The 144,179-nt window shown below is 42.3% G+C and overlaps 35 non-coding genes across 35 annotated transcripts; all 35 read left to right on the top strand.

Moving 5' to 3' along the window:
* Window positions 1-42,289: 42,289 nt before the first annotated feature.
* Window positions 42,290-42,360, top strand: trnag-gcc. Its single transcript has one exon. It is a non-coding gene; the product is annotated as a tRNA-Gly (tRNA).
* Window positions 42,361-44,517: 2,157 nt separating this feature from the next.
* Window positions 44,518-44,588, top strand: trnag-gcc. The gene has a single exon. It is a non-coding gene; the product is annotated as a tRNA-Gly (tRNA).
* Window positions 44,589-45,997: 1,409 nt separating this feature from the next.
* Window positions 45,998-46,068, top strand: trnag-gcc. Its single transcript has one exon. It is a non-coding gene; the product is annotated as a tRNA-Gly (tRNA).
* A 677-nt stretch (window positions 46,069-46,745) lies between these two features.
* trnag-gcc lies at window positions 46,746-46,816 on the top strand. The gene has a single exon. It is a non-coding gene; the product is annotated as a tRNA-Gly (tRNA).
* A 677-nt stretch (window positions 46,817-47,493) lies between these two features.
* On the top strand, window positions 47,494-47,564 carry trnag-gcc. Its single transcript has one exon. It is a non-coding gene; the product is annotated as a tRNA-Gly (tRNA).
* Window positions 47,565-48,241: 677 nt separating this feature from the next.
* Window positions 48,242-48,313, top strand: trnag-gcc. Its single transcript has one exon. It is a non-coding gene; the product is annotated as a tRNA-Gly (tRNA).
* A 1,417-nt stretch (window positions 48,314-49,730) lies between these two features.
* trnag-gcc lies at window positions 49,731-49,801 on the top strand. The gene has a single exon. It is a non-coding gene; the product is annotated as a tRNA-Gly (tRNA).
* A 1,416-nt stretch (window positions 49,802-51,217) lies between these two features.
* trnag-gcc lies at window positions 51,218-51,288 on the top strand. Its single transcript has one exon. It is a non-coding gene; the product is annotated as a tRNA-Gly (tRNA).
* A 1,423-nt stretch (window positions 51,289-52,711) lies between these two features.
* On the top strand, window positions 52,712-52,782 carry trnag-gcc. The gene has a single exon. It is a non-coding gene; the product is annotated as a tRNA-Gly (tRNA).
* Window positions 52,783-54,191: 1,409 nt separating this feature from the next.
* trnag-gcc lies at window positions 54,192-54,262 on the top strand. Its single transcript has one exon. It is a non-coding gene; the product is annotated as a tRNA-Gly (tRNA).
* Window positions 54,263-55,679: 1,417 nt separating this feature from the next.
* On the top strand, window positions 55,680-55,750 carry trnag-gcc. The gene has a single exon. It is a non-coding gene; the product is annotated as a tRNA-Gly (tRNA).
* A 1,416-nt stretch (window positions 55,751-57,166) lies between these two features.
* trnag-gcc lies at window positions 57,167-57,237 on the top strand. Its single transcript has one exon. It is a non-coding gene; the product is annotated as a tRNA-Gly (tRNA).
* A 1,421-nt stretch (window positions 57,238-58,658) lies between these two features.
* On the top strand, window positions 58,659-58,729 carry trnag-gcc. Its single transcript has one exon. It is a non-coding gene; the product is annotated as a tRNA-Gly (tRNA).
* Window positions 58,730-60,150: 1,421 nt separating this feature from the next.
* trnag-gcc lies at window positions 60,151-60,221 on the top strand. Its single transcript has one exon. It is a non-coding gene; the product is annotated as a tRNA-Gly (tRNA).
* Window positions 60,222-60,898: 677 nt separating this feature from the next.
* On the top strand, window positions 60,899-60,969 carry trnag-gcc. The gene has a single exon. It is a non-coding gene; the product is annotated as a tRNA-Gly (tRNA).
* Window positions 60,970-61,646: 677 nt separating this feature from the next.
* trnag-acc lies at window positions 61,647-61,717 on the top strand. The gene has a single exon. It is a non-coding gene; the product is annotated as a tRNA-Gly (tRNA).
* A 1,417-nt stretch (window positions 61,718-63,134) lies between these two features.
* On the top strand, window positions 63,135-63,205 carry trnag-gcc. Its single transcript has one exon. It is a non-coding gene; the product is annotated as a tRNA-Gly (tRNA).
* A 1,417-nt stretch (window positions 63,206-64,622) lies between these two features.
* Window positions 64,623-64,693, top strand: trnag-gcc. Its single transcript has one exon. It is a non-coding gene; the product is annotated as a tRNA-Gly (tRNA).
* Window positions 64,694-65,370: 677 nt separating this feature from the next.
* Window positions 65,371-65,441, top strand: trnag-acc. Its single transcript has one exon. It is a non-coding gene; the product is annotated as a tRNA-Gly (tRNA).
* Window positions 65,442-66,118: 677 nt separating this feature from the next.
* On the top strand, window positions 66,119-66,189 carry trnag-gcc. The gene has a single exon. It is a non-coding gene; the product is annotated as a tRNA-Gly (tRNA).
* A 1,419-nt stretch (window positions 66,190-67,608) lies between these two features.
* Window positions 67,609-67,679, top strand: trnag-gcc. Its single transcript has one exon. It is a non-coding gene; the product is annotated as a tRNA-Gly (tRNA).
* Window positions 67,680-69,088: 1,409 nt separating this feature from the next.
* trnag-gcc lies at window positions 69,089-69,159 on the top strand. Its single transcript has one exon. It is a non-coding gene; the product is annotated as a tRNA-Gly (tRNA).
* A 1,417-nt stretch (window positions 69,160-70,576) lies between these two features.
* On the top strand, window positions 70,577-70,647 carry trnag-gcc. The gene has a single exon. It is a non-coding gene; the product is annotated as a tRNA-Gly (tRNA).
* A 1,419-nt stretch (window positions 70,648-72,066) lies between these two features.
* Window positions 72,067-72,137, top strand: trnag-gcc. The gene has a single exon. It is a non-coding gene; the product is annotated as a tRNA-Gly (tRNA).
* Window positions 72,138-73,558: 1,421 nt separating this feature from the next.
* Window positions 73,559-73,629, top strand: trnag-gcc. Its single transcript has one exon. It is a non-coding gene; the product is annotated as a tRNA-Gly (tRNA).
* Window positions 73,630-75,050: 1,421 nt separating this feature from the next.
* trnag-gcc lies at window positions 75,051-75,121 on the top strand. Its single transcript has one exon. It is a non-coding gene; the product is annotated as a tRNA-Gly (tRNA).
* Window positions 75,122-75,798: 677 nt separating this feature from the next.
* trnag-acc lies at window positions 75,799-75,869 on the top strand. The gene has a single exon. It is a non-coding gene; the product is annotated as a tRNA-Gly (tRNA).
* A 677-nt stretch (window positions 75,870-76,546) lies between these two features.
* On the top strand, window positions 76,547-76,617 carry trnag-gcc. Its single transcript has one exon. It is a non-coding gene; the product is annotated as a tRNA-Gly (tRNA).
* Window positions 76,618-78,776: 2,159 nt separating this feature from the next.
* trnag-gcc lies at window positions 78,777-78,847 on the top strand. Its single transcript has one exon. It is a non-coding gene; the product is annotated as a tRNA-Gly (tRNA).
* Window positions 78,848-81,747: 2,900 nt separating this feature from the next.
* Window positions 81,748-81,818, top strand: trnag-gcc. Its single transcript has one exon. It is a non-coding gene; the product is annotated as a tRNA-Gly (tRNA).
* Window positions 81,819-82,495: 677 nt separating this feature from the next.
* trnag-gcc lies at window positions 82,496-82,566 on the top strand. Its single transcript has one exon. It is a non-coding gene; the product is annotated as a tRNA-Gly (tRNA).
* Window positions 82,567-84,010: 1,444 nt separating this feature from the next.
* trnag-gcc lies at window positions 84,011-84,081 on the top strand. Its single transcript has one exon. It is a non-coding gene; the product is annotated as a tRNA-Gly (tRNA).
* Window positions 84,082-85,500: 1,419 nt separating this feature from the next.
* trnag-gcc lies at window positions 85,501-85,571 on the top strand. Its single transcript has one exon. It is a non-coding gene; the product is annotated as a tRNA-Gly (tRNA).
* Window positions 85,572-86,994: 1,423 nt separating this feature from the next.
* Window positions 86,995-87,065, top strand: trnag-gcc. Its single transcript has one exon. It is a non-coding gene; the product is annotated as a tRNA-Gly (tRNA).
* Window positions 87,066-87,744: 679 nt separating this feature from the next.
* trnag-gcc lies at window positions 87,745-87,815 on the top strand. Its single transcript has one exon. It is a non-coding gene; the product is annotated as a tRNA-Gly (tRNA).
* Window positions 87,816-144,179: the final 56,364 nt, after the last annotated feature.

Here is a 144,179-nt window from a genome sequence, read left to right as displayed (position 1 = left end):
ACTTGTAGGAGAAGAAGCCGAACAAGAACAACAGTACGAAGATGTTGAGTGAGAAGGGAAAAGTAGACTCCTTTGTTCGGTCCGATTCTGAGTGCGAACTGCTGTTGCGACTCGCACTGGACTACAAGGCTACAAGCCTGTAGTCCGCCATTGTTGTTGTTGGAGATGCCACGGACGAGCGGCGAGGGTCGAGGGGTTGGGGTGGGGCGATGACATCAGCGTATGCGTATCTGGCGTTCACACAAACTCAAATGCGTATTTGCATTCGTGTAGACAGGGCCTCAGTGTCCCACTCTGAAGCGCGACGTGGGCTCTCTCACAGACACAACATCCTCTCTGCACGTCAACACACTCTCTGCGACAATCTCATTTTCATCACAAATTCTGCTATTTTGTTTTCAATCATGGAGCAAATGACAAACACTCCAAGTGCAGATGGAGTGCGAGCCTCGGTTTACTGAACACCCAAATGAAAGCTGGTAAAATTGGTCGTGAAAGAGGAAGGACAGGAGAATGATCTCATGACAATTCAAGCCACTAAGAAATCTGGCAACTTTAAACAACCAATTATTACGCCCCTGGGGGGTCTTGGAGCCGGTGCATGTTGGGGTCCGGGGAGAGTGGGGGGGCACGGTCGAGGTAAATATGTTGAGTGAAACTAATTTGAATGAATATAATTTATGAAGGGAATAAACAAACTTACATTGTGAACATTCAACATGTTTGTTAGTTGCCCACCATGATGCCTTCATGGCCCCAAGTGGACTGTATCTGGTAAATGGACTGAACTTTAAATAGCCCTGTTCTGGTCTCATCGACCACCGAAAGTGTTTTACAGTTCAACTCACATTCATTCAGTTAGTCATCCACACAGAGAGTCAATACACAGGACTTCTATCACATCGTTCATTCGCTGCCATCTCTTGCCCAAGGAGGAGCCGGGGATCAAATCATCATCACGCTCAGGCGTCCTCCATCATGGAAAGGGTTATAATTGTAACTGAAGGCTTTAGACAATGAAGACAACTCCATCCCTCATCAGATAAAAAAAACAGGTGAAGTACAGGGAATTCAAATGAACAGGCCTGTTTTGCACAATAGGGTGAAACAGGGGTGACACAGCAGGGAGGATGAGCACGTTCTCCCTGGCTTCTTACCACAGTCTTCAGACGTGCAGATTAGTTGAAGACTTGTGGGTGAGAATGATTGTTTGTCTCCCTGTAAGCCCTGTGCTCTGGTGACCTGTCCAGGGTCAGGGTGAACCCTGCCTCTTGACTCCCAGAGGAGTCGCAGATGCCTTGAAGTTGAATGATGTAAGACTGGTTACGGTTACTAACTGGATGTGTGTTCTCCTAACTGTAGTACTCGGGCTGTGGCAGCTGTCTGAATCCTTGGCACCTGTGCACAACGGCCAGTGAGATTCTCCATGGGCAAGCCAAAAACAAGGAGCTCTAAATGATGTCCCCAGCCATGATCCCTCGTCAGTTCTCATGTCTCACTTCCCAACCATGTGCATCCTTCACTGGTACTTGGATGTTCAGCCTCCTGGCCTACCGGGAGTGCTGGTGGGCCTTAGTTAACAAAGGCAATACCAAGGATCTAAGATGGCTTCAGGGGAATCAGAGGAATGTTCATCAAGCTTTTATTTTTTTGCTTAATGATGCAGTTTTGACAAAAACATTTAAGTGGATGTTTCATCCAGTCTCGTGTGTAAAGCAAGACCCTGGAAGACGTTCAGATCAGGCAGTCACTTCCTTATGTGCCATGACTCTCAATAGAGTTTAAGACACAAAAATACATATACTGATCTGTATGCCCATCACAACACTGAAACCATTTACCTGTTTTAATATTTCATGAAGATAAAATCAGTGGGTGAGTCCAACCTATCCTGATTTTAAAGTCCCTACAATGGGTCAAAACCTGGATCCTACATTTCCCACAATCACACTCAGCAGTATCTTTCATTAGACCCATTCTTGTCTGGCATCAGACCCGCCCCGCCTGGTGAACGAGTGACTGTTTGTCCCACATGAGCAGCCCCGCCGCCGCAGCTCATCTGTAAACTGTGCTGAGGCCATGAAAAGCCCTCTCGCTGTTTAATGATCATTACTGGCCATAAAGACGGGGCTCAGACGCAGGGCCTACAGACAGGACTACCCACTGATAAGAATAATCCAATTTATTATTCATTCCATTTGACCAGGCTGTCACGGGGAGAATAAGGAAGCCAAGGACCAATGCATTTGGGACTTTGAGCTTGGCAATTCAGAATTATTTTATTCCCTCGTATTAATTAGTCCTTTTCTTTTTTTTCCCTGCCACTCGTGGAGATGTGTTTCTCTAAATTTGCAGGTTGAAGCTCATGAATTGTTGTAACAAAGTGTCCCTTTTTAACGGGAGTCACAAAAGTCCTGGCATTTCCCTCATTAAAAGGCAAATGTATGCAGCAAGGTGCTCCAAAGTCTCATCACAGCCTCAGTCTGAGCACGAGGTCTTGGTGCACATGAAATGTAATAATGGTGTGCACAAGCATGCACATGGTGTTCAGTGACAGCACGTATATTTTTTAACACGATCACTGTCGCTGCCTTTCTAGACATGGACAGAAACAAAAAGAAATTGAAAAGTATTAAGGGTTTTAAAAGAAACAACCCAGATGGAATCCTTTTGAATGATCCATGCTGATAACTGAGAGGTAGTTTACATAACTTCTTATGGTGTGTTTTTGTCATTACAATGCAAAAAAACCAAAAAAAACAACAGTCCACATTTTTAAGCATATGAAAACAATGAGAGTGCAATGTATATACATACATTTTGGTGCTGCATATCTTAACTGTGTCTAACTTACTGGCAGTTTGCCATACATATTATTGTTTATGTTATCAATTTTAGTATTTTTACTTTGTTAAATCCATTTTCAGTAGCAAACGGATGCAGTCTGCAGAAAGTCTGTCCACAGGACGACAGAACAAAGATTTTAGAGGTATGTACTTTAAAATTCATAAGCTCTCCGTACATGCAACTGTGGACATTTGTATTCAGCTGCTGACCTGTTCTGGGAGTGGGATCTCTACAGGTAAGTTCAAGACAGATAGAACTTGATGATTATCAGTCAGAATCAGAAACACTTTATTGATCCATGGGGGGAAATTGGGAAATCATGTGACAGCAAGTTGAACTTCCATGAAAACTAGAATATTGGTGATTGAAGGTTTTTGATGATACCCAGATCAAAGCTGTCGGAGTTGTTACTGAGGACAAAAGACAGAGGAGAGGAGGAGCATCCACTGTGGCCTCAGGCAGTCAAATGGTAAGAAATGACTCTGTACAACTAACTAAAAATCCAATGAAAATTATGATGGTTTATGTGAACTTTTCCTTTGAATCAGATCTTATGGATGATAAAAATCAGTCCCTGACTTTGAAGGTCTTATAAGGCTTTTCCACTCTGTATGGTTTCAACCAATCTGTGACACAAACAAAAAACCTCCTTGTTCTTCTCTCTCCACCTTTGTTACTGAAAAACAACAGGTAAGGGATGTGTCTGCAACTGGAGAAGTTCCATTCATTGGATGCTGTCCCTGTAATATCTACATGGTCTCTAACCATGGAGAGGGATGAATTATCAAACAATTGGGATGAAGTGGGAATCATAAGAACTGATGGTGATCTGTTCTATCCTCCCTCTACAGATATAATTATCATGTATACACCAAAATCAAGCGATACTCATTCAGAAGCCACGCTTGGTTAATCGTAGAATAAATTACAAAATTAAGTGTCTCTTCTACTACTCTCATTTTTAGCATTTGACCTTTGTAGATCTTATTAAAGCTGAGGGAAGGGAGGGGCGCTATTGAATTCGAACATTAAGTCCACTGATGCTTGCACAGTGATTTAGCTGGCTGGCCCAGTCCTTGGAATGTATCTGTTTTGGCTGCAGCATTACCGCTCTCTGGGAAATGCACGGCTAGCTTGGCTGGGGTAGCTGCCGTGGTGCCAATGGGCAGTTAGGGTCCCACAGTGCGGGACAGATGGTGGAGACTATTACAGGATGCAGCAGCCAAAACTGGAAGATGGAGACTGAGATGATCAAACTGAGGTGTGTGTGTGTGTGGGGGGGGGGAGACTCAGGAGCTGTTCTAAAGAGCAGAGTGAGACAGGGATGCACTGTGCAGTTTTCACTCCAGCCAAAAGCCACAGCAGCTTACTGCACCGACTGAGTGTCTTCATGCTGGAACCACTGGTGATTATACAATGCAGATCCAGATGATTGCTATAGACATCTTATTGTTGACATTTATAATAGTTTGCATGTTATACAACTCGGGACTTAGCTTTCTGTTGAGTCTTATTTCTTACCCTATCAATACACACCAAAGTCATTGCTGATATCTGGGAAATGGACATGACTGAAAAGATATCAAAGGTATAACACAAACCGTCATAAACTATAAACTTGTTGCTCTCTCAGATTCACCATGGGTCTGGGTCCTGAGCTGTCTGTAGCCATCTCAGACACCTTCACCAGGATGCTGGCATCCAAACGATCATTCAAATCTGTGACTTTTACAAAGCATCCCTACAGATTAAATGGCATTTTCGTAACAATTTTACAATCACAATCTGAATTAGAATTACAAAAAATTACCATGTAATTTGCATCCAGTAACTGACAACAGTTCAGAGTTATCTGACCCAGTTCAGAGTTATCTGACAGTTCAGAGTTATCTGACAGGTGTTAGATATCAGTGGATGTAATGTTGGAAATAAGGCCAGAGAATATTGTTCAGATGTTTGAATACTGAATTAATTCTGCTTCCATGTCAATCGGGTTGACGAGGAAAGGACACAAAGTTGTTTGCCAGCTAGTTCAGGTTCAGGAAAAGGAAGGAGATGGGGAGAAAATCAGGGTTTGTTAAATAACCTGCCAGTGAGCAGGTTACGTTCACAAAGTTAAAGTTCACCCGCTTTCTGGAATGGCAAAAACCCAGAGTTTCCCTCTCTTCAGGATTAACAAACTCAGAGTGACAAACTGGCTGGTGACAAACTGTGACTGCAAGGCAAAATAGTGTACTGAACAAGCCTTTATTATTATTTTTTCATAATATTTGATTTCATTTTAGAATATTCATTGTATTTTCTTTACAAATGTAAAACATTATGCATTTAAAGTTCTGTGCTTATTCTGAAGAATGAAAAGCATTCGAGGGATGATGCACACCCAGCCCATCTTCGACAGGCAGAATTCAACACGATGCCCGGCTGCACTGCATCTAACAATATGTCATTAAATAGACTTTCCCTCAGCAGTATGGAGTGAGATGCAGTTTCTTCTTGACTGATAGTTGTAGAAACAATATCGGATTTTCATAGTCAACCAACAAATGAAGGAGTGGCTATGACATGAAAGATGTCACACCCACTCTTCAGTCAAAAAGAAAAAAAGAAAAACTTGAGCCAGGGTAAAAGGAACTAACCAGTGGAATGAGCTTATGCTGTCTGAAAGTCCTGTAACCCTGCAGAAGGATTGGCCCCACCACACACTGTTCAGAAGCACTTGTTTGGGGAGAGTGGGGAGAAAGAAATCTGAGGAGATGGAAGAAGATGGGGGTGGAGGAGGGCGGGATGGATGCAGAAGAGAGTTGTGGGTGGAGGGGGCCCCAGGCTGGGATTTACAGGAAGAGCACCAATAGGAGTCCATGCTTCTCTTGACTTGTCTTTTTCTCTGCTCTCCACTTCTGCTGGCAGCGTTTTGCTAAAGCAGAGAGTTTATGCAAGCCTTTTTAGACTAGAAGAAATATAGATCAAATTTGAATATTTACATAAATTTGCTTTGAAATGTGAGGCCACAGAATCCTACAACGCCCACACAAGTGACAGAAACTCTTAAGCCAATTTTTTTCAGCGGTTTATAAAACAAACTGCCCTTTAAAGCATTTAAATGTTAATTGACTTAAAAGACATTCAGTAAATGCGTGTTATGTCTTTTTCTTTTTTTTTACATAACTGGCAAGTCACAGCTTAAACTAGATCGACTCAAATGTATAAATCCACAAATCCAGTCGGAAAAAAAAAGTTCAAAACAGTTTCCTTTATTCAGGCTCAGCAGAAACAAAAGCAAGGGAGGATGAACAGGAGGCTGGAGAACAAGGCAGAAGGAAAATTCCAAAAACCGGTAGGCTGGCGGGCAGGAGTCAGGTGGCTGGAAGGCCGGATGGGCACGGTTTACTATTCAGGTAACTTCTTTAGGAGACTGGAAAACAAATACTACATGCAAAAACAAAATTACTGATTTTGTTTCCTGTCATTTATTTTCATAGTTTATTCATTCATTTATTGACTAATTTTACAAGATAGATACGAATGAAGCTTTCCATTATTTTGACAAAAAATTGAAAACAGAAAGGAGCACATTCTTTGAAAGAGGTAAGAAAAAGTTTTACAACAGTCCAGTCCACTCTCAGTCACTGACTGATTACTGAGCTCTGCTCCCATGACTCACCCTGACCTGCTCCAAATTGCAATACATTAGCCTTTTCTCCAGAGATAGGCAACAAGACTGCAATATCCTCTCATTCTGTACAAAACATTAGCATACTGTATTCATCAAGGGACTTTGAATCAGAAATCTGGATTAATACCTGTTGTAAATGTAAGTTAAAATCATATCCAGTTACAATGCGGATACGAGACACACCCACCTGTTTCACCTACACCCGACCAAGGCTGGGATTGTGCTCGTGGTGTGAGCGTTCTGTCCGTCCGTCATCCAGCCCAACCACCTCCTGGTGCCGCCACTGCCATTGATGGATGTAGTGCATTGTCTGTAGTGTAACTGGGAAAGCAAGTTGTATATGAAGTAAAATGTTTGGATCATGACCATGACCGAAAAACGAGAACACGAGTACAAGCGGCCGAAATGGGTTTCCTTAGAAAGGTGGCTGGTGTCTCCCTTAGAGATAGGGTGAGAAGCTCAGTCAACCATGAGGAGTAGAGCCGCTGCTCCTTTGCGTAGAAAGGAGCGAGTTGAGGTGGTTCGGGCATCTGGTAAGGATGCCCCCTGGGCACCTCCCCTGGGAGGTGTTCCAGGCACGTCCAGCTGGGAAGAGACCTCGGGGTAGACCCAGGACTAGGTGGAGAGATTATATCTCCACACTGGCCTGGGAACGCCTCGGGATCCCCCAGTCAGAGCTGGTTAATGTGGAAGTTTGGGGGCCCCTAGCTGCTGCCCCCGCGACCCGACCCCGGATAAGCGGTTGAAGATGAGAAGAGATGAATGAGATGTTTGGATCAGAAAACATCTGAAAGATCATCTTGAAAGGCAAATACAAATGACATATTGTTTCTTATACACTATATATGGTTAAGCTAGACGTTGGAGAGCCACTGGTCATTCCGTCACTGGCCTTCTTTAACATAAACAGTCATTTTCTAAACCAACCATGAAGGACAGCAGAGCTGAAAGCCATGAGCTTCAGCGGCAGTCCTGTGGGATCCGGCTCTGGGCTGCAGAAATCCAGCAATCCTTCTGGACAGTCTGTGTGGGTAGAGTGGTCAGGCAGACGGCAGGCCAGACGGCCAGGCAACCAGCTGCCTGTGCAGGTGTTAGCCACTTGTTGGCTCCAGAAGTGTCCAGGGAGGGAGGGAGCCAGGCCTCTGGGCTGTGGTGGAGGACGACGGCCCTGGGGACACGTGGGTCTTCTGGGTGGAAACATGAAGGGCCACTGTTGACTTTGGCAAGATGATACAGAAGGTTGTACTGACCAACACAGAAGCACAGGTAGAGAGAAAGTTGGAATGTTTTTTTAATTACATGATATTATTATTATTCATGTGATAATTCAAAGTCTGCTTAAAACCACTTATCATAATTAAACATTTAGATTTGTTTTTCTGTGCAGTCAGAGGAAATGTTCTGTTTTTTTTATCTTTGCTCTCAGGACACATCGTGCACTAATAATGAATTTCGTCAAACTTCTTTAGAGATGTCAGTTATACAACCAGACATGCATTACATCTGTCTCACACTAACTAAAACGATGGTCAAAGAGAGAGAGAGGAAGGAAAATGTTGCTTGATGTTGTTCTCAGCTGTATTATTAATAATCTAATACTGACGTGAAGGGACACACACACACACACACACACACACACACACCATCTGTTCCTTTGTTGCGTGCATCCAAATTTGGTTTATTTCCCACAAAACACATGGTGAGGGTGAGGTATCACGTTAAAGATGGTTCAGTTTTGGTAGAAGGTTTGGAAATATTATTAAGGACAAAATTTGAGTTTGTTTAAGGGGTTAAAGTATTCCCTTTTGTGTAGGTAATTGGGTGTGTTTGTGTGTTGACTGTGACGCGGGGCAGTGGTTTCCAATTGAATTTGGTTTTTTTCATTGGAAACTTGCCATAATTGGCCAAATCTGCGAGCAAAAACTACACATCTCAACCTCCTCAGGAATAATGGTCAAATGGTTGTTTAGGATTGTGGATGAAGTCAGTGGAGCAGTTGACTTCTCCTGGCTCGCAGTCTATTATCATTGCTCCCTGTCATTCGCTGTACGCTAAGAAAAATCCAGATATGGCAGAGGAAGGAAATGGAGAGTGTGTGTGTGTGTGTGTGTGTGTGCGTGTACATTTTGTTAGGACCATATTGAGTTATAGACATTGCTTTAAAGTTAGGACATTTTGGAGGCTGTTTTAAGACTTCAGGCTAGATTTTAGGTCAGGATTATAATAATGTGTGTTTGGCACCTTCCATGCAAGACAAGTGCTTTAAAATAGAGATTTAACATGGACCTAGTGCTTAACATAAAAATAGACGTAGAATGAAGATTCGAAATATGGACGAAACGCAATAATGAATTCAACATAAGATTGAATTTAACCCACTGAATAGCAGGAATAACAATAAAATTGTAAAAGTAAAAATATATTGTAAAATAATAGAGACACTGCATATAGATATTATATATAATATAAAAGAACTATTGTGGTGTATAAATATATGAATTTAATTATCAGTTTAAAATAAGTGCAGCAGTGCAAATGTGCGGAGCGTCTATCGGGACAGTCATTGCATGTATAGGTCTCAAGTGAAGAAAAATATTTAAAACATAATAAATCAAAATATATTGTATCTAATAACTAAAAGAGCTTTCTTTTAAAAAAATGCAGTGTTAACTAAGCAGTCTGTATGTGAGGAGGAAGACCTCATTTTCCAGAAACCCAGTGCAGAACAGAGAAAGATCTGCTTGCTTCTGAACTCTGATAACTGAGCTGGAGTCTTTTCCCAGGAGGATCACAGTGATCCAGTCAGCCGGAATTAAAGGTATGAACAGGTTTTTCACAAATCTTTTTGATTTATAAATACTCCAGGTGTGTCTGGAAGATAGAAAAACGACTTTGTCATCACCTCGTCAATGTGGGACTTCTAAAACTCAAAACCTCAGATTTAATCCTATTATTTAACTTCCCCTGATTGTTAAACAACATTTCGCTTCATATTTTCTCTACGTTTCATTCATCTTAAATTTGAAAGTAGAAGTTATCAATGTATTTATCGGACAGGCAAAGGCAGGAAGTAATGGAGTTTATAGCCCAACCCCCCGTTAAGGTTAGGTATATATTTGTGATGATGCTAAGATTATGGTAAGTGGTGAGGGTGTCCTCACAGAGATGGAAGTACAAGTATTATGTGTGTGTGGGGGTTTGAAACTGGGACTGTGGGTGATGGTTAAACGTATACTAATGTAATTTAGTCATCCACTACTCATTAATATACATATTTTAAAAGGGAACATTATGCAAATCCTGCTCTAGATTGAATAGCAGAGTTTGGTCTGAAATATAATTCTGTACACATTAACGAGTCACCTAAGGCAAAAGAGAATATTTCAACTTGATTTAATCTAATTATAGAGCAAACATTAAAACTCCATTTGGGTTGCCTCGCCTGTTTTCTCCAGGCTGTGTTGTGGCCCGTGCTGCAGATGAATAGTGAAACTGGCTCAGCTCACGCCACTTGTAGATGATTGCTCTTTCATTTGTTCTGGCGCTGACTTGAAACAATGCGAGCGCAAAATATTGCCTCGAGCACTAAGCCGAGATGAGTCCGTGCAATAAGAGATTGTGACCAACAAATAATTACCCTGAATCTTCATACAGAAGACTTCTGATGATTGATGATTTATACATGATGCTCCAGACAAGGCTGTCATTTCTGACCCGGCAAACGACACAGCGGCTCCAGTGGCGGTAAAAGATTCATGTGTCTTCGTTTTGGATTGTGGCTGCTCAAAGCTCTTAGGAGAGACGACTGGAGGAGGGGTTTGGGGATGGTGGTGGACAGAAAGCAGCTTGTTTCCCTTTGCCAAGAAATATAAAGCACAATGAACTGCCTGTGAGACCTGCTTCATTCGGCCACATGCCTGAAGCTGAAGGGAAAATGCAGCAAGAGACAGGAGACATGTCTGAGGCCACATTTGATAACGAGACACCGACACTGCGGCCAGGCCTTCCCTTGTGTCGGTGCGGGCTGTTTACCAGGGATTTTGCTCCGAAAGGATTCAGTGTTTACCTGGAGATTTCTGAAGGGTGTATGTGGAATTCTGACTTGGAAATAGAATAAAACAAGCAGACCGTTTGCAGTAATTGAAATGTCAACTATGCTCTTTTGTTTGATGGAGTCCAACTGAGCCAAAAAACGTCTCTGAATATATTTGATCGTAGAGACACAGAAACAGGTGTTTGAATCCGACAAAAGGGCACAGGGTCCCAACTTCAAGAAACTTGTGCTGGTAACTGTAGCGCTCAGGACAGATAGTATCAGAAATATTTAAACAGTGCAAAGAGGGGAGGTCAAACCATTTGCATGAACGAAATAAATACATATTCCAGATTACTGTCTTACCCAATCATGTGGTCCAAATTAGGCTACATCTGTACTACTACATTCCCTTTTAAAACACATCGCCTTTGCTATGTTTACAGAAACTGCTCTAGAGATTTTGAGCTCCTAAAATGGAGACTTTTGAAAAACTAGCGTCCCCCTTTTAGTTTGAAAACTCCAAGAAAAGAAATCCCTGCTCTTACTTTTTTGCTGTTCCTCGTGAGTAGTATTTCCTAAGTCCTCCAACTCATATGATGAACTATGTCATCGGGGTAAAAAGCTCCATATCGACCATTTCTTAAAATTTGATAAAATTTTCTTTACCAACGCATGGTTGATGAGATTGTAAAGGTAAGGGTTGTGGTTACATAGCAGAGAATCAGCACGCTTGCTTTACAGAATATGTGCAAATCCATTTAAATACACAAACTTGACCAATTTACCACGTCCACCTCTGACCTCTAGTGGCTGTGTACGTAATTACTGCTAGAGGTCTGCGGTCTTTAAAACAACCATGTAGTTCGTATTACGCTGCTTCAAAATAATAATAATAATTTCATTTCATTTTTTGGAGTAGGACAGTTTCATATTTTCTGCAACTAAATAACCAACAGCAAGCAGGTATTGTTTTCATTTGTATCCCCCCCCCCCCCATTTAAAATACCTACATATAGATTGAGTGACTGTCCCTTACTACTACCCCCCACGGGACAGGCGCTGGGATGTGCATGGCTCTTCATTGACGTGGGTCGCTATCATCAGTAATTCAAAGGCAACTCCAGGGACTGGACTGGTTCTGAAAACGAAGCTCCAGGGAATGGCACATTTCTCTGAACAGAGCAACTGCTGGACCCTTCTAGTGTGAGTATTTTTCATATAGTATAAACATATTTTTTTTTCATTTGAATTATCTTAATTATTTTGAGAATCAGCTCACCAAGCAGGAGACTAATCTGCTTGCATCCAAACTACCAGTATATTCAGTACATACTCTAAAGCACACAGCATAAAGACCATTGCCTCACGACACAATGGGCTGTATTTTAACAATATATTTGCATGGAGCAATCACATTTAGGGCATTTCCAATCCACTTCTGCTAATTTAACAGCAGGAAAAATAGGGTATCTGTGCCATGCACATGGTTCCTAAGGGTTGTGCTTCCACTCTAAATTAAGCATGAGTGTGTTTAGGAGCATGGAACTAACAATCAACAGCGGTAGTGCTATCTCCCATTCCCTTTAAAAGACAGGTGGGCTTGCAGCTTGGTGGATTGCAATTAGAATCGCAGATTTGACAGAGGGAGGCTCGTCTGCAAAGGAAAGTAATTGTAGTGTCTTGTTGTCGATATATGTAATGTGAGTAGCACGTGATTTACGTTTTCTTCCTCTGGAATGTTCTGTTAGGGGCTCCTGTTAACCCCTGACCTTTGCTTTAACCCCTCTTTTGTTCGATTTTTACATATGATAACCTGAAGGAAACAGATGCTCTTTTTCTTTAGATAACAACGGACCTATATAAGTGTAAACCCTAAGCAGTGTCGGCAGAGCTGTCCTTTTGGCCGGACACTCTCCAAGTTCTGCAGTGCTTGAATTGATGCTGGTCTTTTTGTAATAAATCTTTATATACAATCAAGACGGTGTCGGCGGACTTTTCTTCAATACATCTTCACATCATCGCTACTTAGTATACAACATGATCTTGTCAAGTGCAAAGTGGATGCTCATGGGCACAACTGCAGATGCTATTTAAACAATGTGGGTGCTAGACACGAAAAAGGAAACTGCGCTAGTCTAAAACAGGCAAAGAACCCTGCATTATGCTTGGCGTCTTTTTAAATTGGGTGTGAAACAGAGCCCAGTGTTATCCATCCAACCATTATGCATATGCCTATCCTTTCGCTAAGGGCTGGAGCCAGAGAATGACCACATGATCACAGGGCTGACAGGAAGAGAAAAACAACCATTCTCACACACATAAACGCCTATGGGCAATTTAGAGTCTCCAATTAACCTAGGACACATGTCTTTGGACGGTGGAGTAACCAGAGAAAACCCACAGTCACAGGTAGAACATGCAAACTCCATTGAGAAAGGCGAAACCGGGATTCAAACCAAGAACCTTGTTGCAGTGGGGGCGACCGTCCTAACCACCGCAACTCTGACCAAAGCTAAATCCCTACCAAAGACAATATATATAGGGCAGGGTCGAGTGACAGAAAGACACACACACACACACACACACACACACACACACACACACACACACACTATGTACCACATTGATGGTTGTGATAGAACACGTCACCCAGAGTGGTTCATTGATGTGTTTTAATAGTTTTTCTTTGACAACACCATCTTCTACCTGAGCCCGGTCACTATCTGTGCCGTCACCCACGTCATGTCTCCATGTCTCACTGCAGCTGCTGTATTCCCGGGCTCTTTTCTCCAGGCTGGTGAAAGCAGCGAAACGTGATGAGCCCGGACGCTGTCAAACCATCGCTCGTCATTGCCCACGGTGTTTGCCGCTCAATCACTTCCCATCGGCCTCTCTGTCACATGCAGCGGACAGGTGGGGGACAGGATTCACTGAGCTTCCCTCAACCAGTGGGACTCCGGTGAGTCCATGTAACTTATACGGCAGCAGCTAGAAACGTAACAAACTCCCAGCACACCGTGGAGGAGAGCAGTGATGGCAGGGGTATGAGTACTTGTTTCAACACCTTTGACTGTTAATTCATCTTTAACTTGAGCATATGTTTAGGCTGGGATATTTGGATTACACAAGTGAAAAGGAATGTGTAAGTATAGAATCAAGCTTCCCTCTTCTACTACAGTATAAAACAAAGATGACATACCTTCTCTGGTTGCTCACAACTCCCACATCATCCCTCTGCTGTAAACACTCGAAAGACATCACAAACTCGCCCTATTATCACCTCTACACAGCTTTTTTTAGCCTCATTTAGTTCTGTGTTTTGGTTTTTCAGCACATTGACTGTTTCAGCTCAGCGACCTGGTTCCAGCAGCAGGCAGCTGTTTCGAGTGAAAGAAGCTCTAAAAACCTACCGCCTGCTACCCTACTCCACCACCAAACAGCAGGCAGACAAAATTACCGACAAAACGGACAGATGTGATTTCAGGAGTTGAAGTACTAATCCAGAGATGTAAGAGTGAATGAATGTTGCACATTTTGTTCGTTGAATCGCCTCCCCTTTTTTTGTTTCCGATGTGTCCCCCAACACAGATTATAAAACGTGACAGACCTTGTCTCAAAATAACCTTCCGACAAAACTACCTGTAATGGTGGAGGCTGATGGAAGAGGAGGCAGTGTCATGTGTTTCTGTTTGGCAGCTTTGGCAGAGAAGCTACTCCTATAGTGCCGACCAGTGCGGCAGACACATCCCTTGGCACACACTACCACACTGGGGTCATGACACACTTTTGGAAATCTGTCACAGCTGGTGATGAAAAAAAAGCTATCTGACATGTAGATATTAAGTGTGGACTGTACTGTAACAGGGTGAATGTTACGGGTTGCTACGGTTGTGCTGAAGAAATAAATGTTTAGTGATTATTGAAAACAACAAAAAATATCTATAGATTAGAGAACATAAAATTTGTTTCACAATTGGTACAACATATGACACCTTCAGTCCTTAAACCCTTATTTCGAAAAACTAATAATAAATACAAGGTATGTAATATGTCTGTTTAAATGTCCCCATGTGTTCAGTTGGCCACGCTGTATGCACTGATGTCTTTTCTCTGTTCATTGTATCGAGGGGCGTAACGCTGGTTGTGGCTGGTCGTCACTGGGATGATGAACACGTTCAGATGCACACTCTCACAGCGACAGTGAGCAGCACCATGCTGGGGCCTGTTTACAGCAGCCTCAGCACACGATTACACACAAATCAACATCACATCAACCCCTCTGAACACACACACACAGAGTAAAATTCAGCCTATCTCAACTATTATCAGTTGGGAGGATTTTTGGAGTTGTGGGTGAGTCTGACTGCAAGCTGGTTGCCAACCTAAACCTGCAAATAGTAAATGGACTATATTAATATAGCGCTTTTCTTTCCTAGTCTTATTGATGTACCAGCTGTCAATCATTCTCCAATGTATATTGTGCTTTATCGACTATTTTACTCTACATTAGATCACAATGCACAAAATCACCATCATGTTATATTGGAGCAGACTTGAAACTAGAATTAGTCAGTTTCTCATAGACTTCTATAGAAACAACCAGTGAGTCGCCCTCTGCCGGTCTGACCCGGTGACTTTGTCCATATTAATATTCAGTCTATGCATTTGAGTCAACAGTCAATCAGAAACAAGTATTTTTGATGGCCAGTACTCTCTCTCGATATCTGTACCATGAACTGTGTATGAAGGCGGATGACGCGTCTCCTTTTCCTAAGCTGGAATGTCTTGGATGAAGGTGCTGCCATCTTCAGTGTGGCAGGCGTGATCGAGGTTTGGAGCCGCGGAATCGAGGTATCGCCAATATGCTCAACCATTGGCGAGTCAGTCTCAGCTCTCGATCATGACATGCGGCACGTTTTTTTTTACAATCAACTCTAATCAAAACCAAACTTAGCAGAAAATTGAACACTTGAACATGCATCAGCGTAATAAGAACGAGCTAAAATTACAGAAAATGTCTCTTTAAAAAAACAACTAAAAAAACTTATGGTTAGTGGTCCATGTGCCAACCATTAACATGAAGGAGGGCGGGTTTATGACCTATACTGTAGCCAGCCAACAGGGGCGATCAAGATGATTTGACTTCACTTTTGTACGATGTCATGTCGTCCATCTTTACATACAGTCTATGGTCTGTATCCTACTTTAAACTCCACCATCCTCTGATGTGTGCACAAGGCCCAGCTAGTTAGAAAAAGACAAGAAAATTAAGTTTCAAGTAAACTTGAAATTGCGCTCAAGTTTTGAACTCAAACTCAAAATGACTTTGAAGAGAGATGGACTGAAATGAGGCAGTGTTGCACACAGAACAGACATCCAGGCATGGTGGTGTTTGGGAGAGGCTCAGAGTGAGCAGGGCTGTGAGGGCGATGTGTGCCTCGCAGCTCTGTTTTTATTACTGAGGGATTTACAGGAAGTGGTGAAGGCTCAGTTCAAGGGTTTGTTTTTCACATTAAACAGACTTTCACTGAGAATGAGATGCTGAGGCTGTGTGTTCTACCTTGAGAACAGAATTGGGATAGAAGACAGATTCTCTTTGCCAGTGCCTTTCCTCCCGCTGTCACCCTCCTTTTTCTTACTATCTGCCACTCAGCAGGACAGAGCAGGGTTATGCTTTTCAATTTGAATTTGAAATTATCTCTTGGTCGTGGGAACAGAAAAATTAGTACTCAGTGATCCACTTACTAATTCTCAGGTGCCTCATCCTTGTCTTACAAGAATAAACGTTCACATTCATCCTCCAGTCAAATCAAAGCACTAGGTTAAAGGACCAGTGTGAAGGTAACATTTTGTTAATCGCGTTCTTTGTTATTTTTAAGAAAATAATGAATATATATAAATCTGTGGAGATTGTCATTAATTCAGGTCATAGTGACAAGGGTGTTGAATCAGGAGCAACAGTTTCTTGTGCAGTGTGGGTTTGTTGAACATTAACACTGTCCACACCCCACAGGGATGAAACACCTGGTTCACCACAACTCAAAGTCCACTTTCTCCTGATTTAACCCCCTCGGGAAAAATTTATATTTCATAATCATCTATTTCATTCATTTCAGTGTAACCCAAAACAATTTTTTTCCATACACGAAAAAGGAGCAGGAAGAAGAAAAATCTTTTTAGATTTTTTGGATTTCCTTTCTTTTTACAAATCAAAACTAAATAAATTATACTTTTATTCAATTATATTAATCAATAGCAATCATTATATCTTAATCATTACTCCATACATACATACATACATACATACATATGTATGGATATTTTTCTTTGTAATTTTTTTTAAATGAGCAATATTTGAGCAACATTTAAAATCATTGTCCAGAGAATTCCACAGTTTCACACCATATACAGGAATACACATCCGCTTTGATGTGGTGCGAGGACATAGACTTTTGAAATTGTATTTCCTTCTGTGATCCTCATCATTTGATATAAACAGCTTCTGTATATTTTCAGGTCCATTTCTGGCTTTAAACATAACCAATAATATTTTTTAGATCAACTAAACGTTTAAGTTTCAACACTTGATACTTGATAAACAGTTTGTTGGTATGTTCTCTTACATTGAACTTGTTTATGAGTCTTATTGCTGTTTTCTGTAACATATACAAGTGGCTAATAAATGTAAGAACTGCAATTCTTTTGCTCACTTTCCTTTTTCATATATTCTATATGAATCCTTTTGTACAGTGGGAGAAAGTAGAGACGCATCCTCCAACTACAGACTAAGTTGAATACTGATAACTCAACGACTTAAAGTTATTGAACAATTGTCCACTTATAGAGCTTTCAGCTGCCTTAAAGGGAACAGCCAGTCAGAATATCTCCCTTGTGGACCACAGATGGGCCTGACAATGGCAGCGGTGAGACTGATAATCAAAGTGAATGACAATTTTGTCACACGTCATTCATTCAACCTAACATCCTGTGCATGTTAATCCATTTATTCTTGGTTTAGATTGTCGTAATCAATCAGAGCCAACTGATGGATTTGTCCAACCACTAGTCAAGTTTTTTTTTTATCTTGGTCAAAGAAATCTTTTGTGTGTAGCTCTTTGGCATTTTGATAATTTACCTTTGAAGTTTCTCAATATAAATATGAAGCTCTGATCACCAGTGAAACAACAATGCAAAAATGACCACCAGTGGATGCAACCTCAGACCTCTTTTTTAATCGTTAAACGAATGGGTGGTGACGATCACGCCAGCCCCGAGAGTCAAGCATGCTCATAAGCGCTAAAGCAACATGTATGTATGAGTGCTGCGTATGTTATCCCCAAACCAACCTCTCCTCACTTTCAGGCCTGCATGGAGTTGATGTGTGTGCAGTTGACGTCCAGTCAAAGGGGAGTTGACTGCCATGTTTGAGCATCAGCCCCCATCTCTGTCTCGTGTGATCTTGGTTGGAGTAGGAATGTAAGCTGTCAGCTTAGTATTACCTGAGTGGGCTGGAAGCAGAGGGAAGGAGTAGTGACACAGGATGGAGGGAGCAGTGGAAGTGATTGAAATGACAGCAGAGGGATCAAGAGACAGATAGTCTCCACTGTCTGACTGACATTACCACTAGATGTGATTTGTGCTAATGCCACTATATGCTGAGATTTCACAATGGAAAAAGGCTCTCCAGAATGTGCAATGTTCACACTTTTGTTGAGTAGCATATATCCCAAAGAATTAACTTCATTAAGTGTATGTATTATCCATAATAGGCTTTCATAATCAGAAAGAGATGGAGAAGATATGGTGTAGTTTAAAGTATATTTTCTAGACCGTGGAGGGAGCTTCCAATAGTTTACGTGCATGATAAACCTGGAGGGGTTTTATATTCAAGTTCTAGAACCATGGTGCTGGATTCTTTATTTTAGGTGGGTTACAGTTTATGTGCTATGTACAAATGTAAGGTTATGAACTTAGATTGTTCAATGTATTGTATTTTGGAAAGACATCTTATCTCATCAGTAGATCTTCCGAATTATACCAACTTTTGAGTTTGGGATGTGCTCCAGATCTACCATGCCAGATTTGTTGCAAGCACGTTACATCGAGATTGATTGCTGACCTTTACCAGAGTATAATCTTGGCTTGTTGTTAACATTATTGAATCCACCAATCAGGAGGTTGTGTGATAACTTAGAGAAATGGAGGAATTGTCCTCCATGTTGTTTACATCACAAAGTTGGACCTCTGAAAGTAATTGCTTATGTAAAAGAATTGAGTTGTTGATTCATTTAGACAAGTCTCTTAACTTTCCAAAGACACCAGGCTCCCCTGAGAATACTAAGTATTAGTGAAGCACAGAGCATTTCAATTGAGCCATAAAGTCTCTGCAGTTTTCTGGCACCTCTGTGGAGATAATAAAAAAGCTGAAGAAGCAATTGTCTGGTGCTTAGAATTCCTCACCACTAAATCAGTGGGAACTCATTGTTCTGCTGGTTGCTTTGTAACAGTGTTGTGCCTACTGTTCTGCATTTAGTCACTATACCAACAAGTGTTATAATCATAGTTCATACCGCTGATAATACTGCCTCAAAGCTCTATCAGATACAACACAACAACAGAGCCGCTGCGCTCTGAAACCCATTCTCTACAATGACCTGTGCCGTGCAAGGGCAGCAAATGTTTGCTCTCTGTGGTCAAACATAGTTGAAAAATTCAATATAGTTTCTCACTATACTTTGACCGTTTGGGCTGTGACTAACACATCCAACAGAAACTAAACATAGCTTCCAGCCAGACACGGAACACCAAATGGAGGAAAAGCTGATACTGTGTGTGTCTCAGTTCCCTGAATTATATGACACAAGTTTATGAGCATGTCAAGACCTCTGGAGGAAAGCCATAGCATGGAAACTCATTTCAAGTCAAGAAGGCATGTCAGGTGTGTTTAACCAGTCAGGAACCTTGTTGTTGGTAGGGGAAATGTATAAACATAGGTCAGGTTTATTAAGTGTTCCCGCTTAATAGCTCTGCAGATCAATTAACATTTATTATTTGAGGTAAAGAGGTTTAGATTCCATATAAAATGTTTCGTCATTTATTGTTTATATTACAGAAAACACACTGTCTCCATTTGTTTAGAGGATGATTGTTAACGGTGATGGAAGTATCTTAGGGACAGAAGCGCATCACAAATCATTTTCTATATGAAAGGGCCTTCCCCGTTTCCAGTCTTTATGCTAACTTACGTTTGCTCCGCTGTTGCAGCATCTATGCTAATTGTTTCTCGCTGTCGTCAGACTCATACTGATGGCTGCTGGTAGTTCCACCCTCATAAATCGCTGAGTGGACCAACCCGTGTGGTTTGGCATTTAGACACTTGGAGCCTGGAAGGATGAATTCCTGCTTGCGGCGGAAATCCAGCTACCCCTCAAAGTTGAAATTTTTGGTCAAAGGGAAATTTTTGTAAATGATGCTAGTTGTCAGGGATCACGTAAAGTATTAGGAATCTCTCTTTTACGCCAATCAAACCCATGGTGTCCGGTGTCAGCAGTATCTTGCACTGAGCCAAAGTGCTGGATGGGTAGAAGAAGGACAAAAAATGGACGCACCAGAAACATCCCCATTGTTAAGCCCCAAATCTAGTTATGTATATGAGAGAAAAGTAAATGTAGGAACCTTTTCATTCTCATTCAGCTGTCCCATTACTCCAGTCAACACAGAACTGTGCCATCGTTTTTACTGTGCAGCGTTTAATTTCACAGCACAGCAGTGATTTACCGCAATGGAGCATCAAGCAGTTTCATTGGATTTGTGACATTTGGACTGTAAGGGATGCAGACTAAGCTGTCCAGGCCCCGATGCTTTACCCTTGGCTCTCCTGGGGGTTTCAGAAGCCGGGCACTTTTAAACAGCTGTACACAATTCATAAAGATTCCTCAGCCAAACAAGTCTCTGTTTCATGCTGACACTCGCTTTTTCTTTACCCACCTCTCTCTATCTTCCCTGACACTTCAAACTCTTTGCCATTTTATCTTTGCAAACAAAGTGGCTACAGGTCTCTGAGCCAGTCACCCAGAACCTATAGCCAACTGCAGTGTGTCATCAGTGAGTGTAGACTAGTGCTCTGAGTGCAGTTGCTGTGAGGAAGCAAACTTGTCCTCAAATGTCAGATTTTCGGCGACAGTATTTTTGCTGTTGTGTACATAGCCATTTCTATGTGCTCTGAGAAAAAGAAATAACCCTTCTCTACTGTTAGTCCTGCGCCTAAGATTTAAAATGAGACATAAAATAAATACATTGACATAAAATACAACTTAGCAGAGTGAATATTTCATGCTCATCCACAACTGTTGTTGTTTTCTGAGCATTAGAAGCTCTAGTCATGTGTTTTAAACACGAGTGAAGACTTCACTCTTATGCAGTGCAGATTGACCACTAGGGTTGAGGGAACACAGGGCTGAGGGAACATAGACACGCTCCCCTTCCCTGCAACTGCTTTGACCACAAGGGAGCCCCTTAACATACAGTGGCTGATTAAGTTGGCTGTTGGGCCTGAACTTTTTGTGGGGCCCCTACCAACATAAAAAATAAATAAACCCAAAAAACTGAACAAAGTTTGGACGCACCAGAAACATCCCCATTGTTATCGCACATCATTTGAAAAAAGGAAAAAAACACTCACTGCGAAAGGGTCAAATTTTATCGACAAGGCCAACAACCCTTTGTTCCATCATTAATAACTGAGATTTTAACTTTTTTTGAAATGCTGTAGGAACATTTAAAAGCCTTAACATCTAAGATCTTAGTGAATAGATGTGAATTTCTTTGGTTCCTCAGCTCACTCAGGCAGTGAAGGTACCAGGGGGACAGCTTTTTATCTCTAGTGTCTTTTGGGAGCATACCTGTTCCAGAGGGGCTTAGCTGTAATGAGATAGGAGGTTTCACAGCATTCCTACTGTCTCAAATAACAGGGAGCACCGAGGGGCCAGTGCCCAGACAGTCCCCTCTGCTCGACCATATCCTCCCCCCAGTGCTCCCTCATATCCTCCTTATTATGATCAGTGCCAAGTCCCAAGAAAAGCAGCGGCCCTTTTTAAAGTTCAGCGCTAAATCACAGCTCTCAGTCTTCAAAGGAATCCAGAGTCAGGTCGGCTGTCGTCCTCGGGAAAAGCAGAGAGATGAAGTCATTTCACAGCCAGTGTCACACACGTGTCGCAGTGTGAGTGCCACAGCACTGGTGTCATTTTCTCTCTTGGCTCCGGGATAGAGCTGCTGCCTTACTGTCATTTTGGCTTTCATTACCCGTGTGTGTTTATTCGTGAATGACATGGCTGCCTCTGACACATTAGTGCCTCCCATACCGCTCCACTCAGCTGTGAAAGCAGGAAGCTCCAGACTCATGTGAGCGTGTACAAAACAAAAATATTCTGTGTTACTGAGCTGTTACACACTGTCGGGGGGTATTTGTGGAACTGACAGCAGGTTTTTTTTATTCAAGTAATGGTGTTTGTGCTGTGGCCTACAATCTCTGCTGTCATTTGGGTACCTTGTGGCAAGAAAAGTTCTGTCAATATACAGTGTAGGCCTTAGTCATGTATGTGTAGTATAGTGCAGTCACATCTTGCTGCTCTGAGATTGGACTGTATACACCACTGAAGTCCCAAAAAACTGAAGCCGGAAAAAAACTTGTGATTACACTTTACCATGGTTTTACACCAATGTATAGACAATCTACTGTACTGCTGAGGGGAGGGGAGAAACAGCTGCCTCTTGTCCTGCTACTGCTCAGATTTTGATGGCTGCTTTGAAACAACAAACTTGTCTCGTAGAAATTGTGTTCATGTTGTATTGAATTGTTTTACCAGTTACATTCAGTAGTAATGACAAAACTAATTGTAAGTGGCTGAAAATGGTTTAAATAGATTCAGGCTACCAAAGCCCCTCAGTTAAGGTTAGAGATAGTTCGCTCTTTGGGTTAAATGTTTACATGTAAAACAAGTCACTGAACAGAGTTGATTAATTGTTTAATCAAAATGATGTGGGCTTGGAGTGGATATGCTTCATCAGATATTTTTGTGAGAATTTTTTTTAGTCAAATGCTGTTTTTGTCTGTAATGTCACTGCGCTGATGAATTTCTCAGACTGGCGTGTGGTTGCTCTAGACTGTGACCGACCTCTTTGTTTCAAATGCCTTAAATAAACTGCATGTTATTCTCTATCTCCCGTTATCAAATTCAAAGTCAATGAACTATTTGGCAGTGTTTATTCCAATATTTTCCAGCACAATCAGACACCAAATCAGACATAAAAGCCAAACCAAGGGTTGATCACAAGGTAATTCAGAGACATTGTAAGATAATAGATAGGCCAAAAGGGTTGTGGGCCTGAAACAGTTCTTAGAAATCCTTATTTTTGCAAACTGCTTACAACTAATTTAGTTGTGGAAGGGCTCCAGGGGCTAACAAGCCGAGAATGATCAGGGCCATTGGTTTTTCACAATGTTCAATTTAATGTCATAAAACGTAGAGGTACAGCAGATTTCCAGAGGATTACCTTTTGTGTTTACATGCCCAATGTGATCTGTCTTCTTTTTAAAATGTCAAAGTATTTAGCTATCAAATTCAATTTCGGCAGAAGAGGTACTAAGAGTGGCTGGTCACGTTCCAGTGTGGGCATTAGAAATCTATCTGAGAATAGTCTCTGGTCTCTGCTGTAAAGTTATTTCCAGTCGGAGGGTTTTGTCCTCTACAGCGGTGTTTCCCAACATATTTGCTTTTGACCCCTTAATTCCCAAGCAAGGTCAATTGCTGAAACTTTGTTGTAACTTTTTCAAATTAGATCATCTGACATTCACACCCACTTAACGCAGATACTGGCTGTGTGGAGGTGAGGAGAGGAGGCATGGTGTTAACTTCTCTCTCAATCTCTCATTTTCATTCACTACACAACTACTTCCATCACTTTCATGTGAACATGTAACTGCAACATTATGAATGCCCTCTGGGAATGAGTCTGTCCAAAAATGTGCAAAGTTATCTGCTTTTGCACAACTCTTCATGGCTGGTGGCAGGATTTTTGCCATGTCTTCCAGTGTGGACATTCAGAAACGGAAGAACTTTTGTTTTCAGACATGGTTCATGGCTGGCCAAAACGTTGAACAAACCAGTTTGGCTGAAACATACACCCAGAGTGAGGACAAACGGTTAATCCTTGGGCCCACGTATCCCAAAACATCAAACTGGCTCATATGACACCACAGTAGAAATGAAATGTTTACAAGAGTTGGTCCTCCAACCTGAATGACCATACAGTTTGTACACACCCTGTGATACCACTGAAAGAAATGTATCCTGACAAAGCGCCAGAACGGCAGCCGGCACTGGACCGTCATCATGCTTAAACTGATGTGAAGTGCACAGTAGTGGCCATTCATGGCTAACACCGTCAACGCTAAACATATTTCAGCTTAGAAATCAGTCCCACTGTGGTTAGGTCAAGGTCCAAACAAACTTGGTTAGGTTTAGGGAACGATCCCTGGTTACCGTCCGCACTTCATAAAGGGGGCCATGGTTGTCATGGTTAATCTTTCAATATAAGAATGATGGCACACATTTTTTCCTAGAATTGCACTCAGCTTTTCTCGTGAAAAGTGACTGATTTAATGTTCAAAGAATAAAAAAAGATCTAAATACTTGAAGTGTTACAGAAAATGGTCAGACACAGACTGCCCCAAATACGACAGTTAAACATTGTTGGGGGAGGGGGTTTCAGTTTGACCACACTTCGCGCATCTCTTAAGAAGATTACTGGCATCTTAAGGCAACAACAGTGAGAGCCAGGCTGCAAAAAAAAAGTTCTTCTTGAAGAAAATTGACATGACCTGCGTTTTAAATATGTCTCAGTACAAGAACGTCCCTTCACATTTAAGTGGGACTATGTGCTGTTTGCCAAGTCTGTGCATAAACAGTGACCATCCCTGGCAGTGTTTTTCTCCAGGGAGGAAGTGTCTCTGGCTGCCTGTCTATCCTGATGATTTCTCTCTGGCAGAGCCAACTGGGACGTTCAGAGAAATCAATCACACTGTGGCCCAAACACTGATGCTGACACTTGCATATATTTTTCCTCCCCTCTTTTTCTCTGTTAAAAATTTATTGTAATAAGCTGTCAACCCATCATTAAGGGCATTCCTTAATGGCGCAGATATCTGGTTGCATATAGTAATATGCATACATACATATATGCCTCCCACTCCTTATTACGGCTGCTTTACCCCAAGGGACCTGGTGTTTCTTCTAAATAACCTGCCTCGTCCAACCAGCTGTGCTGCTAAATAGGGGATGCTTTGTCTTCTGCCGCCAAGTGCTGTTTAGATGGTAAATGTCTTTGATTAATGAACTCATTTTTGTTGTCGTTGTTGCCATGGTTCCCTGGAACTTTGCAGAAATGGATTGAGAAAATATTTCATCATTGACAAAGAGGGGTCAAAGCAATTCCAGCTTGTCCTGTGGAAAGATTAAAAAGCTACTTCTTGAGGCACACACTCAGATGAGTGTGTATAATGTGTATTAGCAGGCTGCTGGAACAAATAAATAAATAAACTAAAGCTACTTGGAGATAAATCCCTCTCTGATGGTGTGTTCTTAGCCAAGTGAGAAGAATGAGTCACTGAGTGACCGGGAGTGATGTCCTGCATCTCAATCAAACCAAACTGCAATGTCCTGAAGAAAAAGCCACTGTCGTGGCAGTGTGTGAAGAAGCCACACAATTTAATTCATTGATTCGTGTTCATGCACGTGACGGTCAGCACGACTTTCAAACTATTCTATTTCAAATGAAACTTTTTTTAGGGAAGCTCTTCATTCATTAATGGCTCAAGGGGATATTTGGATGTGATGGTGGTGACGGGGGCATCAGAGACCTGGGTTCCTATCCAGAGTCATGTCTGTGATTAAGCTAATAGAAACAAAAACCCTGGATAAGGTTTTGAATGTTTTTGGGTTTTGGTTAATTTGAGATTAACACGTTGTGAACTGTTTCTGCATCAGACCAGACCACCCCGCGTTTCTCTAACCTTAACCAATGAGTACTTAAACATAACCACAAATTATTTGTCATAATCACAAGTTCATATTTAAATGTCTCCTTTCAATAACCATGAACCAGTAGATTACATTTCTGCTGTGACACTGGTTTAAAAGTTGTGCTGACTTAAAAAAAAGTGGTACATTTATGTCTATGTACATGAAATTGTTTAATTTCTGTATTATTTCATGAACATCAGTGACACTGGTTTGCAATTTCAGATACATGAGTTTAAAAGTGGGGACTCTGTCATGCACTCAGTAGACATGCACTAATTCACAAACTGCTGTGTGTCAGTGTTTTCCCAGATCACAGATATGAACTCAGTTGGGGCCTTAAGATTCTGGGGGCCCGTGTCAATGATTAATATGGGGCCCTATCCACATAAAACATAAACATAAAAGAGCGGGAGTCCGACGCACTAACCACGAGGCCAAAACCACAGCATTGCAGCACCACCTGCCAGCACGTCTCTTAACACAGAACTGACAGCTAGCGGAATGTGAGGAAACATTGGTTGATTTTTACAAAACGTGTTTTGCATTAGAAGCGCTTACTGCCCCTTTCAGCGTGAGAAACTCCTCTCTCCGATCGCTACAGTCACGGGCATTTTTGTGTGTGTGAGAGAAAAGGTCAGCTGAGTTCTGATGTTCATCAGTCAAGGGTGACGGCAGAGCCTATGTACACAGTCAAATCCAGACGCTAATGGTAACAGTAATTCTGACTAAAGATGTTTCACACAGGTAGGAGTTCTGCAAAGTGACAGAATAGCTCATCAACTCAAATTTTGTGATTTGTACGAGCAATTACAGTTAGTGATTAGTTGTCGCAATTCATATACGATACTAGTTGGCTATTCAAAGTGTTAATTAAAAGTTATTAATATTAGACATTGTATAATAATTTCGATGAGCAACAGAATGAGGACCTTGCATCAAAATCAAGGGAAATGCATCACTGAGATCAGACACAGCAAATTAGTAGTAATGGTCAAGATAAGAAAACCCTCATCTCCTGCATGGTCACTTAAAGGGGCAGTAAGCGATTTTCATCCAATACACTTTTTTCTTTAAATCAGCGAATATTTCCTAACTGTCCGCTAGCTATCGGTTCTGTGTGCGCATCGAAAACAGCTCTGATTTTTCAGCTCAGCCCTGGCTCCAAACCTCAAGGGAACAACGGACTGGAATATCTCAGTTGCATCCTAAATCATATTTCAGGGACTTAAATAACAGCACAAAGATCTTTGGATCACCTGGCACAGAAGCAGAAAAGCAGCTAAGCTTTCCATAAGTGCCAGCAGTCGGCCAAATAGCTCACTGCTCATTGAAGTCAAACTTTACAGAAGGTAACAGGCCTGTATTTGAGGCATGCTCATATTAGAGCAAGGACATTTTTAATTCCCTCTGTTTGATAAGTGTATCAATATAATGTAACGTCACCATATCTGAATACTGAAATAACAATATATGAATGTTATGCTCATCATTCTGCCTGTTTTAAATTTGAACATACAAAATCTATGACTAAAGTTACACTTCTAGAAATCTTGATGAATGATGAATTAATAATGTTTTTCGTCACATCAAATTACAACTTCGAGAGGTAGATTTTTCTGTCCCTGGACAGCAGCACGCTTTGTCTATTGAGACCAAACTCTGCAACACGAGCAGACTCCCGAGGTGAAACCTGCTGTCAACTTGTTTAAGCCCTGGTGCTTTTCATAACTGATAACTTTAATTGGCAATTCGCTGATAAGCCGCTATTGATTTGAGTCACTGCCTCTCAGAGAAACAATCTTTGGATGTCTTCTAGATTTTGCATACCATCTCCAAATTACATTCAAAACCCCTTTAAAAACACTTATTTACTCACTTACCACTCACCCCTCGTTTATTTACTTGTTTCTTCTCTCTTCCAGCAAGTGAAAATCTAAATTAAATGGATAACAATCACAATTCAAATTGACCTCTCTTGTTTGGCAAGAAAGAATGATACTTCCCTAGTAATTACAAATTTCAAAAATAAATCCCCCTATGTGACTTTTCTACAGTAGTAGAAATCATAAAACCATTTCAGCGTCACAATGCATCATAAGTCCATTCAAATGTTAAGTTGATTTAGACCAGGCCTAGTAGTTAGCTTCTCTTTTTTTTTGCAGGGTGTCTTTACCTAGAGACAACCAGCTGCTGCCCTTTGACCTATTCATATCACATGGGTTCATTTATTCTACATTTGAAGTTAACATTGAGTATTAGGCTGCAAAAGAAGGACTTGCTTGGTAGTATCGCTTCTATTGATCTTTTTATGTCTCTTTTGTGTTAGATACGGAAGTAGTAAAGAAGCATAAAGCGTGCAGCACAGACACTTAAAACATAAATGTGGATGGATGTGTTTATTTTTGGATATGTTTTAGAGAATATGATTTAATTACCTCACACATTCTGTAGTGTGCATGAGTTTAAAGAGTTCCGAAACGTTTAGAGCAGAACTGTGAGTTGAGGTCATTGTCAGTCACAACTGATGCATGTTGTATACATGCAGGACAATGATATGAACCTTGTTGCTGACTGTTGTCAAAAATGTATTTTGTACTGGTCACCCCTGTAGTTCGATGTTTTGCACCAGTCTGTAGTTACAAGATGCCAGATTATTATTGGGGTTTTATCACAGGTTATATTTTAATGTTTTGTTTTTAATTTTCAGTGTCTGACTTACTGCGATTACGGCTTTTATTTAAAGGAAGGGGAGGGGATTTTGATGAGAAGCACTTTCTGTCATATTACTTGAAACTAATTACTCGTAACATACCAATAGCGATGAATGAATTAAATTATCTGACCATTCAGTCTCAAGAAAATGATTGGATGAACCTCCTTTCTTACTGCTCATGCGCCACACATTTGCTGTAGGAGACTAGGTAAGTAAGCTAATGCTGTTGTTAGCTTGTTTGTATCTACAGCTTACGCTGTCTGTTTGTTCGCCGGGTGTCTTCACTGTAGTTGTGAACAAATGTTGTTTGTGTATCTGTGATGAGTGGGCGTAGTGAGAATGCCAGTGTGCGAATGGCGGTGTGCATGGCTAGAGGCTTGTAGGAGCAGTTGATGTGCATGTTGCAGTCTGTGTGCAATAATAAATGCTGCAACCCCTCAAGCTCCATCAAGAAGTCTCTGTGTGTTTTACATAACGCTGTCGGGCAGTTCCCGGAGCGATGCAGAGCTTCGGCCCTAGAGAAACAGTCTCCCTGCTCCCGGACTACGGTCCGGACGACGGGCAGGAAAAGGACAAACACAAACACCTTCCTTTTTCGGGAAATGACAATGTTGTGAGAATAGTACTCTCTGAATGTTTTCTTTCTTACACAGTATTGACTGGCAAGAGGATACATGGCGTCATGATCAGGGGACCGAGTCTCTGTCATTGTTAGAGGAGGATGAATCCAGACTATAATGACATGATGATGGCTTAGTTCCATTTATTTTAGTCAATAAAGTTAAAGGTGCCAAGTCAAGGCAAAACAGTTACTTCTTTTTGTTTTTGTAATGAGAACAAAATGCATGGTGGACATTTAGTGTGTTTATGGCATTTTATATTGAAAAAAAAACGTACTGTTCGATGTAAATTAATATGAACATTCCTGGGCTGCACGGTGGTGTAGTGGTTAGCATTTTCACCTCACAGCAGGAAGGTTCTGAGTTTGAATCCCGGTTCAACCAGGGCCTTTCTGTGTGGAGTTTGCATGTTCTCACCGTGTATGCGTGGGTTCTCTCCGGGTTCTCCAGCTTCCTCCCACAGTCCAAAGACATGCAGAATGGAGTTAGGTAAATTGAAGACTCTAAATTGACCGTAGGTGTGAATGGTTGTCCGTCTCTGTATGTGGCCCTGCGATAGGCTTGCTACCCGTCCAGGGTGAACCCGCCTCTCGCCCAATGTTAGCTGGGATTGGCTCCAGCCCCCCCGTGACCCTAAAATGGATAAAGCGGTAGACGATGGATGGATGGATGGATGGATTCTGAACCTCAGAACTACTTGTTATGATCTACAATATTTATCTAAACAAAGTCATAACACATCCATATGAAAGTGTGGCTGGTCCCCCAACAAATCACTAAAACAATTAGTTTGTTAATATCAAAATATGCTTTGCACATTACAGTAAAACGTAGCGTCTAAAGCAAACTAAAATGAATAAGAAATAAAAACAAAACATATTGATACAAGTGCATGGTTGTTGTTTTTTTTTACAAAAGGTAAAATTAAATCATACAAACTGTTTAAATTTACACAATGTATCTGACAAAGACGCACATTTTCACAGCAAACTCATTTGCCAGACTGATTTAATGAGCCATTCGCAGTTTCACTGTACCGGCCGTGTGTACTTAGACTTGCATGGCTTAATCTTTGAGACAAGCATATGCTACTGGCAGGATCAACCAGGTAGCCCTCTGCAGTGAAACAAAACCCCATAGAAACTGTTTCTGCCCCACGACCACTTCAACTATCTAATCCAAAGGGAAATAAAAGAGGTGTAATTCACACAAATCTCATAAAGATCAACACAAAGCCTATAAATGAACCTAACAATAGAACAATAAAATGTGGATTATTTAATATTAGGTCACTCCCATCTAAATCTTTGTTAGTGAATGATCTGATAACTGATCAGCACGTTGATTTATTCTGTATGACTGAAACCTGGCTACAGCCAGAAGAATATGTTAGTTTAAATGAATCAACACCTCCCTCTTATAATAATACTCATATTCCTCGGACCACAGGACGAGGAGGAGGAGTAGCAGCAATCTACCAAGCAGACTTATTGCTTAACGCTCGACTTAACCATAGTTTTAACTCATTTGAAAGCCTAACTCTTAGCCTCCTTCACCCTAGCTGGAATTGTCAAAAACCAGTTATTGTAGTCGTTGTTTATCGACCACCAGGCCCTTACTCTGAATTTTTATCTGAATTTTCAGACTTTTTATCTGAGTTGGTGCTTAGCACAGATAAAGTTATTATAGTGGGTGACTTCAACGTTCATGTGGATGTTGCCAACGACAGTCTTAGTTCTGCCTTTAATTCGCTCATAGACTCAATTGGTTTTACTCAACATGTAAACAAACCCACTCACTGTTTTAATCACACCCTCGACCTCGTTCTGACCTGTGGCATAGACATTGACAATCTTATAGTATTTCCTCAAAACCCTCTGTCCGATCACTACTTAGTTACATTTGAATTCTCCATTATTAACTTTACTGAATTTGGAGAAAAGTTCTATTACAGCAGGTGTCTATCAGAAAACTCTGTTAGTAAATTCAAAGAAACAGTTCCTTCGTTATTTACTCTACTGCCATGTGTCGATACAGTGCAGGATCGTTATCAAAACTTTACTCCCACACAAATTGATGATGTTGTTGATAGTGCAGCAGCCTCACTACGTTCCACACTTGACACTGTCGCCCCTCTGAAAAAGAAGACAGTCAAACAGAGGAGGATAGCTCCATGGTTTAATGCACAGACACGCGCTTTAAAACAGACGTCACGTAGGTTAGAAAGGAAGTGGCGTTCCAATAGTCTAGATGAATCTCACCTAGACTGGAAAAATAGTTTAATTACATATAAGAAAGCCCTCCGAAATGCCAGAACCAATTATTTTTCTTCACTAATAGAGGAAAATAAAAACAACCCCAGGTTCCTCTTCAGCACTGTAGCCAGGCTGACTGAGAGTAAAAGCTCTACTGAACAGTCTATTCCTCCAACTCTAAGTAGCAATGATTTCATGAGTTTCTTTACTAATAAGATTATTACCATCAGAGAAAAAATTTACCAGCTTCTTCCCACTAATGGCACATGGTCCAGTACTGTAGGTTCTGAACCAATAGTATCGCCTAATTTTTATTTAGAATGCTTCTCCCCTATAGATCTGGCTGAGCTGACTTCACTTGTCACTTCATCCAAGTCATCAACCTGTCTTTTAGATCCTATTCCATCAAGGCTATTTAAGGATGTATTACCTTTAATTAATAATTCCATATTAGATCAGATCAATTTATCTATATTGACAGGCTATGTACCAAAGGCCTTTAAGGTGGCAGTAGTTAAACCTCTGCTCAAAAAAACAACTCTGGACCCAGATATCTTAGCTAACTATAGACCCATATCAAACCTCCCCTTTATCTCTAAAATCCTTGAAAAAACTGTTGCTAACCAGTTATGTGACTATTTACACAGGAATAGTCTGCTTGAAGACTTTCAGTCAGGTTTTAGAAAACATCATAGTACAGAAACAGCACTACTGAAGGTTACCAACGACCTTCTCATGGCCTCAGACAGTGGATATGTTTCTATTCTCGTCCTTTTAGATCTTAGTGCTGCATTTGATACCATCGATCACAAAATTCTGTTACAGAGACTAGAACACATTGGGATTAAAGGAACAGCACTAGAATGGTTTAAGTCCTACTTATCTGATAGATTTCAGTTTGTTAACGTTAATAACAAATCTTCCATGCATACAAAAGTGAGACATGGAGTACCACAAGGTTCTGTACTGGGACCGATACTTTTCACTCTATATATACTTCCTTTAGGCAATATTATAAGAAAACGCCGCATCAATTTCCATTGCTACGCTGATGATACCCAGCTGTATTTATCTATAAAGCCAGATGAAACTAATCAGGTCGACAAACTTCTGGATTGTCTTAAAGACATAAAGGCCTGGATGACTTATAATTTTTTACTTCTAAACTCAGAAAAAACTGAGGTCATTATACTCGGCCCTAAACACCTCAGAGAAACATTATCTGATCATATAGTTACTTTGGATGGCATTACCTTGGCCTCCAGCTCTACTGTGAGAAACCTTGGAGTTACCTTTGACCAGGACATGTCCTTTGACTCACACATAAAACAAGTCTCTAGGACAGCCTTCTTTCACCTGCGCAATATCAAGAACATTAGAAACATCCTCTCTCAAAAGGATGCTGAAAAACTAGTCCATGCTTTTGTTACTTCTAGACTGGACTACTGTAATTCATTACTGCTAGGATGCCCCAATAAGTCTGTGAAAAGCCTCCAGCTAATCCAAAATGCCGCAGCTCGAGTTCTGACAGGAACTAGAAAAAGAGATCATATTTCTCCAGTGTTAGAATCTCTGCATTGGCTTCCTGTAAAATTTAGAATAGAATTCAAAATACTGCTCCTAACATACAAAGCCCTTAATAATCAAGCTCCATCATATCTTACAGAGCTCCTAGTTTCATATTATCCCAATAGATCACTTCGCTCTGTAAATGCAGGATTACTTGTGGTTCCCAGAGTCTGTAAAAGTAGAATGGGAGGCAGAGCCTTCAGCCACCAGGCTCCTCTCCTCTGGAACCAGCTCCCAGTTTGTGTCAGGGATGCAGATACCCTGTCTACATTTAAAGTTAAACTTAAAACCTTCCTTTTTGATAAAGCTTATAGTTAGAACTGCTCAGGTGTTTAATAAACCATTTCTTTATTATGCTGTTATAAGCCTAGACTGCTGGGGGAACTTATATCATGAGCATCTTTCTCCCTCTCCCGTTCTCTCCTTCTCCCTCTTTCTCTCCCTTTATATCTCTCTCCTTCTCCCACCTTTTCAATCTCTCTCTCTCTCTCTCTCTCTCTCTCTCTCTCTCTCTCTCTCTGCCCCCATGTATCTACATTACATGTCACTAACTCTGTTTTCTCTCTCCCCTAGTAGATCTGACCCCAGATCTGCAGGATCCAAACCCGTCATTATTATTATTACTATCATTATTATTAATAACATCATTGTATTTATAAGTATCAGTTTTCACTAATTATAAGTATCAGTCTGGTAGAAATTAAAGCAACTGTTATACTACCCCCCCCATCCCCCGATATGTTTAGTACATGTCACTAACCCTGTTTGTGTTTTCTATCTCTCCTAGTGTATCTCTGACCCCAGAGCTGCAGGACCCAAACCCGTCATTATTATTATTGCTATTATTAATATTAATATTAATGTCATCACTATATAATGACAACAACATAATTGTATTTTTTAATTATAAGTATCAGTCTGGTAGAGATTACAGCGGCGGTTGTACAACTGTCCTCTCTCTCTCTTCTCTCCTACTGTCTCTCCTCCCACCCTCTTTCTGCCCATCTCTCCTCTCTTCCTCCTCTCTCTCCTCACCCCAACCGGTCGAGACAGATGACCGCCCACAACTGAGTCTGGTTCTGTCAGAGATTTCTTCCTGTTAAAAGGGAGTTTTTTCTCTCCACCGTCGCCAAGTGCTTTGCTCATTGTGGGATTTGTTGGGTTTTCCCTGTAATATTGTAATATTGACCTCACTATGTAAAGTGCCTTGAGACGATGTATGTTGTGATATGGCGCTATACAAATAAAATTGAATTGAATTGAATTGAATTAGTGACAACAGTAATGCAGATTTTATTTTTGTGATATTCTTTCTACAGGACCACTGCCTAAAGAACAGCACAGCCTGACCTGTCAGCCGACAGACCTGCTTGACACTAAAGAGCTAGGAAAACCCTGTGTAGACACGTTTCCTTTTTGTACATATGTTGTTTATGCTAATATTATAATATATATATATATTTATATTTTATGATGTTCCAAAAGAAAAAGGCAGGTTGTAAAGAGATAAATGTAATGTTTGGATTGTTTATGCTGTGAGCATAAGGAAAAGGCCTTGAACATTTTAAAGATGTTTATTCAGAGCAGGTTATGCTGAACATAAATAAATGAATAAACATTGGCATTGCACAAAATACTTTGCTCACTACACTCTGCTAGGGATGAAACCTGTATATTGTCCATCCACCAAAATGTATGTGCAAAATGTAAACCTCCAACCACAAGTAGGTTGACCTGCAACGGGACGGCCTGGTGGAGGAGCATCTGCTGATGTGAGGTGTAGTAAGTGAAGCAGCAGGCTCGTGTCACGTCACTGCTCCAAGCTCAGTCCTCGAGTTCTGACCTGTACAGTCTCATCGTGGAAGCTCTGAAGCTCTAAACAACATGTTATGAGTCCTGGACAACATTCACCTTCATTGCGTCACAGATAGTAACAGAAAAAAAAGGGCAGAAAGCTCTGAAGGTGGTGAAGCTGTTTCATCGTCACAATATGGCTGAAATTTTAAAAATATAAACTCAAAACAAATGTCTGTGTAGAACAGCTAACCGTGTTTATGTTTTAGCTTAGCCTGCAGCAGCCTGTTGCTAACTAGCCAGCAACAAGTTACTGCATCAGAACTCTATTTTCAATGATATTTCCCACCACTGAAATGTTAGCTTGACAAATGTGCCCACCATTAATAGCCATGTTCATTGTTAACGTTTATTATGATAATGTCAGGTGTTTTTTAATGCCTCCCATACACTAGATAACTTTGAGAAGACAATGAAAAGACTTCAGTCTGACACCCTCTCACATCTAAAGACAATTTGTCATTAGTCAGAGTTTTTAGTCGCAGTCTATCCACCAGCAGCTTTTAGCCACTAGGTGTCTTAGTGTGTGTGTGCAATGGTCTGTACAGAAAATAAAAGCCAACAAGAAAAAGAGAAGACGCCGCAGAATGTGGAGACAACGGGAATACATGCTGCAACATCGCATGGAGACACAGGTGAAGCCTCGAATTCTGCGGTTTTGCCCGTTCAAGCAACCAGGTAGTTTCGAAATCGCGGCGTTCGAGGCTTCACCGGAGTCTCCATGTGCAGCATGTATTCCCCAACCCCTACAGGCTTTTCTACTACCTGTTTGGTTCTGGAAAGAGCTCACCTATTGGTTGTAGACAATGTTCACGTCACCATCTTCGTGAGCAGAACTAAAAACTTATGATAATATCAAACACGGTTGATTTTATCGGAACGTCAAGACGAGAAAAAAGACTGGCTTGAAACCGCTCCGATCACCACCTTACATCAAACGATCGAGATGACGGGAGAGCGCCTCAACTCCAGCAAAACTGTCATGATTTTATACCGCCTATAGAAATTTGTCTATGACAGTGAAGTCGCTTGAAAATCGTTAGGTGTAAGGCCGGCATCACTTGTGAATGAGCCATGAACAGTCAGCGATGTTGTGCTCTGCTGGTGTCTTCCTCCTCTGATGCAGTCAGGCAGCAGTGTGTGCGTTTGTGTTGTACGGGATAGTGGCTTTAGACAGCGGTCTGAAGGAAGCAGGTGGGACTTTGACGGTTGCCTCGCTGGTGTTTTCAAAATCGCCTACCCTGCCTTTAACAGTGTCCTTCCTTTCAAGTCCAAACTGTGGAGCTGCCTCAGTTCAATTCCCAGAATTACAGGCTGTAGCTGCTGCCCATGGGCTGGCTGCGTTGTGCAGTCCTGTCTGTGTCAGTGTCCCTGTAGTGTCTGTAAAGCTCTGCTCATCACTGCTGTGCCAGATGAGAAGCAGCTGGGATGAAAAAGGGCTCTGCTAACCGACCCTCGCAGGCCCACCCTGTCTGACCAACATGCAGAGTGAAGTGCAAAGTATCAGTCTCGCCTGTCCTCTCAGGGTTAATTAAAATTAAGCCCACACCCCAAACACCACAGCCAAAAGTCATGTCATGCTCACTGAGCCTGTAATGTGTGCAAGAAAGAGTAATACAAAGCGGTACAGGCAACACGTCTGTAATCTTAATTAAATATGCCCAGCTGTGCCCCCTTTTTCGCTGGCGCTCGCTGGGTTCACGCTTAATTTGAACCATCCGCTCCTATAGAAAGACAGAGATGGAAAAAACAGGCAGACGGAGAGATGGAGAGAAAGTGCTGTGTAGCACAGAGAGGCTGAATCTATAAACGGAATTCATTAAGTCAGTGATTAAAGCTGGGTACTGAAGCAGTTTAAGTGTAACCCCGGACATCCTCCCTCTGCTCTGGAAAGGAGGATGAAAGGGAGGAGGGTTTAAACAAGGAATAGAGGTGGAGGTTCCTGCAGACAGGTGACTTCCAGACATTATTCACCAGTGTAGCTCTACTGCTTAAATCATCAGCATGGGTATGGGATTTACAACACTTCCCCATCAGAAACCCTGACCATTCTCGTGGCCCTGTCACATTGAAGACATAAAGCTGACTGACAATAAGTCTTTGGATGTGATGTCAGCATTCTGGCTCCCTGGTTGGCTTCACTGCTGTCAGTCATAATGAAGATCACCTATTGGAATCCAGTCAAGAATCACCAGCCCACTTCATCATTTGTAATTCAGAGGTCTGGTCTTCATGTTTTATGTTGGATTAACCATTGACTCATTGACCATTATCATTATAATAATAATCATAGCTGGCAGTTGATAAAGGGATTATGTAAGCATAGTCAACGTTTGCTTAAAACATCTCTTCAATTCAGCATCTAACTAATTTTTTAATACTCATTCCTTTACTCGTCAAGAGCCTCTAGCTGTGGAAAGCAACGCCAATGCTTCCATTTGTGTCACTTTGGCAACTAGCACCACTGCACTGGGGGGAAAAGTCCATCTTGAAGAACACATTCCCTCAGTGAAGACTAGAGTATGTGTCACATTAATAAATTAAATTCCTGACTTCAAAAATTCAACCATAATATGCACTATCAAAAATAATTGCAGCTGTCTGTCCGTTTGACAACCTCTGACTTAGTGACACTGACCCGGATACGACCCATGAAGAGACATACAAAAAATAATCAGCTGATTAGTGTCAGGTAGGTGAGCAGGACGCAGGACCCAAATGCAGGATGTGGCAAAAAAAGATATTTAATAATAAAACGAACAACTCAAAATCCAAACAAGGGTGTCCACACTATGTAGTAAAAGGGAAAACTGAAATACTGGAGCCAGGGGAAAAAATCACAGTGATCAGACTGGAACAAAAATCCCAAAGACAGACCGGGAGACAATCACAGTTACAGACACGGGGTAAACAGCAGAAACAGACTACTCAGGACAGACTGGGGGGAAAACAACAGACGATCTGACACAGACGAAGGGCAGCACAGAGACTAAATCCACACACGGTGGGCGGGGCAAATAGAACACAGGTGAGACACATTAGGAACAGGTGAAGACAATCACAGGGGCAGGAGTCACAGGAAAAACCAAGTGAACAGACACGAGACAGGGAAACAGGAAGTACAAAAACTAATTCAAAATAAAACAGGAAATACAAAACACGAGATCATGACAATTAGGTTTAATGGTAAAAATAATTATTAGTTGCAGTGGGATACAAAATACTTGTAAAACAGCATTTCATCCAACATCAACTGTAAAATCCTTGTTTTATTTTCATGCTCAAGTCTAAACATCTAAAGATGTATAATAGTTTAAATAAACACCACTTTATTATACTTAATAAAAAAAATTATTATAATACTCAAATAGTTACATGACATTTACTTCATTGATGCAGAGGAATATTGATATTAGTACTTCACTAAATAATGTGAATACTCCCTCCAGCCCTGGTGTTACCATACAAACTTACATGCTTGAATTCTTTAAAATGCTAGTTCTATGCTATTTTTAAAACATGTTTATAATTCTGTTAATTATAATTCTGTTAATTCTTTAAAGTTCTCAATCCAGCTCACCCGACTGTCACAAGGTCGCTTGCAAAGGGAATTACTGTAAGTAAGAGCCCACATCCAAACAAGCCAAATAATTAATTGTGAAATATCACAAGTGACCAGACACTCTTGCAATGATTATTTTCTGAGAGACCAATTTGGATATATTGTTAAAGAATTATTTAAAAAAAGAAATGGATAATTCACATGAGATTAAAAGGCTTTACTTTATTTTGTCACACACATCATCCTGGTGCCAGACTTATTGTAAGCAACAAATATGGATTAATCCACCACTGTAAATAGGACCCAGCAAATTCTTCAAGTTTAAGAAACGTTTGGTTGAAAAAAAATAAAAAATCTACAGCGACCAGCTATTTTAGGAAATTACTGTGGTTTAATTATTTTAATTCTTTTTAAAGGCAAAACTGTATGACTGAATGTCTTTAAAGGAACCAGTGGGCTTATTGTGGACAATAACTAATTTAATAATTTGAATAGTGCCAGAAAGGTACACATACAGGGCTGCACGGTGGTGTAGTGGTTAACACTTTCGCCTCACTGCAAGAACGTTCTGGGTTCAAACCAACCAGGGCCTTTCTGTGTGGAGTTTACATGTTCTCCCTGTGTATGCGTGGGTTCTCTCAGAGTTCTCCGGCTTCTTCCCTAAGTCCAAAGACATGCAGAATGGGGTTAGGTTGATTGGAGACTCTAAATTGACCGTAGGTGTGAATGGTTGTCTGTCTCTGTATGTGGCCCTCCGATAGGCTGGCGACCCTAAATGGATAAAGCAGTAGACGATGGATGGAGGTATACATACAAGTCTATCTTTTCAGTCCTTCACCAGCAGCTTTACAAGCATGGCTGTGTCAACAACTGCTCTGCCAGAAATATTTACTGTTACTGCATCTAGAAGCTTTAAGTAAACAGCATGATGTTTACCACACCATCAAATTTTACTGAATAGTGAAGTGTTCAATTTCCAGTCGTCCCTAAATCTGCCTCTCAATCATCATGATAGAAAGTACAGGCATGATAGGGGCTCACTGAATCTTGAAAGGCTTGCCCACACAGGAGGTGTTTCAGCTGCCTTTTACTGTTGTCTGGCTCAGACATGTCTTACGAAACAGATGCTCCAAACAGCTGTCTCTACTGGCCGTGTAATGGCTCATGTTTCACTTTTTTACTTTGCGCTCATAGTCTCGACCCAAAGCATCTTTACAGGCTCCAAGCCTATTTTTTCCATTATGTGGATTTAACTACAGTGATTGTGATCATGTGCGTCAAGGGCAACACACAGTGGTGGCGGTGGAATAAACACTGTTATTATGCTGTCAGCATCTTGTCTTGATTCATCAGAACACATCACTGTCTAATTTCTGGCTACGGTACCTTGACAACACCTTGAATGTGTTTGTGATTTGGTGTTTGTCATCACAGTGGTGTCACCTACCACTGAACCACCAATGGTTGTTTTGGTCTTTTTTTTACCAATTCTCTGACCTCGCCCACTAAAAGGGTCAGTAGTCTTTGCCTTGACAGGTATTCTGATTTGCGAACTACTTCAATGACCCCTTTCTCCACACTTTTCTGACATCACATTGAGCGGGTTGCGTCTGACCATCCCAGCAACCTTCTGCAAACGCATTCACGCATGCTTCTCATCATGACTGGCCAGCTGTGCAGAGATTAGAGGGCACACAGGTTTTCAATTCATCTCTCATGCCTGATATAACTATTTCTGTCTTTTTTCATAGTCATAACCCGGCCCATAGGCAATGACAAAAACGGGAAAAGACACAAAACTCCAACAATATAGGCTATTTATTATAGCAAAAGTAAATGAATAGAAAAGTAACAATGATATAAGGCATGTTAGTCAGTGGCATCAGTGGTGTTCATGTGTATGTTTGTGGATAATGTAGTGTACGGCGTAAAATATAAAACACCAAACTAAACAAAGCAAAACAGAAGTCTGTGGGTGCTGGCAGCGAGAGACAGAAAACTGGAACTTTTATATCCTGCAGAGCACTGGGCCCAGGTGCTCCAGATCTGGCTGCGATTATCTCCTTTGGCTCCTGACCTTTGACCTAAGCACACAAACAGATGAACAGGGGCCTGTACTACCAACCAGGATTTGCGGTTATTGAGATAAATTAAGCTTTAACTCTGGGTTTTCCATCCTACGAAGCCGGTTCTCTTCTTATCTGCATAAATCACCATGGTTACTTATGCTGAATGGCTAACCTGCTCGGGAGCAGGTTATGTTCCAGATACGAGATCGAAATCTGTCAACAGCCCCACTACTGCCCAATCAGATCACTGGAAACCAGCGTTATCATTCACAGGATCCCGTCACGATCAAAGGAGTTTAGAGTGATGTGACGAATAATAAATTGCAGCAGATATTTATGAATGAGTGGAATCCTGTTGCTGTTCCAGACTTTTCATGTGTCCACTCTGAGCTTCTAATAAACAGAGGGAGAGTTAATCACACTAAATAAATACATAGACACATTAATATTCAAGCTTAATTTAAATTTAATAAGGATGATTTGATTCCTGAGAGATTTATTGTAGTTTATTTTTCTATTACTGCAGCCCGGTACAAAACGAGGAGACTGTGGCGATAAATAGTCACTAAAACTAAATACTATCTCTTTTATTAGAACAATGATCCACACACTGATCAATATTCCTCATGATCATGAATGAACAGTTCGGTCTGGATTACTTCATCACACAACACTTCAGGAGCAGAAACAAATGACATCACTTCAAAGTTTATCAGGATTTTCAATGTTAGGTTTAGTAAATCCAGACAACAAAAACATATCCTGGATATGTTCAACTCGCTTCGTAGTACAGGCCCCAGGGGTCGTCACATCATATTAACAACAAAGTGCAAGACTAAAACAATGTTCTGAGCATGTGCGCCTTCATCTATGAATAATTTTTTTTTTCTAATGAGATTGAGATTGACCAACATGAACAGACAATTCTAATCAACAATAATTAGCTCCCAAGTTACAAACTTATACGATACTTAAATGCCCTTATTCCATTTTAGTTTCAACACCATTTCTGGCCTTTTCCCTCTTCTGCCTCTAAGTAAATGACTTTACACAGTACCACGTAAACCTGTACTGAGACACTTACCCAATGTAAAGCTTGAACACGCGACTTTCAGATTATGACAATGACAACAGTTACAAATGAGCATCAGAAGAATTCTACCACTGAACGACCAATGCATGTTTTGGTGTTTCTTGTATCCAATATTCTGACCACGCCCACTAAAAGGGCCAGTAGTCTTTGCCTGGACAGGCTATGACATTGACTGGTACCTACTGCACCAATTAAGCTTATTTGGCCATGAGAAAATACATGACTAAAATCAATGTTCTAAAGTAAGAGAAACACAAAGACGACTTGACTGTTACAGAAAAATGTACATCAAATTTGTGAAAAATTGAGATACATGTAAATTTTAGAGCATTGCTGTCCAGTACTTGCCCAAACGTTTTGTACCAGTCTATCAATCAAATTGAAGATAGAGGGTCGCAATACTCATTTGTAACAGGTAAATGATGAGATTTGAATTCATTATTTCTTTCTCAAATTACCAAGAATTAATTCAAAACGACTTCAACAACAGATGGGTATGCCACCGACAGGTGACTTTTGTTCAGAATTTTTGTATGGACAGGTACATGTACATGGTAGTAATGTCGGTCCTCACCCAATGGCCTGGTACAAAACTTTTGGGCAAGTACTGGACAGCAATGCTCTAAAATGTACATGTATCTCAATTTTTCACACATTGGAAGTACATTTTCTGTAACAGTCAAGTCGTCTTTGTGTTGCTGTTACTTTAGAACATTGATTTTAGTCATGTAGTTTTCTATCACCAAATAAGCCTAATTGGTGCAGTACGCAGCAGTCATTGTCATAATCTGAAAGTTTTGTGGAGAAAGGGGGTCTTTGAAGTAGTACGCAAATCAGAAACCCTGTCCATTCAAAGACTACTGGCCCTTTTAGTGGGCGTGGTCAGAATATTGGATACAAGAAATAGCAAAACAAGCATTGGTGGTTCAGTGGTAGAATTCTCGCCTGCCACGCGGGAGACTCGGGTTCGATTCCCGGCTAATGCATTATGCATTGTTTCATAGTACATCAAACTGTGCCCTTCAAGTCTTAATTGCTTCTGTATCCGGATAACAATCCGCACCAGATGCCAGCTGGACCGTTAGTCCTGTTTTCCCCCAGGAACAAGGTTCCAGTCTTTCAATCAAATTGAAGATAGAGGGTCGCGATGCTCATTTGTTACTGGTAAATGACTGATTTAAATTCATTATTTCTTTCTCAAATTACCAAGAATTAATTCAAAACGACTTCAACAACAGATGGGTATGCCACCGACAGGTGACTCTTGTTCAGAATTTTCGTATGGACAGGTACATGTACATGGTAGTAATGTCGGTCCTCACCCAATGGCCTGGTACAAAACTTTTGGGCAAGTACTGCACAGCAATGCTCTAAAATGTACATGTATCTCAATTTTTCACACATTGGAAGTACATTTTCTGCAACAGTCAAGTCGTCTTTGTGTTTCTGTTACTTTAGAACATTGATTTTAGTCATGTAGTTTTCTATCACCAAATAAGCCTAATTGGTGCAGTACGCAGCAGTCATTGTCATAATCTGAAAGTTTTGTGGAGAAAGGGGGTCTTTGAAGTAGTACGCAAATCAGAAACCCTGTCCATTCAAAGACTACTGGCCCTTTTAGTGGGCGTGGTCAGAATATTGGATACAAGAAATAGCAAAACAAGCATTGGTGGTTCAGTGGTAGAATTCTCGCCTTCCACTCGGGTTCGATTCTCGGCTAATGCATTATGCGTTGTTTCATAGTAACATCTAACTGTTCCATTCAAGTCTTAATTGCTTCTGTAGCAGGATTGTTATCCGCAGCAGACGCCAGCTGGACCGTTAGTCCTGTTTTCCCCCAGGAACAAGGTTCCAGTCTTTCAATCAAATTGAAGATAGAGGGTCGCGATGCTCATTTGTTACTGGTAAATGACTGATTTAAATTCATTATTTCTTTCCCAAATTACCAAGAATTAATTCAAAACGACTTCAACAACAGATGGGTATGCCACTGACAGGTGACTCTTGTTCAGAATTTTTGTATGGACAGGTACATGTACATGGTAGTAATATCGGTCCTCACCCAATGGCCTGGTACAAAACTTTTGGGCAAGTAATGCACAGCAATGCTCTAAAATGTACATGTATCTCAATTTTTCACACATTGGAAGTACATTTTCTGTAACAGTCAAGTCGTCTTTGTGTTTCTGTTACTTTAGAACATTGATTTTAGTCATGTAGTTTTCGATCACCAAATAAGCCTAATTGGTGCAGTACGCAGCAGTCATTGTCATAATCTGAAAGTTTTGTGGAGAAAGGGGGTCTTTGAAGTAGTACGCAAATCAGAAACCCTGTCCATTCAAAGACTACTGGCCCTTTTAGTGGGCGTGGTCAGAATATTGGATACAAGAAATAGCAAAACAAGCATTGGTGGTTCAGTGGTAGAATTCTCGCCTTCCACTCGGGTTCGATTCTCGGCTAATGCATTATGCGTTGTTTCATAGTAACATCTAACTGTTCCATTCAAGTCTTAATTGCTTCTGTAGCAGGATTGTTATCCGCAGCAGACGCCAGCTGGACCGTTAGTCCTGTTTTCCCCCAGGAACAAGGTTCCAGTCTTTCAATCAAATTGAAGATAGAGGGTCGCGATGCTCATTTGTTACTGGTAAATGACTGATTTAAATTCATTATTTCTTTCCCAAATTACCAAGAATTAATTCAAAACGACTTCAACAACAGATGGGTATGCCACTGACAGGTGACTCTTGTTCAGAATTTTTGTATGGACAGGTACATGTACATGGTAGTAATATCGGTCCTCACCCAATGGCCTGGTACAAAACTTTTGGGCAAGTAATGCACAGCAATGCTCTAAAATGTACATGTATCTCAATTTTTCACACATTGGAAGTACATTTTCTGTAACAGTCAAGTCGTCTTTGTGTTTCTGTTACTTTAGAACATTGATTTTAGTCATGTAGTTTTCGATCACCAAATAAGCCTAATTGGTGCAGTACGCAGCAGTCATTGTCATAATCTGAAAGTTTTGTGGAGAAAGGGGGTCTTTGAAGTAGTACGCAAATCAAAAACCCTGTCCATTCAAAGACTACTGGCCCTTTTAGTGGGCGTGGTCAGAATATTGGATACAAGAAATAGCAAAACAAGCATTGGTGGTTCAGTGGTAGAATTCTCGCCTGCCATGCGGGAGACTCGGGTTCGATTCCCGGCTAATGCATTATGCATTGTTTCATAGTACATCAAACTGTGCCCTTCAAGTCTTAATTGCTTCTGTATCCGGATAACAATCCGCACCAGATGCCCTTTTAGTGGGCGTGGCCAGGTGCTATTCCTGTCTACCAATCAAATTGAAGATAGAGGGTCGCAATACTCATTTGCAACTGGTAAATGACTCTGAGATTTAAATTCATTATTTCTTTCTCAAATTGCCAAGAATTAATTCAAAACGACTTCAACAACAGATGGGTATGCCACCGACAGGTGACTCTTGTTCAGAATTTTTGCATGGACAGGTACATGTACATGGTAGTAATGTCGGTCCTCACCCAATGGCCTGGTACAAAACTTTTGGGCAAGTACTGCACAGCAATGCTCTAAAATGTACATGTATCTCAATTTTTCACACATTGGAAGTACATTTTCTGTAACAGTCAAGTCGTCTTTGTGTTGCTGTTACTTTAGAACATTGATTTTAGTCATGTAGTTTTCTATCACCAAATAAGCCTAATTGGTGCAGTACGCAGCAGTCATTGTCATAATCTGAAAGTTTTGTGGAGAAAGGGGGTCTTTGAAGTAGTACGCAAATCAGAAACCCTGTCCATTCAAAGACTACTGGCCCTTTTAGTGGGCGTGGTCAGAATATTGGATACAAGAAATAGCAAAACAAGCATTGGTGGTTCAGTGGTAGAATTCTCGCCTTCCACTCGGGTTCGATTCTCGGCTAATGCATTATGCGTTGTTTCATAGTAACATCTAACTGTTCCATTCAAGTCTTAATTGCTTCTGTAGCAGGATTGTTATCCGCAGCAGACGCCAGCTGGACCGTTAGTCCTGTTTTCCCCCAGGAACAAGGTTCCAGTCTTTCAATCAAATTGAAGATAGAGGGTCGCGATGCTCATTTGTTACTGGTAAATGACTGATTTAAATTCATTATTTCTTTCCCAAATTACCAAGAATTAATTCAAAACGACTTCAACAACAGATGGGTATGCCACCGACAGGTGACTCTTGTTCAGAATTTTTGTATGGACAGGTACCTGTACATGGTAGTAATGTCGGTCCTCACCCAATGGCCTGGTACAAAACTTTTGGGAGAGTACTGCACAGCAATGCTCTAAAATGTACATGTATCTCAATTTTTCACACATTGGAAGTACATTTTCTGTAACAGTCAAGTCGTCTTTGTGTTGCTGTTACTTTAGAACATTGATTTTAGTCATGTAGTTTTCTATCACCAAATAAGCCTAATTGGTGCAGTACGCAGCAGTCATTGTCATAATCTGAAAGTTTTGTGGAGAAAGGGGGTTTTTGAAGTAGTACGCAAATCAGAAACCCTGTCCATTCAAAGACTACTGGCCCTTTTAGTGGGCGTGGTCAGAATATTGGATACAAGAAATAGCAAAACAAGCATTGGTGGTTCAGTGGTAGAATTCTCGCCTGCCACGCGGGAGACTCGGGTTCGATTCCTGCCTAATGCATTATGCATTGTTTCATAGTACATCAAACTGTGCCCTTCAAGTCTTAATTGCTTCTGTAGCAGGATTGTTATCCGCAGCAGACGCCAGCTGGACCGTTAGTCCTGTTTTCCCCCAGGAACAAGGTTCCAGTCTTTCAATCAAATTGAAGATAGAGGGTCGCGATGCTCATTTGTTACTGGTAAATGACTGATTTAAATTCATTATTTCTTTCCCAAATTACCAAGAATTAATTCAAAACGACTTCAACAACAGATGGGTATGCCACCGACAGGTGACTCTTGTTCAGAATTTTTGTATGGACAGGTACATGTACATGGTAGTAATGTCGGTCCTCACCCAATGGCCTGGTACAAAACTTTTGGGCAAGTACTGCACAGCAATGCTCTAAAATGTACATGTATCTCAATTTTTCACACATTGGAAGTACATTTTCTGTAACAGTCAAGTCGTCTTTGTGTTGCTGTTACTTTAGAACATTGATTTTAGTCATGTAGTTTTCTATCACCAAATAAGCCTAATTGGTGCAGTACGTAGCAGTCATTGTCATAATCTGAAAGTTTTGTGGAGAAAGGGGGTCTTTGAAGTAGTACGCAAATCAGAAACCCTGTCCATTCAAAGACTACTGGCCCTTTTAGTTGGCGTGGTCAGAATGTTGGATACAAGAAATAGCAAAACAAGCATTGGTGGTTCAGTGGTAGAATTCTCCCCTGCCACGCGGGAGACTCGGGTTCGATTCCCGGCTAATGCATTATGCATTGTTTCATAGTACATCAAACTGTGCCCTTCAAGTCTTAATTGCTTCTGTATCCGGATAACAATCCGCACCAGATGCCAGCTGGACCGTTAGTCCTGTTTTCCCCCAGGAACAAGGTTCCAGTCTTTCAATCAAATTGAAGATAGAGGGTCGCGATGCTCATTTGTTACTGGTAAATGACTGATTTAAATTCATTATTTCTTTCCCAAATTACCAAGAATTAATTCAAAACGACTTCAACAACAGATGGGTATGCCACTGACAGGTGACTCTTGTTCAGAATTTTTGTATGGACAGGTACATGTACATGGTAGTAATGTCGGTCCTCACCCAATGGCCTGGTACAAAACTTTTGGGCAAGTACTGCACAGCAATGCTCTAAAATGTACATGTATCTCAATTTTTCACACATTGGAAGTACATTTTCTGTAACAGTCAAGTCGTCTTTGTGTTGCTGTTACTTTAGAACATTGATTTTAGTCATGTAGTTTTCTATCACCAAATAAGCCTAATTGGTGCAGTACGTAGCAGTCATTGTCATAATCTGAAAGTTTTGTGGAGAAAGGGGGTCTTTGAAGTAGTACGCAAATCAGAAACCCTGTCCATTCAAAGACTACTGGCCCTTTTAGTGGGCGTGGTCAGAATATTGGATACAAGAAATAGCAAAACAAGCATTGGTGGTTCAGTGGTAGAATTCTCGCCTGCCACGCGGGAGACTCGGGTTCGATTCCCGGCTAATGCATTATGCATTGTTTCATAGTACATCAAACTGTGCCCTTCAAGTCTTAATTGCTTCTGTATCCGGATAACAATCCGCACCAGATGCCAGCTGGACCGTTAGTCCTGTTTTCCCCCAGGAACAAGGTTCCAGTCTTTCAATCAAATTGAAGATAGAGGGTCGCGATGCTCATTTGTTACTGGTAAATGACTGATTTAAATTCATTATTTCTTTCCCAAATTACCAAGAATTAATTCAAAACGACTTCAACAACAGATGGGTATGCCACTGACAGGTGACTCTTGTTCAGAATTTTTGTATGGACAGGTACATGTACATGGTAGTAATATCGGTCCTCACCCAATGGCCTGGTACAAAACTTTTGGGCAAGTACTGCACAGCAATGCTCTAAAATGTACATGTATCTCAATTTTTCACACATTGGAAGTACATTTTCTGTAACAGTCAAGTCGTCTTTGTGTTGCTGTTACTTTAGAACATTGATTTTAGTCATGTAGTTTTCTATCACCAAATAAGCCTAATTGGTGCAGTACGCAGCAGTCATTGTCATAATCTGAAAGTTTTGTGGAGAAAGGGGGTCTTTGAAGTAGTACGCAAATCAGAAACCCTGTCCATTCAAAGACTACTGGCCCTTTTAGTGGGCGTGGTCAGAATATTGGATACAAGAAATAGCAAAACAAGCATTGGTGGTTCAGTGGTAGAATTCTCGCCTGCCACGCGGGAGACTCGGGTTCGATTCACGGCCAATTGCATTATGCATTGTTTCATAGTACATCAAACTGTGCCCTTCAAGTCTTAATTGCTTCTGTATCCGGATAACAATCCGCACCAGATGCCAGCTGGACCGTTAGTCCTGTTTTCCCCCAGGAACAAGGTTCCAGTCTTTCAATCAAATTGAAGATAGAGGGTCGCGATGCTCATTTGTTACTGGTAAATGACTGATTTAAATTCATTATTTCTTTCCCAAATTACCAAGAATTAATTCAAAACGACTTCAACAACAGATGGGTATGCCACTGACAGGTGACTCTTGTTCAGAATTTTTGTATGGACAGGTACATGTACATGGTAGTAATATCGGTCCTCACCCAATGGCCTGGTACAAAACTTTTGGGCAAGTACTGCACAGCAATGCTCTAAAATGTACATGTATCTCAATTTTTCACACATTGGAAGTACATTTTCTGTAACAGTCAAGTCGTCTTTGTGTTGCTGTTACTTTAGAACATTGATTTTAGTCATGTAGTTTTCTATCACCAAATAAGCCTAATTGGTGCAGTACGCAGCAGTCATTGTCATAATCTGAAAGTTTTGTGGAGAAAGGGGGTCTTTGAAGTAGTACGCAAATCAGAAACCCTGTCCATTCAAAGACTACTGGCCCTTTTAGTGGGCGTGGTCAGAATATTGGATACAAGAAATAGCAAAACAAGCATTGGTGGTTCAGTGGTAGAATTCTCGCCTTCCACTCGGGTTCGATTCTCGGCTAATGCATTATGCGTTGTTTCATAGTAACATCTAACTGTTCCATTCAAGTCTTAATTGCTTCTGTAGCAGGATTGTTATCCGCAGCAGACGCCAGCTGGACCGTTAGTCCTGTTTTCCCCCAGGAACAAGGTTCCAGTCTTTCAATCAAATTGAAGATAGAGGGTCGCGATGCTCATTTGTTACTGGTAAATGACTGATTTAAATTCATTATTTCTTTCCCAAATTACCAAGAATTAATTCAAAACGACTTCAACAACAGATGGGTATGCCACCGACAGGTGACTCTTGTTCAGAATTTTTGTATGGACAGGTACATGTACATGGTAGTAATGTCGGTCCTCACCCAATGGCCTGGTACAAAACTTTTGGGGAAGTACTGCACAGCAATGCTCTAAAGTGTACATGTATCTCAATTTTTCACACATTGGAAGTACATTTTCTGTAACAGTCAAGTCGTCTTTGTGTTGCTGTTACTTTAGAACATTGATTTTAGTCATGTAGTTTTCTATCACCAAATAAGCCTAATTGGTGCAGTACGTAGCAGTCATTGTCATAATCTGAAAGTTTTGTGGAGAAAGGGGGTCTTTGAAGTAGTACGCAAATCAGAAACCCTGTCCATTCAAAGACTACTGGCCCTTTTAGTTGGCGTGGTCACAATATTGGATACAAGAAATAGCAAAACAAGCATTGGTGGTTCAGTGGTAGAATTCTCGCCTGCCACGCGGGAGACTCGGGTTCGATTCCCGGCTAATGCATTATGCATTGTTTCATAGTACATCAAACTGTGCCCTTCAAGTCTTCATTGCTTCTGTATCCGGATAACAATCCGCACCAGATGCCAGCTGGACCGTTAGTCCTGTTTTCCCCCAGGAACAAGGTTCCAGTCTTTCAATCAAATTGAAGATAGAGGGTCGCGATGCTCATTTGTTACTGGTAAATGACTGATTTAAATTCATTATTTCTTTCCCAAATTACCAAGAATTAATTCAAAACGACTTCAACAACAGATGGGTATGCCACCGACAGGTGACTCTTGTTCAGAATTTTTGTATGGACAGGTACATGTACATGGTAGTAATGTCGGTCCTCACCCAATGGCCTGGTACAAAACTTTTGGGAGAGTACTGCACAGCAATGCTCTAAAATGTACATGTATCTCAATTTTTCACACATTGGAAGTACATTTTCTGTAACAGTCAAGTCGTCTTTGTGTTGCTGTTACTTTAGAACATTGATTTTAGTCATGTAGTTTTCTATCACCAAATAAGCCTAATTGGTGCAGTACGCAGCAGTCATTGTCATAATCTGAAAGTTTTGTGGAGAAAGGGGGTCTTTGAAGTAGTACGCAAATCAGAAACCCTGTCCATTCAAAGACTACTGGCCCTTTTAGTGGGCGTGGTCAGAATATTGGATACAAGAAATAGCAAAACAAGCATTGGTGGTTCAGTGGTAGAATTCTCGCCTTCCACTCGGGTTCGATTCTCGGCTAATGCATTATGCGTTGTTTCATAGTACATCAAACTGTTCCATTCAAGTCTTAATTGCTTCTGTAGCAGGATTGTTATCCGCAGCAGACGCCAGCTGGACCGTTAGTCCTGTTTTCCCCCAGGAACAAGGTTCCAGTCTTTCAATCAAATTGAAGATAGAGGGTCGCGATGCTCATTTGTTACTGGTAAATGACTGATTTAAATTCATTATTTCTTTCCCAAATTACCAAGAATTAATTCAAAACGACTTCAACAACAGATGGGTATGCCACCGACAGGTGACTCTTGTTCAGAATTTTTGTATGGACAGGTACATGTACATGGTAGTAATGTCGGTCCTCACCCAATGGCCTGGTACAAAACTTTTGGGAGAGTACTGCACAGCAATGCTCTAAAATGTACATGTATCTCAATTTTTCACACATTGGAAGTACATTTTCTGTAACAGTCAAGTCGTCTTTGTGTTGCTGTTACTTTAGAACATTGATTTTAGTCATGTAGTTTTCTATCACCAAATAAGCCTAATTGGTGCAGTACGCAGCAGTCATTGTCATAATCTGAAAGTTTTGTGGAGAAAGGGGGTCTTTGAAGTAGTACGCAAATCAGAAACCCTGTCCATTCAAAGACTACTGGCCCTTTTAGTGGGCGTGGTCAGAATATTGGATACAAGAAATAGCAAAACAAGCATTGGTGGTTCAGTGGTAGAATTCTCGCCTACCACGCGGGAGACTCGGGTTCGATTCCCGGCTAATGCATTATGCATTGTTTCATAGTACATCAAACTGTGCCCTTCAAGTCTTAATTGCTTCTGTATCCGGATAACAATCCGCACCAGATGCCAGCTGGACCGTTAGTCCTGTTTTCCCCCAGGAACAAGGTTCCAGTCTTTCAATCAAATTGAAGATAGAGGGTCGCGATGCTCATTTGTTACTGGTAAATGACTGATTTAAATTCATTATTTCTTTCCCAAATTACCAAGAATTAATTCAAAACGACTTCAACAACAGATGGGTATGCCACCGACAGGTGACTCTTGTTCAGAATTTTTGTATGGACAGGTACATGTACATGGTAGTAATGTCGGTCCTCACCCAATGGCCTGGTACAAAACTTTTGGGCAAGTACTGCACAGCAATGCTCTAAAATGTACATGTATCTCAATTTTTCACACATTGGAAGTACATTTTCTGTAACAGTCAAGTCGTCTTTGTGTTGCTGTTACTTTAGAACATTGATTTTAGTCATGTAGTTTTCTATCACCAAATAAGCCTAATTGGTGCAGTACGTAGCAGTCATTGTCATAATCTGAAAGTTTTGTGGAGAAAGGGGGTCTTTGAAGTAGTACGCAAATCAGAAACCCTGTCCATTCAAAGACTACTGGCCCTTTTAGTGGGCGTGGTCAGAATATTGGATACAAGAAATAGCAAAACAAGCATTGGTGGTTCAGTGGTAGAATTCTCCCTGCCACGCGGGAGACTCGGGTTCGATTCCGGCTAATGCATTATGCATTGTTTCATAGTACATCTAACTGTGCCATTCAAGTCTTAATTGCTTCTGTAGCAGGATTGTTATCCGCAGCAGACGCCAGCTGGACCGTTAGTCCTGTTTTCCCCCAGGAACAAGGTTCCAGTCTTTCAATCAAATTGAAGATAGAGGGTCGCGATGCTCATTTGTTACTGGTAAATGACTGATTTAAATTCATTATTTCTTTCCCAAATTACCAAGAATTAATTCAAAACGACTTCAACAACAGATGGGTATGCCACTGACAGGTGACTCTTGTTCAGAATTTTTGTATGGACAGGTACATGTACATGGTAGTAATATCGGTCCTCACCCAATGGCCTGGTACAAAACTTTTGGGCAAGTAATGCACAGCAATGCTCTAAAATGTACATGTATCTCAATTTTTCACACATTGGAAGTACATTTTCTGTAACAGTCAAGTCGTCTTTGTGTTTCTGTTACTTTAGAACATTGATTTTAGTCATGTAGTTTTCGATCACCAAATAAGCCTAATTGGTGCAGTACGCAGCAGTCATTGTCATAATCTGAAAGTTTTGTGGAGAAAGGGGGTCTTTGAAGTAGTACGCAAATCAGAAACCCTGTCCATTCAAAGACTACTGGCCCTTTTAGTGGGCGTGGTCAGAATATTGGATACAAGAAATAGCAAAACAAGCATTGGTGGTTCAGTGGTAGAATTCTCGCCTGCCATGCGGGAGACTCGGGTTCGATTCCCGGCTAATGCATTATGCATTGTTTCATAGTACATCAAACTGTGCCCTTCAAGTCTTAATTGCTTCTGTATCCGGATAACAATCCGCACCAGATGCCCTTTTAGTGGGCGTGGCCAGGTGCTATTCCTGTCTACCAATCAAATTGAAGATAGAGGGTCGCAATACTCATTTGCAACTGGTAAATGACTCTGAGATTTAAATTCATTATTTCTTTCTCAAATTGCCAAGAATTAATTCAAAACGACTTCAACAACAGATGGGTATGCCACCGACAGGTGACTCTTGTTCAGAATTTTTGTATGGACAGGTACATGTACATGGTAGTAATGTCGGTCCTCACCCAATGGCCTGGTACAAAACTTTTGGGCAAGTACTGCACAGCAATGCTCTAAAATGTACATGTATCTCAATTTTTCACACATTGGAAGTACATTTTCTGTAACAGTCAAGTCGTCTTTGTGTTTCTGTTACTTTAGAACATTGATTTTAGTCATGTAGTTTTCTATCACCAAATAAGCCTAATTGGTGCAGTACGCAGCAGTCATTGTCATAATCTGAAAGTTTTGTGGAGAAAGGGGGTCTTTGAAGTAGTACGCAAATCAGAAACCCTGTCCATTCAAAGACTACTGGCCCTTTTAGTGGGCGTGGTCAGAATATTGGATACAAGAAATAGCAAAACAAGCATTGGTGGTTCAGTGGTAGAATTCTCGCCTTCCACTCGGGTTCGATTCTCGGCTAATGCATTATGCGTTGTTTCATAGTAACATCTAACTGTTCCATTCAAGTCTTAATTGCTTCTGTAGCAGGATTGTTATCCGCAGCAGACGCCAGCTGGACCGTTAGTCCTGTTTTCCCCCAGGAACAAGGTTCCAGTCTTTCAATCAAATTGAAGATAGAGGGTCGCGATGCTCATTTGTTACTGGTAAATGACTGATTTAAATTCATTATTTCTTTCCCAAATTACCAAGAATTAATTCAAAACGACTTCAACAACAGATGGGTATGCCACCGACAGGTGACTCTTGTTCAGAATTTTTGTATGGACAGGTACATGTACATGGTAGTAATGTCGGTCCTCACCCAATGGCCTGGTACAAAACTTTTGGGCAAGTACTGCACAGCAATGCTCTAAAATGTACATGTATCTCAATTTTTCACACATTGGAAGTACATTTTCTGTAACAGTCAAGTCGTCTTTGTGTTGCTGTTACTTTAGAACATTGATTTTAGTCATGTAGTTTTCTATCACCAAATAAGCCTAATTGGTGCAGTACGCAGCAGTCATTGTCATAATCTGAAAGTTTTGTGGAGAAAGGGGGTCTTTGAAGTAGTACGCAAATCAGAAACCCTGTCCATTCAAAGACTACTGGCCCTTTTAGTGGGCGTGGTCAGAATATTGGATACAAGAAATAGCAAAACAAGCATTGGTGGTTCAGTGGTAGAATTCTCCCCTGCCACGCGGGAGACTCGGGTTCGATTCCCGGCTAATGCATTATGCATTGTTTCATAGTACATCAAACTGTGCCCTTCAAGTCTTAATTGCTTCTGTATCCGGATTACAATCCGCACCAGATGCCAGCTGGACCGTTAGTCCTGTTTTCCCCCAGGAACAAGGTTCCAGTCTTTCAATCAAATTGAAGATAGAGGGTCGCGATGCTCATTTGTTACTGGTAAATGACTGATTTAAATTCATTATTTCTTTCCCAAATTACCAAGAATTAATTCAAAACGACTTCAACAACAGATGGGTATGCCACCGACAGGTGACTCTTGTTCAGAATTTTTGTATGGACAGGTACATGTACATGGTAGTAATGTCGGTCCTCACCCAATGGCCTGGTACAAAACTTTTGGGCAAGTACTGCACAGCAATGCTCTAAAATGTACATGTATCTCAATTTTTCACACATTGGAAGTACATTTTCTGTAACAGTCAAGTCGTCTTTGTGTTGCTGTTACTTTAGAACATTGATTTTAGTCATGTAGTTTTCTATCACCAAATAAGCCTAATTGGTGCAGTACGCAGCAGTCATTGTCATAATCTGAAAGTTTTGTGGAGAAAGGGGGTCTTTGAAGTAGTACGCAAATCAGAAACCCTGTCCATTCAAAGACTACTGGCCCTTTTAGTGGGCGTGGTCAGAATATTGGATACAAGAAATAGCAAAACAAGCATTGGTGGTTCAGTGGTAGAATTCTCGCCTTCCACTCGGGTTCGATTCTCGGCTAATGCATTATGCGTTGTTTCATAGTAACATCTAACTGTTCCATTCAAGTCTTAATTGCTTCTGTAGCAGGATTGTTATCCGCAGCAGACGCCAGCTGGACCGTTAGTCCTGTTTTCCCCCAGGAACAAGGTTCCAGTCTTTCAATCAAATTGAAGATAGAGGGTCGCGATGCTCATTTGTTACTGGTAAATGACTGATTTAAATTCATTATTTCTTTCCCAAATTACCAAGAATTAATTCAAAACGACTTCAACAACAGATGGGTATGCCACCGACAGGTGACTCTTGTTCAGAATTTTTGTATGGACAGGTACATGTACATGGTAGTAATGTCGGTCCTCACCCAATGGCCTGGTACAAAACTTTTGGGCAAGTACTGCACAGCAATGCTCTAAAATGTACATGTATCTCAATTTTTCACACATTGGAAGTACATTTTCTGTAACAGTCAAGTCGTCTTTGTGTTTCTGTTACTTTAGAACATTGATTTTAGTCATGTAGTTTTCTATCACCAAATAAGCCTAATTGGTGCAGTACGTAGCAGTCATTGTCATAATCTGAAAGTTTTGTGGAGAAAGGGGGTCTTTGAAGTAGTACGCAAATCAGAAACCCTGTCCATTCAAAGACTACTGGCCCTTTTAGTGGGCGTGGTCAGAATATTGGATACAAGAAATAGCAAAACAAGCATTGGTGGTTCAGTGGTAGAATTCTCGCCTGCCATGCGGGAGACTCGGGTTCGATTCCCGGCTAATGCATTATGCATTGTTTCATAGTACATCAAACTGTGCCCTTCAAGTCTTAATTGCTTCTGTATCCGGATAACAATCCGCACCAGATGCCAGCTGGACTGTTAGTCCTGTGTTGCCCCAGGTGCTATTCCTGTCTACCAATCAAATTGAAGATAGAGGGTCGCAATACTCATTTGCAACTGGTAAATGACTCTGATTTAAATTCATTATTTCTTTCTCAAATTGCCAAGAATTAATTCAAAACGACTTCAACAACAGATGGGTATGCCACCGACAGGTGACTCTTGTTCAGAATTTTTGTATGGACAGGTACATGTACATGGTAGTAATGTCGGTCCTCACCCAATGGCCTGGTACAAAACTTTTGGGCAAGTACTGCACAGCAATGCTCTAAAATGTACATGTATCTCAATTTTTCACACATTGGAAGTACATTTTCTGTAACAGTCAAGTCGTCTTTGTGTTGCTGTTACTTTAGAACATTGATTTTAGTCATGTAGTTTTCTATCACCAAATAAGCCTAATTGGTGCAGTACGCAGCAGTCATTGTCATAATCTGAAAGTTTTGTGGAGAAAGGGGGTCTTTGAAGTAGTACGCAAATCAGAAACCCTGTCCATTCAAAGACTACTGGCCCTTTTAGTGGGCGTGGTCAGAATATTGGATACAAGAAATAGCAAAACAAGCATTGGTGGTTCAGTGGTAGAATTCTCGCCTTCCACTCGGGTTCGATTCTCGGCTAATGCATTATGCGTTGTTTCATAGTAACATCTAACTGTTCCATTCAAGTCTTAATTGCTTCTGTAGCAGGATTGTTATCCGCAGCAGACGCCAGCTGGACCGTTAGTCCTGTTTTCCCCCAGGAACAAGGTTCCAGTCTTTCAATCAAATTGAAGATAGAGGGTCGCGATGCTCATTTGTTACTGGTAAATGACTGATTTAAATTCATTATTTCTTTCCCAAATTACCAAGAATTAATTCAAAACGACTTCAACAACAGATGGGTATGCCACCGACAGGTGACTCTTGTTCAGAATTTTTGTATGGACAGGTACATGTACATGGTAGTAATGTCGGTCCTCACCCAATGGCCTGGTACAAAACTTTTGGGAAGTACTGCACAGCAATGCTCTAAAATGTACATGTATCTCAATTTTTCACACATTGGAAGTACATTTTCTGTAACAGTCAAGTCGTCTTTGTGTTGCTGTTACTTTAGAACATTGATTTTAGTCATGTAGTTTTCTATCACCAAATAAGCCTAATTGGTGCAGTACGCAGCAGTCATTGTCATAATCTGAAAGTTTTGTGGAGAAAGGGGGTCTTTGAAGTAGTACGCAAATCAGAAACCCTGTCCATTCAAAGACTACTGGCCCTTTTAGTGGGCGTGGTCAGAATATTGGATACAAGAAATAGCAAAACAAGCATTGGTGGTTCAGTGGTAGAATTCTCGCCTGCCACGCGGGAGACTCGGGTTCGATTCCCGGCTAATGCATTATGCATTGTTTCATAGTACATCAAACTGTGCCCTTCAAGTCTTAATTGCTTCTGTATCCGGATAACAATCCGCACCAGATGCCAGCTGGACCGTTAGTCCTGTTTTCCCCCAGGAACAAGGTTCCAGTCTTTCAATCAAATTGAAGATAGAGGGTCGCAATACTCATTTGCAACTGGTAAATGACTCTGAGATTTAAATTCATTATTTCTTTCTCAAATTGCCAAGAATTAATTCAAAACGACTTCAACAACAGATGGGTATGCCACCGACAGGTGACTCTTGTTCAGAATTTTTGTATGGACAGGTACATGTACATGGTAGTAATGTCGGTCCTCACCCAATGGCCTGGTACAAAACTTTTGGGCAAGTACTGCACAGCAATGCTCTAAAATGTACATGTATCTCAATTTTTCACACATTGGAAGTACATTTTCTGTAACAGTCAAGTCGTCTTTGTGTTGCTGTTACTTTAGAACATTGATTTTAGTCATGTAGTTTTCTATCACCAAATAAGCCTAATTGGTGCAGTACGTAGCAGTCATTGTCATAATCTGAAAGTTTTGTGGAGAAAGGGGGTCTTTGAAGTAGTACGCAAATCAGAAACCCTGTCCATTCAAAGACTACTGGCCCTTTTAGTGGGCGTGGTCAGAATATTGGATACAAGAAATAGCAAAACAAGCATTGGTGGTTCAGTGGTAGAATTCTCGCCTTCCACTCGGGTTCGATTCTCGGCTAATGCATTATGCGTTGTTTCATAGTAACATCTAACTGTTCCATTCAAGTCTTAATTGCTTCTGTAGCAGGATTGTTATCCGCAGCAGACGCCAGCTGGACCGTTAGTCCTGTTTTCCCCCAGGAACAAGGTTCCAGTCTTTCAATCAAATTGAAGATAGAGGGTCGCGATGCTCATTTGTTACTGGTAAATGACTGATTTAAATTCATTATTTCTTTCCCAAATTACCAAGAATTAATTCAAAACGACTTCAACAACAGATGGGTATGCCACCGACAGGTGACTCTTGTTCAGAATTTTTGTATGGACAGGTACATGTACATGGTAGTAATGTCGGTCCTCACCCAATGGCCTGGTACAAAACTTTTGGGCAAGTACTGCACAGCAATGCTCTAAAATGTACATGTATCTCAATTTTTCACACATTGGAAGTACATTTTCTGTAACAGTCAAGTCGTCTTTGTGTTGCTGTTACTTTAGAACATTGATTTTAGTCATGTAGTTTTCTATCACCAAATAAGCCTAATTGGTGCAGTACGCAGCAGTCATTGTCATAATCTGAAAGTTTTGTGGAGAAAGGGGGTCTTTGAAGTAGTACGCAAATCAGAAACCCTGTCCATTCAAAGACTACTGGCCCTTTTAGTGGGCGTGGTCAGAATATTGGATACAAGACATAGCAAAACAAGCATTGGTGGTTCAGTGGTAGAATTCTCGCCTGCCACGCGGGAGACTCGGGTTCGATTCCCGGCTAATGCATTATGCATTGTTTCATAGTACATCAAACTGTGCCCTTCAAGTCTTAATTGCTTCTGTATCCGGATAACAATCCGCACCAGATGCCAGCTGGACCGTTAGTCCTGTTTTCCCCCAGGAACAAGGTTCCAGTCTTTCAATCAAATTGAAGATAGAGGGTCGCAATACTCATTTGCAACTGGTAAATGACTCTGAGATTTAAATTCATTATTTCTTTCTCAAATTGCCAAGAATTAATTCAAAACGACTTCAACAACAGATGGGTATGCCACCGACAGGTGACTCTTGTTCAGAATTTTTGTATGGACAGGTACATGTACATGGTAGTAATGTCGGTCCTCACCCAATGGCCTGGTACAAAACTTTTGGGCAAGTACTGCACAGCAATGCTCTAAAATGTACATGTATCTCAATTTTTCACACATTGGAAGTACATTTTCTGTAACAGTCAAGTCGTCTTTGTGTTTCTGTTACTTTAGAACATTGATTTTAGTCATGTAGTTTTCTATCACCAAATAAGCCTAATTGGTGCAGTACATAGCAGTCATTGTCATAATCTGAAAGTTTTGTGGAGAAAGGGGGTCTTTGAAGTAGTACGCAAATCAGAAACCCTGTCCATTCAAAGACTACTGGCCCTTTTAGTGGGCGTGGTCAGAATATTGGATACAAGAAATAGCAAAACAAGCATTGGTGGTTCAGTGGTAGAATTCTCGCCTTCCACTCGGGTTCGATTCTCGGCTAATGCATTATGCGTTGTTTCATAGTAACATCTAACTGTTCCATTCAAGTCTTAATTGCTTCTGTAGCAGGATTGTTATCCGCAGCAGACGCCAGCTGGACCGTTAGTCCTGTTTTCCCCCAGGAACAAGGTTCCAGTCTTTCAATCAAATTGAAGATAGAGGGTCGCGATGCTCATTTGTTACTGGTAAATGACTGATTTAAATTCATTATTTCTTTCCCAAATTACCAAGAATTAATTCAAAACGACTTCAACAACAGATGGGTATGCCACTGACAGGTGACTCTTGTTCAGAATTTTTGTATGGACAGGTACATGTACATGGTAGTAATGTCGGTCCTCACCCAATGGCCTGGTACAAAACTTTTGGGCAAGTACTGCACAGCAATGCTCTAAAATGTACATGTATCTCAATTTTTCACACATTGGAAGTACATTTTCTGTAACAGTCAAGTCGTCTTTGTGTTGCTGTTACTTTAGAACATTGATTTTAGTCATGTAGTTTTCTATCACCAAATAAGCCTAATTGGTGCAGTACGTAGCAGTCATTGTCATAATCTGAAAGTTTTGTGGAGAAAGGGGGTCTTTGAAGTAGTACGCAAATCAGAAACCCTGTCCATTCAAAGACTACTGGCCCTTTTAGTGGGCGTGGTCAGAATATTGGATACAAGAAATAGCAAAACAAGCATTGGTGGTTCAGTGGTAGAATTCTCGCCTGCCACGCGGGAGACTCGGGTTCGATTCCCGGCTAATGCATTATGCATTGTTTCATAGTACATCAAACTGTGCCCTTCAAGTCTTAATTGCTTCTGTATCCGGATAACAATCCGCACCAGATGCCAGCTGGACCGTTAGTCCTGTTTTCCCCCAGGAACAAGGTTCCAGTCTTTCAATCAAATTGAAGATAGAGGGTCGCGATGCTCATTTGTTACTGGTAAATGACTGATTTAAATTCATTATTTCTTTCCCAAATTACCAAGAATTAATTCAAAACGACTTCAACAACAGATGGGTATGCCACTGACAGGTGACTCTTGTTCAGAATTTTTGTATGGACAGGTACATGTACATGGTAGTAATATCGGTCCTCACCCAATGGCCTGGTACAAAACTTTTGGGCAAGTACTGCACAGCAATGCTCTAAAATGTACATGTATCTCAATTTTTCACACATTGGAAGTACATTTTCTGTAACAGTCAAGTCGTCTTTGTGTTGCTGTTACTTTAGAACATTGATTTTAGTCATGTAGTTTTCTATCACCAAATAAGCCTAATTGGTGCAGTACGCAGCAGTCATTGTCATAATCTGAAAGTTTTGTGGAGAAAGGGGGTCTTTGAAGTAGTACGCAAATCAGAAACCCTGTCCATTCAAAGACTACTGGCCCTTTTAGTGGGCGTGGTCAGAATATTGGATACAAGAAATAGCAAAACAAGCATTGGTGGTTCAGTGGTAGACTTCTCGCCTGCCACGCGGGAGACTCGGGTTCGATTCCCGGCTAATGCATTATGCATTGTTTCATAGTACATCAAACTGTGCCCTTCAAGTCTTAATTGCTTCTGTATCCGGATAACAATCCGCACCAGATGCCAGCTGGACCGTTAGTCCTGTTTTCCCCCAGGAACAAGGTTCCAGTCTTTCAATCAAATTGAAGATAGAGGGTCGCGATGCTCATTTGTTACTGGTAAATGACTGATTTAAATTCATTATTTCTTTCCCAAATTACCAAGAATTAATTCAAAACGACTTCAACAACAGATGGGTATGCCACTGACAGGTGACTCTTGTTCAGAATTTTTGTATGGACAGGTACATGTACATGGTAGTAATATCGGTCCTCACCCAATGGCCTGGTACAAAACTTTTGGGCAAGTACTGCACAGCAATGCTCTAAAATGTACATGTATCTCAATTTTTCACACATTGGAAGTACATTTTCTGTAACAGTCAAGTCGTCTTTGTGTTGCTGTTACTTTAGAACATTGATTTTAGTCATGTAGTTTTCTATCACCAAATAAGCCTAATTGGTGCAGTACGCAGCAGTCATTGTCATAATCTGAAAGTTTTGTGGAGAAAGGGGGTCTTTGAAGTAGTACGCAAATCAGAAACCCTGTCCATTCAAAGACTACTGGCCCTTTTAGTGGGCGTGGTCAGAATATTGGATACAAGAAATAGCAAAACAAGCATTGGTGGTTCAGTGGTAGAATTCTCGCCTGCCACGCGGGAGACTCGGGTTCGATTCCCGGCTAATGCATTATGCATTGTTTCATAGTACATCAAACTGTGCCCTTCAAGTCTTAATTGCTTCTGTATCCGGATAACAATCCGCACCAGATGCCAGCTGGACCGTTAGTCCTGTTTTCCCCCAGGAACAAGGTTCCAGTCTTTCAATCAAATTGAAGATAGAGGGTCGCGATGCTCATTTGTTACTGGTAAATGACTGATTTAAATTCATTATTTCTTTCCCAAATTACCAAGAATTAATTCAAAACGACTTCAACAACAGATGGGTATGCCACTGACAGGTGACTCTTGTTCAGAATTTTTGTATGGACAGGTACATGTACATGGTAGTAATATCGGTCCTCACCCAATGGCCTGGTACAAAACTTTTGGGCAAGTACTGCACAGCAATGCTCTAAAATGTACATGTATCTCAATTTTTCACACATTGGAAGTACATTTTCTGTAACAGTCAAGTCGTCTTTGTGTTGCTGTTACTTTAGAACATTGATTTTAGTCATGTAGTTTTCTATCACCAAATAAGCCTAATTGGTGCAGTACGCAGCAGTCATTGTCATAATCTGAAAGTTTTGTGGAGAAAGGGGGTCTTTGAAGTAGTACGCAAATCAGAAACCCTGTCCATTCAAAGACTACTGGCCCTTTTAGTGGGCGTGGTCAGAATATTGGATACAAGAAATAGCAAAACAAGCATTGGTGGTTCAGTGGTAGAATTCTCGCCTTCCACTCGGGTTCGATTCTCGGCTAATGCATTATGCGTTGTTTCATAGTAACATCTAACTGTTCCATTCAAGTCTTAATTGCTTCTGTAGCAGGATTGTTATCCGCAGCAGACGCCAGCTGGACCGTTAGTCCTGTTTTCCCCCAGGAACAAGGTTCCAGTCTTTCAATCAAATTGAAGATAGAGGGTCGCGATGCTCATTTGTTACTGGTAAATGACTGATTTAAATTCATTATTTCTTTCCCAAATTACCAAGAATTAATTCAAAACGACTTCAACAACAGATGGGTATGCCACCGACAGGTGACTCTTGTTCAGAATTTTTGTATGGACAGGTACATGTACATGGTAGTAATGTCGGTCCTCACCCAATGGCCTGGTACAAAACTTTTGGGGAAGTACTGCACAGCAATGCTCTAAAGTGTACATGTATCTCAATTTTTCACACATTGGAAGTACATTTTCTGTAACAGTCAAGTCGTCTTTGTGTTGCTGTTACTTTAGAACATTGATTTTAGTCATGTAGTTTTCTATCACCAAATAAGCCTAATTGGTGCAGTACGTAGCAGTCATTGTCATAATCTGAAAGTTTTGTGGAGAAAGGGGGTCTTTGAAGTAGTACGCAAATCAGAAACCCTGTCCATTCAAAGACTACTGGCCCTTTTAGTTGGCGTGGTCACAATATTGGATACAAGAAATAGCAAAACAAGCATTGGTGGTTCAGTGGTAGAATTCTCGCCTGCCACGCGGGAGACTCGGGTTCGATTCCCGGCTAATGCATTATGCATTGTTTCATAGTACATCAAACTGTGCCCTTCAAGTCTTCATTGCTTCTGTATCCGGATAACAATCCGCACCAGATGCCAGCTGGACCGTTAGTCCTGTTTTCCCCCAGGAACAAGGTTCCAGTCTTTCAATCAAATTGAAGATAGAGGGTCGCGATGCTCATTTGTTACTGGTAAATGACTGATTTAAATTCATTATTTCTTTCCCAAATTGCCAAGAATTAATTCAAAACGACTTCAACAACAGATGGGTATGCCACCGACAGGTGACTCTTGTTCAGAATTTTTGTATGGACAGGTACATGTACATGGTAGTAATGTCGGTCCTCACCCAATGGCCTGGTACAAAACTTTTGGGAGAGTACTGCACAGCAATGCTCTAAAATGTACATGTATCTCAATTTTTCACACATTGGAAGTACATTTTCTGTAACAGTCAAGTCGTCTTTGTGTTGCTGTTACTTTAGAACATTGATTTTAGTCATGTAGTTTTCTATCACCAAATAAGCCTAATTGGTGCAGTACGCAGCAGTCATTGTCATAATCTGAAAGTTTTGTGGAGAAAGGGGGTCTTTGAAGTAGTACGCAAATCAGAAACCCTGTCCATTCAAAGACTACTGGCCCTTTTAGTGGGCGTGGTCAGAATATTGGATACAAGAAATAGCAAAACAAGCATTGGTGGTTCAGTGGTAGAATTCTCGCCTTCCACTCGGGTTCGATTCTCGGCTAATGCATTATGCGTTGTTTCATAGTAACATCTAACTGTTCCATTCAAGTCTTAATTGCTTCTGTAGCAGGATTGTTATCCGCAGCAGACGCCAGCTGGACCGTTAGTCCTGTTTTCCCCCAGGAACAAGGTTCCAGTCTTTCAATCAAATTGAAGATAGAGGGTCGCGATGCTCATTTGTTACTGGTAAATGACTGATTTAAATTCATTATTTCTTTCCCAAATTACCAAGAATTAATTCAAAACGACTTCAACAACAGATGGGTATGCCACCGACAGGTGACTCTTGTTCAGAATTTTTGTATGGACAGGTACATGTACATGGTAGTAATGTCGGTCCTCACCCAATGGCCTGGTACAAAACTTTTGGGAGAGTACTGCACAGCAATGCTCTAAAATGTACATGTATCTCAATTTTTCACACATTGGAAGTACATTTTCTGTAACAGTCAAGTCGTCTTTGTGTTGCTGTTACTTTAGAACATTGATTTTAGTCATGTAGTTTTCTATCACCAAATAAGCCTAATTGGTGCAGTACGCAGCAGTCATTGTCATAATCTGAAAGTTTTGTGGAGAAAGGGGGTCTTTGAAGTAGTACGCAAATCAGAAACCCTGTCCATTCAAAGACTACTGGCCCTTTTAGTGGGCGTGGTCAGAATATTGGATACAAGAAATAGCAAAACAAGCATTGGTGGTTCAGTGGTAGAATTCTCGCCTACCACGCGGGAGACTCGGGTTCGATTCCCGGCTAATGCATTATGCATTGTTTCATAGTACATCAAACTGTGCCCTTCAAGTCTTAATTGCTTCTGTATCCGGATAACAATCCGCACCAGATGCCAGCTGGACCGTTAGTCCTGTTTTCCCCCAGGAACAAGGTTCCAGTCTTTCAATCAAATTGAAGATAGAGGGTCGCGATGCTCATTTGTTACTGGTAAATGACTGATTTAAATTCATTATTTCTTTCCCAAATTACCAAGAATTAATTCAAAACGACTTCAACAACAGATGGGTATGCCACCGACAGGTGACTCTTGTTCAGAATTTTTGTATGGACAGGTACATGTACATGGTAGTAATGTCGGTCCTCACCCAATGGCCTGGTACAAAACTTTTGGGCAAGTACTGCACAGCAATGCTCTAAAATGTACATGTATCTCAATTTTTCACACATTGGAAGTACATTTTCTGTAACAGTCAAGTCGTCTTTGTGTTGCTGTTACTTTAGAACATTGATTTTAGTCATGTAGTTTTCTATCACCAAATAAGCCTAATTGGTGCAGTACGTAGCAGTCATTTTCATAATCTGAAAGTTTTGTGGAGAAAGGGGGTCTTTGAAGTAGTACGCAAATCAGAAACCCTGTCCATTCAAAGACTACTGGCCCTTTTAGTGGGCGTGGTCACTATATTGGATACAAGAAATAGCAAAACAAGCATTGGTGGTTCAGTGGTAGAATTCTCGCCTACCACGCGGGAGACTCGGGTTCGATTCCCGGCTAATGCATTATGCATTGTTTCATAGTACATCAAACTGTGCCCTTCAAGTCTTAATTGCTTCTGTATCCGGATAACAATCCGCACCAGATGCCAGCTGGACCGTTAGTCCTGTTTTCCCCCAGGAACAAGGTTCCAGTCTTTCAATCAAATTGAAGATAGAGGGTCGCGATGCTCATTTGTTACTGGTAAATGACTGATTTAAATTCATTATTTCTTTCCCAAATTACCAAGAATTAATTCAAAACGACTTCAACAACAGATGGGTATGCCACCGACAGGTGACTCTTGTTCAGAATTTTTGTATGGACAGGTACATGTACATGGTAGTAATGTCGGTCCTCACCCAATGGCCTGGTACAAAACTTTTGGGAGAGTACTGCACAGCAATGCTCTAAAATGTACATGTATCTCAATTTTTCACACATTGGAAGTACATTTTCTGTAACAGTCAAGTCGTCTTTGTGTTGCTGTTACTTTAGAACATTGATTTTAGTCATGTAGTTTTCTATCACCAAATAAGCCTAATTGGTGCAGTACGCAGCAGTCATTGTCATAATCTGAAAGTTTTGTGGAGAAAGGGGGTTTTTGAAGTAGTACGCAAATCAGAAACCCTGTCCATTCAAAGACTACTGGCCCTTTTAGTGGGCGTGGTCAGAATATTGGATACAAGAAATAGCAAAACAAGCATTGGTGGTTCAGTGGTAGAATTCTCGCCTGCCACGCGGGAGACTCGGGTTCGATTCCCGGCTAATGCATTATGCATTGTTTCATAGTACATCAAACTGTGCCCTTCAAGTCTTAATTGCTTCTGTATCCGGATAACAATCCGCACCAAATGCCAGCTGGACTGTTAGACCTGTGTTGACCCAGGTGCTATTCCTGTCTACCAATCAAATTGAAGATAGAGGGTCGCAATACTCATTTGCAACTGGTAAATGACTCTGAGATTTAAATTCATTATTTCTTTCTCAAATTGCCAAGAATTAATTCAAAACGACTTCAACAACAGATGGGTATGCCACCGACAGGTGACTCTTGTTCAGAATTTTTGTATGGACAGGTACATGTACATGGTAGTAATGTCGGTCCTCACCCAATGGCCTGGTACAAAACTTTTGGGCAAGTAATGCACAGCAATGCTCTAAAATGTACATGTATCTCAATTTTTCACACATTGGAAGTACATTTTCTGTAACAGTCAAGTCGTCTTTGTGTTTCTGTTACTTTAGAACATTGATTTTAGTCATGTAGTTTTCTATCACCAAATAAGCCTAATTGGTGCAGTACGCAGCAGTCATTGTCATAATCTGAAAGTTTTGTGGAGGAAGGGGGTCTTTGAAGTAGTACGCAAATCAGAAACCCTGTCCATTCAAAGACTACTGGCCCTTTTAGTGGGCGTGGTCAGAATATTGGATACAAGAAATAGCAAAACAAGCATTGGTGGTTCAGTGGTAGAATTCTCGCCTTCCACTCGGGTTCGATTCTCGGCTAATGCATTATGCGTTGTTTCATAGTAACATCTAACTGTTCCATTCAAGTCTTAATTGCTTCTGTAGCAGGATTGTTATCCGCAGCAGACGCCAGCTGGACCGTTAGTCCTGTTTTCCCCCAGGAACAAGGTTCCAGTCTTTTAATCAAATTGAAGATAGAGGGTCGCGATGCTCATTTGTTACTGGTAAATGACTGATTTAAATTCATTATTTCTTTCCCAAATTACCAAGAATTAATTCAAAACGACTTCAACAACAGATGGGTATGCCACTGACAGGTGACTCTTGTTCAGAATTTTTGTATGGACAGGTACATGTACATGGTAGTAATATCGGTCCTCACCCAATGGCCTGGTACAAAACTTTTGGGCAAGTAATGCACAGCAATGCTCTAAAATGTACATGTATCTCAATTTTTCACACATTGGAAGTACATTTTCTGTAACAGTCAAGTCGTCTTTGTGTTTCTGTTACTTTAGAACATTGATTTTAGTCATGTAGTTTTCGATCACCAAATAAGCCTAATTGGTGCAGTACGCAGCAGTCATTGTCATAATCTGAAAGTTTTGTGGAGAAAGGGGGTCTTTGAAGTAGTACGCAAATCAGAAACCCTGTCCATTCAAAGACTACTGGCCCTTTTAGTGGGCGTGGTCAGAATATTGGATACAAGAAATAGCAAAACAAGCATTGGTGGTTCAGTGGTAGAATTCTCGCCTGCCATGCGGGAGACTCGGGTTCGATTCCCGGCTAATGCATTATGCATTGTTTCATAGTACATCAAACTGTGCCCTTCAAGTCTTAATTGCTTCTGTATCCGGATAACAATCCGCACCAGATGCCCTTTTAGTGGGCGTGGCCAGGTGCTATTCCTGTCTACCAATCAAATTGAAGATAGAGGGTCGCAATACTCATTTGCAACTGGTAAATGACTCTGAGATTTAAATTCATTATTTCTTTCTCAAATTGCCAAGAATTAATTCAAAACGACTTCAACAACAGATGGGTATGCCACCGACAGGTGACTCTTGTTCAGAATTTTTGCATGGACAGGTACATGTACATGGTAGTAATGTCGGTCCTCACCCAATGGCCTGGTACAAAACTTTTGGGCAAGTACTGCACAGCAATGCTCTAAAATGTACATGTATCTCAATTTTTCACACATTGGAAGTACATTTTCTGTAACAGTCAAGTCGTCTTTGTGTTGCTGTTACTTTAGAACATTGATTTTAGTCATGTAGTTTTCTATCACCAAATAAGCCTAATTGGTGCAGTACGCAGCAGTCATTGTCATAATCTGAAAGTTTTGTGGAGAAAGGGGGTCTTTGAAGTAGTACGCAAATCAGAAACCCTGTCCATTCAAAGACTACTGGCCCTTTTAGTGGGCGTGGTCAGAATATTGGATACAAGAAATAGCAAAACAAGCATTGGTGGTTCAGTGGTAGAATTCTCGCCTTCCACTCGGGTTCGATTCTCGGCTAATGCATTATGCGTTGTTTCATAGTAACATCTAACTGTTCCATTCAAGTCTTAATTGCTTCTGTAGCAGGATTGTTATCCGCAGCAGACGCCAGCTGGACCGTTAGTCCTGTTTTCCCCCAGGAACAAGGTTCCAGTCTTTCAATCAAATTGAAGATAGAGGGTCGCGATGCTCATTTGTTACTGGTAAATGACTGATTTAAATTCATTATTTCTTTCCCAAATTACCAAGAATTAATTCAAAACGACTTCAACAACAGATGGGTATGCCACCGACAGGTGACTCTTGTTCAGAATTTTTGTATGGACAGGTACATGTACATGGTAGTAATGTCGGTCCTCACCCAATGGCCTGGTACAAAACTTTTGGGAGAGTACTGCACAGCAATGCTCTAAAATGTACATGTATCTCAATTTTTCACACATTGGAAGTACATTTTCTGTAACAGTCAAGTCGTCTTTGTGTTGCTGTTACTTTAGAACATTGATTTTAGTCATGTAGTTTTCTATCACCAAATAAGCCTAATTGGTGCAGTACGCAGCAGTCATTGTCATAATCTGAAAGTTTTGTGGAGAAAGGGGGTTTTTGAAGTAGTACGCAAATCAGAAACCCTGTCCATTCAAAGACTACTGGCCCTTTTAGTGGGCGTGGTCAGAATATTGGATACAAGAAATAGCAAAACAAGCATTGGTGGTTCAGTGGTAGAATTCTCCCCTGCCACGCGGGAGACTTGGGTTCGATTCCCGGCTAATGCATTATGCATTGTTTCATAGTACATCAAACTGTGCCCTTCAAGTCTTAATTGCTTCTGTAGCAGGATTGTTATCCAGAGCAGACGCCAGCTGGACCGTTAGTCCTGTTTTCCCCCAGGAACAAGGTTCCAGTCTTTCAATCAAATTGAAGATAGAGGGTCGCGATGCTCATTTGTTACTGGTAAATGACTGATTTAAATTCATTATTTCTTTCCCAAATTACCAAGAATTAATTCAAAACGACTTCAACAACAGATGGGTATGCCACCGACAGGTGACTCTTGTTCAGAATTTTTGTATGGACAGGTACATGTACATGGTAGTAATGTCGGTCCTCACCCAATGGCCTGGTACAAAACTTTTGGGAGAGTACTGCACAGCAATGCTCTAAAATGTACATGTATCTCAATTTTTCACACATTGGAAGTACATTTTCTGTAACAGTCAAGTCGTCTTTGTGTTGCTGTTACTTTAGAACATTGATTTTAGTCATGTAGTTTTCTATCACCAAATAAGCCTAATTGGTGCAGTACATAGCAGTCATTGTCATAATCTGAAAGTTTTGTGGAGAAAGGGGGTCTTTGAAGTAGTACGCAAATCAGAAACCCTGTCCATTCAAAGACTACTGGCCCTTTTAGTGGGCGTGGTCAGAATATTGGATACAAGAAATAGCAAAACAAGCATTGGTGGTTCAGTGGTAGAATTCTCGCCTTCCACTCGGGTTCGATTCTCGGCTAATGCATTATGCGTTGTTTCATAGTAACATCTAACTGTTCCATTCAAGTCTTAATTGCTTCTGTAGCAGGATTGTTATCCGCAGCAGACGCCAGCTGGACCGTTAGTCCTGTTTTCCCCCAGGAACAAGGTTCCAGTCTTTCAATCAAATTGAAGATAGAGGGTCGCGATGCTCATTTGTTACTGGTAAATGACTGATTTAAATTCATTATTTCTTTCCCAAATTACCAAGAATTAATTCAAAACGACTTCAACAACAGATGGGTATGCCACCGACAGGTGACTCTTGTTCAGAATTTTTGTATGGACAGGTACATGTACATGGTAGTAATGTCGGTCCTCACCCAATGGCCTGGTACAAAACTTTTGGGAGAGTACTGCACAGCAATGCTCTAAAATGTACATGTATCTCAATTTTTCACACATTGGAAGTACATTTTCTGTAACAGTCAAGTCGTCTTTGTGTTTCTGTTACTTTAGAACATTGATTTTAGTCATGTAGTTTTCTATCACCAAATAAGCCTAATTGGTGCAGTACGTAGCAGTCATTTTCATAATCTGAAAGTTTTGTGGAGAAAGGGGGTCTTTGAAGTAGTACGCAAATCAGAAACCCTGTCCATTCAAAGACTACTGGCCCTTTTAGTGGGCGTGGTCACTATATTGGATACAAGAAATAGCAAAACAAGCATTGGTGGTTCAGTGGTAGAATTCTCGCCTGCCATGCGGGAGACTCGGGTTCGATTCCCGGCTAATGCATTATGCATTGTTTCATAGTACATCAAACTGTGCCCTTCAAGTCTTAATTGCTTCTGTATCCGGATAACAATCCGCACCAGATGCCAGCTGGACTGTTAGACCTGTGTTGCCCCAGGTGCTATTCCTGTCTACCAATCAAATTGAAGATAGAGGGTCGCAATACTCATTTGCAACTGGTAAATGACTCTGAGATTTAAATTCATTATTTTTTTCTCAAATTGCCAAGAATTAATTCAAAACGACTTCAACAACAGATGGGTATGCCACCGACAGGTGACTCTTGTTCAGAATTTTTGTATGGACAGGTACATGTACAAGGTAGTAATGTCGGTCCTCACCCAATGGCCTGGTACAAAACTTTTGGGCAAGTACTGCACAGCAATGCTCTAAAATGTACATGTATCTCAATTTTTCACACATTGGAAGTACATTTTCTGTAACAGTCAAGTCGTCTTTGTGTTTCTGTTACTTTAGAACATTGATTTTAGTCATGTAGTTTTCTATCACCAAATAAGCCTAATTGGTGCAGTACGCAGCAGTCATTGTCATAATCTGAAAGTTTTGTGGAGAAAGGGGGTCTTTGAAGTAGTACGCAAATCAGAAACCCTGTCCATTCAAAGACTACTGGCCCTTTTAGTGGGCGTGGTCAGAATATTGGATACAAGAAATAGCAAAACAAGCATTGGTGGTTCAGTGGTAGAATTCTCGCCTTCCACTCGGGTTCGATTCTCGGCTAATGCATTATGCGTTGTTTCATAGTAACATCTAACTGTTCCATTCAAGTCTTAATTGCTTCTGTAGCAGGATTGTTATCCGCAGCAGACGCCAGCTGGACCGTTAGTCCTGTTTTCCCCCAGGAACAAGGTTCCAGTCTTTCAATCAAATTGAAGATAGAGGGTCGCGATGCTCATTTGTTACTGGTAAATGACTGATTTAAATTCATTATTTCTTTCCCAAATTACCAAGAATTAATTCAAAACGACTTCAACAACAGATGGGTATGCCACCGACAGGTGACTCTTGTTCAGAATTTTTGTATGGACAGGTACATGTACATGGTAGTAATGTCGGTCCTCACCCAATGGCCTGGTACAAAACTTTTGGGAGAGTACTGCACAGCAATGCTCTAAAATGTACATGTATCTCAATTTTTCACACATTGGAAGTACATTTTCTGTAACAGTCAAGTCGTCTTTGTGTTGCTGTTACTTTAGAACATTGATTTTAGTCATGTAGTTTTCTATCACCAAATAAGCCTAATTGGTGCAGTACGCAGCAGTCATTGTCATAATCTGAAAGTTTTGTGGAGAAAGGGGGTCTTTGAAGTAGTAGGCAAATCAGAAACCCTGTCCATTCAAAGACTACTGGCCCTTTTAGTGGGCGTGGTCAGAATATTGGATACAAGAAATAGCAAAAGAAGCATTGGTGGTTCAGTGGTAGAATTCTCGCCTGCCACGCGGGAGACTCGGGTTCGATTCCCGGCTAATGCATTATGCATTGTTTCATAGTACATCAAACTGTGCCCTTCAAGTCTTAATTGCTTCTGTATCCGGATAACAATCCGCACCAGATGCCAGCTGGACCGTTAGTCCTGTTTTCCCCCAGGAACAAGGTTCCAGTCTTTCAATCAAATTGAAGATAGAGGGTCGCAATACTCATTTGCAACTGGTAAATGACTCTGAGATTTAAATTCATTATTTCTTTCTCAAATTGCCAAGAATTAATTCAAAACGACTTCAACAACAGATGGGTATGCCACCGACAGGTGACTCTTGTTCAGAATTTTTGTATGGACAGGTACATGTACATGGTAGTAATGTCGGTCCTCACCCAATGGCCTGGTACAAAACTTTTGGGCAAGTACTGCACAGCAATGCTCTAAAATGTACATGTATCTCAATTTTTCACACATTGGAAGTACATTTTCTGTAACAGTCAAGTCGTCTTTGTGTTTCTGTTACTTTAGAACATTGATTTTAGTCATGTAGTTTTCTATCACCAAATAAGCCTAATTGGTGCAGTACATAGCAGTCATTGTCATAATCTGAAAGTTTTGTGGAGAAAGGGGGTCTTTGAAGTAGTACGCAAATCAGAAACCCTGTCCATTCAAAGACTACTGGCCCTTTTAGTGGGCGTGGTCAGAATATTGGATACAAGAAATAGCAAAACAAGCATTGGTGGTTCAGTGGTAGAATTCTCGCCTTCCACTCGGGTTCGATTCTCGGCTAATGCATTATGCGTTGTTTCATAGTAACATCTAACTGTTCCATTCAAGTCTTAATTGCTTCTGTAGCAGGATTGTTATCCGCAGCAGACGCCAGCTGGACCGTTAGTCCTGTTTTCCCCCAGGAACAAGGTTCCAGTCTTTCAATCAAATTGAAGATAGAGGGTCGCGATGCTCATTTGTTACTGGTAAATGACTGATTTAAATTCATTATTTCTTTCCCAAATTACCAAGAATTAATTCAAAACGACTTCAACAACAGATGGGTATGCCACCGACAGGTGACTCTTGTTCAGAATTTTTGTATGGACAGGTACATGTACATGGTAGTAATGTCGGTCCTCACCCAATGGCCTGGTACAAAACTTTTGGGCAAGTACTGCACAGCAATGCTCTAAAATGTACATGTATCTCAATTTTTCACACATTGGAAGTACATTTTCTGTAACAGTCAAGTCGTCTTTGTGTTGCTGTTACTTTAGAACATTGATTTTAGTCATGTAGTTTTCTATCACCAAATAAGCCTAATTGGTGCAGTACGCAGCAGTCATTGTCATAATCTGAAAGTTTTGTGGAGAAAGGGGGTCTTTGAAGTAGTACGCAAATCAGAAACCCTGTCCATTCAAAGACTACTGGCCCTTTTAGTGGGCGTGGTCAGAATATTGGATACAAGACATAGCAAAACAAGCATTGGTGGTTCAGTGGTAGAATTCTCGCCTGCCACGCGGGAGACTCGGGTTCGATTCCCGGCTAATGCATTATGCATTGTTTCATAGTACATCAAACTGTGCCCTTCAAGTCTTAATTGCTTCTGTATCCGGATAACAATCCGCACCAGATGCCAGCTGGACCGTTAGTCCTGTTTTCCCCCAGGAACAAGGTTCCAGTCTTTCAATCAAATTGAAGATAGAGGGTCGCAATACTCATTTGCAACTGGTAAATGACTCTGAGATTTAAATTCATTATTTCTTTCTCAAATTGCCAAGAATTAATTCAAAACGACTTCAACAACAGATGGGTATGCCACCGACAGGTGACTCTTGTTCAGAATTTTTGTATGGACAGGTACATGTACATGGTAGTAATGTCGGTCCTCACCCAATGGCCTGGTACAAAACTTTTGGGCAAGTACTGCACAGCAATGCTCTAAAATGTACATGTATCTCAATTTTTCACACATTGGAAGTACATTTTCTGTAACAGTCAAGTCGTCTTTGTGTTTCTGTTACTTTAGAACATTGATTTTAGTCATGTAGTTTTCTATCACCAAATAAGCCTAATTGGTGCAGTACATAGCAGTCATTGTCATAATCTGAAAGTTTTGTGGAGAAAGGGGGTCTTTGAAGTAGTACGCAAATCAGAAACCCTGTCCATTCAAAGACTACTGGCCCTTTTAGTGGGCGTGGTCAGAATATTGGATACAAGAAATAGCAAAACAAGCATTGGTGGTTCAGTGGTAGAATTCTCGCCTTCCACTCGGGTTCGATTCTCGGCTAATGCATTATGCGTTGTTTCATAGTAACATCTAACTGTTCCATTCAAGTCTTAATTGCTTCTGTAGCAGGATTGTTATCCGCAGCAGACGCCAGCTGGACCGTTAGTCCTGTTTTCCCCCAGGAACAAGGTTCCAGTCTTTCAATCAAATTGAAGATAGAGGGTCGCGATGCTCATTTGTTACTGGTAAATGACTGATTTAAATTCATTATTTCTTTCCCAAATTACCAAGAATTAATTCAAAACGACTTCAACAACAGATGGGTATGCCACCGACAGGTGACTCTTGTTCAGAATTTTTGTATGGACAGGTACATGTACATGGTAGTAATGTCGGTCCTCACCCAATGGCCTGGTACAAAACTTTTGGGCAAGTACTGCACAGCAATGCTCTAAAATGTACATGTATCTCAATTTTTCACACATTGGAAGTACATTTTCTGTAACAGTCAAGTCGTCTTTGTGTTGCTGTTACTTTAGAACATTGATTTTAGTCATGTAGTTTTCTATCACCAAATAAGCCTAATTGGTGCAGTACGTAGCAGTCATTGTCATAATCTGAAAGTTTTGTGGAGAAAGGGGGTCTTTGAAGTAGTACGCAAATCAGAAACCCTGTCCATTCAAAGACTACTGGCCCTTTTAGTTGGCGTGGTCAGGATATTGGATACAAGAAATAGCAAAACAAGCATTGGTGGTTCAGTGGTAGAATTCTCCCCTGCCACGCGGGAGACTCGGGTTCGATTCCCGGCTAATGCATTATGCATTGTTTCATAGTACATCAAACTGTGCCCTTCAAGTCTTAATTGCTTCTGTATCCGGATAACAATCCGCACCAGATGCCAGCTGGACCGTTAGTCCTGTTTTCCCCCAGGAACAAGGTTCCAGTCTTTCAATCAAATTGAAGATAGAGGGTCGCGATGCTCATTTGTTACTGGTAAATGACTGATTTAAATTCATTCTTTCTTTCCCAAATTACCAAGAATTAATTCAAAACGACTTCAACAACAGATGGGTATGCCACCGACAGGTGACTCTTGTTCAGAATTTTTGTATGGACAGGTACATGTACATGGTAGTAATGTCGGTCCTCACCCAATGGCCTGGTACAAAACTTTTGGGCAAGTACTGCACAGCAATGCTCTAAAATGTACATGTATCTCAATTTTTCACACATTGGAAGTACATTTTCTGTAACAGTCAAGTCGTCTTTGTGTTGCTGTTACTTTAGAACATTGATTTTAGTCATGTAGTTTTCTATCACCAAATAAGCCTAATTGGTGCAGTACGCAGCAGTCATTGTCATAATCTGAAAGTTTTGTGGAGAAAGGGGGTCTTTGAAGTAGTACGCAAATCAGAAACCCTGTCCATTCAAAGACTACTGGCCCTTTTAGTGGGCGTGGTCAGAATATTGGATACAAGAAATAGCAAAACAAGCATTGGTGGTTCAGTGGTAGAATTCTTGCATACCACGCGGGAGACTCGGGTTCGATTCCCGGCTAATGCATTATGCATTGTTTCATAGTACATCAAACTGTGCCCTTCAAGTCTTAATTGCTTCTGTATCCGGATAACAATCCGCACCAGATGCCAGCTGGACCGTTAGTCCTGTTTTCCCCCAGGAACAAGGTTCCAGTCTTTCAATCAAATTGAAGATAGAGGGTCGCGATGCTCATTTGTTACTGGTAAATGACTGATTTAAATTCATTATTTCTTTCCCAAATTACCAAGAATTAAATCAAAACGACTTCAACAACAGATGGGTATGCCACTGACAGGTGACTCTTGTTCAGAATTTTTGTATGGACAGGTACATGTACATGGTAGTAATATCGGTCCTCACCCAATGGCCTGGTACAAAACTTTTGGGCAAGTACTGCACAGCAATGCTCTAAAATGTACATGTATCTCAATTTTTCACACATTGGAAGTACATTTTCTGTAACAGTCAAGTCGTCTTTGTGTTTCTGTTACTTTAGAACATTGATTTTAGTCATGTAGTTTTCTATCACCAAATAAGCCTAATTGGTGCAGTACGCAGCAGTCATTGTCATAATCTGAAAGTTTTGTGGAGAAAGGGGGTCTTTGAAGTAGTACGCAAATCAGAAACCCTGTCCATTCAAAGACTACTGGCCCTTTTAGTGGGCGTGGTCAGAATATTGGATACAAGAAATAGCAAAACAAGCATTGGTGGTTCAGTGGTAGAATTCTCCCCTGCCACGCGGGAGACTCGGGTTCGATTCCCGGCTAATGCATTATGCATTGTTTCATAGTACATCAAACTGTGCCCTTCAAGTCTTAATTGCTTCTGTATCCGGATAACAATCCGCACCAGATGCCAGCTGGACTGTTAGACCTGTGTTGCCCCAGGTGCTATTCCTGTCTACCAATCAAATTGAAGATAGAGGGTCGCAATACTCATTTGCAACTGGTAAATGACTCTGAGATTTAAATTCATTATTTCTTTCTCAAATTGCCAAGAATTAATTCAAAACGACTTCAACAACAGATGGGTATGCCACCGACAGGTGACTCTTGTTCAGAATTTTTGTATGGACAGGTACATGTACATGGTAGTAATGTCGGTCCTCACCCAATGGCCTGGTACAAAACTTTTGGGCAAGTACTGCACAGCAATGCTCTAAAATGTACATGTATCTCAATTTTTCACACATTGGAAGTACATTTTCTGTAACAGTCAAGTCGTCTTTGTGTTTCTGTTACTTTAGAACATTGATTTTAGTCATGTAGTTTTCTATCACCAAATAAGCCTAATTGGTGCAGTACGTAGCAGTCATTGTCATAATCTGAAAGTTTTGTGGAGAAAGGGGGTCTTTGAAGTAGTACGCAAATCAGAATCCCTGTCCATTCAAAGACTACTGGCCCTTTTAGTGGGCGTGGTCAGAATATTGGATACAAGAAATAGCAAAACAAGCATTGGTGGTTCAGTGGTAGAATTCTCGCCTTCCACTCGGGTTCGATTCTCGGCTAATGCATTATGCGTTGTTTCATAGTAACATCTAACTGTTCCATTCAAGTCTTAATTGCTTCTGTAGCAGGATAACAATCCGCACCAGATGCCAGCTGGACCGTTAGTCCTGTTTTCCCCCAGGAACAAGGTTCCAGTCTTTCAATCAAATTGAAGATAGAGGGTCGCGATGCTCATTTGTTACTGGTAAATGACTGATTTAAATTCATTATTTCTTTCCCAAATTACCAAGAATTAATTCAAAACGACTTCAACAACAGATGGGTATGCCACCGACAGGTGACTCTTGTTCAGAATTTTTGTATGGACAGGTACATGTACATGGTAGTAATGTCGGTCCTCACCCAATGGCCTGGTACAAAACTTTTGGGAGAGTACTGCACAGCAATGCTCTAAAATGTACATGTATCTCAATTTTTCACACATTGGAAGTACATTTTCTGTAACAGTCAAGTCGTCTTTGTGTTGCTGTTACTTTAGAACATTGATTTTAGTCATGTAGTTTTCTATCACCAAATAAGCCTAATTGGTGCAGTACGCAGCAGTCATTGTCATAATCTGAAAGTTTTGTGGAGAAAGGGGGTCTTTGAAGTAGTACGCAAATCAGAAACCCTGTCCATTCAAAGACTACTGGCCCTTTTAGTGGGCGTGGTCAGAATATTGGATACAAGAAATAGCAAAACAAGCATTGGTGGTTCAGTGGTAGAATTCTCGCCTTCCACTCGGGTTCGATTCTCGGCTAATGCATTATGCGTTGTTTCATAGTAACATCTAACTGTTCCATTCAAGTCTTAATTGCTTCTGTAGCAGGATTGTTATCCGCAGCAGACGCCAGCTGGACCGTTAGTCCTGTTTTCCCCCAGGAACAAGGTTCCAGTCTTTCAATCAAATTGAAGATAGAGGGTCGCGATGCTCATTTGTTACTGGTAAATGACTGATTTAAATTCATTATTTCTTTCCCAAATTACCAAGAATTAAATCAAAACGACTTCAACAACAGATGGGTATGCCACTGACAGGTGACTCTTGTTCAGAATTTTTGTATGGACAGGTACATGTACATGGTAGTAATATCGGTCCTCACCCAATGGCCTGGTACAAAACTTTTGGGCAAGTACTGCACAGCAATGCTCTAAAATGTACATGTATCTCAATTTTTCACACATTGGAAGTACATTTTCTGTAACAGTCAAGTCGTCTTTGTGTTTCTGTTACTTTAGAACATTGATTTTAGTCATGTAGTTTTCTATCACCAAATAAGCCTAATTGGTGCAGTACGCAGCAGTCATTGTCATAATCTGAAAGTTTTGTGGAGAAAGGGGGTCTTTGAAGTAGTACGCAAATCAGAAACCCTGTCCATTCAAAGACTACTGGCCCTTTTAGTGGGCGTGGTCAGAATATTGGATACAAGAAATAGCAAAACAAGCATTGGTGGTTCAGTGGTAGAATTCTCGCCTGCCACGCGGGAGACTCGGGTTCGATTCCCGGCTAATGCATTATGCATTGTTTCATAGTACATCAAACTGTGCCCTTCAAGTCTTAATTGCTTCTGTATCCGGATAACAATCCGCACCAGATGCCAGCTGGACCGTTAGTCCTGTTTTCCCCCAGGAACAAGGTTCCAGTCTTTCAATCAAATTGAAGATAGAGGGTCGCAATACTCATTTGCAACTGGTAAATGACTCTGAGATTTAAATTCATTATTTCTTTCTCAAATTGCCAAGAATTAATTCAAAACGACTTCAACAACAGATGGGTATGCCACCGACAGGTGACTCTTGTTCAGAATTTTTGTATGGACAGGTACATGTACATGGTAGTAATGTCGGTCCTCACCCAATGGCCTGGTACAAAACTTTTGGGCAAGTACTGCACAGCAATGCTCTAAAATGTACATGTATCTCAATTTTTCACACATTGGAAGTACATTTTCTGTAACAGTCAAGTCGTCTTTGTGTTTCTGTTACTTTAGAACATTGATTTTAGTCATGTAGTTTTCTATCACCAAATAAGCCTAATTGGTGCAGTACGCAGCAGTCATTGTCATAATCTGAAAGTTTTGTGGAGAAAGGGGGTCTTTGAAGTAGTACGCAAATCAGAAACCCTGTCCATTCAAAGACTACTGGCCCTTTTAGTGGGCGTGGTCAGAATATTGGATACAAGAAATAGCAAAACAAGCATTGGTGGTTCAGTGGTAGAATTCTCGCCTTCCACTCGGGTTCGATTCTCGGCTAATGCATTATGCGTTGTTTCATAGTAACATCTAACTGTTCCATTCAAGTCTTAATTGCTTCTGTAGCAGGATTGTTATCCGCAGCAGACGCCAGCTGGACCGTTAGTCCTGTTTTCCCCCAGGAACAAGGTTCCAGTCTTTCAATCAAATTGAAGATAGAGGGTCGCGATGCTCATTTGTTACTGGTAAATGACTGATTTAAATTCATTATTTCTTTCCCAAATTACCAAGAATTAATTCAAAACGACTTCAACAACAGATGGGTATGCCACCGACAGGTGACTCTTGTTCAGAATTTTTGTATGGACAGGTACATGTACATGGTAGTAATGTCGGTCCTCACCCAATGGCCTGGTACAAAACTTTTGGGAGAGTACTGCACAGCAATGCTCTAAAATGTACATGTATCTCAATTTTTCACACATTGGAAGTACATTTTCTGTAACAGTCAAGTCGTCTTTGTGTTTCTGTTACTTTAGAACATTGATTTTAGTCATGTAGTTTTCTATCACCAAATAAGCCTAATTGGTGCAGTACGTAGCAGTCATTGTCATAATCTGAAAGTTTTGTGGAGAAAGGGGGTCTTTGAAGTAGTACGCAAATCAGAATCCCTGTCCATTCAAAGACTACTGGCCCTTTTAGTGGGCGTGGTCAGAATATTGGATACAAGAAATAGCAAAACAAGCATTGGTGGTTCAGTGGTAGAATTCTCGCCTTCCACTCGGGTTCGATTCCCGGCTAATGCATTATGCATTGTTTCATAGTACATCAAACTGTGCCCTTCAAGTCTTAATTGCTTCTGTATCCGGATAACAATCCGCACCAGATGCCAGCTGGACCGTTAGTCCTGTTTTCCCCCAGGAACAAGGTTCCAGTCTTTCAATCAAATTGAGGATAGAGGGTCGCGATGCTCATTTGTTACTGGTAAATGACTGATTTAAATTCATTATTTCTTTCCCAAATTACCAAGAATTAATTCAAAACGACTTCAACAACAGATGGGTATGCCACCGACAGGTGACTCTTGTTCAGAATTTTTGTATGGACAGGTACATGTACATGGTAGTAATGTCGGTCCTCACCCAATGGCCTGGTACAAAACTTTTGGGAGAGTACTGCACAGCAATGCTCTAAAATGTACATGTATCTCAATTTTTCACACATTGGAAGTACATTTTCTGTAACAGTCAAGTCGTCTTTGTGTTGCTGTTACTTTAGAACATTGATTTTAGTCATGTAGTTTTCTATCACCAAATAAGCCTAATTGGTGCAGTACGCAGCAGTCATTGTCATAATCTGAAAGTTTTGTGGAGAAAGGGGGTCTTTGAAGTAGTACGCAAATCAGAAACCCTGTCCATTCAAAGACTACTGGCCCTTTTAGTGGGCGTGGTCAGAATATTGGATACAAGAAATAGCAAAACAAGCATTGGTGGTTCAGTGGTAGAATTCTCGCCTTCCACTCGGGTTCGATTCTCGGCTAATGCATTATGCGTTGTTTCATAGTAACATCTAACTGTTCCATTCAAGTCTTAATTGCTTCTGTAGCAGGATTGTTATCCGCAGCAGACGCCAGCTGGACCGTTAGTCCTGTTTTCCCCCAGGAACAAGGTTCCAGTCTTTCAATCAAATTGAAGATAGAGGGTCGCGATGCTCATTTGTTACTGGTAAATGACTGATTTAAATTCATTCTTTCTTTCCCAAATTACCAAGAATTAATTCAAAACGACTTTAACAACAGATGGGTATGCCACCGACAGGTGACTCTTGTTCAGAATTTTTGTATGGACAGGTACATGTACATGGTAGTAATGTCGGTCCTCACCCAATGGCCTGGTACAAAACTTTTGGGAGAGTACTGCACAGCAATGCTCTAAAATGTACATGTATCTCAATTTTTCACACATTGGAAGTACATTTTCTGTAACAGTCAAGTCGTCTTTGTGTTGCTGTTACTTTAGAACATTGATTTTAGTCATGTAGTTTTCTATCACCAAATAAGCCTAATTGGTGCAGTACGCAGCAGTCATTGTCATAATCTGAAAGTTTTGTGGAGAAAGGGGGTCTTTGAAGTAGTACGCAAATCAGAAACCCTGTCCATTCAAAGACTACTGGCCCTTTTAGTTGGCGTGGTCACAATATTGGATACAAGAAATAGCAAAACAAGCATTGGTGGTTCAGTGGTAGAATTCTCGCCTGCCACGCGGGAGACTCGGGTTCGATTCCCGGCTAATGCATTATGCATTGTTTCATAGTACATCAAACTGTGCCCTTCAAGTCTTAATTGCTTCTGTATCCGGATAACAATCCGCACCAGATGCCAGCTGGACCGTTAGTCCTGTTTTCCCCCAGGAACAAGGTTCCAGTCTTTCAATCAAATTGAGGATAGAGGGTCGCGATGCTCATTTGTTACTGGTAAATGACTGATTTAAATTCATTATTTCTTTCCCAAATTACCAAGAATTAATTCAAAACGACTTCAACAACAGATGGGTATGCCACCGACAGGTGACTCTTGTTCAGAATTTTTGTATGGACAGGTACATGTACATGGTAGTAATGTCGGTCCTCACCCAATGGCCTGGTACAAAACTTTTGGGAGAGTACTGCACAGCAATGCTCTAAAATGTACATGTATCTCAATTTTTCACACATTGGAAGTACATTTTCTGTAACAGTCAAGTCGTCTTTGTGTTGCTGTTACTTTAGAACATTGATTTTAGTCATGTAGTTTTCTATCACCAAATAAGCCTAATTGGTGCAGTACGCAGCAGTCATTGTCATAATCTGAAAGTTTTGTGGAGAAAGGGGGTCTTTGAAGTAGTACGCAAATCAGAAACCCTGTCCATTCAAAGACTACTGGCCCTTTTAGTGGGCGTGGTCAGAATATTGGATACAAGAAATAGCAAAACAAGCATTGGTGGTTCAGTGGTAGAATTCTCGCCTGCCACGCGGGAGACTCGGGTTCGATTCCCGGCTAATGCATTATACATTGTTTCATAGTACATCAAACTGTGCCCTTCAAGTCTTAATTGCTTCTGTATCCGGATAACAATCCGCACCAGATGCCAGCTGGACTGTTAGACCTGTGTTGCCCCAGGTGCTATTCCTGTCTACCAATCAAATTGAAGATAGAGGGTCGCAATACTCATTTGCAACTGGTAAATGACTCTGAGATTTAAATTCATTATTTCTTTCTCAAATTGCCAAGAATTAATTCAAAACGACTTCAACAACAGATGGGTATGCCACCGACAGGTGACTCTTGTTCAGAATTTTTGCATGGACAGGTACATGTACATGGTAGTAATGTCGGTCCTCACCCAATGGCCTGGTACAAAACTTTTGGGCAAGTACTGCACAGCAATGCTCTAAAATGTACATGTATCTCAATTTTTCACACATTGGAAGTACATTTTCTGTAACAGTCAAGTCGTCTTTGTGTTTCTGTTACTTTAGAACATTGATTTTAGTCATGTAGTTTTCTATCACCAAATAAGCCTAATTGGTGCAGTACGTAGCAGTCATTGTAGCAGTCATTGTCATAATCGGAAAGTTTTGTGGAGAAAGGGGGTCTTTGAAGTAGTACGCAAATCAGAAACCCTGTCCATTCAAAGACTACTGGCCCTTTTAGTGGGCGTGGTCAGAATATTGGATACAAGAAATAGCAAAACAAGCATTGGTGGTTCAGTGGTAGAATTCTCGCCTTCCACTCGGGTTCGATTCTCGGCTAATGCATTATGCGTTGTTTCATAGTAACATCTAACTGTTCCATTCAAGTCTTAATTGCTTCTGTAGCAGGATTGTTATCCGCAGCAGACGCCAGCTGGACCGTTAGTCCTGTTTTCCCCCAGGAACAAGGTTCCAGTCTTTCAATCAAATTGAAGATAGAGGGTCGCGATGCTCATTTGTTACTGGTAAATGACTGATTTAAATTCATTCTTTCTTTCCCAAATTACCAAGAATTAATTCAAAACGACTTTAACAACAGATGGGTATGCCACCGACAGGTGACTCTTGTTCAGAATTTTTGTATGGAATTTTTGTATGGACAGGTACATGTACATGGTAGTAATGTCGGTCCTCACCCAATGGCCTGGTACAAAACTTTTGGGAGAGTACTGCACAGCAATGCTCTAAAATGTACATTTATCTCAATTTTTCACACATTGGAAGTACATTTTCTGTAACAGTCAAGTCGTCTTTGTGTTGCTGTTACTTTAGAACATTGATTTTAGTCATGTAGTTTTCTATCACCAAATAAGCCTATTTGGTGCAGTACGCAGCAGTCATTGTCGTAATCTGAAAGTTTTGTGGAGAAAGGGGGTCTTTGAAGTAGTACGCAAATCAGAAACCCTGTCCATTCAAAGACTACTGGCCCTTTTAGTGGGCGTGGTCAGAATATTGGATACAAGAAATAGCAAAACAAGCATTGGTGGTTCAGTGGTAGAATTCTCGCCTGCCACGCGGGAGACTCGGGTTCGATTCCCGGCTAATGCATTATGCATTGTTTCATAGTACATCAAACTGTGCCCTTCAAGTCTTAATTGCTTCTGTATCCGGATAACAATCCGCACCAGATGCCAGCTGGACTGTTAGACCTGTGTTGCCCCAGGTGCTATTCCTGTCTACCAATCAAATTGAAGATAGAGGGTCGCAATACTCATTTGCAACTGGTAAATGACTCTGAGATTTAAATTCATTATTTCTTTCTCAAATTGCCAAGAATTAATTCAAAACGACTTCAACAACAGATGGGTATGCCACCGACAGGTGACTCTTGTTCAGAATTTTTGTATGGACAGGTACATGTACATGGTAGTAATGTCGGTCCTCACCCAATGGCCTGGTACAAAACTTTTGGGCAAGTACTGCACAGCAATGCTCTAAAATGTATATGTATCTCAATTTTTCACACATTGGAAGTACATTTTCTGTAACAGTCAAGTCGTCTTTGTGTTTCTGTTACTTTAGAACATTGATTTTAGTCATGTAGTTTTCTATCACCAAATAAGCCTAATTGGTGCAGTACGTAGCAGTCATTGTCATAATCTGAAAGTTTTGTGGAGAAAGGGGGTCTTTGAAGTAGTACGCAAATCAGAAACCCTGTCCATTCAAAGACTACTGGCCCTTTTAGTGGGCGTGGTCAGAATATTGGATACAAGAAATAGCAAAACAAGCATTGGTGGTTCAGTGGTAGAATTCTCGCCTTCCACTCGGGTTCGATTCTCGGCTAATGCATTATGCGTTGTTTCATAGTAACATCTAACTGTTCCATTCAAGTCTTAATTGCTTCTGTAGCAGGATTGTTATCCGCAGCAGACGCCAGCTGGACCGTTAGTCCTGTTTTCCCCCAGGAACAAGGTTCCAGTCTTTCAATCAAATTGAAGATAGAGGGTCGCGATGCTCATTTGCAACTGGTAAATGACTGATTTAAATTCATTATTTCTTTCCCAAATTACCAAGAATTAATTCAAAACGACTTCAACAACAGATGGGTATGCCACCGACAGGTGACTCTTGTTCAGAATTTTTGTATGGACAGGTACATGTACATGGTAGTAATGTCGGTCCTCACCCAATGGCCTGGTACAAAACTTTTGGGAGAGTACTGCACAGCAATGCTCTAAAATGTACATGTATCTCAATTTTTCACACATTGGAAGTACATTTTCTGTAACAGTCAAGTCGTCTTTGTGTTTCTGTTACTTTAGAACATTGATTTTAGTCATGTAGTTTTCTATCACCAAATAAGCCTAATTGGTGCAGTACGTAGCAGTCATTTTCATAATCTGAAAGTTTTGTGGAGAAAGGGGGTCTTTGAAGTAGTACGCAAATCAGAAACCCTGTCCATTCAAAGACTACTGGCCCTTTTAGTGGGCGTGGTCAGAATATTGGATACAAGAAATAGCAAAGCAAGCATTGGTGGTTCAGTGGTAGAATTCTCGCCTGCCACGCGGGAGACTCGGGTTCGATTCCCGGCTAATGCATTATGCATTGTTTCATAGTACATCAAACTGTGCCCTTCAAGTCTTAATTGCTTCTGTATCCGGATAACAATCCGCACCAGATGCCAGCTGGACTGTTAGACCTGTGTTGCCCCAGGTGCTATTCCTGTCTACCAATCAAATTGAAGATAGAGGGTCGCAATACTCATTTGCCACTGGTAAATGACTCTGAGATTTAAATTCATTATTTCTTTCTCAAATTGCCAAGAATTAATTCAAAACGACTTCAACAACAGATGGGTATGCCACCGACAGGTGACTCTTGTTCAGAATTTTTGTATGGACAGGTACATGTACATGGTAGTAATGTCGGTCCTCACCCAATGGCCTGGTACAAAACTTTTGGCCAAGTACTGGACAGCAATGCTCTAAAATGTACATGTATCTCAATTTTTCACACATTGGAAGTACATTTTCTGTAACAGTCAAGTCGTCTTTGTGTTTCTGTTACTTTAGAACATTGATTTTAGTCATGTAGTTCTCTATCACCAAATAAGCCTAATTGGTGCAGTACGTAGCAGTCATTGTCATACTCTGAAAGTTTTGTGGAGAAAGGGGGTCTTTGAAGTAGTACGCAAATCAGAAACCCTGTCCATTCAAAGACTACTGGCCCTTTTAGTGGGCGTGGTCAGAATATTGGATACAAGAAATACCAAAACAAGCATTGGTGGTTCAGTGGTAGAATTCTCACCTTCCACTTGGGTTCGATTCCCGGCTAATGCATTATGCGTTGTTTCATAGTAACATCTAACTGTTCCATTCAAGTCTTAATTGCTTCTGTAGCAGGATTGTTATCCGCAGCAGACGCCAGCTGGACTGTTAGTCCTGTGTTCCCCCAGGTGCTAGGTTCCAGCCTTTCAATCAAATTGAAGATAGAGGGTCGCGATGCTCATTTGCAACTGGTAAATGACTCTGAGATTTAAATTCATTATTTCTTTCTCAAATTGCCAAGAATTAATTCAAAACGACTTCAACAACAGATGGGTATGCCACCGACAGGTGACTCTTGTTCAGAATTTTCGTATGGACAGGTACATGTACATGGTAGTAATGTCGGTCCTCACCCAATGGCCTGGTACAAAACTTTTGGCCAAGTACTGGACAGCAATGCTCTAAAATGTACATGTATCTCAATTTTTCACACATTGGAAGTACATTTTCTGTAACAGTCAAGTCGTCTTTGTGTTTCTGTTGCTTTAGAACATTGATTTTAGTCATGTAGTTTTCTATCACCAAATAAGCCTAATTGGTGCAGTACGTAGCAGTCATTGTCATAATCTGAAAGTTTTGTGGAGAAAGGGGGTCTTTGAAGTAGTACGCAAATCAGAAACCCTGTCCATTCAAAGACTACTGGCCCTTCTAGTGGGCGTGGTCAGAATATTGGATACAAGACATAGCAAAACAAGCATTGGTGGTTCAGTGGTAGAATTCTCGCCTGCCACGCGGGAGACTCGGGTTCGATTCCCGGCTAATTCATTATGCATTGTTTCATAGTACATCAAACTGTGCCCTTCAAGTCTTAATTGCTTCTGTATCCGGATAACAATCCGCACCAGATGCCAGCTGGACTGTTAGACCTGTGTTGCCCCAGGTGCTAATCCTGTCTACCAATCAAATTGAAGATAGAGGGTCGCAATACTCATTTGCAACTGGTAAATGACTCTGAGATTTAAATTCATTATTTCTTTCTCAAATTGCCAAGAATTAATTCAAAACGACTTCAACAACAGATGGGTATGCCACCGACAGGTGACTCTTGTTCAGAATTTTCGTATGGACAGGTACATGTACATGGTAGTAATGTCGGTCCTCACCCAATGGCCTGGTACAAAACTTTTGGCCAAGTACTGGACAGCAATGCTCTAAAATGTACATGTATCTCAATTTTTCACACATTGGAAGTACATTTTCTGTAACAGTCAAGTCGTCTTTGTGTTTCTGTTGCTTTAGAACATTGATTTTAGTCATGTAGTTTTCTATCACCAAATAAGCCTAATTGGTGCAGTACGTAGCAGTCATTGTCATAATCTGAAAGTTTTGTGGAGAAAGGGGGTCTTTGAAGTAGTACGCAAATCAGAAACCCTGTCCATTCAAAGACTACTGGCCCTTCTAGTGGGCGTGGTCAGAATATTGGATACAAGACATAGCAAAACAAGCATTGGTGGTTCAGTGGTAGAATTCTCGCCTGCCACGCGGGAGACTCGGGTTCGATTCCCGGCTAATTCATTATGCATTGTTTCATAGTACATCAAACTGTGCCCTTCAAGTCTTAATTGCTTCTGTATCCGGATAACAATCCGCACCAGATGCCAGCTGGACTGTTAGACCTGTGTTGCCCCAGGTGCTAATCCTGTCTACCAATCAAATTGAAGATAGAGGGTCGCAATACTCATTTGCAACTGGTAAATGACTCTGAGATTTAAATTCATTATTTCTTTCTCAAATTGCCAAGAATTAATTCAAAACGACTTCAACAACAGATGGGTATGCCACCGACAGGTGACTCTTGTTCAGAATTTTTGTATGGACAGGTACATGCACATGGTAGTAATGTCGGTCCTCACCCAATGGCCTGGTACAAAACTTTTGGGCAAGTACTGCACAGCAATGCTCTAAAATGTACATGTATCTCAATTTTTCACACATTGGAAGTACATTTTCTGTAACAGTCAAGTCGTCTTTGTGTTTCTGTTACTTTAGAACATTGATTTTAGTCATGTAGTTTTCTATCACCAAATAAGCCTAATTGGTGCAGTACGTAGCCGTCATTGTCATAATCTGAAAGTTTTGTGGAGAAAAGGGGTCTTTGAAGTAGTACGCAAATCAGAAACCCTGTCCATTCAAAGACTACTGGCCCTTTTAGTGGGCGTGGTCAGAATATTGGATACAAGAAACACCAAAACAAGCATTGGTGGTTCAGTGACTTTTGTTCTGAATTTTTGTATGGACAGGTACATGTACATGGCAGTAATATCGGTCCTCACCCAATGGCCTGGTACAAAACTTTTGGGCAAGTACTGAACAGCAATACTCTAAAATGTACAGGCAAACTGTCAAATTGAAGATAGAGGGTCGCAATGCCATGTACATTTACCTGTCCATACAAATATTCAGAGCACGTGGTGCAACACAGGACTAACAGTCCAGCTGGTCCGTCTGCTGCGGATAAAAATCCTGATACAGAAGAAATAAGACTTGAAGGGCACAGTTTGTCGTTACCATGAAACATCGCATATTACTGCAATTGATTGATTGACTTGTGTACACTTGGTGGAAGTTGAAACCCCATAGTGAGGTATTTGAAATGGACAGTAATTTTTTTCTGCTTTTGTACACAATTAAACTATGACAAAAAGAGTTAGCATTGGTATCATATTGATTTAAACATAAGTATAATTGTCAGTTAGTTTTTGCTGTGAGAGTAATATAAATAAAAATGTGTGCAATTAGAAAAAAAGGACAAGTATTCACAATTTAACCATTTATTTTCAACAGCAATATGAACAATTAAAACAGAACACAATATATCCTCAAAATCTAAACATCATACAGTAAATCCCTAAAATCTAAACATTGCACAATCTAAACATCACACAATATATCTGTTAAATCTAAACATCACACAATCTAAACATCACACAATAAATCCCTAAAATCTAAACATCACACAATAAATCCCTAAAATCTAAACATCACGCAATCTAAAATGAACACAATAAATAACACCACACAACTACAAAGGAACTGATTTTTAAATTGAACCTATGGTATTTACTTTTTTTTTTATATTTCAGCCTCCTCACCCTGAACATCAGCATGTTCAGGGTGAGGAACATGAGGAGTCCCCTGACTCCTGGTACATGACCGGGGTCGTGTTGCGGTCAATCGAGCTGCTGCTGCTGCCACCTTCCACCTCCTCCTCATCCTCCCCTTCCTGGTGCTGTTCCCGCTCTCCTTCCGGGCCCTGGTGGGGGCTCTGGCTTACCAGGGCTCTGACCTCAGCTGCCTCGCTGTGGTTGGGGTTCGCCTCGTAAAAGCGGTCTGCAGTTTTGGTGTCGTGGCACATGAAGTCCGACACCTTCCTCCGTGCCTTGGGGTCCTGTGACTTTTTGCCTGGAAAACATTGAGAAATTGCAGAGGAATCAATGACAGTAATTGCAATCAAGCTTTCAGTTTCTCTACATACTTGCATGTGGGCGGTGTTTAGAATTAAATGTCAAGTTACGCAAGTAGCCAGAGCCGAGAGGATGAGAGTGAAATTTATTTCCCCTGCCATCCCCATTTCTCTACAGGCCGACTGCAAATAATTGTTCAAGTTCTTTGACGCCCCTTGCCTTTTCGTGAAAATCACAAATTGGTTGGCCTCTTTGGCGGGGACCTTTTTTTTGACGGCCAGACACCTCTCCAGCCAAGTGAACTCCTCTTTGGTCAAGAACATCTGAGCCTCCCCAAATGTTTTATTAGTTTTGTGCTCTTTGATCTGTTATGACACAGACACGTAGAGAAGGGAGAGAGTAAAAGGGAGACTGGATCATATACACCCACCATAGTAGACATCAGGGCTAACCATCTGTTAGAATAATCTGAAATGAACACAGAAAGTTGAATTCGGTTTTTAGGCAAACAGTAACATTTAATACATACATGTATTCTTGCTGCAAGGGGACAAGTCAATACAGCAGCACAGTGTCTGAGTACTGAGGTTGTCCGACGAATACAGGAGATGCAAGGATATTTAAGCATGATGGGCGGTTCCCCTTTACAATGTATATCTGTGTGTTACTTATTTACAGACAAAGTTAATGGCAGGTCCTGAGTTTCCTGAGTCGCATTCCAAGGTCATGCATGCCCTGAGGTTTTTCTGCCTCTATAGTGGACAACAGTAACCACAACATCATGTCTGTATACAAGATACCAATACAGACTGTTCTTTCTACGATCAGCATGTTCTTTTTAATTAGTTATAATACATATTTTTCTGACACCATCAAAGCTAATAGTGTCAGAAAATCCTCATGAAATAGTACTTACGTAAAGCAGGTACCCCCCTCCTGGCCGAGGGTCTTTGCCTCCTCCACCTCCTTGTCCGTCATGTTGGCAAAGACCCCCAGCCTCCGCCCAAAGAGACAGCTCCAATATGCGCACTGGTAGCCATGTTATATAGCCATAGAACAGGAACTGATTGCGATTTTTAAAACCCTCATTGAGTTTGTCTCATGAAAAGAGAAATAAAGCATAGCACACAACATCAGTTGTGCCTTGGTTAACAATCCATGTGTCCTATAAGCAAGCAGAGTTATGGACAACTTACCCAGTAGCTGCGGGATGGCTATTCCCACCGCAGAGAGGCACTGGGCGGCAACTTTGTCACCTTGGTGCGCTTTGTGGCCATTTGGTGCACCACCACCCTGTGCTGCAGAGACTTGAGTCCCATCTTCAATTCCCTTTCGATTGAGAGAAACTATACCGGGGTGAGGCGGGAGGTCCTGGGCGGATACCCATCATAAACTTTATGAAGTTGGTCGCGTTCTGGAGCTAGAATTTGGCAGTTGTTACCTTCATACCCCCGATGACGACGCTTCGAGCACAACTTAAACTAAATTTTAATGACATTGTCACTCACCCACGGATCCAGGCCACGTCATCCAGAAACAGCCATTCAGACAACCTGCTCACGTTGTGGCCCATATAGAGAAGGACGGGTTTTATCCGGCTAACCTTTGAGGTGGCATTTTCCTTCATCTTGACCGTCGGGTCAAGGCCCTCGTGGTGGGCCTTGAATGTCTGTAGGTACTCTCCAGGCGTTTAAGGTTTTTATCCCGCTGACCTTTGAGGTGGCATTTTCCTTCATCTTGACCGTGGGGTCAAGGCCCTCGTGGCGGGCCTTGTATGTCTGTAGGTACTCTTCTGTAACGATACATGATTTATGGTGTTATAATATACATGCAAGGACTCTGAAAACACTGGTGTCTAATGGCATAAATCACGTTATCAAAATATGCTTACCCATCAACATTTGAAGTGTGATCAGTCTCATGCGGTTCCCCCTGCCGCTGCCAGACCTCCACGGGGTCAATGGTTTCTGAGGGGATTGGGTGACTCTGCCCTCCGCAGCAGCAGCAGCCAAGGATGGGCCTGCCTCCTCCACACGTCCTGTCAAAGTTGGTGTAAAACAAAAAAGACACAGACAGGGAGAATGGAACAAAGACAGAGAGAGAGAGAGAGAGAGAGAGAGACTCACTTCCTCCTGGTCCTCCCCTCTTTGTCTCCCCCCTTGTCAACGACTACCGACCAGTTGCCCTCAAATCTCATGTGATGAAGGTGCTGGAGAGGCTGGTCTTGGCCCACCTGAGGCCACAGGTTAGATCGTCGCTCGACCCTCTACAGTTTGCCTATCAACCTCTTCTGGGTGTACGACGCTGTCATCTATCTGCTGCAGCGGGCCCATTGTGAGAATCACTGTTTGATTTCTCCAGTGCTTTCAACACCATCCAGCCACTGCTACTGGGTGACAAGCTGCGGTTGATGGGTGTCGACGCGTCCACTGTCTCCTGGATCACTAACTACCTGACAGGCAGGCCGCAGTTTGTACGACTGGGCCGTGCTCTGTCTGACATGGTGGTGAGTGGTACAGGAGCTCCACAGGGGAGTTGTGCCACTTGCAGAAGTTCTCTGATGACTCTGCATTGGTTGGGTGTATACGGGATGGACAGAAGGGAGAGTACAGATCGCTGGTGGACAGGTTTGTGTAGTGGGCGGGAACACCTGCTGCTGAATGTGGACAAGACCAGAGAGATGGTGATCGACTTCAGGAGGAAGAGAACAGCTTCACAGACCCCTTTCATTCTGGTGGAGGAGGTGGAGACAGTGGAGGACTACAAGTACCTGGGAGTCAATATCAACAACGGACTGAACTGGAAGACCAACAACCTGACTGTGTACAAGAAGGGGATGAGCAGACTCTACTTCCTTAGGAAGCTGAGATCCTTCAATGTGTGCAGCCGGATGTTGGAGATTTTCTATCAGTCTGTTGTTGCCAGTGTACTGTTCTTCACTGTGGTCTGCTGGGGGAGCAGCATCGGAGCCAGCGACATGAACAGATTGAGCAAACTGATCAAGAAAGCTGGCTCCGTAATAGGCTGCAAGATGGACGTGTTTGAATCTGTGGTGGAGAGGAGGACTATGAACAAACTGTTATCCATCATGGATAACCCAGACCATCCTCTCAACCTCACACTGGACAGACAGCGGAGCTCCTTCTCCAATAGGCTGATTCAGCTTCGCTGTCACAAGGACTGTTACAGGAAATCTTTCCTGCCACAAGCCATAAAACTACACAACACCTCACCTCTGGCTGACAGATAGACCTTGTTCCACTGTCAATACTTCATGTAAATTCTGTGAATTTATTATTCTTAATTTCTATATTTTTTTGGGCAATTCGTATATTTTAAATTTATTGTGTAAATATTGTATATATTTTTAATGTGTGCTGCTGCTACACCAGAATTTCCCAGCTTGGGATGAATAAAGTATTTATCTATCTATCTATCTAGTGGAGGTGCTGCTCCTCTTGTTGGAGCGCAGCAGCTGTTGCACCCTGCTGCGGAGCACTCCAACGTCGAAGATCAGCTGATCCCTCTCCGCCCGCACCTTTACTAGCTTGCTCGCATAGTTCCTTATTGTTTCGTGGCATTCTGCACTTCCAAATCAGTGCTAGGGGACATGGGTGCCAGGTCCGGTTCCTCCAAAGTCAATTAACTCAATCAACTTGGTCACCATGACTGGGGTGGGGTAAGAGGCCCAGAGGTCACCCAACAGCCTCAGGATGAGCCTGCGCTCAGCCTCAAAAAGCATGTCAACCCTTTCTGGGATTGTCAACTCAGTGTGGGCTTGTTTTATGTGCCTGTCCAGACGGGTCAGGGTGTAGTTGCACCCTGGAACCGGGCAGGGAGCAGTGTGGAGATTGACTCTCCCTGCTGCGAGGTTGAGCAGAATGCGCCTCTCTTCAATATTGCTCAGATAATGAGAATTTCTTAGATGTTTGCGAAGGGCGCTGAAATAGCGGTGGCAGATTGGACAATCTGTGTGTGTATGTGTTAGTGTGGATGTGTGGCTGAAGTCAGCAATTGGAAAGTGCGTCACTCTGTAGCAAGGTCACTGCGCACAAGTGCCCAAAAAAATACTAAACTGCAATAAAACACATTAAACACGATGAACATCGAGATTAACACTGATGAGAGAAACGTCAAGTTTTAAATGACAAGGGCAAAGAAAAAAAGACAGGAAAGATTAATTGGGCTGGCTGGAGTGCGCAATATTAAAGTGCGTCAAAACATTTCTCAGACATTCACATCTCTCCCATTAAATGGACCATTGTCAAATCAATTAATGAACATAATTCAAAAACATTACACATTAAATCATAAATGTTGTGCATCGGTTTGGGCTAATTTGGTTATCAGCAATAATTTATAATTATCAAAGATAATTATGAATTATGAAAATCAATAGAGCTTATTAATCAATGTTAATAGCAACGGGGCACCACCCGCAAACCGGGACCAATAACCAAATCGTTAATTCAGTCTCAAGAATTAAAGGTGCTCACTCAAAATGTTCATATCTGGTAGATATGTGAGCGAGCGTGTGAGCGAGTGTGTGCACAGGCGTGTGCCCGTGAAAGGGAGAGGAGGAACAAGATGGCGGACGTGACCTGGGAAGTCACGTGGCGCCAGAGAAAGGTGGGGCGTGAGACCTCAAGTTAAACGGCGGCTGCCTTTAAACATGTGACTCTACCAAAGGAGAGATCGGGACGAAGTTAACTACAGACCAGAATCTCTCCAGCACCCACGATTGTGTGTAAATGTTTGTTAGTAGGAAAGCAAAGGGGAAGCGATCAAAGCAGCAGTAAGGCTCATGCAATGATGACTGAGGTCCAGCACCTGGTCTGGGATGTAGGGGCGCAGCGGCTCAGCTTGTGAGCCGGCGCGTCTCTGGTCTTTAAACAGACGACAGCATGCTGAGTTCAGACACGATGGCAGAGCAACACAATAGTCCGACGTGGTCGGACACAAATCACAGTCAAGCAACACTGATAATAACGCGGGTATTATAGCAGCAATAAACGGGACACGGAGGTCCGGTACAAACTTCACAACAATACACAGTAAGTTAACTTACTGAAACACATAAATAATCTACGTTCTGCCCAGAGCTAAAGCCTCTTACTGTACTTCTTGAGGGGAAACAAGCGTGTGTGGTCCGTCCTCGGATGCGGCGATGCGCGAGGCGGGAGCCGCAGCGCTTCCTAGCGACTGGCAGCGGGGTGCGCGGTCCTCCGGGGTTCGGATCGGACCGGCGGTCGACTTGTTTGAAAGACTCCGGGTTCAGATCTTTCCTTTTGCAGGAATCAATAGACAGAGTGTTCCGTCTCGGTGGCTCTTGTCTCGGTACCAGCGCGGTGTGCGTTTCCAAACGCGCACAAGGAAGAGGAAAAAAAATAAGCGGATTCCGATTCGTCCGGCGAAGTCGGGAATCCTGGGGCCTGGTTCAGCTGCGTGCATGGTCACTTCTTCTGGGTTCTAGAGTGCTCGTCGCAGTGGATGAAGCCTAGATTTAGAAGTGGTTGCCTCCTTTGTAGGTCAGAGGAAGCCACCTGATCAAAATGGGTTTCTTTCCTGGAGAGCGATGATCGGGGGGCATCGCAATGTTTTATAGAGTCTGTGACGTGTACTGAAATAACATTTTGTACTGTTGTATTGAAATAACACTTTGCACTGAACTAACATATAGCTAACTAATGACATATAGCTAAATAATGGAATAACATATAGCTAAATAAATACTGACACCTATAAAGCTTGACATACGTTATACTTAAGATTTTATAACAAATCTTCCAGAGCCTGCACTACGTGCATTAGACTAATTAACATAGACAGTAGATGTCACAAGATGTTCTTGTTCAGACCAAATTTAGCCTAGGACAGCAAAATAATTGCACAATAACGATTATGATAAGTCCAGAAACATAGTCAGGCGGTTCACCCACGTACAGACCGCACCCACCATGCGGGATAAATAGCAAATGAACTATTGTAGCAGGTTCCTGTCCTCTGCGCGATCCAGCCCTGGTTGGTGACTCGTGAGACAGAAACCCAGAGACTCTGTAAGTATTGTTATTGCTTGGAGCAAATAAACATGATTTGATTGAATGCATTGAACTCATGACTGTTTTCTCCCTCCGAATAAACGAACACACGGGGAGGAAATGGCCGAGGTCTAGGACGAGAATCCTGCCGAACAGACGGCGTGCGGGTCTCTGCCAATGAGGGATGCGAGTTGGGCTATGTCCAAACCACGCCCTCAGGTGAGAGATGCGGGGTCTCCGCAGGTCGCCGAGGGGGTCCAGGGGTCTTGGCGTTCCCTTTCTTCAGAAGAACATGCCGAAGTTGTCCTATACCCATGGTTCTGGTGCACAACATAAACATGTCAAGCTTTCATACTTATGTCTACCAGTCAGTCTTCCAGCCGTCCTAGTTTGTCGCCTTCTCCACCTGGGATATTAAGGGCTTCAACTGTCACTTCAAATAACTTTGTGTTGGACCTGGGGTATCCCAAGTGGACAGTGTCCAATGGCAATACCTCTGCTAGTGTCCAATGGCAATAACTCAGAGACCAGGGTTACATTAGTAGCCACGACGTCCAATGGCAATAACTTGCACCTGACCAGTCCTGTACTTTCACAAAGTGTTGGCACCCAGTGTCCAATGGCAATGCCTTTAGTGGTGTCCAATGGCAATACCTCCAGTGGTGTCCAATGGCAACACCTCCAGCGGTGTCCAACGGCGATGACTCTGGAACAAGGGAGAGTGTCCAATGTCAAAACCTTGCCCCTTCCAATTGGATCCCCGGGTCGCATCGGGGCGTCCGAAGGCAATGACTTGGGAACAAGGGAAAGTGTTCAATGGCAAAACCTTGCCCCGTCCAATCGGATCCCCGGGTCCCCCAGCACCTAGGGCAACACAGGACTAACAGTCCAGCTGGCGTCTGCTGCGGATAACAATCCTGATACAGAAGCAATTAAGACTTGAAGGGCACAGTTTGTTCTTGTATCCAATATTCTGACCACGCCCACCAAAAGGGCCAGTAGTGTTTGACTGGACAGGTTTTTTGTTTTGCGAACTGCTGCAAAGACCCCCTTTCTCCACACGACTTTCAGATTATGACATTGACTGCTACCTCCTGCACCAATTAGGCTTATTTGGCGATAAAAAACACATGACTAAAATCGATGTTCTAAAGTTACAGAAACACAAAGACGACTTGACCGTACAGAAAAATGTACATCCAATGTATGAAAAATTGAGATACATGTGAATTTTAGAGCATTGCTGTCCAGTACTTGCCCAAAAGTTTTGTACCAGGCCATTGGGTGAGGACAGACATTACTGCCAAAATTGACAAAAATTCAGAACAAGAGTCATCTGTAGATGGAATACCTATTTGTTCTTGAAGTGGTTTTGAAATAATTCTTGGTAGTTTTAGCTTCATAGGTGTCAGTATTTATTTAGCTATATGTTATTCCATTATGTAGCTATACGTCATTATTTAGCTATATGTTAGTTCAGTGCAAAGTGTTATTTCAATGCAACAGTACAAAATGTTATTTCAGTACAAATCCCCCTGTTGACGTATGGAACATACGTCACACACAAAAATACATCAGAAAACAAATCACATGAAAAGAACGTCAAACGTCGTTGGAAGCCGCAACATAAGCGGAATCGAAAGAAAGGCTGTCGTACTGGTCGTCATCAACCTGTTCAGTGAGTATAATGCATATAGCAGGTTTAAAATGAGAAGTGTATAAATCACAATCATTAAACTGAGAACGTAGTATAGATGTACAGTTGTTAAACTGAGAACATTGTATAGAGGCAAACCGCTGCACACACACATATGAGAATACACACACACACACACCTACCCACATAAGGAGAAAGGTACAAGGTGACATGATCCGCTTACACGTTGTGGTTGGTGTCTTGATATCTTCTTATCAGTGCTATAGTCACGCTCTTCTATGACCTACACCAGAGGTTGCTAGCACTTGGAGATACAGCTAACAGTGTACTGTGTCTGGCCTCTGAGGTGTGTATGTACTAGGGGGTCAGTGTCATGCATCAACTCCTCCTCCGAGGGCGGTGGAGGTATGGGACTCAGAGGACGTCGGGGTTGCTCCGCAGGTGCGCACTGGTTGAGATGAAACCACTGAGTTTTTCCCACGACTTTCACAGCATGCGTTGTCCTCTCAGTGACCTTGAACGGGCCGTCCCACCGAGGCTTCTCCCACCTCCTTTTGTATCGTTTCAGGAACACCCACTGCACGTCCGTGTCTGGTCCTGCGTTCTCTGGTTGTGGTCGGAGAGAACGCACCTGTGTTTGGAGAGAAGCTACCGCCTGCGTTAGTGTGTTCCAATAGTGTGGGTGCACCCCCTGTATTAAGGGTAGTTCCTCACACTGCTCGGGTGTTGGTTCCCCAGCGGCTTCTTTAAACAATCGGCCAGTCTGTAGCTGATAGGGTGACAGTCCGGTCTCTGAGTGTGGGCTTGATCTGGTTTCGAGTAAAGCAATGGGCAGAGCGTCCACCCAGGACATTCCTGTGACACTGGTGATTTTTTCCAATTTTTGTTTTAACACCCCATTTGCTCTTTCCACCTTCCCTTGGGATTGTGGGTGGTACACCGTCCCAAATTTATAGATAATGCCATATGCTTTTTCCACAGTTTGTAAGTCGGTGTTTTTGAAATGAGAGCCATTGTCCGACCTCACTTGTGATGGGAAGCCATCCCTTGGTATTTGCATGTTCATAAAGGCTTTAATTACTGAGGCGGCATCTTCCCTTTTTGTGGGGACTGTCTCAATCCACCCTGAGTAGGCGTCCGCAATTACCAATAGGTATCTGTACCCCTGTGTTCTGTTTTGTGGTCCCATGTCGGTGTAGTGTATTATCAAATGTTCCCCCCCGGGCCCTCCGGCACTGGGAACTGCCCCATAGGTGGTTTAAGTGAGGGTTTGGGAGTGTATTTTTGACATGTTGTGCATGTTTTTACAAAGTCCGCCACCATTTGTGGTAGAAACAGATGCCACCAAAAGTTAAGCTTTCTGGCAGTGTTGGCTCGACTGTTGTGTGCGTAGCCATGCGCTTCTTTCACCACTATGTCAAATAGTTTGCATGGGAGTACCACTTTTCCCTGTGCCAACCTCCATAGACCGTCCTGTCCCTTTTTTGCCCCGACCCGTACCCATTGATTTTGTTAGTATACTCTCGCTTTTTCCTGCATGGAACTTACATCAGAGAGTGTGCACGACATAGGTTCATTTTGTTCGCTCAATATCATGATATTTGAGGCAGTGTTGGTGTAGCCGGCGGCTTGTTTAGCAGCTGCATCTGCGGCTTCATTTCCCCTTGAGACTGGGTCGGTTCCTTTTTGATGTGCTGCCCACTTTATAATGGCCAGCTCTTTGGGCTGCATTATAGCTTCGGCTAACTGCTGTACCTCCTGTTGGTGTTTCAGCGGGTTACCGGTGGAGGTGTTCCAGCTGCCCCTTTGCATTTTTGTCAATTCCCAATGACACAGGCCGTGCACATATGCAGAATCTGTAAATAAATTTATTTTTTCTCCACTGTGTCTTTGCAGGGCCTTTATCACAGCCACAAGTTCCGCTTTCTGCGCTGAGCCAACTTCAAGTGCCTGTGCTTCCTCTGTAATGTACTTCCCCTGTTCTTTGTCTAGTTTGACTACTGCGTATGCAGAATCTAACTTTCCTATGTCCTTGTTTCTGAAACAGCACCCATCTGTGTACACGTGGTGTACCTCGTCACCTAGTATCGGGCCTGCTTTCATGTCTGGTCTTATTTTAACATCTCGCATCACTAACTCCTGGCAATCGTGCGGTGGCAGAGGGTTCATGTGATCTGCCATGTTCACGCCGTCTGCTGTGAAAGTGATGTGTGGTTGTAGAAGTACTTTCGAAAGTCGCTGTTGTCTCATTTGTGACATTGAAAAAGAGACTGATTGTATATATGATACAATGCCGTGGTCTGTCAAAACAGTCAGTGGGTGCGCCATCACTACATGTGCTGTTTTTTGTAATGCTTTTGCCACCCCCGCTGCCATTCTAGTGCATGGTGGTTGAACGGTCTCTACGGTATCTAGCTTTGAGCTATGATATAGTAAAACTTGTCTCCCTGTGCCGCCTCCCCCCTTCTGAAAAAGTGCCGCATTAACAATGCCATCTTTTTCAGACATGTCTAAAAATAACGGCCGCGTGTAGTCAGGAATCGTGAGAGTCACCGAGTGTGCGAGGAGTTGTTTCAGCTGGATGAAACAAGCCTCTGCCTCAGAGGACCAGTCAAGTGGGAGAGTCAGGTTGCGTACGCCTTTGTCCAATATGAGACGACGCAGGATGGCGGTGTTGTCGCAGTATGAGGGAATGTAGTTCCGGCTGTAGTTACACACGCCCAAAAAGGACATCATGTCCCGCACAGTCTGAGGCCGGGCATGGTTGAGGATGGAGGAGAGCTGGGTGGATGATGGAGCCAAACCTGCAGCGGATAATCGTCTGCCTAAAAAAGACACGCACTGTCGGACAAATTGCAGTTTGTTTTTGCTGCAGTTGAACCCTGAGGAGGCCAATTCTTGTAATACTGACTGAGCCGCAGCCAAAGCGTCACTCTCTGAAGGTGACGCAAGCAGTATGTCATCTACGTACTGGACTAAAACTGTCCCAGGTGGAAGTGAAAGTTTGTTCAGCTGCTCACGTAAAACGGAATTGAAAATGCCTGGTGACAGAGAGAAGCCCTGGGGCAGGCGAGTGTACTGGTATTTCTGGCCTGCATATGTAAAGGCGAATGGGTGCCGGAGGTGGTGTGCGAGTGGAATGCAGAAAAAAGTGTTGGCGAGGTCAATCACTGTAAACCACCTGTGCTCGGAATTTAGGACGCTGAGGGCCCTGAAAGGGTTTGGAACGGGCGCCACTGGAGTCCGCACAACGTCATTAACCACGCGCAGATCATGTGCCATTCGGTACGTTAAGCCGTCTGCTTTTGGCACCGGAAGAAGGGGTGTGTTCCAATAGGAGTCAGATTTTTCAATCACCCCTGACTTTAGAAGTCTGTCAATGGTGTCTCGCAAGCCGGCCACCGCAGCTGGTTTGTTTTGATACTGTGGTCGGTACACTGGGGTTTTTGTGTCGAGGAGAAATAGAGGAGGGGGAACATCACAAAACCCAACATCAAAAGGCCCGGTAGACCACAGCGCGGGAGGTAGTAATTTAAACACTTCCTCTCCGGCCGGGTGGTCAGTTTTTTCCCTGCCATGGTATCGAGTGAGTGAGTCATGTTGCAAAACGGCAGAGTCAGATGCAGATGAGGTAATTTTGTAAGCCTGATTCGAGAAGCGCTGAAATCCTGGGTGTTAATTCACGCCCCAAGTACCACCTTTCCTTTTCGGCACGAATACGCTCCACTACCACTATACCACCCAAACCCCACAGACTTGTGACTGCAACACTCTGTGTGTCGGCAAACCTTGTCTTAGTCACAATAAACCACCCACATACAGTTATTATCGTAGTTCCCCAAACAACATTCACTTTAACAGTCCCAGACTATTCGTATGGATCCCAGAACCTTCTATTAAGTAAGGGTCCCAGAACCTTATGGATCCCAGATCCTATATTAAGTAAGGGTCCCAGAACCTTATGGATCCCAGATCCTATGGATCCCAGATCCTATATTTGGTAGAATGCATTTAATTTGGTCTAAGGAGTCAGATTCGGTGACTTAATCAGTTAATTTAGAATGATCAATATGCAGTATTTTATTACAAAAGGTTACTGCTTACCTTTTTGTTGACCGCGGCCTGCACTGAATCAGTCACCGTCCTTGTCCCCTGTATTTGAGTTTTGTTCTTACAATCGTTTCTCCTTGAATCACGTCGGGGTCACCAAATTGTTCGGCAGGATTCTCGTTCTAGACCTCGGCCATGTCCTCGCCATGTGTTCGTTTATTCAGAGGGAGAAAACAGTCATGAGTTCAATGCATTCAATCAAATCATGTTTATTTGCTCCAAGCAATAACAGTACTTACAGAGTCTCTGGGTTTCTGTCTCACGAGTCACCAACCAGGGCTGGATCGCGCAGAGGACAGGAACCTGGTACAATAGCTCATTCGCTATTTATCCCGCATGGTGGGTGCGGTCTGTATGTGGGCGAACCGCCTGACTATGTGTCTGGACTTATCGTAATCGTTATTGTGTAATTATTTTGCTGTCCTAGGCTAAATTTGGTCTGAACAAAACATCTTGTGACATCTACTGTCTGTATGTTAATTAGTCTAATGCACGTAGTGCAGGCTGTGCAAGATTTGTTATAAAATCTTAAGTTTAACGTATGTCAAGCTTTATAGGTGTCAGTATTTATTTAGCTATATGTTATTCCATTATGTAGCTATGTCATTAGTTAGCTATATGTTAGTTCAGTGCAAAGTGTTATTTCAATGCAACAGTACAAAATGTTATTTCAGTACAAGGTCCAGGCTGTGGCTCAGTCGATGAGCGCCCAATTACAGCTGCACATTCTGTTTTCAATCTGACTGCTTACGAACCCCACTCGAAACCCGAGTGATTTGAATCTGGGGTCTCTAAGTGTTGATAGGGTCAACACACTTAATGACTCCAGACTGGAAGCAGTGTCTGTGACTCGTCGCCTTAGGTGTTCGTGGAGGTGTGTTGCTGCCTGTGTGTAAGTTTGAAGCGTTACGCTCAAGTGCATGATACAGCATTTTAATCATCGGGATGACCTTTGACCCTGAAACTCTCTTCTCTTCAGACAACTCCACTGTAGCTTGATGGAAGGAGCAAGCACAACAAGTGTTTCTCCAATGATGGTGAACTCATCAGCTGTAAGTGGAGTTATGTCTGTATTAAGAGACCCAAGAGATACCCACACTGGTTCCTTCTCATCATGTAGCCTTTTCAGCATTTCACATGTGCTGTTCCAGCGTGTTGGCACCTCATTGATGAGTTTCAGGGCTGGCCGTCCCATCTGTTGCTGCACTTGAGCAAGCTTATCTTTGGCTGTGGTGCTTGATCTGAAGTATGTTACAATTTGCCTAGATTTGTGTCTGATTGATGTAAGTGCAGGGATTTGATCACATGATTTTCTGACTAATAAATTGAGATTGTGTGCAATGCAAACTGAATGCCGAATTTGGAGACTTCTTGTGGATGCAATCATGTTTGCTGCTGCGTCGCTTACAAGGCACTTTACTTTATTCGTTATGGCCCACTCATGCCCCTTTTGACTCGGGCCAAAATTGTCAGCAGTGTGACTTTGTGGAAAGTGTTGCACTCCCAACACAGATGTACACAACTGCATGTTCTCATTAATGTAGTGACAGGTAAGAGACAAGTAAGCCTCCATGTTCACAGATGTCCACATGTCAGCTGTTACACTTACTGCCACAGCTTGCTGTACTTCCATTTTCACTCGTTCTCGTTCCTCCTTATATTTTCTGGCCACCATTTCTTTGACAGTCTGAAAATTAAACCAAGTTAAACCAAAAGTTAATCAATATATTCAAATGAAATATTAAATGAATTGGATATATCAATTACTTCTCTAGACATTCTCTATACAAACCTTTCTGGATGGCAAAATATATGGCTCAAGGAGCTGAAGGAGTTCCCTGAACCCCTCATTCTCAACAACGCTGAGGGTTTGGCAGTCTTTGAGAATAAAATTCAGGATAGCCTGGTCCAACACATGCTTCCTGGAAGCTTGATGGTCAAAAATGTAGTAATAACAAAATAATATGAATTAATTATCAATAAAGCGACCATGAGGACGTTTTAAAATGTCTCTATAGGCCTACCTGTGTCTGTTCCAGGTGTAGTCCTATTTGTGGCCTCATTTTCGTGCCTAGCTCTGTAATGCCTCAGCATTGAAGAGGTGCTTTTATTAATGTAGGACAGTTCTGTCTAACAAATGCTACATTTAACCTGCAGAAAATAAAATAATTTAAACTGAGTCACTTTGAAATGGATTTGAATTCTGATAGATCAAGTGGGAACTGGGAGGAACAGGATGAAACAACAAGGAAATAAAAACAAATACCTTATTTGCTGATATAAGATCAAAATGGTCCCACACGGCGGACACTTTTCTTTTCCTTTCTGGCTCCATTATGGCTTGCAGATAAGCTGTCCGTTTGAAATGAAAACTGATTGTTTTGGCAGAGATGCATCCCGTTGACAGATGCGCTTCCTTTTAAACACAGTTTGGCGCTCCGGCTCGACACATGCGCCGACGCATCGGTGTTGCCCGACCCATCACTACCTGTTACATTGTTTGTACATATTTTTGGGTTACATGTGTAACATGGGATCAATTTTGTAAATAAACACTCTTGTGATACCTCGACACCGCTTCTGAGTCTGCCTCCTACAAATTTAAAGGCCGCTCTGATCAGGTTTCCTAGCATACAGAATGTCTGGGATGCTGAGGCTAGGGTTTATGGCCAGAAAACTCTTAGTCAGCTTGCAAGGAAGGATGACACACCACAGTCTTTAATGATGCAGTTGGATGGTGTGGAGTCTATCTGCTTCCTACCTGACTGACTGCCTCATTGAAGAGTATTGGCGCCAAGAGCTAGCCATCACTAAACTCCTGCAGGGCACTTTTGGACAGGTCTTGCGATCTGACCACACCAGGAAGGTGGCACGAAAGTTACCTTGTCATCTGGCACCATGTGGTAATGAATGAGAATTGGATGATTGCCTAATGGGTGATGGTGCAGTCTGAGACAGAGAAGTCCCATGAACCCATGTACCAGGGGTTGGCTAAGAAGTACGATGGCGTTGGGGTGGAGAAGGCCAATTACCACTGGGTAGACAGGTGAGAAATATCTGCGTCTCCTTTCACACCTGTCATAACATTTATAATAATTCTGAATCTTAAATTTTTTTGAAATTGTAATCAGCTCCTTGTCTTCAGGGATAGCTGCGCACCATTAAAAATCCCTGACCTTCACAACGAAGAGTACCTCAGCTGGGATGCGTGGAGAACCACAAAGTCTCTCATCACTGAGGCCACTGCCGGGACTCTGGAGAACCCCTGTGTATCCTGTGTTGTGCATTGATAGGAGCAGTTTTGACAATTAGCAAGTTATTAATAATTATCAAGGATAAATATTAATATTCATAAATGTATTACTGAAATCAGTAATCGGGGCACCCCTCTGTGAACAGGGACTAATTATCTAAACCTGTGATCTCAGTCTCAAAAGGGTGTTCACCTGAGATAGCAATATTTATGATATTGATATTTCAGACTGAACAAGGGAAGTCGGTGAATTCAAGCACTGACTATCAACAAGCCTTCGTCACAATATACATGAAAATAACACTAGGAAACTTCTCTTTAAGGTATAACAGAATTTATTAACAACAGTGAAATCAATTTACAACCAACAACACTTATGATAATAAACCTCTATTATATGCTAGCAGTACACAAACAATCAACACAAATAAAACAATCCGCCTCTAGTGGATCGGTGGAGGTAGCTATGTGCGTAAATAGACTATGTGCGTGCTCCCTATGTGTGTATGTATGGGATGTGCGCAATTATGTGTAGGTGATTATATGACTCTGTGAATGTGAGTGTGTGTGTGTGTGTGTGTGTCCTAAACTCGAGGTGGCTAGGCACAAGATGGCGGACGTCACCGCGTAGGTGACATCACGACATGAGGGGCTTGACACACAATGGCCGACGTGACCGCGTTGGTGACGTCGCGCTAGGACGATGGCAAAGGTGCTTGGGTGGAGACTATGTGTAATGGCGAATCATACATGTGGTTTTAACAAGGGGTAGTTTCAGGAGGGATGTTTGAATTCCAACCTGAGGACCACGCGCCCAACTATCTACGGCCCTGAGAGTGTCTGTGTTAGTAACAGAGAGGAAAAGAGGGGAAAACCTTCAGCGGGAGTGGCAAAGCTCAGGCGACCTCGAGTGAATTCCATGCCTATCTGTTATTACGAAGGGACGCGCCGTCGCGTCTCTGAGTTCCCAATCCACAGATGGCGTTCTGAATCCAACCAGGACAGCGTAGCAACACTCACCCAGTCTGATCGCGTCAGACAACAATAAAACAAACACTGCGGGGTAACAGAAAAGAGGTAGAGATACACTAAACAGTAATACCTGCGCTGTAGCAGCAAAACGGGACTCGGCGGTCCTTAGGTCACAAACAACAATAAACACACTTGAGAATCAACTAACATCTGCCCAGATCTCAGATGCCTCTTATTGTGATTCCTGGGGAAGAGTTCGAGTGTGAAGAAAAGTCGTCCTCCTTGGCGCGCGTGGCGGGTTGCGCCGCGGGCTGAGATGAGGAACGATGGCCGGGACTGTGCGCACAGTCGTTAACGGCGGGCCTGTTGTCCGGGTGTCGGAGGAACAGCAGTCGACGATCGATGAGACACGAGGGGGTTCCCTTGTCTCGCTTCTGCAGGCATTGGTTGAAGAACGTGTCGCAGCGGGCTTCAACCGGTATACCGGGGTTCTTGTGTATGTATGTGTGTATTCTCGGTAATACACAAGGTGAGGATTTCAGCTTTGCCAGCGAGTGGAGATCCTTTAAGGCCAAATTTACCGTGCACGTGGTAACTTCTGCAAAGAAGTTACGGGTCCTTCTGTCTTCAATGGTCCGACTACTTACAGTCTTCTCACAGTTCGAAAGGGCTGAATGAAAGTCCTTTCTTCGCTTATATGGGGCGCGGGTTGGCCTTAGAGGACCCCACCCACCGGTGAGCTGGGGGTTTACGGTAGTCCTGCAGTCCGGCTGTGCCGGGCATTATGGGAAATGTAGTCTTTGCCTCTGATTTCGGACAATGTTCTGTGCTTTGTCAGAGAAGAGGCTTTCTCTGGTCAGAGTCTGTATGGTGAGGCGCAACACCTGTATACAGTACAACCCCAATATTGCGTTCAAGCTGGATTTGTTTCACTGCATTAGGCATTTTACAAGGGAGTAAACTTCAGAGCATCATCCCCTCTTCAGCACCTTTTGCCAGCTCCTTTCCACTGCATTAACTGTCGTGGATCAGGAAGACCTGTAGAAGCTCAAAGATGCTTATCAGTTCTGTGGAATTCAGCCCCCGAATCCTACAAAACAGCACATCAGAGAGCACTGTAGAACCCGAATTACACAGCTGACAGAACTAGTCGACTAAGTGGAGACCTGGCCACAGACCTAAACAATAGTCCCCTCTTCAAAACATCCATGCTGAAGACATGGCGCATCCAGAGGGTGCACATTCTCCGTGGATGCCTCAGTGACCCTGAGCTCACAGAGGGAATCCTGTACAGGTATGGGGGAACTCTGCAGCTTAATCAAAAGTTCCTATCTGGATTCCTGTCAGAGGGACCTCACAGCAGGAGGGGTATCATTTTCACAAGTCCCAGTGGATTACTGGAACTCATGTGTCCTGGAAACTGTTCCAGGCCCAGGGCATGACGGGTGTGGCATGTTGGAACTACCAAAGGCTTCTAGACCTTAAGCAGCCAGGGGTAGTCTTCCCATCTGTGTTTGATCCATTGCTGATAACTGAGCTAACCTCTGCTTCAAAGAGTTACTGGACACGAGAAGTACCCTGTACTTCACCTCTCTGATAGGGACACAGGAGAGAGGTTTGGCCTTAAATACTGTGAGCCAGAGTTCCGCCCAGTTCAGCTAGACGGGAACAAACACAGGGTGCAAAGGAAGGATGATTCATCTGCTTTGGTACTTCTACCTGGACCAACACCATCCACAAACCCGGCACCACTTGCTGCTGTGCCTGTGCCTGCTGATATCCATCCATCAACCCAGCAACAGATGTCACAAGGGAGCATGGGACTTCCAGCTAAAATGGTTAAGTTAATAGAAATCTTTAGTCATTACAAATTACTTTCTGTAGTAATCAACATCAGCTGTATAAGTAAAATAATGATTTACTTATAGTTGCTTTTTCTTTGTTCCAGAAACCCCAAATACCCCCACCGCTGAAACTGCAGGCCTGAACCAAGGTGTGCCCGCACTGAACCCATTAACACGGGTGGATGAGTGTTTGTCTTGGACCACAAATGCTGGACATCATCAATGAAGGAGGCCAACTGACCAGCTATGGTCCATCAGTCTGCCACAGATCCTAAAAGTCTGCTTCACCCCACAACCAAATTCCACGTAATACAATACATAAAACACATAGCTAAACGCTGGAACAGAAGCTCATCAATGAACACAAGTCCAAAAAAACCTTTGGAGACACAAAAACTGTGGTCAAGTCTAACTGAGGGAAGTGAGACTGCCCATGTCCCAGTTGTAGAACTGCCCCCTGCCCTTGTCCAGCAGATCCAGTCCCACAGACATCTGATAAGCCACTGATGCAGAAGAATGTAAAGGAAATGGTAAAGAACATACTACATCATCAGCATGAGCAGCAACAGCAACAAAACCCCAGACAGCCAAAACAAAAAGGGCCAATTCAATATTACTACTGCTCCATAAAGGTGTTCAGAGCCTATTCTGCAGAGGGCCTGGCAGATCCTAAAATGTACTTTGAAAATGTTTGCACAGACTGACTTCTTTCAGCGTGAACTGCAGTTAACAAAGCGCAGTGGAGGACAGAGCTGAAAAGAAAGAGGAAGCTCAAGAACCCTCAACATCAGGGAAGGTTGTGTCGCTTTTGTCACAGGTTTTCCAGGTGTGGCAGGAATATATATTTACTGCCCAACTAAAGTCCTCGACCTCTACGAAGACAGAGGCATGACAGGAAATGATATGGAGGGAATTTCAATCCTCATTGTTCTATGACATGAAAAAGGATAGGTGGGCAGCAGAGAAAATGAAATAGTAATGCTGTGCATATACTTTTCTATAATTTGAGTATATTTAATAAAACTATCCTCTTAAGTAAAAAAAAAAAAAAAAATAAAAAAAAAAATAAAAATAAAAAAAACCTTTATTTGTGTATGTTTCACTTAATTTAATCTTCAAAACTCTGGTCTTCTTATTTTCAATATGAATAATAGGTCAAATGGGGGTTTAATTCATTTTCAACGGAATATCAGTTTAATATTACATACTGTATTATACTGATATTACTTACCTCATTTACTGGGCTTCCCTCTATACAAAACAATGATAAATATATACAAAGAGATTTCAGACTGAAAAGATGTTGAGTTTAACCTGCTTAATGTGAAATTTAATAGTTAATGCAGGAGTTCAGTGCCACTGACAGGGAAAGTAAAATTCAGCACCTCGGACAGTGGACAAAAGAATCATCCTACATACATCCTGTTACTGTCACGTCTGAACAGGAAGCAGGACCCAAATGCAAGGGTGATGAAAAGATATTTAATAATAAAAGAAAACCAACTAAAGGTGTCCACAAAATGCAGCAAACAAAGGCAATCCAAACACTGGAGCCAGGGGGGAAAATGCAGAAACAGACTGGGCCAGACAACATGAAAAAACTGACGATCCAACAACAGACAAAGGGAAGCACAGAGACTAAATACACACAAGGAGGGCAGGGCAATTAGAACACAGGTGAGACACATTAGGAACAGGTGCAGACAATCACAGGGGCAGGAGACAGGAAAAAACAAGACACCAGAAACTAGACAGGACAGGAAGTGAAGCAACACAATGAAGTAATTAAAATAAAACAGGAAATGAGAACACAAGATCATGACAGAACCCCCCCTCTTAAGGACCGAATTCCAGACGGTCCAAAAAAAAAAAAAATCTACACAGAGCAGGGTGGATGGAAGGGGGCCAGGACGGACTGAAAAAACTGTCACTGGGGAACTGGACAGGGGTTTTGCTGGGGGGTTTCAGCAGGCGCAGGAGCTCTGGGGGACGGCCCGGAGGCCTGGCATGCGGGCGTAGCAGTTCTGATCGAAGGCCCGGTGGCCTTGCAGGCAGGCGTAGCAGTTCTGGGGGAAGGCCCGTTGGCCTTGCAGGCAGGCACGACAGTTCTGGGGGAAGGCCCGTTGGCCTTGCAGGCAGGCACGACAGTTCTGGGGGACGGCCAAGAGGCCTTGCAGGCAGGCACGACAGTTCTGGGAGACGGCCAAGAGGCCTTGCAGGCAGGTACGACAGTTCTAGGGGACCACCGACGAGGGACGCGTCGATCGGCCCGCCGACTGGCGAGAAGTAGCAGAGTTCGGCTGGACCACCGACGAGGGACATGGAGCAGGCGACGGTCGGACCACCGACGAGGGACGCGTTGATCGGCCCCCCATCCGGGGCCGTGGAGCAGGTGAAGGTCGGACCACCGACGAGGGACGCGTTGATCGGCCCCCCATCTGGGGACGTGGAGCAGGTGACGATCGGACCACCGACGAGGGACGCGTCGATCGGCCCATCGACCGGGGACGTGGAGCAGGCCTTGGTCGGACCATCAACAAGGGACATGGAGCAGGCGCCGGTCGGACCACCGCCGAGGGACGCGTCGATCGGCCCACCATCTGGGGACGTGGAGCAGGTGACGATCGGACCACCGCAGGCCGGACGCGTCGATTGGTCCTCCGACGGGCGACGAGGAGGAGCAGATGCCGACCAGACCACCGACGAAGAACGTGTCGATCGGTCCATCGACTGGCGACGAGGAGGAGCAGGCATTGGCCGGACCGCCGACGGGGAAAGTGCCAATCGGTCCTCCGACGGGCGACGAGGAGGAGCAGACGTCAGCCGGACCACCAACGGAGAACATGTCGATCGGTCCATCAACTTGGGACGAGGAACAGGCGTCGACTGGACCACCAACGAGGAACGCGTCGATCGGTCCATCGACTTGGGACGAGGAGCAGGCGTCGACTGGACCACCAACGGAGAACATGTCGATCGGTCCATCGACTTGGGACGAGGAGTAGCAGACGTCGACCGGACCACCGACAAAGAACGTGTCGATCGGTCCATCGACTGGCGACGAGGATTAGCAGACGTCGACCGGACCACCGACAAAGAACGTGTCGATCGGTCCATCAACTGGCGACGAGGAGGAGCAGACGTCGACCGGACCACCGACGAAGAACGTGTCGATCGGTCCATCGACTGGCGACGTAGAGGGGCAGAGCTCGGCCGGCCCACCGACGAGCGGCGCGTCGATCGGCCCACCGACCGGCGACGTAGAGGAGCAGACGTCGACCGGACCACCGATGAGGAACGCGTCGTTCGGTCCACCGACTGCAGACGAGGAGGAGCAGACGTCGACCGGACCACCGATGAGGAACGCGTCGATCGGTCCTTCGACTGGAGACGAGCAGGAGCAGACGTCGCTCAGTCCACTGACTGAAGACGAGGAGGGGCAGGCGTTGGCCAGACCACAGACGAGGAACGCGTCGATCGGTCCACCGACTGAAGACGAGGAACAGACGTCGGCCGGACCACCAACGAAGGACGCGGCGATTGGCCCACCGACTGGGGACGAGGGGAATTCGGCTGGACCACCGACGGAGAACGTGTTGATCGGTCCACTGACCGGGGACGAGGAGCAGACGTTGGTCGGACCACCGACGGGGAACATGTCGATCAGCCCACCGACTGGGGACGAGGAGGGTTCGGCTGGACCACCGACGACTGACGTGTTGATCGGCCCACCGACTGGAGACTTGGAGCACGGCTGGAGGCAAGCAAGCCGCAGGCCTGCCGACATTGTTGGCCTGTTCTTAGCTCGAGCCGAATCATCCAAAAATCCCTGGAGTTCTCGTATTATGTCATAAAGCTCCTCAACTGAAACGCCACTCTTTCCCCTACCAACTGAGGACGAGGAGGAGCAGACATCGGCTGAAGCACCGACGGGGAAAGTGTCGATCGGTCCTCCGACTGGCACCGAGGAGGAGCAGACGTCGGCCGAACCAACGACGGGGAACGTGTCGATTGGTCCTCCAACTGATGACGTGGAGACCGGCTGTACCCTCGGATCCCTGATGCTAGCAGGCCTGACGCTAGCCACCCTGGAGTGCTGGCTGGATGCTAGCAGGCCTGACGTTAGCCAACTGGGGTGCTGGCTGGATGCTAGCAGGCCTGATGCTAGTCAACTGGGGTGCTGGCTGGATGGCACACTGGGAGGCTGGCTGGATGCTAGCAGACCTGATGCTAGCCAACTGGGGCGCTGGCTGGATGGCACACTGGGAGGCTGGCTGGATGCTAGCAAGCCTGATGCTAGCCAATTGGGGTGCTGGCTGGATGCTAGCAGGCCTGATGCTAGTCAACTGGGGTGCTGGCTGGATGCTAGCAGGCCTGATGCTAGCCAACTGGGGTGCTGGCTGGAAGGCACACTGGAAGACTGGGTGGGGGTCTGTAGAATTCAAAAAGCCCTTGAGCCAGCCAGGCAACGAACTCCTCAACCAGGGCCTCTGGGAAACTTCCCTGCGTGCCATGCGCAGACACCCTTCCTTGTATTCCCATCCCATGTCTCTACTAAATTGTCCATGAATACAAGTCAGGGTGTAAATTAATTCACGAAGATCTAAATCAAAAAAAATCACCTGCTGGGTCCATTTTGTGGTTGGATCGTTCTGTCACGTCTGAACAGGAAGCAGGACCCAAATGCAAGGGTGATGAAAAGATATTTAATAATGAAAGAAAACCAACTAAAGGTGTCCACAAAATGCAGCAAACAAAGACAATCCAAACACTGGAGCCAGAGGAAAAAATGCAGAAACAGACCGGGGCAAATAGCAGGAACAGACAGGAACAGACCGGGCCAGACAACATGAAAAAACTGACGATCCAACAACAGACAAAGGGAAGCACAGAGACTAAATACACACAAGGAGGGCAGGGCAATTAGAACACAGGTGAGACACATTAGGAACAGGTGCAGACAATCACAGGGGCAGGAGACACAGGAAAAAACAAGACACCAGAAACTAGACAGAGGACAGGAAGTGAAACAACACAATGAAGTAATTAAAAATAAAACAGGAAATGAGAACACAAGATCATGACAGTTACGTTTGGGGTTTAAGCAGGACCCAAAAATGCAGGTATGAAGGAAAAAGGATTTAATGACAAGCAGCAAAGAAACCTCTAGACCTCTACTGGGAAAAATAAACAAAATCCAAAACTTAGAAGATCCAAAACTTAAACACTGGTACGTGGACAAAAACACTAAGGTGATACATGGCAAAGCTAAACATAGAGACATAGAGATAAGTGGGAATAAACAAACGAACCAACAACAACAAAGGGAGGAACAACGTCTATATACACATGAGAGGGGCACAGGTAACGAAACACAGGTGAGACACATTGGGAACAGGTGAAACTGATCACAGGGAATCACAAGAAATGTAAAGTAACCGAAAACCAGACACAGGAGCACAGGAAGTGAATTACAAAATAAAGCAGGAAATACAAACTCAAGATGCACACAACACAAGGGAACACAAGAAAGTAACTAAACCAAGACACACAAGGCAGGGCAATCACAGAAATCATATGCAATAGAGTCCACAAAGTTCACAAAAGTGCAAAGAGTTCTTAAAGTCTTTCAAAAAATTCACAAGAGAGTCTTGGTCCTAGCGGATCATGACACATTAATTGAGATACATGTCATTGGGTCAGGACCTAAATTACTGCCCAAATTGACAACAATTCAAAAGATGGCATACCCATCTGTTTTTAAAGTCGTTGTTTTTAAAACTTTATTGGTATACAGAAAGAGTACAAAGTACAATGTAGGAATACCAATTGTAGACTTTTTTGAGCTTTATCCCCTCGACCACCCGCCCACCCACTCCATACTAAGCATGGCTCCACTATGGGAGTAGAAAATATATAAACAACGATAGTCACAGTTAAAGAGCAGTGCATAGTTCCTGTATACATTTACAACATCAGTGCACATATCTACACATACCAGAAGTAGTTGACTGTGAATAGTAGCTAATTAACTCAAGTAAAAAATAATAGCAATCCCCCCCAAGATGTGTATACATTGCGCCACTTAGTTGGCATTGGTCTCTAGTGAGAGAATCTGTTGGTCATGGTCATTGACCGTAGCTTGGGGCTGAGAGAGTTTCTCCTCCAGGGATGAAAAGTCCGCTTGGAACTCAGCCGAAATGGATGCTCTGTTGTCCTATAGTAGGCTGGTCATGTTAACTAGGCTATCACACGAGGCAGACGCGTCCAACTTCTTGCCATCGTCTTTCTGCAGCTGGAACTAATGTAAAAAGTTAGTCTTGATATATATATATATTATGTGCAGTGAGCAGGATTTATATACAGTATAGACAGTGACAGTGTATGATGATATGTACATGTAATAAACTGTTAATTTTCGACTGTAAATATATCATCTTGATGGTAGTAACAGTGGATATTTTGATGTCAGATTAGTTCTGACTTGAAGTCTTCATCTCAGTGATCACCTGTGTCTGGTATTAGCAAATAGCATTTAGCTCTAAATTCCATTGAAGACACATTTGACTATATTTGATGAAAAATTGCTTTTAAGTAAAAACCTTGTTTCACTTCATTTCATCTTCAAAAGACTGGTCTACAATACCGATTATTACTAATCTAAGAGACAGATAACCAATATTTGAAACCTTTATTTAACCAAACCCAGCTTTCATCTCAGTAATAAATGAACTTCTCACCTCACTCTGTACCACATCTTCAAATATTATCATACTCGGAGATTTGAACATTTACGTTGACACCCCCTCCTGCCACACTTTAGCTGAACTTCTACAATTATTGGACTGTCTCAACCTCAAACAGTGTGATGACGTCCCTACATACAACAGAGGGCACGCTCGACCTGGTCATTACTGACTCTGCCCCTATCAAAAATCTGCTGGTGGACAATGTGGGAGTGTCTGATCACAAAGCCATTTCACTGGAGTTGAAATTATCTCACCACACCAAGCCCAAAACGCCAAATTCATTTCAGAAACCTGAAAAACATCAACCGGACAACATGACTTTGGACCTCCAGCAAATCCCCTCTGCAAACTTGAATCAAAAGAATCAGTGGATTTTTACAACAACACCCTGAGCAGTATCCTGGACCTCCACACCCCTGTGAAAACACAAACAGTTAATTTCTCACGCTCAGACCCCTGGTTCACTTCAGAAATTTTTTTAAAAATATATTATAGATCTACGAAATAAGAAAGCAGCTGGGCGTGTACTTGGGTGGCGTGTTGCACAAAGTGGACTCACTGTACACAGATAGGCATATCAAGAACACCAGAAGGCCTACGCAAGTCACGTAGGAAAGCACGGTCAAAGTTCTAATCCAACATCATCAATAAAAGTCCTGGAAACTCAAAGCAGATTTTCTCATCCATAAATCATCTCCTCAAGCCACAAACTCTCTCACACACCGATACCACAGAAGAGCAGTGCAATAACTTCAAAAGTCGACACCATCCGCTCTCTTCTCTCCAGCTCCCCTGCTCTGTCAGTTCTTACTGCCGACCCACAACCTTCCACCTGTACCCCGGACACTTTACCTACAGCCATGGTTAAATCCAACATCTGCGCAACATCAGTCCCCTGATCACCCAAGTCATCAACCACTCACTCCAGGCTAGTTATGTTCAATTTGCTCTAAAAACTGCTGTCATCAGACCCCTCCTCAAAAAACCCATCTTAGACCCAGAAGTCCTCGCCATCTACAGGCCCATTTCCAACCTCCCATTTCTGTCCAAAGTGCTGGAAAAAGTAGTCGCCGCCCATTTTCAGGACCATCTCCCTATCTGAGAAGTTCCAGTCCCGCTTCCATTCCACCCACAGCACTGAAACAGCCATGGTCAGGGTCACAAACAACCTGCTGATGGCGGCTGAAACTGGATCAACATCGCTCCTCATCCTTCTGGATCTGTCTGCAGCTTTCGACACGGTTGACCATAATGTCCTCTTTAAGCGTCTCGACCACACCATCGGACTCTCTGACTCTGCCCTGCGTTGGTTCCAGTCCTACCTGTCAGGAAGAACAGAATACGTCTCCTTGGGAGGGGCCAAATCTCAAACACTCACTGTCACCTGTGGAGTCCCTCAAGGGTTGGTTCTCGGCCCCACTCGGTTCACCCTCTACACTCTTCCCCTTGGCCGCATCATCAGCCAGCATGTAATATCATTCCATTGCTACACAAATGACACACAGCTCTACATAAAAACCAACCCTATCTCATCTTCAGCCTCACTCTCATTGTTATCACCATCATCATCCTCATCATCACTGGACTGAGAAAACTTCCCACAGCTTAATAGTTCCAAAACAGAAGCTATTTTAGTTGGCACACCACACCAGGTCCAGTCATCCCCCATAACCCAAATCACCTTCTCTCGTCAAAATATACCCCTAACATCAACAGTCACCAACCTGGGTGTAAGATTTGCCCCTCATCTTACCTTTGACACCCGCATTAAACATCTGTGCAAGACATCTTTCTATCACCTCAGGAACATTGCCAAACTCCGTCAGGAACATGCCGAAAAACTTTTCCACGCCTTTGTCTCCTCAAGGCTGGACTACTGCAACGCTCTCCTCATCAGGACTCCTAGTAAGAGCCTTCAAAAGCTTGCCTGGCCCTCACCAGGAGGAGACAAGTACAGTAAAGATATGAAAGAGGTATCACTCTTCTCTTTCAGGAATGTTGAGTGTTACTAAGCACTAACTGAAGTATGCAATCGGAGGAATTTCAACCTGACGATTGCTTATGAAAACTCATTGCCATAAATCCAGAGGGAGATTTTAATGTGTGAACTAACCAACAAATGGTTTTTGAGAGATTTCAGTCTGGACTGACAACACTGCTGGTCCAAACCTCCACTGCTAGCATGGCTAAAACCACAGAGAGACTGACTCTAAATTCCTTGATGTCCAAATGCTGACTAGAATACTAGAATAACTCTTGGTATAGTAGTGAAGTGCCAGTCAATGCAAATAGCAATGCTGTGTCTGAAACATCCTCAGACAGCACAGCCAGTTGGCATGCAGAGGGAGGGCAGAGACTTTGACTGGGAGCCTTATGCTAATAGGGACCTTTAGCACAATCCATGTTTGGCAAACACTGGGGTTAGAAACAGTGCACGTAACCTGCGCCAGCCCCTTATGATTCTGCACACACACACACAGTGTATACAAACACCAACACAGACTGTCTACTGCAACACCATTGGGGACAACAATGGGGGGAAAAATTGTGTTGTTACAAAGCAATGAATCTATAAATAATCTCTTGAATCATTGGAGTGTTACATATTTGTCTTTGTTTCTGCAATGTGGGGATTTTATTTCCCAGAACACTCACAAGGTGTCACACACACACACACACACACACACACTCACACACTCTCTCTCTCTCTCTAAACTGTATAAATACAAAGGCTAATTTAGCACACACACACACCCTTAGCTAGTCCCCTCAGTTGCCTCACACTGGTTCTACACCAAATATTTACATCCAACAACATTTAGACAAGCCCTGAGGGTGTCATTCCCACCAGTCCCTGCTGCCAGTCAGACCAAACTGGTTTGATTTCTAAGTGTGACAAACTCTTCCTCACTCTAATCAACCTGGGTGTACAGAAGTGTCCCTCTGGTGCTCCTCAGTTCGGGGATTCAGATAGCTGAGTATGTTATGAAGAATCTGAGGCACAAGAGGATAATGCTTAATATAATATGTAGTTCTCGCATAAATTAAGTTCAGTCAGGAAGACAATTCTCACGCTTGCCTCGGCCATATTTTTAATTCCTATTCATCCTGCCTTTCCTCCTAACACGTGCACTCCTGGATTCATGCTGTCTTTCCTGGGAGTCATAGTAGCTATCAGCTGTTCATCAGCTGGTCTCTCCTATCCAATAGCATTGCTACACACCTGCCTTGTTAGCCTATTATCTTGTTGCTGTCTGTTTAATATGTCTTATCTCCCTGCTTCAGCTCTCATGTTGTTGTTACCACCTCCACCACCGCACCATCCTCAGATTCATCTCTTCATCAGCCCCTGCAAGTCAATCGAACACCATCACTCAGAGGACTCCATGCTCAGGACAGATACCCTTGACCACAATATCAACCCATTGAGATAAGATGTACTGGGGAAGACATGGAACAAGGATGCACTATGGGAGGAATGCAAGCCGGTGGAGGCAGTGTGATGCTTTGGGCAATGTTCTGCTGCACTGTAAACCCGAACACTATCACAAACTTATAACTATTGTGAACACTGTAGTCAAAATCTGTCACTGAGCTCATGTAACTTAGAATTTTTTCGTCTTCTAAACAAGTTATTTAGTTTTATTCATATGTGGGGCAAAATGTGTGAGTGAACACCTCTAGTTCAATGATATTTTTTTAAGTGTGGTTTTTTTGGAGCGACATACACCGACGCCGTTACGTAACGATGCCATAAGTAAATGAAACCTTGTAAAAATAATTTGTGTGTTTAAACGCAGTAACAATATCACAATAAAGACACGTTTAATTGTTAGAATGGCTGTTTTTACATTACGTATGACATAACATGCGGTGTGCAACAGGCCGCAGTTCGCTGGTGCTTTGCGGCCTTTTGAACGTCTGGTTTTTCAGGTCTCGGAGCCGGAGTTCACCCCACCTTTCAGAAGTAGCTGGATGAGAGAAGTGACTACTAGGCAGAGTTTATTCTCTACAAGGAGGGTGAGACATGTATATTAATTAGACAGGCCAAAATCAACCTTTTTCTTTGCAGAGCTCCTTAGAAAAGACCTATAAACCATATAGAGATGTTTTTTGGTGCTAAAAAAAACAAATGTATCTTCTCAATGATATCAAAATTTCTAATAAAACACCAGAAAGGTGTACAATATGGGACCTTTAAAATCAAAACAAACATGTTGCATCGCAGCTAAGTTTTCAGTTACAATTCATATTGTTCTTAATGTACTTTTATGTGCTTGTGGTTTTGTAGGTTTGTGCCGAGTTCCGACGTATCACAAATGTCAACCTACGGAATTAGTTCCATGCCCAGCTTGACCAACACATCAAGACTGGTGGCCTTGTACAGAGAGAAGGCAGCACGCACCGCATATTTTCTGGTTTCTTTGCTCCTCTGTGCCCAAATGAGCAACTCTATTCTCCCAGCATGCACCTAGCCAGAAAGCCAGATACAGTAGCAGAGTCCCATGCTTGTTTATCATGATGATTTCTGCTTGTTGTTCCAGGAAGTAAATTATGTCAACATGAAGAGCAACGTAGCCCTTCGTGCTCTCCCAGTATATCTGCGCGAGGAGAACCCACATTTCTTCAAGTCATGGAATGTAAGTATTCAGTACATTCAAATAACTGTATCCATGAGGTTGTGTGTGCTTTCCAAGGTTTAATGTTCTCTATGTAATTTAGGAGAAAGATTAACTCTACACTGTTCTTTTTCCCACATCGTTATTTAATGACGCTTCGAGTTGGTGGTGGAACCCAAGTGCCCCCAACCCCAGGCATCAGTCTGGGGGACCGGGGAATGAGAACCATTTTGTGATGGCCCCAAAGGTCCATTTCCATCAGGGGAATTGGCTGCACCTGTATCGATTCACGGCCAACCATTTATAATGTATATATGTTCCTAAGCAGTCTTGGTTGCGTTTTCATTTTGGTTTCTTATATTTGAAGGTAGTTTTGTTAAATAAATCAAGATTTACTTTATTGAGTAATGTGTGTCCTTCCTTTGAGCCGGGTCGTGACAAATGGGGGCTCGTCCGTTAGATTTTGGTAGTATTAGTAGTTTTTGATATACTTTTGAGAGGTGGAGTTCCACACATGGCATTATAGTTTTTGGTTAGTTTGTATGAGTATTTATCGAGTCCATTTTGATGCATCTTTTGAGGTAACCCGGTAATTTTAAAATGTTTAATGTGGCATTGTGTCAACTGGTGTTCTCCTCTGTGAGATTTAGCAGCAGGTTCTCCTACAGCAGGGCGATTCAATTAAAATTCAAGGATGTTCAGTTGGAGAAATTTTCCAACAAGCAAAGGTCCGGAACAATAATGTCATAATGTCTAACTTGCGTGATGATTCAGTGCCATGTTTAAGCATGCTCGGTGTTTAATTATCAACAACTGACTGTCGAATGGAATAAAGAAAAAAAAGCTTCCAATTCAATAACATTTCAACAATATTGTTCTGGGGTGAGGTCAAAATGTCCTTCCTATGTATTATACCTATCTACTATTCCTTGACCTCAGTGGAAAATGTGATGAGGTCAAGGAAAGGTGTAAAGGAGGACTGATAGAATTTAGGAAAAGCAGACAGCGCTGCTTAGAGAATCCAACTCGACTTTCACTAAACTACGTCATCACGCAACGGCGGATGTTATTGACGTGCGTCTGCCATGGTGAAACTACAAATTTACGAAGATGGACTACGAAAAACACAGCGTGTCCATCAGCATGTTTCAGTGTGTTTTACCACCGTAAATTATGTAAATGATTCATATGTAACAGTAACTTACATGATGACATGCGTCTCCTCTGGGTCATATTCATACTTTTCTTCTTCTTCTACTTCGGATTGAATTGTTTACGTTCGTTCATGGCACGTCACGTTAAATATCGCTGCCACAATGAATTGTGGGGCGTCTATATCTCCTTACTCTCACAAAGGAATCTTGTGTCTACCCTATGCTAAAGGAGATAGGAAGAGAAGCTTTGAAGCTCCTTTCCTATGCATTTAGAGAGTTGGAACAACTCTTATTATGGCTGCTGATCAAATACTTCCGGGGTCACGTCCAGATTTAGGCAACATCCTAAGCCAATTTGACAATTCTACCTCACCCATGGATCCCTTTGTGAAGATCCTGATCACAGGTGATCAGGAGCTAAGGTGATGATACCTGTGGTGATCTACCTCAGCTGATTGCAATCAGCCAGAGTGGGTATAAAAGGGAGTTGCAGAGCCTCTGCTCACAGGCTGGTGTGCATCCAGAGGGTCAACACCTTCAGTTGGCTCTTTGTGGTTTGTGTTTGAGTGAGTTATAAGTGTGTTATTAGTTTTTGCCATTTTTGTTCTTCCTGTCTAGTGACTCACACTTAATTTTTTTGTTTCTTGGTCAAATTCTTTTGTTTATCTGTCATTTTGATAGAATCTGTGGGTGATTGTTTTATTTCTCCAGTCACCTTTTCAAAACCACTAGACGACCCATATTTGTGTTATTGTGCCGTATGTTGTTAGTTTCCCATTCTGCGACCCCTGTCCTTCAGGCCTTTGTTTCTGGGAATGTAACAAATGTTAAAATGCCAGTTTTCATATTAAACTGGAGGAATTATAAATAACAAGTACTCTAATTATGTTCTCTTACTTAAAGTTAAATAAGAACAAACAAAACATACATCACTCAATCATGTGTCACGGGGTAGCTTCGAACCACCTGCATTGGGAGATGGGCGCACTACCAGAGAGTTCAAACTTGTGAGGGCTCGCATTAGCCACTAGCAAGGCTGTCAACGTGTCCACGAGTTAAGTCTACACACACAGCACAGCACAGCACTCAACTGGCTGGACCACCGTTACACATGCAAAACAACGAGCGACGGGGAGAAAGCGGTGGAGTTGGCTGCAGTAGTGAATGTGCAGTGCCGGCTGATGTCTTTCATAATATAATACAGCGCTTCAAGTTAGAAGAGAAGTCATGCTGTTACGAAAAGTCAGGGGGTTGGTCCCGGAGCGGGCCGGCGCATCAGACCTGCAGTCTAACAAGAAAAGTTCAACACCAGTGTAGTGATGCTCCACCAGTAAAATGGAAACGCCCCGTCAACATTTGCTAATTCTCAATGGTCTATCAGTTGTGGGTCCGGGTCCAGATAGGACTGCGGTGGTTACAGGGAGCGTGAAAGCACTGCTATTGAGGTAGAAGATCAACTTGTCATGGGCGATATCCCCAGGTTGGCTGATGCATTTGTATTGTTTGGGTTGATGTACAGTATATGCATTGCATTTGAACTGCCCCCGCGAAACTCATTCACACTTTTTCTTTCATCCAGGAAGTCCTGATGGATCATGATGATTAGTAAACCACTTAAACCCTGCCTTCTAAATCTCAAATGTCCTGTTGGTGAAAGAGTAGGCCAAGTTACAGGTTGTTTGTGTGCGCACCAGTCTAATGAGGGTCAAATGTATAGAAGCTGTTAAACACCATATCTGAATGTGAGAAGAAATGAGTATGAATACAATCAAGTCTGAATGTAGTGGAAAAAGTAGAAGTACTTAATGATTAAGTATAGAGTAACTACAAATATTACTTTGTTAAATGTTATTTTTAAGTGTGGGTGGCTCAAATGGGAAAACATTTTGAATTTTTTAAATTACTTACAATACGTTAAGGTACTATGAACTCAAACTAAAAAATAAATAAAACAACCTTAAATTGAAATTATAATTTCTAATAATAACTTACTTTAAAAAAAATTGGTAAATTAACAAAAACTTCGGGGTAATCAGTTTCCACAAACATGTTTGAGTACTACGAACTTATTAGGTGTTACAGTGTGGGAAACCTTAGGCCCCTCCATTCATGTGGATGTTACTTTGAAATGTACCACGGATCATGACGTGTGAAGGAATTGACAGAGAAAAGGAAGGAGTGAAGAACTCTTTAAAATACTTTTTGGTTAAGATAGATTTTTTTATCTTTTGCTTTGGTATTACTTTGTATTTAGATTTGCAGTTTGTATTTGTTGTCGGTCATGTCACCTTCTCCGTGTCTCTGCCTTAGTTAAATTACTTAAACTACTAATTTGTTTTATTTTTTTATCCCTATGTTGTCTAATTTCCTGTTTTATCAAGCGCATGTCTTATCATTTCAGTTATACCACATGTTTTTGCTCCTTGTGTTTTCCTGAGGGGATAACCTGTGTTGGACTTTGTTAATTTTTCCTTCAAAGACTAAGTTGTTTTTTGTTTCTCCCTTAATTAAATCCTCCTTTCCCTGCATCTTACTTCCTGTATTGCTCAACATGACACCCTCTCTTCATTCTAAACTGTGTGTTAAAGGCCACAGAAATGACATTTCCTCTTTCGCCTCACAGCAGCAGTACAAAGACAGACCACTCAGACACCTGCCTGCTTCTCTCCCCCTTCCTTTATTTATTTTTTTCTTAATCAATATGGACTGATGCACCATACAAGGCATTCTCATGAACTTATTTACTGAGGGGTTTATTGTGTGAAGCAGCGTGATCTGGCATTCAGTAATTTTGGGGTATTTTTGCCATAAACCACAAGGATGACATTTACCGTGAATCACAAGATTTTCAGAGACCTAAGTTTGGCTGTGGAAATGGTGTGTATGTAGATAATTATTTCTGAATCTGCAAACCTGACAACCCCTGTCTCATAGGAATTACTGTCTACACTGCTATTACTATTATGACCACTACTGATGAAGCTCATCAAGACTTATCATCATCCTTATGACTAGTATATTAAAAATTCTCGCTCTCCCTGCATATCTCTCACCAGCTGACTGTAGGTGTTTCAGATTTGCCAAGGTCTCAATCAGCCAATCATGCTGGTGATGTGAAACTTTACATCTATGGATGATGGCATGAGTCACAGTGGGCAGGGGGGTGCTCTGCTTTTCCTTTGAGGGTTGCACAGGGGCTGGGGCCAATCTCAGCTGACGTTGGGCAAGAGGCAGGGTTCACCCTGGACAGGTTGCCAGTGTATCGCAGGGCCAACAGAGACAAACAACCACCCACACTCTCATTCTCACTGACGGGCAATCAAGAGTCTCCAATTTATCTCCATGTCTTTGGACTGTGGGAGGAAGCTGGTGTTCCTGGAGAGAACCCATCCTGAGGACATGCAAACCCCACAAAGACAGGCCCTGGCTAGTTGGCATGTTCAACCCCCTAATCGTCAGATAAAATTATAAATAATGTATTTTAGCCATTCCATTTTAATACAAGATAAATTATAGCATTAAGATTTAAATAAAACTGAAAATATATTTCTATCAACCATCAGATTTTCATTTTCCCCACCAGACGCCTGAGGTGATAATGATAGATTAGCGACCGCATCAGGGGCAGAATGTCAATTTCCTATACGCCACAGGAGACATTGTGACGTGCACGTTGGTGGCTACAATCATTATTCGTTGTATGCCTCAACTATGTCCAGAGATAATGAGGGTTGCAGTTTTCTGGCACTTTTATATTAGTGGTTGGCGACTGAAAGACTTGGGAACCCCTGCTGAAGGGGGTTTCCTGGTGGATTAGTAAATACACCTACCATATATGTAGCGTAACTGTAACATTCAACTACTAATGAGGACTCTGTTGCATGTCATCTCTCTCTCTCACCTAATCACTGGCCTACAGCTTTACTGTCACTATCAATTAAAAACAAAAACATTTTCAATTACATATCACCCCTGTATAATCCCATATAGAGAAATAGATTAAAGTGCAATACATTCCTGTTAATGCAGACGTACAATCTAGAGGTGTGTATATAAAGGCAGTGAGAGCTCAGAGCACAGAAGGAAGATGAGCTGAATGGAGGGGTGAGAACCATAACATGTAACTCCCAGCAACCTTTTCTCCCCAGCTAATAGACCAACATGAGTAAGAACAGAAATATATATAGTCAGAAAAAAGTGGTAAAATAGACTGCTAATGAAAAAGAATGTGATTCATCATTCAGTCCATTAATAATGACTAGAAAGTCACCATTTGCAGCTGGTAAATTATTAGTACCGTCAGTTTCACTGACTCAATGTAATCAAAAGATCAGTATTCTAAGGTGCGTTCCCTTAAGCAGCTTGCCCTTTTCATATAACTCATGGAATATTCGCTGATACAGTCTCTGTGACACTACACTGATATATTTAGAAAGTTCTAATTCAAAAAAATTCGTCCCATGTGCTCCAGGACAAGAATTATGTCACTGCCTTGGATCTAAGATTCGCAGTTGAACCCATACATTACAAATCGTAGATGGCACATTTAGATGTGCAAAATGTAAAGAACAGGCAAAGGTGTAGTCTTTTAAAGTATTGTTGTGGACTAAACAGAGGGGGCCGCTGCTCTGGGTATGGTAGCAGTGGAGAAATAAATAAATAATGCAAAAATATGTAACTTTTACTGAGAAGTAGGGCCCTCTGCAGCAACATGTGATTCATTCTGTTGAGCTCAGTGGTGTTCATGTAGAGATAAAACAACGGCTATAAATGTGTCAGGCGTAGCTCTGACTGCGTAGCCCCACTGACTGAACTGAAACATGGTTCCCTGCTTCTAGAACTGGAAGAGATGCTGCTGTAACAAATGTACCAAGCTCTGTTTACAATTCTTGAAATTTTACAAGTTTCCTGGCTGAATATTTGAGATAAAGAATGGCTTTAATTACCTCAAGTCTTTTTAACGTGATCCACCGTTCATCATTACTGTTGAATTTGCTGGGCAAGGAGATCACAGGAAATCATACTGGCTCACCAGGTTTACTTAGTGCTCGAACAGGCGTCCGGGGGGAAAGTGTGGGATGGGAATGAAAGCGACAGCATCTTCTTATTCCAAGCCAGTGAACAATCAAAGATATTCTGAAGCTGCAATTTTAAGGCTACAAATTTGCATAAGGATGATTTAAAGGAAAATGTATCTCTTCAGCAAATAGATTGCTGGAAGCCATAATGAGGATGAAAACCACAACGGCGTGTGAGACCACAACGGAAATCAGGTGTTAAACTATTTCATTCAATCAGTGGAAATGAAATAACAATGAGCAAATGAACAACAAATGATGCTTGAGACACAAACAGCACAAAGGTAATGTGAGAAATTCTACAACCTAGTTGGCTCTTTTTTGGTCTTGTCGAACATCCATCAAGTCAGTGGTCCAATTTCCATCCAAATCTGTCACAAAATTTAACTGAATTTACAAAAAATCTGCCATCTTTTTCCAGCCTGTCACTGTTCTTCAAAATTGGTTCCTGCATTGAGCTTACAATGAGATGACATAATGAAAAGAGCACTAATTAAACTTCAAACAAAGAAACCATTAATGTGTTAATTAGATGGAGCACACACTGTTTTTTGAATAATTGAAGGAACGCATCCTTTTCTCATCAATGCCATTTTCTACTGGAGTGGGAGCTTGAGTTTGTGCAGTGGTTCTGTATTTGGTTATGTTTTTTTCATGAGGCAACTATGTAAACGAACTGTGTCGTGTCTATTTCAGGGCTGAGGAACCGCTGGTCTTCTGCCCATTTATGACTGTATAATCCACAGAACAGGAGTTACTTTTTTCCCAGGTAGCACCATAAAATCACACACAACAATATGCACGCCTATAAAACAATGTCATGTGACAAAACAATTATTTTTTTGTTGGACGTAAAAGCGAATCCTGTGTTAAGTAAAGAATATGGCCAATCTCAGCACCTTTACAACTGGACAGATGTAGCTAAACTGGATGATAAACAATGACAAATGCTCTTGGGGGAAGTTGATTTGGAGTGGAGTTTTGGTGACCAACAAGGAATTTTCACCTGAATGCATTCTGCAGGCTATATTTGTGCTGAGTGAGTCATTAGCTTAGAAGGTGAAACTTCATTCAGAAAGATAATTTGTGGTGGAGCCTTGTTGCTGCTGTGGAAAAAAATGTTACATTTCTGATATGATAAAAGATAGAAGATGAAGTTTGCATCTGAGCCGTTCTTTTTCAAAAGTGACTTTTGCAAAGATTTATACTTACAATCAAGCCTGTCTGGGCTGCACGGTGGTGTAGTGGTTAGCGCTGTCACCTCACAGCAAGAAGGTTCGGGGTTCGAGCCCCCTTCAAAACCAACCAGTTTGCATGTTCTCCCCGTGTATGCGTGGGTTCTCTCCGCCTCTGTATCTGGCCCTGCAATAGGCTGGCGACCTGTCCAGCGTGTACCCTGCCCAATGTCAGCTGGGATTGGCACCAGCCCGCCTGTGACCCTTAAGTGGATTAAGCGGTAGATGATGGATGGATCAGACCTGTGTACGTCACTACCATGTGACATTGGCTGCGTCACCAAAGAGAAACAATAACAGCTTAAAAATTGGAATGGTTCATGACGAGAAAAATGTTCCCCAACCCTGTTTTTATTTGCATGTGGACTGAGCATTCAGGGCCACCGTATTCAAAGCTGCTGTTGGTAGGATTTGCAAAAAGAACTTTTTCATATTTGCTGAAACTGTCACTATATCCTTTTAGTAATATGCGAGACAGTTCATATGTGACAGAATCTAGGTAATTTAGCAACCCCTACTGGCTTTAATGCCATTTGCAAGAATCCTGCAGCACGGCAGAACCTGTGCACACACTCACCCGCATGGTCAAGACCAAGCTCACATCTTAGCAACAAGCGAAGTTAGTTTGAAAACACTGTGGCAGAAAAATGTCAAGCATCGAAAAAAAATCTGCACATACGACAAAGACCATGAGCAAAAACGAGCTAAAAAGAAGGATGCAGATCGAGCAAAGCAGAGAGAAAATCTCTGCAGAGAAATCTGTGCGTGTTCCACAGATGATAGAGCTGCAAGAACTGAATGATTCACAAACGATACGTTCTGCTTGACCGGTAATTATCCATTTAATTTATCTTTTATTTTCCATTTTATTGTAGCACTCTGTGAACATACAGTATGCTGTGGTGTTGTAAACAGACTGCTAGTTTCTAGGTTCAGTGCTATTGGTTAGAGGTGTTAATGGCATAGTGGTTGAAAATATTTCTGTGTTCAATCGGTTTTGAGTATTTTCCAGACGTGTGCAGTTGGCCGTGCTCTTGCGGCTAAATGCTCCCCCATCAGTGTGTACTATTTAGTTAGCATCACCATTTATCACCAAACGTAGCATCCCGTGGTATGGTAAATGCTAAGTATGTGTCGATATTCCCAGCTTTGGCTACAGTCATTTTCACGTAGGCCTACTTAATTCGCAAATGTACTCTTCACTTATGTACTTTTTTTTTAATCACTGTAGATCAGACTGTCAAATTTTGTATTTTTGAGTAATCTCCTGTGTCTGTAAATAACACAGCGGCATTTCAAGACAAAGGTGAAGTTCCCTTGTGTGTTTTCCCAAAGCAAATCTCCACTTTGGTCATGGGGAAAAGTAAAATCCACATCCCCCTGCATTGAAGCTAAGTAGTAAAAGGCGAACAACATGTAATTACCACCGAAAAATGTATTTTTTGCCACATTTTTAAACGTTACCTTAAAAAAACAAACGTTTCGATGTATCTTTTTCACTGCTTCCGTTTGCCACAAGACAGCAGTTTAAGTCTGCACTATTTTTTCAAGCGTACTTCGTCCATGTATTACTGCGCCAGTGCAGAGAATCAGCATATCACTGTTAGACTCAGAGGTACTGCGGCGAGTTGGCGCAGTACACTTGAAAAATATGAATGTGTGTTTGAGGGACTTGGAAAGCTTAGAACCTCATGAAACAGATGGGATAAGAGGGGCAAATCCTGATGTCTGAAATGGCTCTTTAATCTTATTGTGCCAAAATGGCTCGCCAGCGCCCCCTATTACATTTCAAAGTCAAGGCCCCCACATTTAAACCAAATCAACGAAATTTGGTATGCACATGTATCGAAAAAGCCTCTGAGCCATTAGCTCCGCCCAACTGGATGTCAGACATTTAAATTTGTGTGGAAAAATTGCTGCATCTGGGATATTTCCATACATCATACTTTAACAAACTCCTCTTATAGACTTAATCACAGCAACTCCATATTCTACCACTGTCATATAAAGACCTTTGTGATGAAAAGTTAGATGTTCCTCTGCCTTGCAGGTTGACCAGATCCTCCTCAAACTTGCCCAGAAACGCTTCAACATTTTAATGATGTCACATACAAAAATCTGTGAAGTTTCGTCTGACGCCTCCTCCCCCTGGCAGCGAATTTCCATGTGCCGCCATGAAACATCAGACTGCCATGACTCCAATCCACATTCTCGTATCTTCACCAAATTTCCCAGGAATGATAACAGTCCCACTGTCAACACATTTGCATGTCAATATTGAGCCATTATCAAAGCGTCACCTACTGACAAAAAGTAAGACTTGTGATAAAAATCACCCGATTTACATGGTGCACTGAACGCATCATGTACGTGGACACGGGATGGGAAATCCTCAACATCCCGACTTGCGACACATACGCGAGGGCCCGCTTTACACTGCTTGCAGTTTGAAAAACTGCACACAACGACGTGCTCTAGTTCTAAATGTTTTTAGTATTAAATCGCTGGACATCCATGTTTTCACGTGCAAGGTATTTCTTTAGGCTGTTTTGTGGGGGTTCTGCTTCTTGGGGAGGCTGTTGACAGCCCTGTCTAGGATGGAGAGATGTGGGGATGTGGTGTCAAGTCCAGGTCATCTCAAAAACCATTCACTTCACAAACACTTCAGGTACGGTTTTGAATTTTAATTTTCCTGTAGGACCACATTTGATAAAAAAATGAAGTAATCTTCACATTGTGTAAATTGTATTGTATATTTATGTAATGAGAACCCAATCACTTTCAAAAATACACTCTATTGCATGGCAAATACTGAGTTTGCATAAATATTGAAATAAATACATTAAATTCATGTTTTGCACAGCACACTATTTACATCTAGCAAAGTCAACTGAAGCTACACCACCTTTGAATGAAACCAGTGTAAGCAGCAGGTACCAAGTGGCTCATCACATGAAGATCAGCTATGTCTTCGGCTCCCAGGTCCTCGGGTGTTGGGCCAACCTCTGCCCCATCTCCCACTGCCCCTTCCAGGTGCACCTCTGGTCCCGCACCCACTGTGAAATTTGGTGGAGGATCGCAATGATGTGGGGGTGCTTCAGCAAGGCTGGAATCGGGGAGATTTGTTTTTGCGAAGGGCGTATGAATCAAGCCACGTACAAGGTTATCCTGTTAGAAAACTTGTTTCCTCTGATCTAACAATGTTTCCCAACTCTGAGGATTGTTTTTTCCAGCAGGACAATGCTCCATGCCACACAGCTAAGTCAATCAAGGTGTGGATGAAAGACCACCAGATCAAGACCCTGTCATGGCCAGACCTGATCCCCATTGAAAACCTCTGGAATGTGATCAAGAGGAAGATGGATGGTAACAAGCCATCAAACAAAGCTGAGCTGCTTAAATTTTTGCGCCAGGAGGGGCATAAAGTCACCCAACAGGAAGTGAAAGACTGGTAGAGAGCATGGCAAGACGCATGAAAGCTGTGATTGACAATCAGAGTTATTCCAACAAATATTGATTTCTGAACTCTTCCTAAGTTAAAACATTATTGTTTATAAATGAATATGAACTTGTTTACTTTGCATTATTTGAGGTCTGAAAACGCATCTTTTTAGTTATTTTTGACCATTTGTTATTTTCTGCAAATAAATTCTCTAAATGAAAATATTTTTATTTGAAATTTGGGAGAAATGTTGTCAGTAGTTGATAGAATGAAATTTTTTTTTTTTTTCATTTTACTCAAACACATGCCTATAAATAGTAACATCAGAGAAAGTGAAAATTGTGCAGTGGTCTCAGTTTATTCCAGAATTGTATGTCCACACTTATCTCAATCCTACTGACAGCAGCTTTAATTGATACATTCTTCCCCCGATCAGCGAACCCAGAAAGTCAGACGTGGTCAATCCAGTTTCGTTCATTGCAGAAGTGTGAAGCATCAATTGGGAAGTCTTGGTCATATCTAGAATGAAAGTATGTCTTGCTGTTAATCCTCTTCACAAAGCTTTAAAATTAGACCTTGTGATCAAAAGACACCCATCCCAGTGAGTATCTGGCAAGACAAACACATCATGCCTATTCAAACTGCCCTAATGTGTTTTCATTACCATCACGATAATTAAAGGCAAGCAATTTTACTGATTCTACTTCTCTTTTCATCGTCTTGGTCATCAGCCAAGATCTGAAAGACCATTAAACCTTTCCAATAGTTTAGTACACTGTGGTGTTTAGGTAGATTATCTGCTCCAATTGGTCTCATGCTGGTCACTGACCTCATAATCCTGTATGTGACCGTTAAGCTTTGCAGTTTGGCACTAAGCCTGAAATCATTTACATCATCAATAAGACACATTCATGAATTCATTTTTCTTCTAACAAAGATCAATTATAATATTAATATTATAATAATCACTAAATAATTTAGTAATGTATAGGGCTGCAACTAACGATTCTTTTCATAATCGACTAATCTGTTGATTATATAAACACTAGTTTTCCATTAGAAATCTGGTATTGGAGTCTTACTCATAATATACTTACTCATACAATACTCGTAATCAAATCACTGTATTTGCTCTATGATTGATTTCTGATAGATACACTCACTTTGTACACTGTTGAACAAACAGATCTGCTGTCAGAGGACATGAGAAGACACTAGCAATACATGATGGACATTTCCCTACAAACAAAAAGCACGCTGCTGTAACTCTGAAAACAAAGCAGTAACTCATCCGAAATAAATTCAATGACAAAATGCATCATTTCTCATTGCTTTTAGAATAGACCCGTTTTAGTTGTGACCTGAGAGATAGTAATGTATCTCGACTCAAAGTCCAGTTACTGATTCTTTTCTTTCAACCATATCTCATATGATGATGCAATACCAAATACGACAAAAATATTTGTCCGTCATCACCATCGATTACTACAATGTTACCGATGGAACTGATGGCCAAACATATGAAAATAAGATCCATGATCTCATAAACCCGTTTTTAAAAAATCAAACAAAGCCTTGATACTTTTCCTTCCTCCTCAGGTAGCCCTCTTGGTGACCAGCGTCAACTACAGCTTGTATAGAAGTGCATATGCCTCAATGAATCTGTGTTAACGGGAGAACTGAGGTTTTCATAGGTTCACGGTCCAACAGACCCCGCTTGAAAAGAACCATCTTTTCACTCCTGGCTGCAGAACTGCCTGGAGACATTGAGTTAGCGAAGCACTCTCTTTAAGGGCAACATTTGAGTTGAGTATTTTATCAAGCAAACAGCAGAAAATAAGCATCTACATATAAACCATCAAATCCCAGTCAAAGGTGATTGCTTTGTTGGGCTTTGATGGAACACAGGCATGGCAGGGAATACCGATGCCTTCATCACCATTCCACGTCTTTCACCTGCAAGCTATCCCACTCAGAAGGCAGCTAATGTTGCTCCGACAGTTCATTATAATGATCACTGGAGGAAAGTGGGGTGAAAATGACAATAGCATTGCTCTTTAGTAATGCTTAGGCTGGTATTTTTTGTAGTTTTAAAGCCTTTACTACTTGCAACATATATAAATAAATAAATGCTTACCCTGACTTCTCCTGTACATGCTAGTATTCATCTAACTTGAATAATAGACTGGTCAGCAAAAACAAATTCAGATGGTTAAAAAAAGAAAAGCACTGAGGGAACTACCTGTAACAGCTCACATGGTAACTGTAGAATCATTTACTTTTCCACAGCACTAACCTTATCATTCAAGATCCTTACAGCACTGAAATAACATTACTTAATTGTCAGCGCAGCTTGGATGACGTTCTTGGGATCACTGAGTTTGCAATGGTGTAATTGTGGCCTATGTGTTAGGGTCTACCGGTACCCTGTCCCTATGTTTCTCTGTCTTCCTCGGCTGGGCGTGAAGTCCTTCCTCTTTTGTTTCTAAACCAATATTCACCTGTTGCTTATCATGATGATTGCCACTACTTGCCTGCTCCTGCTTAAATACCCGGTCCTCCTCTTCAATCTCCGCCAGTTCTTTCCATAACCTTTTGGCAAACGCTATGGCTAAAATCCAGGCTTAGAACCTTCTCGTTTTTGCTCCAGTCTGTCCCGCTTGCAGTATTTTTTTCCTTGCTCTCCGTTGCCAGCAGATCACCTCCCGCCTCTCCGCCTGCTGCGTCAAGCCACTTCGTTTGTTCTGATCCCTCTGGCTCATAATCCCCTGGACCCCTCTGTCAACTGCCCACTGGATTTCCCCCTGGATCCCATTTCCCAAATGGAAAAGTTCCACAGTACCTTTGCAAATTCAACCTGTGACTTTTTGTAACCCAGTAAAAACTCAGCTTGATCTGCTTTCAATTTGTTGTCCGCATTTTGGGTTCAGCTGTTCCTGGTTTCTCTTTCTGCCCATCTCTCCTCTCACCAACCGGTCTGAGCAGATGTTCTGGTTCTGTTAGAGATTTCTTCCTTTAAAAAGGAAGTCTGTACATCCATTGTCTGTAACGGGTATAGTTTAGGACCAAATAGCAGCACCAAATCAGGCAAGTATAGTTGGCAATGAACTTTATTTCGATAGGAAACTGAGTAGCAACACAGAAACCGTTTACTGACAGCTTCGAGCCGCGAGCCTTTGGGGGAAGTCGGGGAATCGACTCAGCCGAGCAGGAACAATAGTGAGTACGGATCCGGAATGGGTTTACCGTACTCACACAGAGGCTCGGGATTGAGCGAGGGTTCCGAAGAGGGGGAGGAGAAGTAGTCAGGGAAGCGGAAGGTCCAGTAACCAGGAAATCCAACACAAAGCAAACGAACCAGCGAGGGACAGGCGATAGGAGAGTCGAAGCCAGGCAGGGAGTCGAGTAGCCGTTGCAAGGATACACCACACAGCCCAAGAGAGAGGCAGACGGAAACCAGGAGGGACAGGACGAAGCTTGTGGTCGGGGACAGAAGGCTGAGGTGATATTCAGAAAGGCGACAGCATAGTCAGGAGCAGGCAGGGGCGAATCAGTGTAGGCAGTTGTGAAATCGCTGGAGAGTCTTGCATGAATGCTGAGAACAATCTGGCAGAGAGTGAACAGTGAGGAGAGTATTTACCGGGTCGATTGGTGATCAGAGGCAGAGAGTGTCAGGTGAGGAGAAGGAGGGGCCGGTGGAAAAGTACTGGTAGGTGAGGTGGATGAGATGAGGAGAGGGCAGACTGTGACATTGTCTGTACTGGTTATCCTTTGAGGATCGTGGGGAGGCTGGAGCCAAACCCAGGTGACATTGGGAAAGAGGCGAGTTTTAAAGCATTTGATGAAAAACTTGATAGCATAATGTACTAGCACTTTGAATTGCCTGGTGTATGAAAAGTGTGATACAAATAAAGTTGTCTTGCCTTACTAATTTACAACAAGATGTAAAGAGTGGTTATCTGAGTTACCGCAGCCTTTCTGTCAGCACCAACCAGTCTGACCATAGTCCCCTGACTTGTTTTTCATTTTGCTTTATTTATTTATTTTTATTTTGGGAAAAAACTAAACTCCAGAAAATGTGGCGTTAGAAATCAAGGGAGATCAGCAGTGTCAGAATTACTCCCGACCAGTCTGACACCAACAATTATTCCACGGTCAAAGTCACAGATCACAGTTTTTCTCCATCCTGATGTTTGATGTGAACATTACCTGAAGCTGCTGACCTGTATCTGCAGGGTGTTCAGCACTGCTGCCACATGATTGGCTGATAGGATAATTACGTGAGTGTATCCTGACCTGCATTTTTTTAATTGTCTTTAAATGCTCTTGTAAACCTGGCCACCCTTCTTACACACATAATTTTTTACTGCAACAGGCATGTGCTTAAAGGTTGCCACAGTTCCACAAATAGAGATAGTTTTGTGTGTTGTATGGTGGCAGGGGTCAGTTGTGCTCCACCAGTTTTTGGTTTTTTTTGTTTTTTATCACAGCAACAGATATTCCACTGAAGCAATGAGCTGCAGTGCCATCTACTGGCAGCCTTCAGCTTCCAAACACTGACCCTGTCTTAAAAAAAAAAGCAGTGTTGGATTCTATATTCTTACTGATCTACATTATAATGATGTATGGATGTAGCCTGTGGTGCTGTGTCTCAAAGATGGTGAAATTATCATCGCTGCTCACACATTCATGTTCCATGTCATTACTGTCCGCCACTGCAGCGGCAGCCTTGGCGACAGACAGAGAGGGAGCGGATGAAAACTGGATCACGACAGCGCTTGGAATTTCACTTTCCCACTTAAGAGTCGGCGGTGACTGGCAGCGCAACAAAAGACGGGCTCAAACAAAGAACAGTGGTAATACCACCATGACAAAAGTAGGGTCGCAGCCAGGATTCGAAAAAAAAAAAGCAACACCCTCCCTTTTATCAAAAATTCTGTTTCAGATATCATCTAAAAAGTTATAATATTTAATAATGTATATATGTACCATATAATACTGCTCCCAGCAACTGAAATACCCAGTCTGTTTCCATGCTACAAGCACAACAAGAAGTCAAAATCACATATTGTATTCTGCAGTACGTGTTAATATATCTTCTTTTTATGGAGATCAACTTGACCCTCTCCAGGCAGCTTATCACGTTGCTGTGTCAGGGGTATTGTGGTTTTTCTATAACAGGACGTTTCTCTGACTCTGACCACCACTTCAGTTGTCACCCACAATTGTTGTTCTACTAATCTCAATAAGATAAGTACAACCACAATAAAATCAAATTACACAAAATGAAAACAGACAATATAACACTCATAGTACGGTTTCTGTGTTGTGATGCTGCTGCAAAAGAAAACCACATTAAAGAAAGAATAGCAAGGTAGAACAAAATGACTCAAAGACAGAAAATATGACTTGTTAAATTTATGCCAACAAGCAAGGTCTCTGCTGATTACATTGACACCTGGAATGAATGTGTGTCCACATTGAGATCTGATCACTCAGTCCAGCTCATGTTACATCCTCCTCTTGTTAGCTAAGGTCGAAAGGAAAATGAAAACAACCAACGAAGAGTGCTAGAATAGAGGTGGATGGCAACATCCGTGACCCTGCGTTATTGTGTTTTCTTGCTTTGTGATTGGTCTCGTCTTCGCTCCATCCACAGGTGTCTCAAGTAACGTGAGGAGCTCCCTGCGTTCACTGGCACACGGCTGCCTTGCTGCTGCAACCTCACTGGTCTGCAGCAGTCGTGTGATAAGTATTTCTGCCCAAATAGTTGTTGTTTGTGGATTGACAACGCATTTGTATTTACACTTGTGCTCAGTGTGGTTACAGTGCATCCCTGACCACTTCTGGGGTCACAATCCATCCTCAAGTACCTGCACTTTAATGTGGTCAGGCTCCATCTGAAAACTCTAGTCACCAGAAATGCATTAACTGCCAGGTGTAAATTGGTTGATAGGTCTGATGGCTTCCTGTGACACAACCCATGGTTATCAACAACAACTATATATTAATGGTGACATATTTCGAAAAAAAACAAAAAACTTTTTCAGTGTTCATGCACATAAATGTGTGTATCTTTGGAGCCTGCCAGCCCACAAACTGTGAACAAAGACCAACCTGTGTTTTTTTGTGAACTGGCTAAACCCTGAAGCTGTGAACCACTGGTTCAGATTTCTCTCCCACTGTGATGTCACATTTGGATTCTTGGGGGGAACCCCGCCTGCAATCTGAGAAACTCCATTTTGAAAGTGGTTGACCAATCACAACAGTCTGGGCCAGCTGGCCAATCAGAGCAGACCAGGGGGTTTATCGGGAGGCGAGGCTAAAATAAATCCAGATGTTTTAGAGGGTGTCAAGAGGAGCTGCAGGAAAAGGCAGTATGAGAACACTGATGCCTTTTCTGAACCTTAAAGCATGTGAACATTTTTAAGTGGTCACCCAAAATTAAATGTATGAACTTGAATATTAGCATAATATGTCACCTGTAACAAAACCCATAACAGTCAAATAAGTTTGGTGGATGTATCTCAGTCTCTGACCACAAATGTTACGCACAGCTTAAACTCACTCAAAGAGAGATGGCTGTCACAAAAATAAAGATTTATTTAGGCATTGGTAAATATGGATGTACAAACAATAATAGGAATGTGCGCTAACTGAACATAAGAACAGTCTCAAACCAGAAGGTGGACAAGGGGAGTCCATTGAACAGGTAAGGGGTTCCGGAGTGAGGTTTCCAGGTAAGTGGGGACAAAGGAGTTTTCAAGGGGAATGTCCAGAAGGAACATGACGGAAACAGACTGGAGTGAGTGATCCTGGAGGCAACACACAAAATCAGGGCACATGCAGGTACAAAAAAGCAACAAGACGGTTTACTAAAGCAGAGAGTGGCCGTTCCGGTGACAAGGAGTTGGTGATCGTCCTGGAGCTTAAATACTGCAGTAGGCGAGTACAGGAATGCCAGATTGAAAACAGGTGGGCTACGCCCAAATCGCGACCCACCGTGTCATCACTTTTAAAGCCTCGAGTTTTGCATTTCGATCAGCGCCATGTTGTTGTTTTTTGCAACCACATGTAGGATTGGGGGTGGGTCTGCCTGAGAGCTCGTCCACTGCGCGTCCACCTTCACCTCCAACCACGCAACGATTGGACAGACCAGTCGTCAATCACACCATATCCACCCTCCAATGTGGTGCTTTATGGGCTCTTTGACTAAATGAGACCACAATGTACAATATGAACTTTGAACATTGTATTGAAGGAGACTTGAAACTAGAGATTGAACGAAAAACTGTTGGTTACTATTACTGACGTTATAAATTAAGTGAGAGTAAAGTCATTTTCTCACAGAGTCGCCCTCTGCTGGTGATTCCAGAGAGTACAGGCTTCAGGCACTTGTGCATTGGCTTCATTTTCAGCGATCTGTGCCTCCTGTGAGGTTTACAACAGCTAATTGAATGTTAAAAGTCACATCATCACTCGTAATGCAGTGGAGAGAAGAGGCACAGCCAGGCTTGCATATGCAATGCAATCACAAACTCATTTCCATGCCTACTGTATCTCCATGCTTTAACAAATTAAATCATCTACTACACTCTCCCCTCTGTGATGAAGAGAGACCTAATAGAAATCCCATCACACACACACACTACCTCTAAATAAATCCAAATAATCCGAGTGTGTGGGGGCTGTTAATCAAAAGGGTAATTCTCAGCATGTTTGAAGGAGTAGAAAGATGCTTACTCAAGCCGGAGTGGTTATCTCTCAGTCTCAACGCTTCTCGTCTCAGGCTGAACTATTCTCCTCAGCAACAATGCAGCAGCCACACACACCCGCCCGCCGACCAGACAGACGCCAGTATTATCCAAATGATAGGATTTAACTTACGAAAACAACAATAAAAAATAAGTTATATTTGCTGTAGATTTTCTGCCTTATTGCTGCAAGTCCTGTGATCCACTGGAAACCTGTCCACAGGATTTCTCTGTTTGCCTCTCAGTCTGACCAGCAAGTTAAATTTCATTTAGAATTGATCAGTGTTTGTCTAACAGATTTGATAAATATGTATGTTTTTTAGTTTATTTTTGGCTTTATTTGACTGGGACAGTGGAGACAGATGACGTTCAGTAAATGGTCCGGTCAGATAGGAGTCCAACTAGGGGCTCTCTGCTTAGGCATTGCGGGCAGCGGTAGTGAAGGGGCAGATATTGCCATGGGCAAAACAATGATGATTTAAGGGTCATCTATACAATCTTCGTTGGTGCTAAGATAGCTTTTCTGCTATGAAGTAATTTAGTCGCTGTTTTATTTGCAGAATACAAATCCGGAAGTTCTATAAAATAAGTTCTGCAGTGTGCTTCTAGTGGAATACAAGTGTGTAGTACATAACAAGTATCTGAACAATTACACTTGCAACATATCTGACAGCAAAGCACGTACATGGATGCTTTAACGGGATACTGACACTGATGGTCAGTCTGACCGTGAAAAACTAATACATGATTCTTCAAATGTGACTGCTCCTTACGTTCAGAAAGGTGATATTTTAGGAAACTTCATTTAAAATCGTTACTACTCAGGCACTACTTACAGTATGTATTGTTAATATTCTGGTACCTCAGTAATCTTTCACTGATCACTTGGTGGGAAAGGGTTATGAATTCCTGAATAATTTCTTCAGTTGAATGATAAAAAGCTACATATCCTGAATGCGTGGCGCAGGTCACCTTTGAGGCTACAATGATAAACAATATATTCCCTTATTTTGATGAATGAAAGTAAGGATGTCATCAGCCGATCCACAGAAATCATGTGATTGTTGTTATGTTGATTCATATTTCCTAAAATTATGAATCCAGATGTTTGCTGCTATAAATACAACAACAACAGGAGAACTCAGGGTGAGTGACTGACCCTAATATATGAAGTGGCCTGTGACTGCCTGTCTGTTCATCATAGCGATCATAATGACTATCAGCAGTGCTGGATTTGAGCGGAGCAAGCCGGCCTGAAGTATGCAATGTAAACTGTATTCAAAAATAGAGCTGAAAGGAATGTTGTATTCCACACAGTCCGGACATCCATGGATGACAATGTGTTACTTACATTATTACATTTTGCTCGAGAAAGCGCAAAGACTGTGATGTCAGTCAGAAATAGACCTGCGCAGATGATAATTAGCATGATGATGTTAGATTGTAGAGGAATATAAAAATATGTTTCCTATGTTGCCTTCGTGACATTAAAAAAGTCGTACTCAAACATCACAAGTTCAGTCATAACGTGTGTGTGTGTGTGTGTGTGTGTGTGTGTGTGTGTGTGTGTGTGTGTGTGTGTGTGTGTGTGTGTGTGTGTGTGTGTGTGTGTGTGTGTGTGTGTGTGTGTGTGTGTGTGTGTGTGTGTGTGTGTGTGTGTGTGTGTGTGTGTGTGTGTGTGTGTGTGTGTGTGTGTGTGTGTGTGTGTGTGTGTGTGTGTGTGTGGTGATTTGGCACTATACAAATACAATTGAATTGAATAATCCCCTCACACCTTCACCCCATGTCTATAATTTCTGAATGGATTTTTTTTTCCGGGTACAGCTTCACTAGCCTGGGACCCAGATGAATTCACATTTCTCCCACAAAAACGACAACACTGGTTCACAGACATTGTGGAATCATCATCACTGACATCTCTCTGCTCTCGTCTGTTGACATGTTCATGTCACTCAACAGACGTCACATGATTCGTTGCTCTCGCTGGTTGTAGGTCCGGAGGCATGTTGCCCTGCGTCCGTTGGTAACTCCTCTTGGAAATCTAAAATGAACTGACAGCTTCCAGACTAATACGCCAGCTTACAGCTTCCTCCCACCGTCCAAAGACATGCACTTTGGTAATTTGGAAACTCTACCCTGCCTCTCACCCAATCTCAGCTGTGATTGTCCTCACAGGATAAGACGTATGGCTAATATATGGATGTTGCGAACCCTTCATCACTTGTCTTAACTGAACCTGTGCAGAGATTTGGTTTTTGAATCACAAACTCTTAAAGAGCTGGTCAGACGTGTCAAAGATACGTGACATAGGCCTATTCGTCACACAGCTGTTAATATCACATCCCATGAAATGGTTGACCACAAATCTTCAATCACAATAAGTAAAAACAAATGTAAAAAGATGTGCATGTAACCATAGACTGCTTATGTTTCTTGTCCTTGCTGTACTCATGAGTACATTGTCATCATAAGCTCCAGAAATAAAACCTATGTAGAAATAAAACAGTCCCTCAGCTTAAGTATCAGCAGCCAGTCACCAGAGCTGGTTGTCAGACCCTGGGAGCTGCGGCGGCTTGTTATCTTTCGCTCACTTCCTCCTAAATATTGTGTGTTTAATAAGCAGGAGTCGGCCCCTGGGGACACCCCCCCCCCCCTCTCAGCGATGTTCACGAGGAAGGCTGGATGCTTATTGGCTTCAAGAGGGATTGCTGTGTTGCACTGTGACTGTGTCTTCCCACCTTATTCCTCTCGACCCTGGCTCCTCTGTGACAGAATGAGGACACCAGGCTCTGCTGTGGAGCCGCACTTGAGGAGGCTGAGGCGGCAGTTAAATGCCGCCCTCAGGTCGGCCTGGCCGCCATTGACATGCGACAGATACATGAGAGCACATTTCATAGTTTTACTTTTGTTACACTGTAGCTTTGAACATACACTCCACTATGTGATGATCTTTCTCACACACCCTCACACACTAGCACACTGCCCTCAGGTCGGCCTGGCCGCCATGGACATGCGACAGATACATGAGAGCACATTTCATAGTTTTACTTTTGTTACACTGTAGCTTTGAACATACACTCCACTATGTGATGATCTTTCTCACACACCCTCACACACTAGCACACACACAGGTACTTGTCATGCTCACGTTTAGTTTTACTTCTAAATAAAGGGGTTTAGATAATCTGGATTAACTGACTTTGTGACTGCTCGTATTCCTGTCTGACCTCCTTAAAGTCCTGGCGTTTGCACATGTCAGATTTTTTTTTTCTTTTTGAGTGATTACATTGTTATCATAACTGGCTGATATTAACACAAGACCCAGTTTGTAATAAACTGAATCCTCTTCTGACTAGTTTTGAATAGAAAAACATGTTGTCAGAGAGTCAACCTCAGTTCACATTACTAAGTCCTGATGACAGGGCGGCGGTGCATCGTCGGCTGTGGACCATCAAATTTAAAAACCTTAAATGATCAAAGCGGCAGGCAAATATTCCAGCTAGATTTGGAAAATCAAAAGTTAGTTGATAAACTCTGGTGGGCAATAGCTTTGCGTGCGTGTGTGTGTTTGCTTGCTTTGGCTGGTGCGCCACCACTCCTGAGCTTAGAGGAGGTGCTGCTTAACTCGACTTAACCTCCCAGGTAAGCATGACATCATTTCAGAACACTCTGAGGGAGATGGATGGTGGGAAAAGTTCAAGTGGAGCCTTCTACAAACACATCATATTTACCTCTTCAGCTGCACCTGCTCAAATGTAGCAGTCAAACAATGTTCATAGTCGCAGAGGGTTATGTCAAAGGTCAAGGGTTCTCAAACTTTTAAACCAACAGGATAAAGCTAGTGGCCTACTGCTACTGCAGGTGTTCTATTCGCCTCGTGATCCTAAAAAATCCTTTTAAAATCAAATAATCAAAGCCCCTGAGGTGTTTAATATTATGTAAAACTTCTTTCCTTTCCTTCGAGAAGATCGTTGGGAGCAATAGAGCTTCTTGCAGGGAGCATCTGGCTGCCTGTGACAGCTCAGTGAGGACTCCCAGCGAGCATCGAGCTAATGCCAAATGACTCTCACAAGGAAAAAAAAACTTAAACAGCGAAGGAGAAGTGTTGAACTATAAATATTCAGTGTTCAGATGCTAAAACAGGGAGCAGCCAAGACAACACGACAACAGCGGCTCGGTGGCAGCGAGCGGGGAGCTGAGCCTGTGTTAGAATACCAGCTAATGAACATTCAGCTCTCTGATCCAAATGGGGGGGGGGGTTTGGCCACACACGCACACACACACACACAAACGGCCACAGAAGTAGAGCTGCATGGTAAAAGAGACAGATGGGGAAAACCTTGCTGTTGCCGCTTCAGATCTCTTTTGTATTCCGAAGCAGGCTGTTTGTAGTTTAATAGCGTATTTTGCATAGAGCTGATAGCATCGAGTTAGGGGGTCAACGCAAGTGATGACCGCCGGGTTAACGGGGGCAAGAGGGAGGAGGAGGTGGACAAAATCTACTTTTGCAAAGTTTCCTGACGTCTTTTTGCTCTCTCCAAGGATTTTACACAACTTACTCTAATATGTGCAGGTGCATTCAAATAAGGGATATAACTGGTGTGTTCATTCTTCCCCATGACAATTTTCTCATTTGGTCACCTTTGACTCAAGCTGTAATTACTTTTTCCTGTACGTCTGGCGATAAAGATAGGATATAAAACATGTGCAATTCTGCTGGGAAACAACAGCTTTTTCATTTGAGAAAGTTAACTTGGTTTATTTGTTTGTGAAAAGACAGAACAGGGGGAAAAAAACAGAAAGTCTTGCTGACATTGCATTGCATGTCTTTATAGAGAACTGACAGTGGAGAGATGTGAGGATTTAATGGGGGAACATGCAACAGGGTCCCTGTTTAGGTATTGACATCGAGTGATCTGATCACAAGTGGACAGGTGGACAGCTCTGAGTGCAGGTGTGAATGGACCCACAACGTACTGAGGACGCACTTGAGGTCAGATCACTCAGGACGGTTGTTAATACCTGAACAGACCACTTTGGGAGGTGGTCCGGGTCCCACACTCTTAACTCGAACAGTAATATGTCGCAGGCCACATTGAAGGACCGCCCACTGCTACAGTTCCATGATGAACAAAGAGTTTTTATTTCATTTATATATGTCCCAGAAGCAGATCATATTTAGAGTTCATATGGAAGTGATAATATAATGGGGAGTGATGGAGCATGCAGGTGGATGCCGGGGTGGTGTTGGGGCTGAAAACACTGGCAGCGCTTCTTTCACAGCTGTGGCAGCGACAAGCAAAGGGAGAGATGGGAAATATCTGCATCTTAAATAGATTGCCATTTTGGGAGGGTGTGTATGGTAAAGGATTGTAGAGAGTTAGGCATGTCACATGAGAAAAACGAGTCAACGCCAGATATTACTTTTCTTTTCTTTTTTTACAATTTCAATTTATCATTTTGTGAAGAAAACAAAATGAAAATGTACATACAATAGGTAAAGAACTACTAGAATGAAGTGGCTTGATTTAATTAATGAATTTAGAAATATGAACAGAGAATTTTGGGATTAGAATTGAAAAATGATTTACCTAAAGTCCTGTATACACACAGGTGAGTAAAGATAAGATAAAAATATAGAAGTGTGGACATTGCAGTAAAGAAATTATATGTACAAATGAGAAGTGTGTTAACGCTTACTCTGGGAGCTTTTCTAGTCTTATCGACCACTCAAAGGGCTTCAGAGGACAAGTTGCATTCAACCATTCAAACACATTCAGACAGCACTGCTGTTTACCAACCTTTCATTCACACGTCTCATTCATATACTGTTGGAAGAGCCAATTCAGGGTTAAGCGTCTTGCCCAAGGTCACATTGGCATGGGGACTGGGGGAAGCTCGGATCAAAATGGCCGACATTTGGGTCAGAGGACTCTACCTCCTGAGCCACAGCCGTGGAATGGGGGAGTGAAATGTATTTAAATGAAGTTTAATAACTAAGTTCGGGAACAAGGGCCACGCCTCAAACTCTGATCATTTCCGTACAGAAAGTATTTAAGCTCACCTGTTCCGTCTCCTCCCTCTTTGACTCAGTTCTCCCCCTACCATTTCTCCCTTCTCTCTCTCATTTCACTGCAGGAACTACTCGGGGGGTTTCCAGAACCTCGACAAGGAGACTGGACCCCCATCCAGAGTCTCACACCACCGGTTCCATTCCGTCTCATTACCATCCATCCCACATCCTACCATCCCTCTGACCTCATCCCTTACCCCTCATCCCTTCATCCCTCGACCACTCGACCCTTCATCCCTCATCCGTTCATCCCTCGACCCTTCATCCCTTCTCCCTCGACCCTCATCCCTCCACCCCCCTTTATTCTCCCTCAGCGCAATATTCAAACTGTAATAAAATCATTGTTGTTCCAAACCTGGAGGCTGGTCCTTGTTAGTGAAATATGTGTTGTGTATGTATGTACAGTGAGTCTATTTGCTCTCTCAAACAGACACACACACATTGACAACGACCCGTCAGTAGAGTCAGACTACATAAATGACGTGATTTACATGTTT

The sequence above is a fragment of the Scophthalmus maximus genome, chromosome 9 (assembly GCF_022379125.1).
Source record: "Scophthalmus maximus strain ysfricsl-2021 chromosome 9, ASM2237912v1, whole genome shotgun sequence".
Classification (NCBI taxonomy): domain Eukaryota; kingdom Metazoa; phylum Chordata; class Actinopteri; order Pleuronectiformes; family Scophthalmidae; genus Scophthalmus; species Scophthalmus maximus.
Note: the sequence above shows the minus strand (reverse complement) of the source record. Positions and strands in the feature narration are given on the sequence as shown.